A 124267-nucleotide genomic window follows, 5' to 3' on the forward strand; every position below is an offset into this window, starting at 1 on the left:
CTGTTTAACATCTTTACTAAGTTCACTAATATTACTATCCAGTGAAATGAGATAAGTTGAGCTGCAATGTTTTTTTTTTAAAAAGATTTGCTAGTGTTGCTACTGTATAGTGTTCTGTGTATAGCCTACATAGCATGAATATTAATTCAATCTAAAATTAATCGTTGTGCTGATTTTGTAATATTAGGCTATATATTTAGTTTATTTATGTGAAAAGATAAGGCTTGTAATTGTTGACCTGTTTTATGTGTAATGCACCTCATTGTGGCTGTAAACCTTGTTTTTACTTGGCACTCAGCAAAAAGAATAAATTCAAAGTAATAATGTAGACGACTCGGCTGTGCCTTTATAGGGCTGCACTGACACTGTCTGCTTTGTAAAGCACTGAGGAGCAACACATTCTGCGATGAGTATAGTGCTATAGTATTATATATAAAAACACAAAGTATGATATATATATACATAATATATCACTTTTTTGATTCCACTACACAATTCTAATCTTCTTTACAACTTGAAAGTTTATGCATTGCATATGTGCATTGTGCAGCTTTTACTAACATTAATGGAGTATATATTGCTAATATTAAGCACACCAGATTGAACTACAAGGTTGTTTACTTAATCAGAAACTTTAATTTGTTGCGCATTTCCAAGTTTTTAAACTTCTGAAAGCTCATGAATATCTGAGTAAAAATTTTAGTGTTTGTTGATTAAAGCAAGACATCAATGGGTGGCGACCGTGGTACCCGGTCATTTGGTCGACAGGACATTTGGTCGACAGACATTTGGTCGACAGGATGTTAGGTCAACAGAACGATTCATTTTAGGGTTAAGGTTAGTTAACTAACCTTAACTCTAACCCTAAAATGCCCGCGGGCCGTATGTTGCCTGGCCTAGACCAAGACTTGCCTAGACACCTTGCACAAGATTGCAGAACTGAAGAATGAAGTGGATTGTAGATAAAAGTGTACCTGGGGTTCTACATTTGCCTAAAATATTTTTTCAAGTGCTTTCAGTGTTTGGTGCTTCTTTTTTCCATTTTGCAAATCTGAATTTTAGAAAACTTATAGTTGATAAAGACAGAGTGAAAACCATGAAGAAAACTATTGAATTTCCATATAGAGAGTTCTATTGATTGTTTGAACTGATGCATTGCATTTACACATTGCTTGATGAAATACTTTATTTGTTTGTCATATTGACTATTGAGGCTTATCGTATTGAAAAAAAAATTTTTTTTTGAACACTGAAACAATTGAATCAAGTCACTTGAGAAAAGCATTATACATATAGGCATATATTATAGGACCCAAGGAACACATTTTTCTGCAATCAATTTCAGCCTTCAGTTCTGAAGGCTTGTGCAAGGTCACAGGTGTTTAGGTTATCTATTTTCATAGACCACTCTGGCAACGCCTAAAAATATATATCTCGATAATGAGAATTTCTGCCTTTTTACAGCTGTTTGTGACATGCAATCAATGTTTGTGTGATGTTAAAAAGAGTTTCACAAGATTAACAATTTAGTTTTGTTTTATTTTCATGTGTACTTGGATTTTATGTTGAACTCAACACCTCAATGCAGCGGTAAGAACTACAGTAGTTTTTGTAAAAAAATTTGATGAGTTGTAGCAAATGAACCATAGGATGTTGGAAAATATTATATATCATATTATATATGTTTTTGTATCGATTTGTAGGATTATATTTCGGTGATTGTTGTTTCAAGCTGATTAATTTTAATTTATGTCATGTAGTATGCATACTATGCAATGCTAGCTTTGTTATTTTTTTGTAGGTTTAGTTAGTTATTGAAACAATTTTAAGTGAACACCTATTATTTTATTATGAATAAAATTAGTCATATGTTATTTTGGCCAAAAGTTATTTGCATTGTACATACTGTACTGTTGTATATGGATAGACTTTCTAAGGCTAAAAAATGGTAATAAATTAATTTGATTTAATTTCTTAGGTTTTATTTTTTATGTTTAAGCATGCAACTTACAAAATACCATACTAATCGAGTTTTTTATGCATAGTTGCAATTCAAGACAATGTTATTGAAGTTACAATTTTATTACAGCAACAAGCCAAGTCATTGGACAGTTATGTTGGCTTTGCCAATCTTCCTAACCAGTTGTACAGAAAATCTGTGAAGCAAGGCTTTGAATTTACGCTGATGGTTGTAGGTGAGATAAAATAGCAATAACTATTTATATGTTGAAATTTGTTTTACCCTAAAATAGGTTTTTACTTACCTTATTACCATAACTCCAATTAAAGGGCTTTAAGTACCTATATGTCTGTTGATGATTTAAGTACGGTAGGCTATATGGTGAAACAAGCTGATTGCAATTTTTTCAATGCATTTGTCGTTTCATTCTCTTAAATTTACCCTGCTTTGCGTTTAGCATTTTTATTACATTCGCACTCTCACCTGTTGCATAATGCATAGCTTGTTATTCTCACTGCATAGGCTACTATGCTGATGTGTGACTACCTGTTGTAACTTTGTGATTTTATCTTGCAGGGGAATCAGGATTGGGAAAATCGACGCTCATTAATTCTTTGTTTTTATCTGACTTGTATTCCAAAGAATATCCTGGGCCTTCACATAGAATTAAAAAAACTGTTAAAGTAGGTATACATACCTAGTTACCTACACATGCTGCTATGTGTGTTTAAAACGTTCTCACTTGTTATTTCGATTTTTTTTTACAAGGTTTTTATTTTGAGCAACGTTCAAACTTGATTGTAATGTATTGTACGACTGAATTTAGTTTGAAAATTGCAGACGATGTTGGAGATCAGTTACATTGTGTCTTTCTTAAATTTACTACCGGTACTAAGAGGCATGTGTTCCAATGGTTAGAATGAAATTTCTAAGATTTCATCCTCTGTTTCAGTACGTTTTGAATTCCTGAATATTGAGCTATACAGTTCAAAAGTTAGTGATTTACTACTGTGATTGATGTTAGTCACAACTATCAAACACAAAACATTTTAAAACTGGTAAAGCAACTGACCGCTTTCCACCAAAAATATTTGCAGCATTTTGTTAGTGAAGTCACTGCCCTATTTTGATACTCTCATGATGCTGTTTCAAGAGTCACATTCTTTATCGATGTGTTCAGGTTGAAACTACCAAAGTTTTGGTAAAAGAAAACGGAGTTTCTCTTCGACTAACCATAGACGACACACCAGGGTTTGGAGATGCAGTAGATAATAGTAATTGGTTGGTATTTGTTGTACTCTTGTCTTGCATTATATTCATGACCCACAACTCAAACCGGGTCAGTGAACCAAATAAACAGCTCAGTCACGATAGCTTGCTCTCCACAATTCAGATCTTGTGTTCTTCTGTGACTAAGTATGGGCTTAGGGTTTTAATTAGACTTCTAGATGTGTAATCTTGGGGTTTCTTGGTTATGAGAAAAATAATAATGTACATGCATTAACTAAACTATTATATAACTAAAGTCCATGTTTTTATTGTGCTGTTAAACCAATGTCAAAGCTTTCCGCAGTTTAGTGTAGCTTACCTGTCCACCAAACCACTTGTTATGTATTTCTTCATTGACATTTCTCTTTCGTTATGAATGCTCATCTTTAAAGAGAAAATGTTCGAAGATTGAAGTTGAAAACCAGGGCTGTAGGAGTGTAGGTAGAGTGGGTCTGCTACTATTCGGTGAGTCCGATTCGGTGAGTCTGATTCGGTGAGTTCCTAACCTCTAACCCCTAACCCTAAAACGGCAATGATAATTAGGCTGCGGTACCCAATAATTTAAAAAAAAAAATTGAAAAAATCCCCCGTTAAGGGATCGGACTCACCGAATCGGACTCACCGAATCGGACTCACCGAAACGGGCCATTCCGAGGTAGAGTCGTAGTGGTTAAAAAAAAACGTCCTCCGGCTTGATATAAAACGATAAACTACCGTATACAATTTTTGTTTGCAATACACTTTTAAAAATATTGTTTCTCGTTCACCGTATGCGCTTTTAAACTCCACTAGAGAGAAATGTTGGTTCTTGTCAGTTTCTGTGAAAGTTGGTAATTTTTTTTTGTGGTTAATGCGTCCGCCTCTGAATGGGGAGGCATGGGTTCGATACCCTGTCGGGTCGTACCAAAGACTTTTTAAAAATGGTACTGAATCTAATTCCTGCTTGGCGCTGACCAATAGAATGGAATCAGGTAATAATGTACTCAGTTGCGCCTCTATACGGCTGCATTGACACTGTATGCTTTTTAAAGCGCTGCGAAGCAACGTATTCACTGACCATTCTGCGATGGATACAGCGCTATATAAAAACATGCATTACTATTATGTGAAATTAATTTAAAGAAAAGAACATAAATTTGGAACAATCTGACAACACTGAAGTTGGAGTCGACTGGTTATAAATCGAGGAATCGGAGTCGTATATTTTTCGCCCGAGTCCACAGCCCTGTTGAAAACACACCTCATGAAAAAGAGAAAATACCCAGACAGCAAATCAGTCGCTTTTTACGATGATTCTGCAGACGTTGAATCAATGTAAAAAATGGCTGATTTGCTGTCTGGGTAAAATTTTGTCATGACTTTCAACGTTAAAGATTTTACATTACTTCCACTGCTTATCGGTTTAATATGCAAAATGCCAGTGCTAAACTGAAAAAAAAAAACATTTTTGCGTTTGTCCTTGTCATTTTGCAAAGGATTTTGGTAAATAGCTGGTAAAAGAACGCAATCAAACTTTTCAAACTTGCACACCTTTTGTCCTCTGTTCAACCAGCAAATCATTTTTTTACATTAATTCAATGTCTATAGACGTTGAATCAATGTACAAGAGAACTTTGCTTGCTGAGCAATGACACGGTCCACAGTGAGCTCAAGGAAATGATTTATATCATGTTCATTAGTGGTTAGATCAGACTACCTTTACCATCGAAATATCACATTTGTAATGCCTTTTTGCCTTCATGAAAAACAATGTTAAATCTTAAGTCAATGCATTTCGTATGACCCCAGATTGTAAAAACCATTTCTTTGAATGCTGATTGAACGTGTACAAACGTTGAATCATTGCAAAAAAGTCTAATTTTTGCATTCGGAATAGTGAAAGTGAAATGCAGAATAAAGGTATAAAGTTTTTCTAGCATTTTCTGCATTGATGACTAAAATGCATGTTTTAATTTTTCATATGAAAAAGTCACGCACACATTCCAACATTTGCCTGTTTTTCAAAATCTTATAGACTTAAATCAAAGTTTCTGACATGTTTTTCAAGGTGACAAGACATCAAAAAAATGTAAAATAGCCCCTTACAAGCAAGGCATGCCTTTCGTTTTTGCAGCTTGTGGTAAAGTCATTGCAGAACGCTATGGCTGCTTGTGAAATGTGCCAACAACGTATGACGTGCTGTGTGTTTCCTGCTTGAGATTGGCCCGGTTAAGAATGCATTTACGTTGATACAACAGCAAGTTTTGCTCATTTGACCGAAAAGCGCTACTGGCTTTGGCAGAAAGAAACGCAAGCTCAGTTGATTTTATTTTCTACTAGCACTGAGCGGCATAAATAAATTTCCACTTTGCAAATTGCTTGGTTGTATTTCTCGCATCACCGCTCAGGCAGCCAAGCCAACAGTGTTACATTGATGCAACGTCTTCAGACATTTCATCGTTACCGAGTTGTACATCACTTGCTTGTCAGGACTTGGTGCCAAGACCGAAAAGCCGCAATTTACTAGGCAGTGCTTTGCTTTGTCCAATGAACCGTATCGTCGGGTGGCATCAGAAAAATAATGTTTTAACTTGACATAATGTATTACCATATTGGAGCCAATATCCAAACTTACCGACTTAGTTCGCCGTTGTAATGCGTGATGACAGTTAATTACTACAAATGCAAAGTCTTGCTCTTCGTTAAAATTTAAAATAATCACAGAATTGTTGCCACAATCTTAATCGCTATGCAATAACATTTTGAAGCCTGGCTTCATATCGCAGATCTATGAACAGTCGCCGTCATGTTATTCTTTTGCCGTATTTGGTAATATGGTTTTCTTTGACCAATGAACCATGAAATACGAGAAGGGTAAACCCAATAAAAATGCTTGGCAAAGTTTGCGTTATTAAGACGGCGGCAAATGTCGGTTTTATGAATTCGTAAAAATGTTGTTTTTACTGTAAGAAATCGAAGCAACAGATTGATTTTTTAATCGTGACATTTTATCTTCCTTTTGAAGTTATTAGAGACTCAATTTCTATTTTTGTAAATACAAGCAGCTTTTCCCTGTTCGGTTTGGGCAGGGTTACAAATATTTGCACAGACGAAAGTTAGAAAAAGCAATCAATCTTGCTTTTTTTTGTGACTACAACCTTTCGGTTTTGAAAGCTCTCCGGTTCAATCTCACTGCAACTTACAGCTAAACAAAGCTAGTGGCAACAATATGTTTTTCAAACCTAATAACAAAAAACATGCAGTTTCCAAGCACTCTGCAAAGGAATAGATACAGGGTAATAATGTACTCGGATGTCTTTCCATACGGCGACGCTGCCAATGTTTGCCTTGTGAAGCGTTGAGTATTCAACAATTATGTGCGGTGAGTACAAAGCCCTGTCAAAATAGATTATTACTGTTGCGTATTATTAATTATATCAGTTTCACAGTTGGCAGCCTGTGATTGGTCACATTGAGAGCAAATTCGAAGACTACCTCAACGCCGAGTCCCGCGTCACCAGATCAAAGATCGCAGACAACCGGGTGCATTGCTGCCTCTACTTCATCGCTCCTACCGGCCACGGGTAACTATGCGACCTACATTACCCAGACAAAATCCATCATTTTAACATTGATTCAGACGTTGAATTAATGTAAAAACTGCGGGTTTGCGTTCTGGGTAGTTTGTTGTGCAGTCATTGCAGAGGTTGAATCAATATAAAATTGGCTAAATTGTTGGCTGGGTGTATCCAAAGGGGTATGTCTCCCCCGTAGCAAAATTGTATGAAGTGAAGATATAGCTTCCCCCCTTCAGAAACTAAGCTTCATACATGTAGTGCCAAAATCGTTTTTTGTCTCATCAGTTACTGCAAAGTTGATTGCATTTGTGAACGTGACTTTTAGTTGGTTTGATGGCGAATATAGTGACAACGTTTATTTCAAGAAAAAAAAACTTTCATGTACAACGGTAGCTCTTTTGCTTGTTTGTAAGCAAAATATTTTGTTTTACAATATGGCCTAAATATTATGTAATTCTATCGCTTTTCTGACAACTTTTAAAAAGATACTTCATGGCATAGAAAGAGCTACTTATCGGTATTGCTACATTCTGTTAAAACGTTTGTTTCAACATTTCCGCAAGTTGTCATTCAAGTTCGATTTATCAAATGCTTTCAGACGTAACAAATTGCCACTGTGTTTGACAAGCCGCACTTGTCACAAACTTCCGCGTTTGTCCTAACACAAACGTCATCTTACAGCAACGTTTGTAGCAATTATTCAGCACACTTTCGAAAACGTATTATGTGCTTTACGTGATGAGAATGTAAAATATGTCAGTGAATATTGTGTTCCATCACTGGCATACCACCACGTTTTATCAACGTCGCTAGACGTTGATAAAACGTTGTCAAAAGGCAACTTTTGTGGCCATGAATCACCCCTCGAGCCAAATTCTTCATCCTAGATAAGGCAACTACGCTTTTTGTTGTTGTTTATGTTGTTGTTGTAGGGTTGCTGACTGCTTCTTGATTTGGTTAAGTTTGAGGATAAGCCCTTAGGTTGTAGTGCACAAGTTAACAAATTTAATCTTTTTACATTGCATGGATTTAAATCAAAAAGGACTGATATTGTTGGGCTACTTTTCGCTTACTTTGACGTTTGCGAGATGTTTCGACGACAAACTACATCAATTTCAAATATTTTCCATGCTAATTTTACGCAAAGCGACGTAGAAACAATACTTTCTGATGCCTAATTATACGAGCGCAGTTAGCAAGCAAGTTAGAAGCAGTGGGAACAATAAAGCTCCTTGTAGCCGAGTTGTGTTTAGTTTTCCAAAGTTAAGTGTCATCTTAAGCTCTTGACAGCTTTTGAAGTAATAATAATAATAAAACAACAACACTCGTGTGTTCACTATAGCAATACTATAGCTTACAATGAGCTATTTCTTCATTAATTACGTTGTGGTCGAAAAATTAGAAGAAAAAAATTTCATTGGTTTGTTGGTTTTAGCGCGTTAAAATAAATATATGTAATAAAAACATTTTCATTAAAATTAACTTAAAGTTTCGAAACTTCTTTCTTTCAGCCTAAAGCCTCTGGACATCGAGTTTATGAAAAATCTTCATGACAAAGTGAATATCATCCCTCTGATAGCAAAGGCCGATACCATGACCCCTGAGGAATGCATCAGGTTCAAAAAGCAGGTACGTGCCGAGACTGCAAAACCCGTAATTTTTACATTGATTCAACGTCTGCAGATGTAAAAAATGATGGATTTAACTGTCTGAGAATTGTTCTCAGTGCGTTTGACAACCAATTGCTCAAAATCCTAATTCCGACGAATTAGCTTAATTTGCCAAGCATCCTTATCATCAACCAGTATTTGATTATACAGACCATTCATTGTGGCCTGCCTGTTGGTCGAGAGTGAAGTCTTACTCCCCTCTCCTTGCGATTCAATAGGTTGTAGAGTCCTTGTCCAAGGCTACAACGTCACGCTTAGAGTTTGTTCCTAGAAAGCTTTGTTCTCTCTTGACCCCGCTGTGCTGCAATGTTGACGCATTTGACCAAGGAGATCCAGCTGGTGCTGCGCTTAACGTGTCCAAGCTTGGTCCAAGCCAAGAAGAGTTTTACAAAATGTTGTTGCAGAATATTTAATTTTATCTTTGATTTCTCAAACTGTTGTCCGATGCACAAGTCGATGGCAGCTGACGATTTATTAACATTATCAGACGTTGTATCAACGTAGAAATGACTTTTTTCTGCAATTTGCTTCATGTGATTAATCAGATCCTGTTTATGGCAACTGTTTTCTTGTTTTGGGTTGTGAGAAACAATTTCATAGAAAAGTTTTGTCAACTATTTCCACAATCTTTTTTTTGTTTAGAAAGGCCTCACACATAAAAAAAATTGTAACGCTTCTCCTTTACAACACGCAAGAAAGTCGTATTTTTTTCTTGAAGCATGCTTTGCTCTGTGGAAAATCAAAACATACAAACCCAGTTAGCAAATCAGTCGTTTTTTACATTGCTTCAACGTCTGCAGACGTTACCACTTTTGAGATAATACAACTTTGGAGTTTTCTTTTCACAACCTCCGTTGATAGGAAGGCTTGGCATGTCAAATCTTTCAATTTATTTCTTTGCAGATCATGAAAGAAATCCGAGAGCACAACATCCAACTCTATGAGTTCCCTGAGTGCGAAGATGAGGAAGAAAACCGACTCAACAGAAAACTAAAGGTAAAAGTTCGATCTGAAAACCAATTTTTTTCTTGTGTTGCCTTTATAGGCTATTCCCATGGTGGGTTTGAACATTTACAAAAACCTTTGTCTGTGCACATAAATCGAACTGATTGCGTTCAGCTGTGTCAAGACCTCCGGTTTAACTTATTTCGATGGCACAGTTGCGCAAAAGATTTTGAAAATATGCTGCTGATTGTTTTTTTTTATATAATTTTAGATTAAAACAAAATAGGTAAAAATGGTAGAACACAATGGGGGAAAAAAAGTAGAAGAAAATGGGGTAAAAAAGAGTAGAAGAAAATAGGTGAAAAAGGTATAAAATGGGATACCAAAGTGTTTGCCGTTGTAGAGCCACGACAAACGCGAAATGTTTTTTTTTATTGTTGCGTATCAACCAGGAGCTCTGCTGCAAGAGTCTCGTGGTCTATTTATATTCGTGCTTTAATGTTTATGTTTAACCGGCGCTGTATAAAGTCTAGGAAATGACAGGTTTAATATTTATCTAGCTTACGTCGCATAACGTCAACGTAACAAAAATGCAACCACTTAAAACTGAACTCCTAAACAGCACAATCCATCATTTTTACAGACATTGAATCAATGTAAAAATGACGGATTTTGTCTGCGTAGGCTTAAAAATTATTAAAATCCTAAGCCAGCTATCGATGAAATGTTGCTTTGAAATGATTAAACAGCGCCATGCCATATCAACCAACTTGGAAGAACCAAGTCATATCCTTATTGAACCAATCCATTTCACAACTGCTCACGTTTTATTGACTTAAATTTGTCACATCTGCTCCGTTCCTTTGGCTTCACCGGAAAGAGATACGTCAAACAGTCAAGCAAGCTATTACTACAGTACCGGAATTGTACAGCTCGATCTAGTAATTGAATGCCACGACTGTTTGACCTCACTAGTCACTACTACTGACAGATTACCCTTTAAAATGTGTAAAAGAAAATATAGTTATGACGTATCGTTTATTACTGTAAGATATAATAGACAGATAAACAAACGAACTTGGCAAAATTTGCCGAAAACGTTTAAATTTATGTAGTTATCTTTGTATGTTATGTATTGTTTTTGAATTATGCAATTCAATCCTATCAAGTTGCTATCTATTATCTCTCTATGGTATTCAAACATTATCTCTCTACCAAAGCTATGTTAAGATGTAATTCCTGTGTTTTTAACTACCTATACAGCAAAATCCGTCATTTTACATTGATTCAACGTCTGCTAAGTGCATCTCTAAAAATAAAGTCGCAGTTTTATTTTATTGTTTTGTGAAATGACGTGTATCATTAAGATGTTGCTCGGCCTCATTTCAAGGCGATATGGTGCTTGTATCATTGTATGCATTGAGTAGTTTGGGAGATATTTCTTAAAATGCTGAAGCCCAAATATCGTTTTATGGTGTTCGTTTTAATTATCGGGTACTGTAGCCTAATTAGCATTGCCGTTTTAGGGTTAGGGGTTATGGTTAGAGGTTAGAGGTTAGGAACTCACCGAATCGGACTCACCGAATAGTAGCAGACCCTCGATTCAAGATGTTTAAACGATACAAAATCGGAGACTTTGCTGTCTAAGGCTGTAAAGCGTCTTTTAATAAGCTGGTGCCAGAGTTTTAGTTCTAATTTAAAATCTAAAATACTTTTCCAAAAACAAATCAGCCACAAATCAATAAACTGCATTATTTTCACATGGTGCCATTTTAGGGTCTGCTACTATTCGGTGAGTCCGATTCGGTGAGTCTAATTCGGTGAGTTCCTAACCTCTAACCCCTAACCCCAAACCCCTAACCCTAAAACGGCAATGATAATTAGGCTACAGTACCCAATAATTGAAAAAAAAATTGAAAAAATCCCCCGTTAAGGGATCGGACTTACCGAATCGGACTCACCGAAACGGGCCATTCCGTGAATCGATGTATAAAAGCAGTTTTTGCTTTCAGATATGTCATACCTAGTTCTCACTCACTACCTCACTAGCAAACAAAATCATTTTTTTTTGTGCAGTGATGCCATGTCGGTAGACGTTGACAGTTTTGATTGGGTATTCCCGACATTAGTTTCGTCTAATTGTCCGTTCTCGAGATAAATTTTTCAATATTTTAACTAAGCTACTACACTCGCAACATACTTCTCCTGCTCACATCAGCCCCGGAATATTGTGTGTTCCAGCTGATGCTTTGTTCAGCCGGACAACCAGATGATGCTTTGTTCATTCATGACGAACAATAAAATACTACATACAAACCATTGTTTTGAAGAAGACATGTTTAGTCAACTTAAAAATGTAACTGTGTAATAACTTAAAAATATAATTTGTCATTGCAGAGCCGAGTGCCCTTCGCTGTTGTGGGCAGCAACGCTGTGCTTGAAGTTGCTGGAAGAAGAGTTAGAGGTCGCCAGTATCCTTGGGGTATTGCTGAGGGTGAGTAATAATTATTCCTTGTTTACGCAAGTAACTTTAATTTTTTTTCACATATAAGCTTAAGTCATTTGGAATTCATTCAGCTTTCATACCTTAAAACGGCAAAAGAGGGGTCAGAACTTACCTTTTTCTCCCCCCCCCCCCCCCCTTATATCTCTTTTGTGTCATTACTGGCTGACAATTGAAGGCATTTTTAATGGGGTTGTGCGACAGGATACCACGAAACCACTAGCGGCGGTACAACTGGGTCCTTCTAGACGAGAACTAGCCTTGCGCAGCATATAGACGATGCGTTGTACAGTGCTTGGTTATGCGTGGGCGAAAGAATAACTTAAAATATGATTCGGATATGCATTGCAGTTATCAAAACATGTTTGTTTTTAGACGGTTGGAACGCAGAGTGATACAAAAATAAGAAAAACATCTCATAAAGTTACAGAATTCTCATAAAGTTGCAAAAGTGCTTGTAATTAACTAAGTTTACAGTAGAAGGTTGACACAGCTTACAGGTTAAAGTTGTGGAGTCAGTTTCCGCACAACACATGTTTTGAATACCATGGTGTACACATGTTGACCCATAAACTGGCGATGTTGTAGCTACCATGACGTAACTGTAGCCTTGCATCTACCCAGTCATCATAGTAAGACGAGAAACTACGATCAATTTGTTGTCGCAATAAATTTCGTTTGTTACTTAAGTTTGCACTAACACTTGTTTCATATTTGTTGTTGCTTGTTTTATTCCCGTTATCGAGTACGACATGCTAGTTATACAATAAATAACAAAAAATAATTTAAGTCCACAATTTGGCTACATTTAAGTCATAAGCAAAAGATAATTTTCACTTTAACTCAAGCAGCGTAACACGAGAACGGAAAAGGGAAGATGCGGCAACTGGCGATGTTGTAGCTACCATGACGTAACTGTAGCCTTGCATCTACCCAGTCATCATAGTAAGACGAGAAACTACGATCAATTTGTTGTCGCAATAAATTTCGTTTGTTACTTAAGTTTGCACTAACACTTGTTTCATATTTGTTGTTGCTTGTTTTATTCCCGTTATCGAGTACGACATGCTAGTTATACAATAAATAACAAAAATTAATTTAAGTCCACAATTTGGCTACATTTAAGTCATAAGCAAAAGATAATTTTCACTTTAACTCAAGCAGCGTAACACGAGAACGGAAAAGGGAAGATGCGGCAAAACGAGCTAGCGTTATAACATGCATTATAAAACAGCTTACAGTCAGAAAAAATAATTATAAAAACACATGGCCGCATCACCAGCAATGGTGCAAGGCCAGCTACGTTATGTGAGGAGGAACGCTGCTGCGGTAGTATAAAAAAAGAGAAAGCCGGTAGGCAAAAAAAACCTCCCAAAGAGATTTTGCTAAGAAAGAAAGTAATCACAAAATCAACTAATAATAAGTTTACGAAAGTTACACAGCATGAAACATACAAACACGATACGTGATGCCATTGGGACATACTGGTAAGGCAGTGGGTTAGTCAAAATTTGATATGTCTTGCTCAGTCCAATAACACGCTCGACATGTATGCGTGATGATGCAATGCGTCTATCCGAGACAACCACATCTGCATCAAGTTGGTGCTTCCCTTTCAGCATGGTAGGCGTGTTGACTGCAACATCATAAGGTGCAAAAAGATCCTACACAAGAATACCTCTGTCAGCCATGATGCTATCCCCTTGTGAAAAGTGTTCATTAGCTTGCTTGTAGAGAGCACTTTGCTCGATAAGTTGGCGATCACTTGAACATCCACCTGTTGATGGGCCTACGTACGATACCAGCCCATTTGGAGTGATGCCAATCATAATTTTTAGTGTGTTCTTATTCTTGTAAATGGAGAACGTCATGCTTTGAGCATCAACTTTTCTTGGCTTATTGATTGGTATTTCAGTTGCATCTAAAATGACACGTGTTGTTTTGAATGAATTTTGAAACTGTGTGGGCATGTGTTCATCCACAACAGCTCGAGATGGCCAAATATTAAGTTCCTTCAGCTGAAAATACATAAAGTTGATCCATACCCTGAAAATTAATGAAACTGCTTTCACTAATGTGAAAGAGAAAACTCAGCTCTTTAGTTTCCTTTGATTGTCTTAGCTTCATTAGAGTAAGAAAGAGCTGGTTTGGTGGGTCAAGTTTGCTGCTGGTATAGTTCAAGTCATATGCAGCTGGCCCCAAGCAACGCAAGAATAACATAAAGTTATCATAATCATCGAAACCAGTGTAGTAGTTTATGACTTGCTTATTTTCATTGTAATGTTCAATTCTCATTCCAGTTGAAGCGCTTCCTCCGCTATTGTCGTTGCTATCCAGGCTGCACTGAATTGCAACTGAAGTCGCTTTCCTTCTCTTGCAATGAGGTTCCGTTGTACATTCAGCATGATCAACAACCTCTTCTTCATGCTGCCAATCTTCAATGTTACAAAGCTTTTCTAATCTTGGTTTCAAACGCGCTCCTCTTCCTGAGGTAGCAAGTGTTGGTTTGAAAGTGAACACTGATGGCACACTGTTTGCTTTCAAGCAATGTGTTGTCATGCAGTGTGTTCGAAAACGCCTGCTTACTTATTTGCTTTTAAAGCCACAGCAACGTTAAATCAAGCCTAAAATGTATCAAGCTTTGTAATATGCACCTTCTTACCCTCACATCAACACAAAACTGCACTCCCATCCCACCCATATCAGCTGTACGCGCGTTACGCAAAGCGTGCTAAAGCTTGAAGCAATCACTGCGAGGGTGTTGCTAGGACCCAGTTGTAGCGCCACGGAGTGGATTGCACAACCCCATTACACCGTATTTCTAGAAACATTAGGTTAGATTGCTCTGTTTTATTTTTTATTGAAGCAACTTTTGTATTTGCTTTTAAAATCACCTTTCGACTTAATCTTGTGTCAAATACTACATCTGAAAACGTTGTAACAAACTCTTATATTAATTTTTCAGTCGAAAACATTGATCATTGTGACTTCACAGTTCTTAGAAACATGCTGATAAGGTAAGATTGGGCCATATGACGTCACGATGTTTAAAAGAGTGACACGTGTGCCAAACAACTCTGCCCGTATTAATTACATATTCATGGCACATTTTGAAGAGATTTCTTTTCAACGTTTCAAACAACCTAGTTTATCCTAACCGGAAAGTTTCGTACTCATGTCTAACAACTGTTAGCTTTTTAGAGTAACTTAACCAGATTTAAAATTTGTTAAGACTTTTCAATATTAGTGGGTGACATTTGTGACCGATGCCCTGAAATAATGTTGGATGAGAATTATTTTTCTAGTATTTTCTTTGCTGGGGATTGCATTGAAACATTATAACGGTCACGATCATTGTCATCTTGCAGAACCCACATGCAAGACTTAAAGGATGTGACGAACAACGTTCATTATGAAAACTACAGAAGCAAAAAGTTGAGCAGTGTTACCACCACAACAGCTAACGATGGAAGATCGAAGGCACAGACCAAGTAAGCATGTCCTAGCTAGCAAATCAGCCTTTTGTTGCATTGATCCAACGTTTACAGACGTTGCGGAACATACGCGAAGCTGCCGGGATGAAGTGTCTAAGAAGTCTTCGAGTCCGAGGATAAGGATTTTCACCATTGGCCACAGCCACCCCAGATAGAAAATTAGTTGTTTTTACATTGATTTAATGTCTGTGTTACAATTCTTTCTAGTTCTTACACGGTAAGAGACTTTGGAAAGAACGATGACGTAGTTTATTGGGATATCAAACGTTAAACAGTCAGATAAATGGTGGAATAGTTCTACTGGTGAGATGATGGATGAAAATTCTTGAACTGACGAATGGTTCACCACATCCAGCACATAAAGAGATCAAATTCTGATCAACAAACGTCTTCAATACTGTATACTTTTTATTACAACTTCTAATCCCCGTAATACACAACTCTAATAATAATAAAAATCAAATCACGCGCTATTTATAACATGTTTGCTTGGACCGGAAGCTTCCAAAGACTAGGGTAATATTACATAACTAGAACTTTGGTCAACAAGTCAAAGAAGTTTCCAAAATCTCACGTTCACTAAATTTTCTAGAAGCAGATTTCTAAAAGATTACTATCGGTCAATAATCCTCGAAACACCACAACAGAATTACGCAATAAAATAGTTCACCTATTCTAGAACTTGAATGTAGCCTGCCGCCCGAGCTATGCGGATTGATTGTGACAGTCTGCAGACGTCGAATCAATGTAAAAGACTAATTTGCTGTCTGGGACATACACATCTTGGAGATTAATATAATTTCAAACGATGGGAAAACTGTAACTTTTGAAAGTGGTGTAGGCGTTTGTGCATGAAAGCTATTGTTATGTTTCATTGCAATAGACCCTGAAATGCATTCAAAATTTTATTTAATTCCCATAAAAAGTGCTTTTTTGCTAATTAATTTCTTGTACTCAACGCAGAAGCCCGTTGGCACAGATGGAAGAGGAGAAGACAGAACACATGCAGAAAATGAAGAAAATGGAGCAGGAGATGGAGGAAGTCTTCAAGATGAAAGTTCAAGAGAAGAAGCAAAAACTACAAGACTCTGAAGCCGACGTAAGAGACTGTTGTCTGGGTGGCCTTATTGTTACAACAGGCTCGACTGTAAACTGTTGCTGAGAAGTGGTTTTAGCAGTGGTATTTATCGATCGCTTTAATGTTAAGAAGCTTTTCAAATCGTCTAAAAATTAAAGTACTTGAAGTGGGCGTGGTCATGATTTACCTATGCCTTTGATTGACAGCTGTCACGTCGTCACGAGGCGATGAAGAAGAAGTTGGAATCGGAATACTTGGCCTTGGAAGAGAAGCATGGTCAGTTCGAGAAGGACAAACAGGAATTCGAGCTGTTGCAGCAAAAGCATTCCGAAGAGAAGAAATCCGAAAAGTGAGTTCAAAAATTGCCACTTTCGGTATCTCTACGATTAAGAGATGGCATAGTTCGCTCCGTGTAAATACTCGATAGGAACGTAAGCCTAGTTCAAATTCAAGCCTGGCAATTTTGTTAAAACATGACTCTTGCAAGAAACTGACGTAAAATCAAGCGAATAATAGGACAAAAATTCAAGCTTTGACTTTCCAGTCATTGAGTTTCGACTTACCAGTCTGTCGAGTCTTCTCAGTTTCGATCTTCTAGTCATTGTAGTCAGTCAAACTTCACTTTCAAATGCATCGAGTGAGTCAAGTTTTGATTTTGAAATAATCGAATCGTTCAAACTTTGAGTTTCCAGTCAGTCAAGTCAACCCAGTTTCGACTTCCCAGTCAATCGAGTCACACCAGTTTCCACTTTCAGGTTAGTCAAGTCATTTAAGCTTAGTCTTTTTCAGTTGAAACATCCAAGCTTTGACTTTCCAAGCAATCAACAGTCGTCAAGTCATGAAGTTTAGACGGTGAAGTCAGTTGAGTTACTAAAACATTGACGTTTGAGTCAGTCGAGTGATTCTAGTCTTTGCTTTCCAGTCAGTCGAGGCGTTCAAGCTTTGATCTTATACAGAAAAAGCATACGCTCAACATGCGTCGTGTTAGCTTCCATCACTCTTCGGTAAATCATACACTGGAACAAGCTAATACTGGAATTAAGAAGTGTGGTTATTTTGATGGAATTATCACTTTTTCACCAACATTAGCATCATTAGATTTTGATTTTTCTTTGAAACATAGTGCGATGAGTTAGCTGAAGTTTTAACTGAACTTAAGACCAGTAAGTTAGTTAATATAATATTGCTTGTTGAATTAATGGTGACTCTTAATGTATGGCACTGTTGGTATACTCCACCGATACGCTGAAAATTCAAAACTCTAACAACAACTAGCGGACTTACTTGATATTTTAAAATTTTCTAGTTGTTTTTTTGTTTTGTTATTATGAACTTTATTATGCTGTAGTTGTAGTGGTTACTAATGCCCGTTGCATGCTGTGCTGTGGTGTGCCTCCTTGCAACAATCTTTTAATCCTCGATTATTTTATAACTTGTTTTCTTGATTGTTATAATTGATCGAGCAACATGCTATTGCTTATCCGGCCTCCATTGAAAATAAGTTCTTTTTGTGTTTATTACTAAACGTGAAAATGATGTTGAAACAACGTCTTTTGCTGCCTGAGAGTGATTTGAGAGTTGCTTTGCCAACAAGCCGGCTTCATGGCCAAGCCACTTATGTTGTTTTCTTTTTTTCTTTTCTATTTCTGCATCACCACAACCGCATGGCTTTCGTGGTCGACTCTGATTGGTCAATTGCGACGTTTCTATGGCAACAGAACGATGGACAAGAAAAGAAAGACCAAAACCCTGTTTTAGAGCGCCGCCCCTCTTCGGTCACGGATGAATAACTTTGGTAGCTACAGCGAGAAGCAACTAACCACATGACTTGACGCGGCAGTCGTCTGCTTCGAGCATTGCTCGTGATCAAACCAATGCAGTTTGCGGCAAATGACGCTTTTTCTATGTCACTGTTCGATGATGACGTAAAGCCTGCGTCATTTGACGATGTCATTTTGTTCTTGCATGCATCATCACCCAGTGTGTCTTGTTCCAAATCGAAGCGTTTAATTTTCTTGTTCTTTATGCCAAGAAGAAACGATAAACTAAGGCAGCATTAGCTGTCTTGCTTGTGGGCAAGGGTTACTGTGCATGGGATTTTTTTGGAGCACCCTTTGCGCCTGTGCTTCTCAACTGGGGTACCACTTTGACCTCGACAAAATATCATGTGATCTACCACCATGAAAGGTAATAAGAAAATTGACGGCCAAACTAAATCGTTTGTCTTCGGTGGACATTTAACCTATGTCACCTATGATTTGCTACCAACTTTAGCAATGATCCAAAAAATACTAAGTTAGAATGAACTTAGCGTGCCAAAATAGTCAAGTTGATTTGATTCTTCACTAACTTCTGATATAATCGTACTGTTGTCTCGTTACATACAACCAAGTGATCAGTTGATTACACTTGTCGTCTACAACTGCTACCATTACGTCACGTAATATCATTGTGACGTTTTTGGGCAAAACGTGACCCAGCTGAGAACTGCTAGGCACGTACAAAACTAACCCACGTTTTTAGAACGAGCCAGATGATATAAGCTTTTGTTTTGCTTCGTGCTTGTGAAATGGTTAATTGAAGTTTCTTATCACCTGCCCACTTGGCAAAATCCATTCTTTTTACATGTTATTCTGACTGGGCATATAATACACAATTTACCTTGTTATATTAAACAGCGGTTTGTTGGTTGATGTTGAGGGATTTTAAACTCAACTCAACCTAAATTTTCATCTACAACTTAAGTCTAGCTAAAAATTATATTTGTTTTTGTATTTCTCTTACTTACATTGACCAAACTATTGGACACTGATTATATTTTTCTTCAAATTGACGTGTTTTAACATTAAATTTAAGTAGTCCAAAATTGCTTTGCCAAAACTTTGTACATCTACCTGGTGTTGTTGCTTCAATTTCTTCAAATGTTATTACATAAATTCAACGATTTTTTATCTTAACTTTAGTAAGCTTGCTGACGTAATTTAGCCGAATCGCAGCTGACATCAGTCACGCATGCTGAACCTATGACGACCTTTCTTAAACGTCACATTTTGCATAAATTTTCTCACCATCTTGTTGTATTCTTTGTCACGTGACGTAACAAGTCCCCTTCGTCATTTCTTGCCATGTTTTTGCAGTGGACGAACCTGTGTCGCATTTTCCCACAATTCAATGTTGTTTCACCATAAGTTGTTAACCTAAAACTTAACATCCCAGTCAGCACATCAATCGTTTTTTTACATTGATTCAATGTCTGCAGACGTTGAATCAATGTAAAAAACGACTGATATGCTGGCTGGGATTTTGCTGCTCACTATTTGCGTTCGCGATCAAAAGAATTTTAACAATTTTTTTTTTCAAAAATCTATTTAATTGAAATGATGTGATTTGTTTATTTTTGAAATAGTTTTGACTTTTTTTACTTTTTGCGATGAATACAAACGAAATAAATTTCAGCTTTTCAACGTTTAAAACCGGTGCGATGATATCCAGCCGAGTTGTTTTAGTCTTGGAAATAAGTTTTTTGTCCATGAATGGAATTTTTTTAGATATGCGATAAAGCTTCATTGGGATCAGGTGGAAGCGATTTTAATACCGTACAGTCCCATTTGCTAACATTTGTTTTTAAAACATACTGTAAGAGCTTTAAAGGGTTTCATGATCGCTGCTTCTTAACTTATATCCTAAGAGTTTGTTTCTCATTAATTTTTCCTTATTCTATCATTTTTATATCTTTTAAGGTTCTTGTAGATCAGTTTTCGTTTAATTACCGCTTTGCATTATTTTAAAATTGCTATCAGTTTGCGTATGATAGTTTATACAACAAACCCCTCTTCTTTCGCCCTTGTAATCTAAGTAACTTTTATTAAATAATTTTCTATTTACTTATGAAGAGCATGAAAACTAAAACGGATTTAACAAAAGTGTCTTTAGATCAATGTAGGTAGGTTCATTATAACTGAGTGGTGTTGTGAAAAATTATTTATCTTATGACAAATGCTTTGTTAGTGAAGCTATGTCTAGTATTAGACGAGTCAATATAAGGTTGAACCCCAAAAAAATTGATACAAAAGGTTTTTCAACGGATTCTGTTACCTATGAGCCTACTAAATAACATACTAAAAGTCTACCAAAATCGGACCTCGAGAAAGGGATCATTTTCAAGATGGCGTCCAAGGTGGCCGCCGGTATGTTATATTGCCTATATCTCAATTGCTATTCAAGCTAGAAAGGCGGTTTAGTTGTCTATCCCTAGGTTTTCGGGGTCAATGAATCGAATTAAATAGGTTAAATTACGATAGGCTGATTATCTACTGAGATACGTATGATTTGTATATAATATACGACCTGGGGGAGCCCGGGGACATTTCGGACGCAGCGATAGGCCAACATCAGACAGAGCACGATATTAGCAAATTCACTTGAGGCTTGAGATAAACCGCAAACAAAATCATCTTGAGTTTCATTATGTAACACGCGCTTGAGAAAAGTGGTTTTCCAACATTTCAGTTTCTATACTTTTGGCAGCTTGATAAGCCGAATATAAGATAAAGCCAGGACCCTTGGGCAAAAATCTGCTATCAAGGTCGCTCCTGATCGAACCATTGATACTGCACTTATTTTTGAACGCTTCATGGTGGTCTCCCAAGCTGGACATCTATCACTGGAGCAAGTTATGTGTTACGAGCTTAGTTCTTTCCCTCCTGCTCTCTTTGAATCGAGACATGTATTCCGAAAAGCTGATAAGCCACAGTTAGCACACGCGATCTGTGATCACGCAAGTAATGCAATCCTGCATTCTGTGCCAAAAACGGAGTGCCACGTACTTGATGACGGTTCACTCCTTCACTGCATACCATGGCAGCGTGGACAAAGCTATGGTGAAATAGCACGGTCATATGCTGATTTCACCATCCGGCTATATGGATCCGGTACGAGCATTGTGTTTGACGGCTATGAAGAAGGGTCGACCATTAAAGACAACATGCATCAAAGAAGAGGACGTAATCTTCATCCTGTTGTCAACTTTACAGCGGAGACTATGTTCACAGGCTAGAAGGAGGAGTTCCTTTCACAAGATGCCAATAAACAAAATTTGATTTGGATGATAAGTGGTAAACTTCGGGAACAAAATTGCACCGTGGTAAATGCATCGCGGATGCTGATGTAGAATTTGTGAAGGCCGCAGTGGAGACATCTCTTCTCCATACAACAACGCTGATTGGAGAAGATACCGATCTCCTTGTGTTAATTGTTTACTATGCAAAGAAGATAGTAAGAGCCTTTATTTCAGGTTAGACAAGTCCAAAGCTGATGGCAGTACCAAAGTATACAACATCAACCGTTTGAAAAAAATCTTTGGACATGACATGTGTTCTGAGTTGATATTTATCCATGCCATGACTGGTTGTGACACTACGTCTCGGATATTCGGTGTTGGCAAGAAGACTGCTTTTCGGAAACTTGTGCATGGAGATCCTGTTCTTCGGTCTTGTGCTAAAGCATTCACTGCCCCAAACCAGACCACAGAGATTCGATGACCTTGGGTGCCAAGTAATGGCTGTCTTCTTTGATGGCCAGAGCACAGATTCCCTTGCGACAATACGATACAACACCTTCAGCGAGAAAGTTGTCTCTGCTTCATCATTTGTAACGCCCGAGCGTCTACCACCAACTGAATCTGCTACCCAATTTCACTGTCGTCGAGTTTACTACCAGATAATGGTCTGGGTGGGAAAAGCAGAGAGTATGAATGTCATGAATTGGGGGTGGAACCTGCAAAAGAATCGGCTCATCTCACTTATGTCAAAAATGAAGGCTGCTCCAGACAGTCTCTTGAAGGTCATTCATTGCAACTGCTCCACTGCCTGTAAGACACTCCGCTGCTCCTGTAGAGGATACGGACTACCATGTACCACTGCATGTGGACCATGCCAACTGCAAGAATGTGACAATCCACATAACAAGTTTTTTTTTAGACGAGTCGGAAGATGATGAATAGAGACAGCCGTAAGCAATAAGACAACAAACGGGCTGATCACCCTGGTTTACGATTTACTTTTGTAGTCAACTGTTGTAATTCCGATAATTTTCCGAATGTGTCTGTGTCCAGACTTTAATGGTACGCCATTCTTCAGAACAGATTAATCCCCTGTATTGATCTAATGATCTACTGTAGGAGGCCAAGTATGAGCCTCCTGTTGGTTGCAGTTTTTCTTAGATGCCTGTATAGATAGTACCTGTTATGCCGCATATAATATGCTGTCATGATAATTCCATCTTATTAGGGGAGATTGGGGATACTACGGACGGATTTTCGAGTGTTTTGTTTTCGAAAAATGTTTTATTTTAAAGTGTACTGGAAACCGTTTTGTACCAATACATATGGAATTTATTCAGATGAAAAGTGAGGAGTTGTTTCTGAAAATTGTATCACTATTCGGCTTATCAAACTGCCAAAAGTATAGAAACTGAAATGTTGGAAAACCACTTTTCTCAAGCGCGTGTTACATAATGAAACTCAAGATGATTTTGTTTGCGGTTTATCTCAAGCCTCAAGTGAATTTGCTAATATCGTGCTCTGTCTGATGTTGGCCTATCGCTGCGTCCGAAATGTCCCCGGGCTCCCCCAGGTCGTATATTATATACAAATCATACGTATCTCAGTAGATAATCAGCCTATCGTAATTTAACCTATTTAATTCGATTCATTGACCCCGAAAACCTAGGGATAGACAACTAAACCGCCTTTCTAGCTTGAATAGCAATTGAGATATAGGCAATATAACATACCGGCGGCCACCTTGGACGCCATCTTGAAAATGATCCCTTTCTCGAGGTCCGATTTTGGTAGACTTTTAGTATGTTATTTAGTAGGCCCATAGGTAACAGAATCCGTTGAAAAACCTTTTGTATCAATTTTTTTGGGGTTAGGTGCCTTTTTTCCGTATATTGACTCGTCTATATAGGAAGTTTCTTATTATGCTGCGTTGGTATTGCGCAGAAATTAATTAAAAATAACAAGCACAGCTTAAAGAGACGTGAGCATCCGACCTGAATTATTTTATTTTAGCGAATTTATTTCTTTTTTTTACCCAGTCGAACTTTGGGTCGCAAGAAAAAGTGGTGAAGACTCCCAAGAAGCATCAAGAAGGAACAAAGAGCTACCACAGACAAACCAAGATATGTCAGTGTTCCATCAAATGCTGTCTATGAAATGTCAAAATTTAGTTCTTGCCGAATTTTTTTCAGCTTGTCGCCGCAGACCAGCAAGAGATTTAGATTTGTTGATTATGACGTCATCAAAAGATAACTTTTTTCACAATTATTTGTCAATCACTCAGAATTCCGTTTTTTTTCCAGTTTTTGTTGTTTTTCCCACAAGCTTTCAGTTAGTCAGAGGTTCCAGGTGGGTCGTCACGACGCCCTGGTGCGTCATTCTTCAATTCACAAGACCACATTCATCTTACAACCAAAACCTTAAGATTTTTAAAAAACTTGGTCAGGTTCAATCTTGCAAACTTTTATAACTGTTGCCACTTCAAATTATAAGTTATGAATACTCTCAAACCACGACAACGTGCAATTGATGTCGCAACACGCAAGCTAAATCATCGTTGAATCGACGATTATGTCGACTGCGTAGTTTTAAGTTCTTGCATACCGTCGGTGCACCTCATCTTCATGTGACTTGGTTACCACTGAGTTCTACGATTGGTCCTCGTGATATTTGGAATTTGCCTGTTATACTTTTGCTCGACCCAATTTGGAGCAGTCCTTGACAACACTGCCTGTTTGTCTTACTTGGTAAGGCATACCTTCTTATCTTCGAATTATGTGTATGCAGTTTTTGCAAAAAGAGAATTAATGCTACGTCTAAACCAATGTTTTAAAAAGCAATGATATCAAACGCGTTGGAAGAAGCAATTACTTTCAAGAGTTGATCAATGTCATGGCGGTTTAAATTAAAGTGTTAGTTGTGATTACTTTTCACCCTTTGTTGCTATCGACAGTTGCTTACTTGCAATAATAGGCCACAAGTTGCATCGTCTTAACAGATGAGGTTGTATTCTTAAGAAAGCCTTCGTTAGTGTTGTTCTTCCCCTCACAGTACCAAGTTCTCTTAGTCATGTCGTGGTGGTAAAGTATTTTTGATGTTATTCTTTTTCTTTTGTAACCCAGAGTTTTGCTTTATTGTTGGCAACGAAGAGACGCCATGCTTGCAGACAGAAAGGGATTGAGCAATCAGTCGAAGAGGCTTGGCAAGAACTAGGGACGGTACATTACGGGACGCGCAACTCCGTTGTTCCTTCAACATTAGAAGGGTCAATTGCCAATTTGACATTTTTTTTACGCTTTACTGCAGGCTTGCTTTCAACTAAAAACCTTAAATTACTTTAAAACCAACTTAACTCTTCTTATATAACCGATAAAAAGTAAAATATTTTGTAAATTAGAAAAAAACGTAACCCTTCTAGTGTTGCGGATAAGCCAAAAGCGGATGAAGTTTCGCATCCCTATGATCTACAATCCCTAGCAAGAACCATCTTCAAACCAACTTATGCCGTTTGAAATGGATGGGTTTGTGGTCTCTTGTCTGAAAGCATCTTCCACGCTGACCTGTTTTTGTTGTATAGTTTGCTCGTATAACCTTTCGTGTAAGTTTATTTGCTATAACAAATTTAAAATTGTCACTAAAAACGCATGAAAAGTTCCGGTAATTTTAAAGTTACTGACGTATGGCCTACCTACTTTTTTTCATGAACAAATAAACATATTTGCGAGAGTTTTTGATTTAACTACAGTTTCTGTGAGGTTTTTTTTTATTGAAAAAGTTACCATGTTGAATCAATCAATCAAGTGACAGCTAATGGCGTTCGCTGAGGGGACCATTGAGCCACAAACCCTCTTAAATGTTTCTTACCTGAATGCAGCTGGTTTAAAGCATTTTCAAGTATGAGAAACTGCCAGGAATCACCTTACAGAGGCTTTTTCAGTCCGGGAATAAAGATTGAAAATACAATGCCATTGCGCAAAAGGTAACATCTCACTTCGCTTCGGTGCGGTCTTGGTGAGCATAGCTTGGGGTGTTCGAACCTTTGCGTAGCCTACGTAGGAGAACTCCAGCTTTGTACGTTTGACTCCCAGCACCACCGTAGCCTACCGGGTTGGTGTCCCAGTTAGCCCCCATGTCAATGAGCTTAACAACTTGCTATGGTTTGATGCTTGCGCCAAACTTATAAGTTTTTCCGAAAGAGAGCGCCGGTACGCATGGTTCACTGAGCTAAATTATCTTCGACGTCAGATAAACGCTGTTCGACCAAAAAGTCTCAAAGTTTTTCCACCCCATTAGGTTACATGTAATGATGTTTTCAATGCGAAATCTGAAATATCCTAATTGTTTCGTGCAGTAGCGTTGACAAAAAGTAGCCAACTTTTGGACACGGGCCCATGATAATTTCAGGTGCCCTGAACCTTTCTAAGAGTGAAAAGAAAACACCACATATTCTATAGATTCCTGTTGTTTTTTTAATGTCTTGTTTGGGTGGCTCAGGCTTAACATTGGCACCAGGCCAAAATTATTCTCTCAACGGCCCTGACCACTGGGTATACATTTTTTAGGAAGCTAGCAGTCTAACTGATTTGTCTGCCACTGCAATAAAACTTACCGGTAATGCAAAGTAGACTAGCAGGAAATTTCATTCAGGTCGATGTTTCGGTTGTAGTGAATATGAAGCGGGACAAGCCAGGTCAAGCGTTCTTCTTTCATGGTAAATTTGTAGAAGGTATGAAGCCGCCCAAAAGCGCTTGCTGCCCTCTCGCATTCACATGGAGTTGTTGACTTGTTGTGGCTGAGTGGTTAGCGCGTCGGGCTCGCAGTCGAGAGCCTGCATGTTCGACTCCAGCCACCCGCACTTGCTGTTGTTTCTCTGGGCAAGAAACTTTGCGATAATTGCCTCTACCCAGTGATCGATTTCGAGTAATGGGTAGTACCAAATTTCAGTTATAAGTAGAGTAGACAACCGGAAACAGACATTGCCGTCAGCTGCAGCGTGGGTCAGGTGTACGTCGGAAAGCGTACACCGATGCATAGCGCTCAAGTCCGCTTTCCCGCAATGCAGGATCAAGATATAAAAAAACAAACGATATCCTTAGTATTTTGTCAATATTTGAATACTGAGCACTGCACTTGAGTGCTTCTGCACAAGTAGCCTACTAGGGCGGCGGGTTTCTTTTCTCCAGTAATATTGCCAGCGATAAAACTCTTGCTGCATCATCTCAGGTGCTGGAAGATCATCATCGTACAATTCACTCACAACAAAATTGCACAGCAATAACGCCTAACCACACAAAAACTCAATAGCCAGCCGCCTCAAGCCAAACAAAAGAGCCACATTAAAGAACCACTTACTGATTTCAACACCATTCGTCATAGCACATGACAAGGGAACTGTGTTACGAAAGCTAGTGCAATTCGCTATTACCACAGCGAACTCGCAGCATCAGGCCAAAAAAGGTCGTTAAAATGTACATTGTGAAGAAATTTTAAGACTTTACTATTGACACAATATTCTAGAAACCTCTTATTCAGAACTACCTAGAAGATTTCAGCTGATCCTGTGATTGTATATGTAGGGGAAAACCTCCTACAGTGCCCAGTTTTTTTACATTTTCATAAATTTTGAAAAAAGTTGCAGAGAAACATTGAAATTTTGATTTTCAATGTATAGTTTGAGGTTTTCTCTATTTCTTGGCCTATTTATCTAAGTTCTGGGATTACTGATTTTTGTTCGGTAGCCATTTAAAAACTTGCTTTCGAAAGTGGGCACTGTAAGGTATCGGTCCCATACAATGCCCATGGGGAGTACCTACAGTGCCCACTTTACAAAGCATCACATTATTGTACTGCTTAAACGATCATATCCTACTTTTTTTGTGTTGTAATATTCTGGCTGCAGCAATCACCACACACAAATGTTGAATTCAAGCCATATAACATAACATGAACAACACTAATCAACAATAAAAGAAGCAGATGAAGAAATAAAAAAACCTTCTAGCCATTTTTTTCCAGCTATGTTATTTGCCTTCCATGCTTCCGGTATTTTTTTGTCATATTTTGTACCGGTAGCAAGTTCGTATGCCAACTTCTATCATTCCTATTGGAAAACCAAAATGGTGCTTTGCAGACTCAATTAGATAGTCACGAGGTTTCTTTGTTCTTCTTGGTTATTAAAAATCCTGTTTACGGAGTAGTTTTGCTTGAAATTGTTCATGGTAATACTGTATTCTCTCGATCTCCTTCACACTTAGCTAAATAACGCCGAATTGTTCTACGAGAAATACCGAACTCCTCAGATACAATTTTTTTATCTTTCTTTTACAGTCACCTCCATGCATGCTTTCTTCATGACATTTTCTGGATGTCCAACAAGCTTCTTTGCAGGCTGCTGGACATTTTGAAAAAAAGATATAGAAGATTAATAACTTATTGTCTGGCCAAAACAATAAACGTAAACCTATCTGAAGTTTGTTGTTCATGATCAATAAAAAAAAACATAGATTTAACAGTGCCCACCCCTGGGCACTGTAGGCTCTGTCACTGATGGGCACTGTTGGGGCCGTCGCCATTTTGGACAAAATGTGCTGCAATATTTATAAACTACTGTACATTATTACAAGCATTAAGCAGTATCAAAGCTTGCCTACATTAACTAACTATCCACAGTGTAACTGACAATACTATCACATGAGCAATAAAGTCACATGCACACTTTCCATTCTTCCAAAAAAAGTTTCTATTTTCCTAAAAAAATTATTTCTGTTTTCACTTGCCAAGTACTTCACATGGCATCTTCACGTTACATGTGAGAAATCATTGGGCACGTGGACATCTCAAAATGAATTCGGGCGCGTAATTGATGATGCATTGTGGGTAAAATTTGAATATGGGCACTGTAGGAACCTGGGCACTGTAGGAGGTTTTCCCCTACACTACACTTTTTCCAAAAATGTGGACTTTTTCGGCTCAAGGGGGGTTCCTGGGAACTCCGAGAACCCCCTCTAGCTACGGCTTCCCGTTCACCTAAATCTTCAACCACTGGGTGTAAGCCTGGACAGGGCCGGATTTAGCTGATGGGGGGCCCGGGGCACTTTTGAATCGGGGGGCCCCCGTGCAAAACAATTTTTTGCGCCTACGGCGCGAAAAATCATCTCTACGTCTACAGTAGCATCAGTCCAGTACTACACAGCATTTTGCAGAAACTTTAAAGGCCAAAAGGAAAAAAATAACACAAAATCACATTTTTTCCACATAGGGGGGCCCTTCAAAAGTCGGGGGGCCCGGGGCAACTGCCCCCTCTGCCCCCCCCTAAATCCGGGCCTGAGCCTGGATACGACAAACAAAACACCAATGAAGATAATCAGTGAGTGATAGGAAAAACCAAAGCTGATTAATTTAAGAAATGAGAAAAAGAGGTTCTGATATAACCTGCAGTAGGCTACACTCTGCCGATATTTATTACAAATGGATCGCTTCATATTTTAAGTCTAGGAGAATATATTTTTTGCCAAAGCATATAAAATTCCAAAGAAGGTAGCGCGGTTTCTAAATTTAAGACAACTTAAATTTCTTGTAAGAAAGGATAAACTTTTCAAAACGAAGATATTGATGTTCCAAGTGACCCTACTTCAAATGGAAAAGCATCCGGAAAAAGAAAGATTAATTATTATTATTATTATCTCACGTTTTGCAAACAAAAAATTGGAATTAAATTTTAACTTTACGAAATTGTTTTGAAATGCTTGCATAAAAATATATTAGGATATTAAAATGTTTAACTGGTTGTTCTAGACCAGGGGTTCTTAAACTGGGGTCCGTGGACCCCCAAGGGGTACGCGGACTAGTTTTAGGGGTATCATGAAGGCCCGATGGAAATCTTAGTGTATAATTTCAAAAATGGAATAAATTTTTGAAAAGAAAAGATATTAACTTCAAACAATGCTGATGATTTCCAGTTTGAGTTTCTACTTTTGTTACGTAGGCTACAGTTTTTTGTTACGTATGTTTATTACGTCACTTTCCACATAATTGTTTTTGCCACTATTTGAACATTGCAAAATTTTATCAGTTGCAGCAAAGCTACTGCAGACGTCAGCTAGGCTAGGTTAAGATTGTAAAAGGTTTATGCATATCCCCTTTTGGTAAAGAGAGCCATGGCTGCTATAGCCTAATCCCTTTTACGTCTACATATTTATGTAAGTCAGGATTTTCATCCTTGGTAACTGTCAAAACAAGAGTCGAAACCGGTTGGATGCAAAGGATGACATGCGTGTTACCCTACCAAAGACGAAGCCACAATTTCATGTTTTTGTTGAAGACAAACAGCAGCATCCTTCACATTAATGAAACTAAATCGAAGATATTGAAAAACAATCTGCATTCGCTATTTTTTAAATTTAATAAAACATAATTTTTGTTACCTCAAATCAAATGTAGTTATTACTCTTTAAACCCTTGACAGCCTGTTTTACCCTAAAAGGAGGCTCATCAGAAGGTCCTTATTCAAATGGAATAAAAAAAGAAAGAAAAAAAAAAAAAATATTCAAATGGAAATAAATTTTATCACCAATTCATTTTAATTTTATTGCGTCATGTCCAATTCCTGCTGATCAAAAGCGTTTCTCGGACTAGGCCATGAAGGGGGTCCACACAAACCAAAAAATTTTGTAAAGGGTCCTCGTTAAAAAAAGTTTAAGAATCCCTGTTCTAGACCCTTATGGTTCTTTCATGGAATAAAGCAGGGCTACTCAACTGGCGGACCGCGGTCCAAATCCGGACCTTCTGGGTGTTGAAGGTGGACCTTAAGCTTTTTGGAAGAATAACCTAATTGCCACGTTTCAGGGCTTCTTTAAGCAAATTTATACTGAGAGGCAAAATTTTTTAATGCGATTATCCTAGTTGCTGGGGTGCTTCGACTCCCAGACTCCCCAACACCTTCTCAGAAATCCAATTCGAGTTACATTTTACCTAAAAAATGGTTTGGTACAGACGGTTTAACTTTCGTGGTTTAACTTTTAACTTTCGTTTAACTTTTCGACGGCAGCCTTCCATCTCAACAACAGGGAGGCAAAACGTGACCTGAAAGTGACCGTTAACGGCAAAATTTTGCCGCCCTGCCCAGAACCTACATACCTTGGGGTTACACTTGACAGGTCACTCACATACCGTCACCATTTACAGTCACTACGCAAAAAGCTGACATCTCGCGTCGCCCTGCTGAGACGTTTGGCAGGCACAACTTGGGGTGCAGGTGCTGACACCTTGCGCACTGCAACCCTGGCGTTGGTCCACTCCACTGCTGAATACTGCGCCCCTGCCTGGTGCCGCAGTGCCCACACCCGTCTCATCGACAGCCCAATCAACGACGCATTGCGAACTGTAACTGGATGCCTGCGCCCAACTCCAACAGAGTATTTACCAATCCTCGCAGGCATCCAACCTGCTGAGCTTCGCCGAAAGGGAGCCCTTATACACCTGGCTTGCCGGGCGGGGGATCCTAACCACTTGCTTCATGCAAAACTCAACATCCCACCTCAGGAATCTCCCCGGCAATTAAAGTCAAGACACCCCTTTGTGCCAGCTGCTGTTGAATTACTACATCCATTCAGCGATCATGCCATCAGCGCAGCACACTTCATGGAAGACAATTGGAATGCAGCGTAGTGTGCCACCGACACAAAACTACATCGTTTTATACCTCACCCGGTGGCGCGCCCCCCTGGTATGGACCTGCCTCGGCCGACTTGGGTCAAGCTCAACAGAATCCGAACCGGAGTCGGTCGCTTCCATTTCAACATGCACAAGTGGGTTTGGCTCCCTCACCGGCCTGCGAATGCGGCGCGGAGGAACAAACTGCTGACCATGTCGTTCTCGAATGTCCGATCTATAAGGCACCAAATGGAACGCATGATATAGCAACGCTGGACGAAGCTACACTCACCTGGCTCTCCATCACCTGCCCTGAAATTTGATTTGATCTAGTCTCAAACGAAAGAAGAAGAAGAAGAACTTTCGTGATTGCGTGTGAAATAACCTGGAAATAACTTATTCACCGGACCGTTCAAAATACTGTATTTAACTTGTCAAACTGGACCTTTGTTAAGATTAGTTGAGTAACCCTGGAATAAAGCAATCGCTGCATTACAGACAAACCAACTTAAAACAGCAGGAAGAGATATCTGAATGGTAGGTCCACTTTGAAAATCGATGAGAAACCTTGCCAAATAGCCGATCAATTTTGAATTTGTTTTCATATCAAAAAACAAACCTTAAATTACGTTGATTCAACAAGTGGCAGTTACACCGATTTGTAATCAATAAATTGCAAACGGCCTTCCAAGTCTAAAACGTTTGGCAGTTTTGTTGCGCCTGGAGTCTGTTTTCGTTTATTAGTTCTACTTTCGTGACTTTGGCTTTCATTCGTACGTTAGGTAGCCTGATGCCCCCTTGTTTGCTTGTTTAATCTATTACTCTCTGCCATAAGAGTCTAGCAATAGCAATTTATGTTATTTATGCTCAGTCATATTAGAAGAGTTTAACGACTGCAAGTTTTAACAATCAGTGGGCTAATTTAAGTGTAAGAAGAAGAGGGTGAAAAGATAACAGACTTGAAACTCACATTTAATTTCTTACAACTGAGCAAAAGTGAAGAAAAGTCTGCTTGCAGAAGCTAAGGTCATTTTGATCCACTTTTGCACAAACCCAGTCAGTAAATCATTCCTTTTTACGGTAATTCAACGTCTGCAGACGTTGAATCACTGTAGACAACGTATGCTGATGTTGAACCTATTAAAAATGGATTGGTTTGCTGGCTGGAAATATTGAAATCATTGTCAGATGCTACTGCTGGTATGCAATTGTCATAGCAAACCTTACCACAAAACATTTCTCTCCTCCAGAATTTTTCAATAGCCCAAACTAGATCTTTAACTTGAGCCATGCTCCATACCAAGCAATATTTGCCTCATACAATAATTTGTACAGCGTTTCTGTTTGAGTCATGAAAAACAAATTTCTCAAATAAGAACCGTAATCAAATTATTTAAAGTGGTAGATTGTATTGCTTTGATTACTTGACAGCAAGCTAATGAAAATAGGAAGCTAAGTAATTTTTTTGCAAGTTGTTGTAATCACAAAAGAGCTTCGTAAGCAGACCTATATGTAGGTTGAACGGTTTATAAATAATGCAACACAGAACGTCAGAGGAAATCCTTGAACGGAAGGTTTGTTGCTCAATTCTTCAAACGAGGTGCGTCTGACACGAGGTCAGACTGTTCAGTGTTCACTGATCAAGAAACAATTGCACATCTAAACAAGTTCGTTCAAGTCAAGCAATGACATTGCGGGAAAACGAAGGGTGACAAAAGTGTTAGACAGGTGGGTAATGGGCTTGAGTAGGCTTAAATATAGACTAGACATTGAGACTAATCAAAAAGTTTAGGTTACTTGCTGTGATTATGTCCAACAATGTTTTTATGTGAACAAATTTGCATTTCTAACTTGTGTTTATATCTCTAATAACATTAAAAAATGGTGGCATGCTTTGCAAAACAATTTATTGCTACACGGTGATTTCACTGCTGAGTGTGAGGCCGGAGAAAGAGAGAAAATTCATGAGGTTGTCTCTAGCAGAAGTTATGATAAAAATAGGCTAGGGCTATTCTATTCTCTGCTATTCCTTATTTACTTCCGCGCATACTCATGTGTTGCTGTGCTTCACCTTTGCGTGTTATCATCAACAAATGCCTGGATATACAATACTGCATCTACTTTACGTAGGCTAATCTTTATGAATCACAGCTTTTGTCATCTACACTTTTAATAGGAATTTCGTTTAGGTCGATAGCCTATTCATGGTGGTTTAGGCAATTTGTAGGCTAAGTGTCGAGTTACTTGCAGTTAACTTTACTTTTTTAATTTTATAAGTAGCCTAGGCTACATCCACAAAAATTTCCATTAAAATCTTGCCGACGTCTTTATGAAGACACAACAATGTAATGTTATGTGACATATATTTAATGTAAGTAGGCCTATGATAAATTTGTCGTTTGTGTTGATGAGTTGAAAAGTGTTGGGTGAATTGTCACAAGGTGCATTGTGTGTTTGGCCCCTCTCGTTCATAAAACACTCTGACCAGTTCACACTAGATACCGTTTAGAAACGGAAGCAGTGACTTCATTTGGTGTATCTGACGCCACCGCCTCTGTGTTTCAACACACAGAGTGCATCCCATGATGTACAATATCTATTGCGACTGACGATGTAGAAACTATCTCTTGTTTGTTCTAGTACATGATGTAAGACTTGGACGTTTTCATCACGTTTCAGAATCGATTTGGAGCTATTTCCTATTGGAAGCAATGCAGCATGATCTTGGTGGTTTTCCTGTGCTACTAAAGGTTATACTGTACACGTGAAGTCATAGATATAGAACGGAAAGCGAGTTTGTATGAAGAATAAGAATCTAATGTTAGGTGTGTAGCTTTGTTGCTTACACAAAGAAAGGCGCAGTTTATTCAGTTTTTTAGCTTTCGTTGAAATTACATGTATATTTTTACAGCAAAGTGATAAACGTACATACACTATACAGCATAACGAAAGTGATACTAGCTAGAGCTTAGTGGTTTTCGCTTCAACTTTTTTCTATGAATATTTGGAGATTTGGTGATTTAATTTTGTGCTATTGTTTTTATAGGTAACAGTGATATTAGACTAATTCTCGGTGTCAAAAACGTTTGACGTGTTTTCGTGCTTAGAACTGTGTAAATTTTCTATGGGTAAAATGTGTAAAATTTCTAAACTTTCTATGAGGCTTCGTTTAGTGGCTTACCCAGGAATTTGTTACTGGGAGAGGGGAGCATTCTTGGTTTCATTTGAGCATTTGCTGGTTCAAATTCCAGCTCAGCACTTATTATCAAAATGATTTTACTTATTTATTGGTATGATATGAATGAAGTAATGTTGCCAGTAGATATCAAAGTCAAAGAAATGTTAAGTGGTAGACTGGAAGTGAACATGTTTACGCGTTAATTCCCCGGCAACAACACTTCAACAATCGGAAACTTCACTCTGTCAATCTCGGTAACCGGCCCTGTGTCAAGACTCAAGAGCCTCTACAAATATGCGAAACTACCAGAAATAACCTATCAAGGCTTTGTCATTCCGAGGATAAAGATTCAAAACCAACCAACCATTCGATATAATTTGATTTTGTTTTTTATCAGGTGTAGCCTTATGCACTTATGCTACTTCATAGTCTGACCAAGGTTTAAGGTAGCCGAAACTATCTATTAGTGAAACATATACTTTCACGGTCTTTGCGTATGTCACTGTATTTAGGGAATGCATTAGCAGATAGCCTATGTGAAAAGGAAAAGCATGATAGTAGACCTAAACGGATAAGTAAAAACTGTAATACTACAGTTTGGTTGACATGCAATGTCCTTAGCTTGATAAGCATAAATCGAACTTCTTTGTGAAAGTTTAAATATCGAATGCAGTTTATTACGGTACGGTAAAGCAAAAATTACTGCACACTGAACATATATTGCATAACAAAAAAGAAGGCCTACCCTACAGGACCGTGTGAGCACCATCTTGCCTCCTCCCCCAAAATCCACTAGTGGACCCCTATTTCTAGTGACGTTGCCCACGGCGGTGCCTAAAATGCTTTTCAAATCATGGGTTGTGAATTCGGATTAAAATCATCAAACTTACTCCACAATCTGTTGGGACTCCATCTTTGACTACATAACAATGCAAAGGGCTATGGAGTTTAAATAAAATAAATAGAAGATTTTGTAGGGCCGTTTTCAGAAGATAATTTGGCAATGAAAAAGGCCATCTTTAAACCTTACAATTGCATCACTCTTGAAATACAAAAACTAAAAACAAAGAAAAGAATAATGCAATGTTTGTTTTGAAAAAAAAATAAAACAAGACGTTGGGTTGAATGCAAAATACTTCAATAAGGTAGCTCTCAAAAATTTGGCGTACCGTTGAAAAATATTTTCCAAAAAAATGAGAGGGCAATATTATTTTTTCTGTCAACTCTAACAAAATACCTAAACAACTCTAAAAAAATAGATTTACTTGTTTTGCTGATTTAAAATAGCCATGATAAATAATGATCAACGATACAAAACCCAATGGATGCAGCCAAAGTTTGAAATGTCGAGTTTTTGTAGCAGTATTGTCACATTTGTTATTTTAAATAGCCGAAAAACGCTGGACTTGCTAAATGGCCAATGCTTGAACCGCTGTACAGTTTCAAATTTGATCCCGAAATCCCAACCCTAACCTTGACTTCAAAAACTGCAGTGGCCAGGCATTTTGATCCAACACGTCTGAAAAGATTAAAGTGTACACTTGTGAAACGAAATCTACACCGACTTTTTCAGTTATATTCGCAATCATAATAGACCTTGAACTGTAAAATGCATAAAACAGCATTCGATTTATCTTGGCATCGTGCTAGTTGTAAAGTAATACAATCTTGATGAGATGGAATCAAATAATTGCATTCAATAACGAATAATACAGTAATTGAATTTTGCTGTTTAGTCCAAAATTGCGTTATGAGAGTTGATCTTTGCGCTGCATATGCAACTGCATTTTGCGGAAGGTACATGAAGGTATTGACACAATACTCACATATGTAGTTCTCTCATGTCCCTATCTCCTTCTTCTTAAAAACCCGGTTGAACGCAAACGCATTTCTTCTTTGGTCTTCACAGCTTGCGTTTCATTTTTACACAGCAGTAGCTTGCAGCTTGTAACGTTTTCGTATGTAAGCGCCTGCTGTGTGACGTGGACGTCATTTTATTTGCGTCCCTTTTTTCTAGAAAAGTTGTTTTGGTTTATTCTCTGTTCGTTGTTTGATGATGAAATGACTTTTCAACTTTCAGTTGAAAAGTTGTGATTGGTTGTCTTTTCAGATGTAGCTTACTTTCGATCAGTGCTGCTTTTCCATGAGTGTAGTCCGTCCAGATATCATTTCTACGTTATTTCATGATGTGTCACGTTACGTTTGTCAGCATGACCATCATCTTCGAAGTACCAAGATAAGGCTGGGTCTGAATGACATGTACAGAATTGAGAAAGAACAAGATACTAATAGATAAATACAAAATAACAGATAAGTGATTTTAGTAGCGTTGACAAGAAGGTTTATGGGATACTTTTGAACCGGGCCCGGGATGATTTTAGGGGGTTTATTGGTCTTGTTGGTACATGACCCAAATTATCCTTTAATAAGGCTTTGATGATCTACTTCTGGAAAACGCAAAACTTGTGAGTTATTGCAAGAAAGAAAAGTAATCCGTTGATAACATAAAACAAAAATTCTTGACTATCTTTTACCAAGCTATTCTGAGCTACAACTCTTGTATAGAATTTTTTTTTTGATTTGAATCGAACTATTTATAGAAATATTTTCTATCAGTTTTAAATTTCAAAAGCATGTGTTGAAAGTACATTCAAGTTTGTAGTAGCCTACTATTCCGGCACAAGACACAGATTATACTAATGTCAAAATCGGTTGAGAGTTAGTTGTAGGAATTCAGGAATTTCATGCAAATGTTTCGTTATGGCAAGGCAAAGCAACGTTTACTTTAGATAACATTTATTTTAGTTGGAGTTTATGTTAAAAGGCTAATTTAAGCAACGCCTTTGAAAAAGATGTTTGATATATAACTGGTATCGATTTTTGGTCATTAAGATTAATGAAAGTAGTTACCTTATTCCTAAATCCAATCAAATATTTTCAAATCAACAAATTGGTTTATCTGGTTCACTTCTTCATCATTACACAAAATGCCAATTAAACTTATTCGTCACGGATTACGCAGCAGCACAAGAAAATTAGTGATTCTGTCTGACCGAATTTGTTTCAGTTGTCAACGTTGTGAATCTAACATATAATAATATTGAAACAACTTGAGTGTTTCTGTGAACAGCTTTCCGTTTGAAAAGCTGCCTTTTTGCAACCAGTAAGGCCTGAACACTTTAAAATTTTGCTATAAAATGAAACTTTTTCTAGCTCAGCTGCATTTTATCGTGCAATTTGCAATGTTCTTAACAAATTTTAATGACTTCATCCTCAAACAATTTAAACTTTCAAATGAAATGTACTCTTAAAAAAAATCAAGAGAAAAATATTACGTGGAAAGAACATTTCAAAACATATGATTAAACAAAATTCAACGTTGTTCATTAGATAACTAAGCAATGTTAATGTTTTTTAGCAAATGTGGCTGTAAGTCAGTAACGGTTTTTGTGCACGAGTAAAGAAGTGAATTTATTGCAGAAAAGGAATCTCATATTATTCATAGCCTACATACTGTAGCCTACCTGAACCAAAGAACTAAACTGTTGTTACTATTGAAAGCCTAAGCTATCACAACAAACGGCAGATCGAAAGTCTTTTTTACTGAATAATCTTTGTGGTATTTTCTTGTGACTTTATGAGACCGGTGTAGCCTACCGTAGATATCTTAGTTTGTATGATACAAAAATTGTTACATTTCCGACGAACGCTGCAAGTTTGTGGCAGGTGTGAAACTGGCTCCGTACCCCCTTGTCTTCTATCCCGTTATTTTCATTAACAATGAAGAAATGAATGACGTTAACTTAAGATAGCCTAAGGAGGCCCTAAGCCTTTCGATGAGTGCATAGCCGTAAGGACTAGAGATTTGGAAGGGGTAAAACAAGAAATTGCCCAATGCAATTTTATTGAAATTGCCCTAATTTTTAGGCTTGTATATCGAAACGGCTACATAGGCTACTGAGCTGAAGAACATGTATATTATACTTGTAGACAAGGCCACTGAAACTTAGCAGTTGTGCTTTAGCCAGTAGAATCTTGCACTTGATGTTCATTCTGTTTGTTATGCATTCGGCTCAAGCCTTTGTCAATGGCCTACTTTCAGATGCACCTGCACCTGGCACATTGAACCCCCCTGGCACGCGTGTGACGTCACGATATTGAGAATGATGCTTTCAGTCTCTTTATGTCTTTAAAACAAAGTTTGCCTGATTTTAAACAAAACTGCAGTAAAAGAGCGAGTTTTGCTAATACCAAACATACCCCAGACCACCCGCCGCTGGGTGTCGTCTTAGGCGAACACGTCGTCGGGCTTCGTCTGCCGGCCATCAACCCCCCCCCCCTTTCAAAATTGCTACGTACTGGTATCATGGTAATTTCTTTTTGTTTTATTGTGATTTATGGTTATTTGAGTTTGCGTACCTTAATTTGTCGATACCGGGCTGTAGGGAGCCCACATATTAATTCTTGCCCAGGGCCCACAAAACCTTAAGGCCACCACTGACCATGTCATGAAATGTAGGCTATGTTATAAACAAAAAATAAACACATAGGCTACTGCATCAGTTTATATTCATTTCGTATCTTCCCAAACAGCATTAATTTAACATGAGGTCAGTCTATGATGTATGTAGGCATTGTAGGGCCTACATTGGATAAAACGGGGCAACCACAGCATATCGTTTTGGTTGGGCAATTGTATGAACAGATTGGCCAGGTTTAAATAATTTAATATTTTCTGACAGCCCAAATCATCATAACGCTTTTGTGTAAATGAACGCAGTGAAGGATTTTATTGATTTTAGGGCAGCTGTGTCATGTTGCTTCGGGTTACAGTACTCAGATTTAGGGTGGTAGTTTATTTTGTAGTTGCCCAAATCCACATGACAAGTAACATAATAAGATTTTTTTCATATTAATACAAAACAATTAACACATTAATATGAACGTGCCAAATAATAATTCTACAGAACATACTTCGTGCACTTTGTGTAATTTTTCTCACTGAGGCAATTACGGCTTTTCAACACGCTTTGTCTAAATAATTGATTTTTATCGTAACTTACAAATTACAATGCTTTTTGACAGCAGTGGGACAGTTGCTCCCCATGCCTACACAGATTGTACACCAATGGTTGAGCGAGCGGTGTTAGAGCTCGTTTGGCTCTTAATACATCAGTTATAAGATTTATAGCAATATTTATTTGATACGCTTTTCTATAATTTGATACCTCTTTTTGACGACTAATTGATGAGGTAGAATAATCTAGACGCACAAACAACGTGTCAAATTTTTTTTAGATTTTATTAAAGAGAATTTACAATGATTCAAGAGTTTATGACAATCTACTTTTTCAATATTTTTAATGAAGATTTCGGTTTTGAGGATTTCTTTCACTTCATCAATAATACTAAGTCATTGGAAGTACTGTAAATTGCCCTATCATATGGTGGTAGAGGCTAGAGCTAATCGCCTGATTAGGAACAGATTGCTGCAATTTTAATTATTGACGAATCGACCAGATGGCCTCTTGGCTTCGATTTCACTTTGTTTAAATGAAAACGTTGCTCGTGTTGCTGTTTCCAGTTTCAACAGCCAGCAGCGAGTTTTTGAATCAAGTTTCTTCGTCATAAACCGTTTTGTTGCAGCAAGAGGGTACCCAGAATTGCAGATTGTGTTTGCTCAAGCGACCACTTTTTCAATGTAAGGTGGAAGCTGAGTTGTCCACCAACGGTGTTTCACTTTCCGCAAGCACTAATTGTAAATGACCGATTCATAACTTTACGTCAAATAACGTTAAATTGTCTTTGATAAGATTTGTTTTGTTCAATTTGTGATGGCATTCCGCGTAAAGCTAAAACGAAAAATGTTTTCAGCGTGCTAGATAAAGGATTGTGGCAACCACCAGCGAAGAACAGCAACAGGCTGCTGGAATTGCTGACTGTGATGGTATCCTACTCAGCAGATCAGTCATTCTTTTCATTAATCAATGTGAAAAACTAACTTATTAAATTGGGCTTGGGTTTAGTGAGCAAACCAAGAGAGCACATAAGTGGCGTTTAAAAAAGTTACAGTGAAAGGCACAAGTAGCCTACTAAGTTTTGAGACCTCTTTTAACAGCTAAGATTAGGCTAATGAAATCCAAAAAGAGAAGTTAACCGAAAATTTCGGAAAACAAATGCAAGTATAGATTACTAAAAGTTGCTTCTCGTAAAAATGTCACAAAATATGACAACAGAGAAAGCAACCTGATTGAAAGACAAGTCATGCATTAAAACGTTTGACTTTTCACTTGGTCACCAGTAAGTCAATGTGAGTTTTTGTGTGCTTTTTTGAATTTAAAATTGTGACTTTTTACCGCGGCATTATTTCCAATTGCCGATTTATCAGTTAAACGTGGTGTGAAACCGAGGAGTTGAAAACTGAATCTTCTTTATTTCAGCTTATTTCTGGGTGCTGGTAAGTTGGTTGTGCTATCATAGACACGTAAAAGGTATGTGATCTCTTCCCGTCTTATCTATTGGGTTGTAAAATTATGCTTTAGGGTTAAAGCTGTTCAATAAATACACTCAACCTAGAGCTCCAGCAGGGCTGTTGAGTCGGGCGAAAAATATACGACTCCGACTCCTCGGTTAATAACAGGCCGATTCCTTGTTCAGTGTTGCTAAATTTTATGAGGTTGCAAGACTTTTCTGAAAATTTATCCTTATTCATTATTTTTTTAAATTGATTTCATTAAATTTGTAATCAAAGTTGAAACGGCGACTTTCACAAAATTGACAAGAATCAACACTTCTATTTTTGGTAGCCCAAAGGTTTGGAGCGCAATACAGAGAATAAGAAACAATATTTTGAAAAAGTGTATTGCAAACAAAAGTTTTACTGTTTTCTGTCTATTGCTTTTTTTTAGCAAAGGTCGCGGAGTCGGCCGACTCCAGACACGCCAAAATCCAGTCCACTCCGACTCACACATCCCTGAGCTTCAGGTTACCTTACCACTAAAATTATATATAGCCTAATTGAAACAGCACCTTTTGTCACTTTGAATTGTTATGGAAAGTTTGATACGGAAGTGTCCGCTGAGTAATGTATTGAGTGGATGTAGCATGTAGTCTACAGTACATAGATGCCTTAAGTACGGTATTGACTATGTGCCATTGGCCAGCGACCCGCAGTCGCTGCTGATGTCTTTCATGTTAGGCTCGTTTTGCAGTGACTAAATTATTTATTTCTCGTAGGCATTCAACAACAGGCTTATCTCAAGTGAGAAATTTGTTTGTTTTCTCAAATGGTAAATTACATTCATTGGTGTTGTGGTTGTGTGCTTAAAAGTGGTAGGTGTTTTTTAATCACCACAGTCGAATATCGTCAATTTTTAAGAAATTTTGATAATGATGTAATTGTAATAGCGCAGAGGTGAAGAGTACATCTCGTACTCAACCCATTATTTTCAACACACATGGCATCATTTCCACAAGTGCATTAACAATGTATTGTTACGTTGCTTTAACGTAGATAACTGCTCATTGAAGGTTAGACATGTCAATGGGATAATTGGAGGCTAGCCATTGTTTGTATGTGGGTGTCCGTAGTCGGTGATTATAGACAAACAATTATACTGACTGTGTCATGTAAGCTATTTTAGTGATTTATGGATGAAAATATTTGAACTAATTTGTTAAAAGTAAACTGTTTTGCTTCATCTCCTATCGCAGTCAGCAAATCACTCGTTTTTTTACATTGATTCAACGTCTGAATCAATGTAAAAAACTCTGATTTGTTGTATGGAATGTGCAATTCAATTTTGCTACCTAATCAATTAGGTAGGCTAATTATGTCACGTAGTGGAAATATATTCTTTAACAAAAGCACACACCTACTCTTTAGGACAGTCGAATGTTCAACTTGACAAAAGATATTGTGAGCAATTCACGCTGTTCTATACAAGCAGACGAAGAAAAGAGATTACTATTTCTGGTTAGCTAAAGTTTGACGTGTGGCAACGTTTCTGCACTTCGATAGCGTTTCAACAGCGTTTTATGTTAAATTCTAGGACATAAAACATTGGCTTATTTTGAGTGTTTAAACTTAGTAGTTCATTACCATAGGTTTTGACTGATTAGGATTACTGTTTGAAAGAAGTAAATGAAATACTAACTTTAATTTTTTTGCAATAGTCTAGTAACTATTTATTTAATACTATTATTATTATTTCAGGATAATTTGGCTTAGTTTTGATACCATGATAGAGCAGATAGGTAGCAATGTCGGATCGAACTAGTTTTTTAATGAAGTCTCGTTCGAATAAATCCTGTGGGCCAGCAGCAAGATCTAAATCTACTTCAGATGATTTTGGAGTCGTTCAACAACGGGCTGAACAGGCTGCCAAGTTCTTTCACTCGGTTGGCTTAGCCAATGGAGATCTTCCAAGAGAAACTAAAAATAGTAGGCCAGGAAGCCTAAGTTTGTCTGGAACACCCACTAAAATCCACGGCGACAATTTTTCTATTCAGTCTCCTAGCAGGCGACAATCGCCGTTGGTGTTTTCTCCAACAAATAGTTACAGCTCTGCTGGGGTCTCATTTTCTAGGCCTATGAGTTCTTCCAACGTAAATCAAATTATAAAAGATGATGCAACTTTTAAGAGTAAAGTTCAACAACGAAATGTGCGGCATACTTTGTACAAATCGCCAGACAGGACCGTTTTGCATACTTCCGATGAAAACACTGTTGTCGTGTCTCACCCTTTAGCTGAATCTGAAACATGTCAAGAGTTTTCGAGAAAGTTTAAAACACCAAACTCAGAAACTAAGCAAAGACCTGAGGAGCGTTACTTCAATTCACCTAGCCACTGTAAAGACAACGACCACTCAGAAACCAACGTCAATAAAGTGAAGAGTGATCCGAATAGAACATGCAACTCCTTGTCTAGAGTTCGTAGTCACTTATATGACAAACAGCGAAGCCAAGACAGGTCTATAAAAGATAAATCTACCCTCAATGATTGCAACACTATTACCAGTGAGCATAGTTTAAAACAAATTTTGGATGGTAACACCCCAACACACAGCCACATATCTGAGCCTGCTACTTTTGAACGCTTATTGACGGGTAGTTCTAACGAGTCTTCTCCAAGTAAATCTCCATCTCTTCAACGTCACCGATCGAGCAGTGATTCTCACAGTGATGTTTTTGTGTCGGAACCAAAATCATCTCAAAGTTACGATTTTACCGACGGAAAGTTTTTCATGAAGCATATATCAAAAAGTTTCGCAAGCACATCTTCCCTTTCGGAAGTGGAGAAAAGAGAAAGTTTATCGTCACACATGAGCAGTTTTACATTAGAACACCAGAAGCATGACATTGGAACACCACCTCGCAGTCTGTCTCCCGCATCAAAGCTGTTTAAAAAGGTATGCTGCTGTTTAGTGTTCTTTTTTTGCAATGTCAGTAGCCAGTACCTAATTGATTATGATGTTGAAAGCTTGAGATAAATGTTTTGTCACACAGCTCTGACTTAAAGGCTACTTAAACTAAAATAGCATACTTAAAATTAAACTTCGAATTTGACCAAAAATTGCGTACTCTTCCCATTTGTTGGATTCAAATGATCGATTTATTATTATACGTCCGGACACACCAAAGTTTTTCCAACACCACTGGCATGATTACGATAGCTTGCTGTTTTTGTAAGGTCATGATCAATCTGGGCCTGTGTTAATGATTCAAAGCGTAAACATTATGCAAGTACGCAAATTTTCAGGATGACGCTACCAAAGAGGCTTCTTTGGTCTCAGGATAAAAATTCTAACTACCAATTAATGTATTTTATAAAAATCAATGAATCTCCTCAGAGCCCATCTCACACTCCGAGAACAAGCCCGAATACTCACAGGCGCTTCAGAGGCAAGCACCGTTCAAAGTCCGACGTGCCAGAGCATAAAGTTGTGCTGAATCGAATGCAAAGTGAAGGAGATGTGCAAGCGCTATTACGCCAAGAAGGTATATAGCATTTTTTATGTAGTCATAAGAAACTGAAGATATGACATTTTAGGATGCGAAATCGCTTTTCCAGCTAGGTGGGATGAGTCAATTTTCAATTACGACATTTTTCACAATTCATTACCAGCTTGCTTTTCAACAAAAACCTTAAAATTGACTTGATTACTTTCATAGAGCTTAGAAAAAGTTCAACATTGTGTAATACATAATCAGAAAAATGCGATTTTACTATTGTGGTAGATAAGCCACCAGATGCCACCTCTGCCCTCAATTTTTCTGCAGATGGGGGGGCAATGGTGCCCTTTTAAAGTCATGTAAGCTACTGCACATTTTGCAACATAACAATTTCTGCTATTCGCTTTTAGCCTAATTATAATCTTTCATTTTTGCCTCAAAATAATATTTACGGCACAAAATTTTGCAACACAGTACAGGCCTTAAAACTCGTTTTTTTTTTCGGCAGCCATCGTGGCCTACCGGGAACTCCTTCTCGGCGGCCAAATCTGCGTGCTTGGAGGCCAAAAAACAAAATAAAAATAACGATAGCACAAGTAAATAGAATTAAACTTGCAACAATGCTAAAATGATCACTTAGCGTTGTTGAAGTCTGGGCCTGGGCGACGTCCTACAATAGAATCGTTGCACCACGCAATAACTGCTTTATCGGGATTGCAATCCAGTACTGCGGGACCATCTATATAACGACACTCGCACGAGTGTCTCCAATGTGGCTGATAGTGATTTTAAAGAAGTTCGCCACTCCCCTAGAATTCTTTTTAGCAACGAAAAACAACGTTCGACATGTGTTGACGATGACGGCAAGGTAATAAAATAAGTATTTCAATGATGTGAAGTACATTACCGGTACTAAAAGAAGCATAATAATTTTTGCAAAATATGATCAAAAAATGTTTTTCCCATTAGCACTTCGGATTAAGACTTTGTTAAAATAAACGTCGGGAATTACAAACAAGACTTACAGCGCTGGTGATCGCAGATGGATATTATATTCCATCAATAACAAATATTCCCGCACAATGCAACAGTGGCGATTATGACGCGCTGACCTAATGTTGCGTCACTCTTTGATAGCCTACTACATATTTTCGACAGTTAATCCACGATCATTCTATTGCGAAATTAAATAATTGGCTTGAAGAGACCGGCGGCCAAACTTGGCCGATTGAGGAGGTAGCACCTGCGGTCATTCAAGCACTACTTAGCGGCCATGGCCGCAGGCTGCTTTAAGGCTTGACAGTAGGTTACATCATTATAACATAGCATGATGCCCTTCTTTATATACCGAACACTTGTAGCCTATCATTACTCAATAAATATTGAGCTGATAGATTAGCATTATAGCTATATCTTATCTTAAAACTTGAAAAAAAATTGGTCTTTTAGTAAACAAAAGTGCCCTTTTTTCGTAATCTTGCCCCCCCCCAGTCAAAAATTGTTCCGGCGCCCCTGTTTACTGGCCTATATTTGGAGTTGTCTGGTTCCCACAAAAGATTTATACAGATCTGTTTAGCGTATAATTTAGTTCCGGTACCAATGCGGTCCCATGGCCCCAAAACAAGAAACCTCAAGAAAAACTAGACACCTCTTCAGAAGAAAAAAGCTAAAGTACGAGTAAAGCTATCGAATAAGGAAATGGTTTTCTCCAACAGGAGAAGTTGTTTACAAATGGAAATGGACATAAGTAATAGAATATGAGGCTCTTTAAAGTGCCTCTGACAGGAAAATAAATTTGGTAAATTTACCTAAGATACCAAAGAGATGACACTAACAAACTTCCCTGACCAGCAAATAGTTAAAAATATCAACAGGCTAATAAGTTACACGCTTGCAAACTTTCGTTCACTTTCGGCGAATCTGGCACTTATTCAATTGCGAAAATAAAAACGGCAACCACGCTGTGACGTCACCGTGGGTGGGAAGGATACATTCTTTCTCTGTGGTGAGTTGGTAAGATATGGTACGACTACTCCAAAACGTCAATGTGTAGGGCTCTATTGGTCTAAAGCATGTGCAAAATGAGAATTACCGAAAGGAAAAAGTCAACTTATTATTACTATCAGGTTTTGATCAAATAGATTGAGTTTATTTTTATCAAACAGCATCTCAATTCAATTGAAATTGCAGTTTTTCTAAACTCTTGTAGGGCTACAATTTGGATAATTTTTTATTTATCCTAATCTGGCTATAGCCATTTGCAGTGTAACAGCAGTATCTCACAGACAGTACACTTAATTTATGGTTGAGGTAGGCCTAATACCTGGAAATTGCTGTTTATGTGACAGAGTCAGTGACAAAGACGTGTGCTATATTTTCATGCTTTCAAACAAAACAAGGTGCTGAGAAGAAAATAGTCAAAGTTTTCTTCAAGTATTCGAAGGATGGACCATACAAAACTAGTCGTATATGTTCTCTTCACCTCACTGGAGATGATTTTGTTAACACCACCAACCCGATTTGGATCTTCTCAGCAATGAGTGGCGTGCTGGGAACTGTAGGTGGTGCGTTTGCCACAAGTGCGAGTCTATGTCCCAGCCCAATGAATGTGTATGTTGCCATGAAGTGCCATAGACGAAAGAACTTTTGAAGAAAGACGCATCTAGCTGTGTTACCAATTTGACCGATTTTGAGGCACACTTAGCCTACATCCCGCAGTTCTGAGGACTTTTTTTATGAGGAGCAGGAAGAACTGGAGAAAAAAACAATAAACCGAAAGGAGAAAACGGAGACCTATCAAAAGAGTAAGGATGCTACATTAGACTAAAAATACCCTAAACGCTAAAGAATGCACACTAAACGAAGTGATTTTATTTCCTTGCAGGCAGTATCGGTAATTAGTCGCTTACAGGCATGTATTGGAGTGGATACTACAAGGTGGTGCTCTCGGAAGCAACAATCGGATTGCGCTGCCGTCATGCATTGTTTGGCGAATTTGAAACAATTTTCAAGTCCAGATAGCCGCTACACCGGATTTCAATGGCCAACTGAAGGCACACTATGAGGGAGAGAGAGGGAGAACTTTTATTTATTTATGAATAGTGATGAATGATGATGAATTAAATATGAATGATGATTCGTACGATTTCTTCATTTTTCACTTCAAGTATATTTTAGGTTTTGTAGGAATGTATCCAGTACAGTTTTATTAAACTGCAAAAAACAATAAATCTTTGAAAAAAGCAACCGATGGTACCAACTCCGACCAAACTGTGATCCACCAATTACATCTAGAAAGCATTTGTTTCATCCGTCGCTAACAACGCCCACCCACGATGACGTAATACCACCAAAGTCGTCCCAGAGCAGTGAAATATGAGTTTTGCCTGTGGTGGCGCTGCGGAACTGTCGTTTTGTATAAATTTTGCCCTAACCAGTCGAGCTTTGAGGTTAAGATTAAAAAGTTCGCTAAGCATAGTTTTGCGCTAGAAAATGCTTAGAAAATTTACTATACTTGGGTCCAACCTGTCAGGGGCACTTTAAGTACTGTACTAAGATACGGGTTCAAAAGTAGAAGTTGTTTTCAAATGGAAATAAACTGGGTGAGAATGCGCAAGCATAATGTAATATGTGGCTCTTTAAGTTTTAAGATACGGGTCCAAAAGTACCTCCTAAACGCTGGTCAACGCTTCTGGATGTATGTATTGTAAGAAAAAAGCATAAACTGAAAACGTTTTAAGCAAATGCGACTCAAGTGTCAGTCTATGATTTTTGCACTACAACTTCGTTTATCCAGCAACTTAAAAATATTTTTAGACTTATGTAGTTGTAACTAATTGGTGCTTTTATGCTGACTTTTTCCTTGAGATAAAAAACATTGAAATGTTTCAAAATAAAACGATAAAACATGCAAAAGTTTGATTAGCACCCTTTGGAGTTTAACGATTAAGGACAAAATAAATTAGAATTTATTTTTTCAGAGCTGGTAGACGAGCAAGAGAGAAAGCGACGTCATCACTTTGCGCATTACGATTGGCAGTCCATGCTGTTTTCCTTCCAAGATGTACTTGTTGCCATGGAAACGTTGAAGAGAAAGATTACTTTGTCCGGGGCCAGCCAAGCTGCTGCCCTTGTTTGTAAGTCTTTTTCAGCGTATTGGCAAATCAAACGAAGGCTTTTACCAAAAGCTATCAGAAAAACTAAAGATTTAAGGAAAATTTAATTTAAAGTTTTTAGATTAGACTTATCGTCTTTCGTTATGGTTTCCTATTCATAGCTAATCAAAGTTTTTATCCCACAGCTTCTCCAAGTTTGGACAACCTTGCCAGCAAAGGATTCAGTGTAAGTGGAAGCCAAGAAGACATCTCGATGTATTTGGAGGAAGATGAAGGGCTTGCAGACAATAAGTTCAACGATCTTGTTGCAAGGTTTATTGCTTCAGTGCTTACATAACCCTGCCTATATGCTACTATCACACGAGTTCCATAGGAATAGTTAACTTTCATGTTTGGCGTGATCTATTTTACAGTGTAGTTGAACCAATATCATCGCTGGCTACAAAGCGTCGTCTACCATGCCACGGAAAGGAATAATCTTTAGTTGTCACACTGATTACAAATTTGACATTATATGCTGAAAACAAGCAACGCTTATTTACATCTCAATTTAGTATTTATTTTTAAAAGTTAGTTTCAATTGTGTTCGATTTAAAGTGACCATTGTTGCTGGGGGCGCACTATTAAAACTTTTTTTTATTAAATCTATGCACCACAAACGCGTAGGCACCATGGAACAAAAACTGCCAATTTTATTACTACCCTCAATCACCTTTTTTGTTGTATCACAGACCATTATTTGGCTGCATCACCGGCAGCCCTTTCAACTTACATACGCTGCGGCGTAATGGCGAATACAGCTCAGTGGAGCAGGGGCGGCTCGCTAGTGTGTGCTGCGGTGCTGCAGCACTCCCATAAAAGTTTTCACAAAAAGTTTCTCAAATATCTTAGCGTTTATTCTGCCCAAAATGTATTATGTTCTCAGTTCACAGAATTGCTGATTGTTATAAGTGTAAATTATATTTGGAAACTCTGCGTGCTAGGAAATATGTGCTGTTTTGAAACAGCACACCAGCAGAACGTCGTGGATGCGTCGAGGGTGACGTCGTAGAGCCGCGCATTTTCTTGAATTGCCTGTACAAGCGAATTGCAAGCGATGTGCTGTCTTCGGAGCAGCACACACAGCAGAACGAGAAAAAAGGAAAAAAGGCAGAGTGAAAAGTCGATGCACTGTGTCTGGCTTCATGGTGACGTCAAAAGTAGTTTACGACGCAATAGCGACACCAGTGTGAATCCGCTTTCACGTTGTGAAATTACGTATTGTTAAATATCACGCAATAAACCAATTAGTAGTTTACATTTTCGCTGATTGGTATTAGGGTAGTTTTAGTTAAAGAAGAACGCAAATACGGAGGCACTAGAAAAACTGATACTTTTTAAGATAGGTCTACTTCTCATCCTTGGAAAAAACTGCTTAAATTTAATATGTTGTGTTGAAATAAGTTGTATTGAAAAATTTAATATGTTGACAAAAGCAGCGGTTGAGAACTATGTGGCAGGAACTAGTGGTGCGGTACTGATGAGCACAGCCTCATGGGAGAAACACGTGTCTATAGCTGAGTTCCTGCTACACTCGACTGCATAGAAACATAAATTTAATATGTCATGCAACCAGCAACGTATCTACATCCAAAATGTAAAGTGACATAGGCCACGGGAGAATTTTTTGTCGAGTAGGTAATGAAAAAAAACAAGCGTTTTCTCTTTTAAATCATTAAGAACGTGTTATTCACATATGTTTGTTGATCGTCCCCTTCGAAATATTACACATTTGCAAAACTTATAAACCAAGTTTTACAACTTTTATCACAATTTAGAGCTAAAATATTATGCTCAGAATGCACCACATCAAATGTAATTTTCTGAAGGAGACTCCCTCCCGCTGTTGTATTCGTCTTCGGCAGACACGCGGACGGGCGAAGCCCGGCCGCAGCAACCCCATTTCTAAGACTCACCAGCCGCCACTGCAGTGGAGCGTAGGTCTACATATCTGTTCAAAATACCTATAACTCCTTGGTTTATGCTTTTTCATAACTTTGCTTCTTAGTTCTGTAATGCTGTAGTGAAAATTCGTAAATGTCTTCAATTCACTATAAAGCAGTGGTTCTCAAACTTTTTTTTTGTTGCGACGCCTCTGGAAAAGTTTTCTGGACTTGCGACGCACCAGCAAATAAAAGTAAATGAAGAAAGTTATGATTAAAGTTTGTTTATTGATATGTACAACAACAAAAAGCAATGCACATTATTTAATGTGACGTGTGGGCTTGTGCAAAGACTGCAGTGCAACACCGAATTGGCTTAGGCTGGGCAGCATTTAAAAAGAACAAAAATATTCTAACATCCAATAGACTCCCAGTCAAATTGAAAGCAAAAATTTTCAACACCTACGTTTTACCAGTCGTGCTGTACGGTCTAGAATGCGTAAATTGGACATCATCAACAATGAAAAAATTCACTACCTTCCAAAATCACATCATGAGAAGCATGACCAACAAAAGGTTACTTGATCACTCAAAAATAGAAGATCTTCTAACTATGACAAAACTACATCCAATTGCAGCAATAATAAAATCAAAAGTTTTAAAACTGTTCGGCCACACTAAAAGATCACAATTCGGAATCAGCAAAGTTTGCACAGAAGACAAAGTAGAAGGAAAAAGAAAACGTGGCAGACAACCAAAACGATGGCAAGATAACATTCAATCATGGACCGGACTCCACTTGACGACACTGGGCGAGTTGGCTCAAAATCGCCACTCTTGGAAGCAAATAAGCCATGTTGATGCGCAATCTGCTGCAGGCGGAGATAACGACTGATGATGTGGGCTTGTTTGTTTTCACAAAGTTCATTGAATGTTGGGAGAATTTTTGAAATTGCCACCCGCATTTCTCTTTCGCTGTTTATTCGTGATCGGTATTTGGTTTTATCACCGCCAAGGCAGAAAATTTTGCTTCACATAAATACGACGTGGCGAATGGGATAATAATTCGCAGTGCTTTCTTTCACCAAACCTGGATAATCGTCATTCATTGAATCCAAAAATTTGCCGGATTTCCTACTACAAAAGGATCACGAATTCATTCGTAGTTTGAACAATTTTCCGGGAAGTATTTTGCAAATTTCGACTCGAGCTTGGACAAATGTAAATAAATAGGTCTTTGCTTCACAAATTTGAAGGGAAAAAACGCACTTGCAACCTCAACTCTTCACTGCTTTCAAAATGATATTACACCAAGAAAAATGATTCAGAGTTTCTTTTTTTTTTGAAGGATAGACATCCAATACTACGTTAGGGTATCAGCAGTGGCAAATTTTTTAGTTAATTGCGTGTAATCGGCTAAATGCATGGGACACATGTATCCTAGCGGTCCTCAAAGGGTTAACCTCATTTTTATAATCTTAAACTGAGTTCAGCCAATAAACAGAATTATTCTGCGACGCCCTTGGAAAAGCGAAACGACGCACCAGGGCGTCGCGACGCACAGTTTGAGAACTACTGCTATAAAGTATTAGACCAGCTTTCGTTAACCATGCTCACAATTCTCAAAGTTTTGACAAAGTAAATTAACTCCCTGTGCGTTTTTTAGTTGTCCATTTTTCCGCAACGAAGTAGGTGGTGAGGCTGACAGAGTTGTATGCATATCAGCATCATCCAATCTTACCGTACAGGTAAGTTCAGTGTCTTCTGTCAATTTCTTGTTGCAAGCTTAAACCACGAGTTTGTATATTCATTTTAGTTTTTCAAAGTCATGCATTTTTGTGGAATAAATTCCTTTTTTCAGGTCGGAAATCATGAAGATGCATCAACAAAAGAGGCTCAAAACATTCTCACCAACCACACCTTCTTGAGCATCGTTGAAAACGATAATTCTGATCAAGCCGGTGCCTCGAACCTGCCACCTACCGGATGCATGAGTTTCGGAATAGAGCTTGTGGATAGTGGGGCCACTTACTACCGAACTCACTTTTTTGACAAAGGTTTGTGCAGAGATGAAGCAAAGAAATCCAGAAAACGGAATTGTAGAAGTAAAACATGTATTAGCTTTTGGCAGAATGAATACAATTGAATTATCTTTTTATCTATCAAGTAAGTAGGCTATTTAATTTCGGCAATTTAGTATGCTATGCATGAATTGAACAGACGTTGGACTGAAACAGTAATAGATTGAGTTTCGCTTTTGGCAGCATGATCGTTGCTTCACAAGTGCAGGTACAAACGACCTGTTTTAGCCTGACGCTTCAGGTTCGCTATTCAAAAAGACAGTAACTCTACGCAACAACAAGGGTGCTTAATTTAACAGGTTACAACAAAGTGTTTATCTGAGTGAAACCCTTATCCATCTAAGAAACCCTTAAGCCTGATTGATCTTGATGAAGTTGTCAAGAAGCTCTTACTAAAAAAAAACTTAATAACTTCACTCTAATCTTTTGCATGCTTCAACGAATTTATTCGCACTAAAAAAAAGCTTTAAGTTAATAACAAAATATTTCTTCAATGCGATGAAGATTGATAGACTAGCGCTGATTGATGATATTCAATTATCAAGCCGCTTCATGCGAACATTAGCCTGGTTGAGTTTTCACTAGCCCACTTGACATGTTTTATTAGTTGATGCATTTTTCATTTAATACAATTTACACCTAAGCCTATTATTACACAGTGAGTATTCAATGACGCTATGACCATCCGTTGATGTCATTCTACATGGAGTTAGAAAATAAAGAAATTTAGCGCTGGAAATATTTTCGAACTTCAAATACAAAGCAAACAGATAAAACTGCGATGTGTTCAGTTAGTGGTCCGTCCCCAACAGCCAATTTTTAAAGTACATGCATAAAATCATACCAAGCCAGACACTTTTTTGAATGATGACAACACAAGCGACGTCACGTTTATTAAAAGACAATTGTTTGCAGAGCATCAAAATTTTGTTGGTGTTGATGAACGTCATGGACCGATTGTCATCAGTCTACGAAGAGAGAGGCTCGAAGACGAAGGCTACGGTGCTGTCTACCAGTACAGGATCATTGTTCGTACTTGTGAGGTAAATCATTTGCTTTTTTACTTCAAGGAAGGTCTAGGTGTAAGCCTACATTGGTTGTTAATAGCAGACCTGCCATGTTTCCAGTTTGTGTAATAAATAACTTTTTTAACTCTTAATGTGTTACAGCATGTTTGCTGACTTAAAAATATTGCAAAATTTTTGCAAGAGTGATTAGTCTGAATTTAATTAAACATCTCACTTCGTGCAAACTAAAATCTGCTTTTTTTGGTTTATAAATTTATATTTTTTTATACTTCAAACGCTTTCGTTTCATCCAATATCTTCTTGAGGAGCAAAAGCTACAACCTCACCCAACAACTTGCCATGTGCGGCCATTATTATCACTTTTTGGTTAATATTAGCGATAACCAGAATCGAATGTCTTGCTATAGACTTATATAGCACAACAGACCCCACGAGGAACATTTGTTTTCGGAGCTGTCTCATACACCAGTTACTTGTTACTTTAACTCTATGGTCGTAATCAGTCAGTTTATCAATGCGTTTGTTACATCTGGGTTTCACTCCTAGACGAGCCATATCAAAAGCTTTAAAAATCTTGTCAAAAGAAGACGAGTCAAAATAATATTGATCAAACTTCTCCAAAAACTGCACAACATAAAAACCAACTAGTCATGGACAAAGTCTCAGTTGTTGCAGAGAGACAATGGATAGACCGAAACCAGAAAGTTTTTTTTTAATCCGACCGCTACCACTATTTCTCATGCTTTGTGCTGAAAAGTCACTTTGATGCTTTCATTTTTTGCATTAAGCTTTGCACATTACGAGGATCAATCCTTGAAGATGTTATTCAATCCCAACGTTATCAGTCAAGCAAAGGTATTCCTGCCAAAGCTGTGTTGGAATATGTCTGCCCTGAGATTAATGTATCCTGTCTCAAGGTGGCAGCAGCGACTCCCAAAGTTAACGAGCAGCTGATGAAAGTCGATGAACAAAATGTAAGTTTGGTGTTGTCTTTTAATTACATAAATAAAAGCTCTGATTTTTCTAACCGTTTTTATGTGAACTGATCTGAAATGAATAGTAGACCGAGACCTTACGAGCAGAATAATGGGAACACCTGGTTAATCTAATCAAAAAATATAGAGTACAAAATGTAGTCTAGAACTAGATGCTAAACTCATGTTCAGCAAACGTTTCGAAAACTATGCGGTCTTCATCTTCAGTTGTATACGGTAATGTTTATAATAAAACATTTATAGTATTGAAGATGAAGACAGTACAGTTTTCGAAACATTTGCTGAACAGTGCTCTTCATTTTTTTTAGACTAAGCAGACGTAGATCTTTTGTTCCTGTTTTGTATTTGTCGCAGGTTTTGTGACCAATCAATTCATTGCATGCATTGCAGCTCCATGAAGCCTACAAGATGGGGATACTGTATTGCCAAGCAGGACAGGTATCAGAGGAAGACATGTACAGCAACGAACATGGAAGTAAAGCTTTCAACCAATTTCTTGCTTTGATCGGCGACAAAGTGAAGCTTTGTGGTTTTGAAGATTACCGGGGGGGTCTTGATGTCAAAGGTTTGCTGTGCGATTCTTGCATTTGTTTCAGTAAAATATAACTTACCTTTTTTTTTTTATCATAAGCTAACCTAACAATTACAATGCTTACGAAACAAAAAGCTGAGTGGATTTTAATCGTGGAAGGAAATGACCCAAGATTTTGTTGGAATATTTTTAAGCTTTTACATCTGTAGCTTTGTCCATTCTGTCGTGATAGCTTTCGCTTTTTTTTTCCAGCCGATTCTACGGGAACTGAGTCGGTTTTCACAACATTTCAAGGCCACAAGATCATGTTTCACGTGTCCACCCTACTTCCTTTCTCGTCTAACAACAAACAACAGGTATTTTGCATGTGCAGTGGTGACCATATGGTGACATAACTAGATATTTGTTTCAGATGCAGAGAAAACGAAGCCAGAATGGACCACTACACTAATCACATTTGCGATACATATAGGCTACCTAATTGTTGGTCGAGGCTAGTGGGTCGAGGCTTTTTATACTTAACTTTTGAAGGATAAATTGTTTCCTTGTCCCCTGACCATACCGTAGGAAAGGTTTGAAACGATTTGGATGTGTTATAGGTGAAGTTGATTTTTTTTAGTTTTATAGAAACTTTCCACTTGCAAACAAAGCTTCCTAATTTGTGAATTTAGTCGATTGTACTCTACCTTGTATCTTGTTGAATGTTATTAAAGGTGAATCGTGTAAGGAAGTAATCGTGATGGCATTTCTTTCTATATGTGTAATGTGTTGTGTGTGATAACATGGACAGCAGGTGAGCTGAGAGCTGTTAGTAAACATTACCAGTCTTCACTGGATTAATCTGTAGCATGTTATACTTTTGTTTATTTAATGAAACGAAATGGGAATAACGACAACAGTGTAAAAACTTGCATGTTCACTGTTCAGGTTCTGAGAAAACGTCACATTGGCAACGACATCACAACAATTGTATTCCAAGAGCCAGGATCAGTGCCTTTTAATCCGAAGCACGTTCGCTCCCACTTCCAGCACATATTTGTTATTGTCCGTGTGCACAACCCTTGCAGCGATAACACATGCTACAGGTTTGTAGAGACAGGCATCGAGATTGATAGGTTACCTCCAAAAATAGAGAGCCCGGAACGGATCTGTATTTTGGTTACGCTTGTTTTTGTGCTTTTTTAAACTTACATTGTTGATTTAGCAATAGTCAACTTATACAATCTGTAATACTCTGCTGTATTAAACTGACCAGAAGCTGCCGGTATTGTTAGGCTACTTCACCACTTCAGAACTAGACTTATGATAACTCGACGGCTTCCTTCATCAATAGCACTGGCATTGCTTGCATCGCACCAATTGTTCATACGTGGCATGTGTTGAAAGATAAACAGAAAGTTTCTGACATAAGTTTATAACAAAATTGTATGACAAAGAAAGCGTTTTGAAAAATTCATCTTTGGAGCTATTTTTTGAAATTATGTCAAAGACTTCAATTAAACTAACTCTCTGCATAGCGTCGCTGTGACAAGGTCAAGAAATATCCCTCGGTTTGGGCCTCCCATCCCAGAAGACTCAATGTTTCCAAGCTCATCGACATTCAGGGATTTTCTCCTAACCAAGTTGATCAACGGAGAGAATACGGCGTGTACTACAGGAAAGTTTAAGGTCAGAAAGGAAGGTTTAAGGGCTTTTACATATCTAGGGACTTGTGTTGAGTAGGCGGCAGGCCTAGATTGTTATATCAACTTCTCAGGCAACCAGCAAAATCGATTGCAAACGTGAAACCTAGGCTATTTGATGTTAGTAAAGTATAGCCCATTGTAGTTTCAATTATTATTAATCTGCAAGCTCACCATTCAGCCTATTTTTTCAAAATATATGATTTATTGATCTCCAACATCTCTAATTAGTTGATAAATTCCTTTGGAAAGGCAACTTCCTTAGTGTAAGTTTTTTGAGGGCTTGCATTATAAATTTATAATTTTGTGTTTTCTTGTTGACTTGTCAATTAACGTTTGCGTAACCTAAGGTTTCGATGCGCAGCGGTATCTTCATTTTAATGCAAACAGATTACGGTTTTGAGACCATAAACACTTCTGGCAACATGACTCCACATAAGGACTAGAGAAGCGCTGTTGTGCTTGTGGCGTAGCTTTAAAGGTGTAAAATTCGACAGTTTGCCGAAAACAAAACTCGACGATGGTTTTATGTTCTCAGTTACTTTTTCTTCATATTTCACTTCACGTAGGTTATCCATCACTTTTGACTTAATCTACTTCACTGCAGGCGCTTGCGATGAACACCAGAGCACAGTACTTAAGTGACTTGGGAAATTTAACTCAAACTGGTTTGGAAGGTAATTCTCGATTTGGAAGATTTTCTATAACAGCATCATCCCGACGAAACAAAGAAAACAAAGACAAATCGCCTAAAGTTGTGAAACCTGAGTATCTCAGCTACGGAGCGTTGACCTGGCATATCTGTGTTGATGACTACTGGTAAGAACCAACCGGACGGATACCGATTATGCTGGTATTTGTCAGCCGACCTGAAACCGATGTTGAAACCCTTAAACGTGGTTTTTCGTAGTCATTGGTTAAATTACATTAATTTTACGGCATTTTTCTTAAAATGCACACTTTGTTGTTAATGACACAATTTGTGATATTTACTCATCTTAGCGTGATGCCAAATGTCATGCGTTGCTAGAGATTAAATGACGTAAAAATCTTTCATGATTTTATGAGCAGTTGATCATGGAAATTTGAAGTGTTGCCATACTGAATAGAACGTCAGACTTTTGGCTTAGCCTACTATGTACAGGTGGCATGTTTATTTTTGGTTGGTTATATGGATTACGTTTTTACGACAAGACAAGTAATTTTTCAATTGGAAACTTACCGTCTATAACTTCAAACGCTGACCAGGTTGGGTTAGCCTTCATAACCTCTAGCTAGAGTCTATAACAGTGGTTCTCAACTTTTTTGTCTTGGCAGACCTCTTTTAGTGCCTCAAAGTGGTCGCGGACTCCTACAAATTTTATCTGAAATTTTGATATATTGTGTCTCGTAATGGAATCAAATGTTTCATAAGTTTTGAAACGACATGCTTAGAAGAATTTGCTGAACTCGCCACGCACTTATGGCAACTGATGGCATTGACGAAGTTATGTTATTTACCGTACTGCATGTTCGCACATAGGATCGAAAATCAAACAATAAATATTAATACTATCAAATATATTTACTACTTTCTAAAATCTCTACAGCCTGCTTCACCCTAAAAGGGGGATCATCAGAAGGTCCCTATTAAAATATAATCTATTTTCTATTTGAATAATTAGAATAATATATTAATAATGTTTATATTATAATATATATTAATATAAATAAAGTAGGATCAAAAATCAGTAATTTATATCCTGACTTAATGTTTTTCTGCAAATTGTATCAAAAATTAATAGAATTTTTGCGGCCATTTTAAAGAATTTCTCCTTTTTTCATTTGAAATCAATATTTTGTTGTAATCACAGTCATGGCTAAACTGTGAGTTCTGATAGACTGCTGACTAACGTTTGTATTTCTAAGTTAAGCATTGATCAACAATCTGCTGTCACAAAAGAATTACTGTAAGTTGCACAAATGAAGCACAACCAATTCTTAAAATTTGTAATTTTTCAATCATGCTGCAAACTAGGAAACTTTCACAGACCCCCTGAAATCGCTTTGCGGACCCTAGTTGAGAACCACTGGTCTAGACCACTTCTAAACATTATTTTCTTGTTGCAGTTCTTCGGAAAAAGTTCCTTGCATCTTAGGAATGAGCGAATGTTTTCTTATGTTGGTGGAAAAGGCCACAAAGCGAATGATAATCAGTATTCCGTGCCAGGCTGTGTTGGGGTGGACAGTGCCTCCACCTTCTCAAGAGCAGTTAAGAACATTCCGCAGAGTACTGTTCGTTTATTATGGCCGAGGCGAGCGAATCACACTGTATACAAACGATGTAGACTCGAGAGATGAGATTACTCTGAGGTAAGGGTCACTAGTGGTCCACCTAGTAAGCTTTTTAATGAATGTAAACTGAAAAAGTTATAAAGTTTAAATATAAGCTTGTTCCTAATGCTCCACTGTGGAGTTTCTAAACAGAAAAGGAGTTTTTGTCATAATTTATTATTTTGTGGATTATTAGACCCCAATTTAAGACAATTTCTTGCATTCTGCCCCCAAATAACATGCAATTTGCTTGATTATAGCGCGATAAATTATCCAATCGTTTTGGAGTTTACAAGCATGTTCTTACTATTTTTTTCGTCTCATTTTCCAAATTTCGGAGTAGGACAGGGTCTGGACGGTACATCTTCAAGGCACAATCAAGGCACATCCACAGATTCCACTCATTGTTTTGTAAAAATTTTAGAGTACAAAATCGGAAGAAACAGTTTATCACTGGTTTACGTAGTACGAAACTTAAAGTGGTACGGTTTATTCAGTTGAGATTTTGCAAACCAAGTTCTTTCAAATCAAGAAGCATCTTTTTTATAACCAAGATTTTTCAATTGTTGAAAAGCCGGCTGCACAGCCGAGTGGTGAGAACCCTGATTCGACGTTCGATAGGACGCCCGGCTCGACACCACTCAAAAGCACGTTGTCTTTGGAGAGATACTTATTATTATAGGCAAGCTGTCGATTGAGTAGTGGCACCCCCTTGAATATAGCCGTTGATTTTTTTCATTTTTAAACAGCACACTGCTCTAGAGAGAAATACCTACGGCCCTTCTGAGGACTATTGTCTGCTGAACTGTCTCTTAGAAAAAATAGAAAAAAAGTTAACACCGCTTTCAGTAGGCTGTGCTACAATAGCACAGCGTTTCCCCATTTAAAAACGAGTTTTGCAATAAAGCGTTTTTTACAGACTGGAAAGGTTCACAAAAGGGTCTGAAACAATGAACAGAGTATTGCGCCGTGGTGCGAATGATCAACTTGAGTTTCGTGTCAATTACGAAGGAATCGTTGCGGAGGTGGAGCCTAACAGTAACGCTTCAGTGGACGGACTAAAACAAAGCTCGCGATTGGTTGAGGTTGGTTGATTGACGGGCTTCTTTAAATAAATATGAATTCCTCAAAAAGTTGGTGACTGATTTCTCAAAAAGCTGATTGGACTTTAATTGGCTGATATCTCGTCTTGATACAGATTTGTAAAGTTCCGGTGGTCACAAAGACACATGAAGAAATCATTCACCTTCTTAAAACCGCCGATCCATTGAAAGTTGTTGTAGTCCCCCCAAATGACGATGGAACACCAAGAAAGTACGTTGTTTTTAAATTAAACGTTCATTGACATTTCAATCCGTTGACCTTTATTGACAAGTCCGCCCCGTTTGCCCAGTGGTTACGCGCCCGGTTCAAGATCACGCTGCGCTGGTTCGATTCTGGGGGCGTGCGCTTGAACAACGCACTTTCAGAACTGCTCTCCATTCAGCAGCACCTAGTAAATTAAATAATTCCCCCGCAACAACACTTCAACAATCGGAAAACTTCACTCTGCCAATCTCGGTAACCGGGCCTGCGTCAAGAGCCTCTACAAGTATGCGAAACTACCAGGAATAACCAATCAAGGCTTTGTCAGTTCGAGGATAAAGATTCAAAACCAAAACCAACCAACCATTCCATTAAGGCTATTTCGAGGCCGTAGAATTTTTAAACAGCAGTTGCACTGATTGTCTATTTTAGAGACTAATCTTGCGTTCTGTTTTTACATTTGCCGTACTGTAAAGGTGCAGCATGGATCTATATCATCTTTATCCTGTTCTGGAGTTTAAGAAAGTTGACCTTTCTTCCACTTTGACTCTTGACATATCACACTCACGTGGCGAAAGTGAACCAATGAGAAGAGTGTCTGAAAGGTCAAAGCGTGTCAGGTACTTAGTTATCAAAAGTGTGAGTGTATTTTTATTGTTATTGGTAGATTGTTTAACTTGGAAAAGCTTTCGAATCTACATCTTTACATTTCGATGAATAGCTCAATGTATTTTTCTATGACCAATGGTCAGGATCATGCTATGCACTCGATTTCAGTGATTGGGTTCTACTCTCATGGCAGTTAAGTTTTGGAAAATAGCTTTGACACCATTTCAATTGATTGTGGCGACAAACATTTTTAAGCATTGATTCGATGCTAAAATAACGATCAGTCTACCTAAGAATCCCCAGAATAAGGTGGTTCATCAGGCGTTTAATCTTAAAAATTCTCTGTTATGCACTAACAGATACAAGAAAAATAGAAGAAATTTTAAACTTTTGTGAAATTTTTTAATTTTTTATAAAAGTGAATTATTTATAGGTCTGGAACAAAGGGTACAATTTAGCGAAAATTGATTACAAACATCTTTTTTATTTTTTTAGTTCGATATAGCTTAAATATCAATAATTAAATTTTTCTTCATTACAGAAGCGAAAGCGAGGACGTTCAGAGTTTTCACGCTGCAAAACACAAGCCAGAAGAGTCCACATCACATTCTCCTCCGACCGGTAAGCCTCCCGATCTCTGTCCTCTTGAAAGGTTGGATCTCTATTGTCATGATGTTATGATGGGAAACAGTTGTCTACCATCAACATTTTCCCGCTATTTTCGGCTGATGTATGACTCAAGTTGGTCACTCCAATCTTTGTATTAGTGCTGTGTCCTCTTTACCGGCCACCCTCGGCAACGGGGACATAACCGGATTAAAACTGGGCTACTACTACACTACTACTGTAGGCTACATTTTGCAATTACATCATGCAATGACCAAGACAAATTTTCAGGTATGATTCATAACCACTCCCCAAAGGTCAAAGTTCAACAACCAGTCTTGAAGAAAACAGGGTCACTAGATGACACTGAGGCTACACTCACTGCCACAGCATCAAGACTTGCTTTAGTTGGGGCTACCTCAGGTTACGTAAGCAAGAGAGCAAGATCAAAGGTTACTACCATGCTAACACAGTTTAACGTTTCATGCATTATTGCTTCTTGTTAGTCTTGTTGTATCCTCTTTGTGCAGTCTACTTGTAGCATTGTTCTTCACGCTAATAAATAATTTTGTTATGTCGGGCAGGGTTTCCGTGAAAGACAGCCGAACGTTGACAATCTCACCGCAATCGTGTCGTCACCCACAAATATTAACGGCAATGGTAAGGGAGAAGTGATATTGACAAATAGTAGGTTTTGTGTTGTAGCTACAGAAAAACTGGTTTAAAGACTTTTTGTAAACGCTGATCAACGATCTTTCTTGCTCTCTGTATTTTAAAATTAGTTTTTTCACATCTTGTCTTTCTACCATATCATGTGATCTGTTTAACACCTTTTGATGCAGTTACCTTTGAATCTCATGGAGCCTATCGTTGAGTTTGAGCTAGTCAGAAGTACTGTGCAGTTTTTTGTCTTTTCCTGTTTATAGATTTAGTTTAACTATTGTATTTTATTCAGATGTAGTTAAGTTGTATGTATATTATTCCTGAAGAGGACATCTTGTGATGTCGAAAACGTTCGATATTTAATATGTTGCGTAGTTTTGTGTTTCTATAATATGTAATAAACTTGAAGATGTTAAACTTGATCACGTTACTCGGCTTCGTATGCCTTTGGTTCAAGCTGATCAACCTAGAATGTAAATTATACCAAGCTAATATCAATAATTAGACTAAAGTGGTGAATACACCAACTTAGGAAAACATGGTAACGACTTTTAGAAATGCTTTAGAAAAGATGAACTTGCCGTGTATGAGTGTGAGTTGAGATGTCATTGAATGAAACACGTTAACTTTTTATTAGTTCGATTTTTATTGGTTGGGACTGTTCACATCTTTCTGTTGTCCCAGGCAAAGACGATGCAAGAAAACTTGAGTCATGTAATAGTTACAGTTTTCAGCCATCAATGAACAGCAACAACAATTCATCACATAACAGAGTATCCAGCCACTGTGATGCCTTCTCTTCCAGGTAAAGTAAACTCTTTCATCCGTAAATCGTAATGCATTGCATTGCTGTAGTAAATGTAAGGTGAGGCCGTAAGGCTGAAGGTAGATAAAGCTAAATAAATCTGTAAGACACTGAATTAGACTTAGAATTGTGCAGTTGTTTGCGCTAATAAACAAGACCTTCGAATTAGTCCTGCTTACTTCCGTAAATATATTGATATAGTTAACAAATTTTTCAAGATTTGATAGCAAAAATCAGACGATTTATGTTTTGATAGTGCTTTCTGCTCTGCAGACGTTTAAACAATGCCGAAGATGGCTGGTTTTCTGTCTCGAAAATCAATTTTACAAAAGCATTGTGTATCGTGCTGTATTTCATACAGATATGCGTTGCTCTGACTGCTTTACAAGGCAGATAGTTGCAACATATGCGCAGCTGAGCACACCACTGTCTTCAAATCTATTTCCTCACTGAGGAATGCTGAGTGAGTACGAACCTCCATGCCATTTGTATAAAGTTTTAGTCTGACCGACAGGGAGTCGAACCCACGTCTGCCGAATTCAAAACAGGCACTCCATTTACTAAGACATTGAAGCAGTTTTGGAAGAATCATTGAGCTAGCTACCAGGAATTATTGTTAAAAACGAAGGTTAGTTTTTAATTAGTGAAACATTATTAGCCAGGCAAACACAATTTCCTATGAACTTACTTCACAGCAACCAGAAGTCGATTCCGAACTGCTCTTGTGATTCACGCGTATTTCTACGCAACGCAAACAACAACAATAACAATTCCATAAGTCAAGGGCCGCTTCTTCAGTCAAGAAAAACATGGAATGAAAATATCCTTATTGATTTACAAAGTAAGTTATCGAGAGGATAAATTGAAAACCTATTTTGTTAGACTCTTCTTCTTTTAAAAGCTAACTGATTTGATAATCTTTGTGTTACAGAAGTTAGTCTGAAATCAAAGTTTAACCGAAGCCATTTCTTCAATTCATGTTCGTCATCACTTTCAAGGTTCGTTTATAAACAAAAGTACTGTAAATGACGTCACAATTTTGATATGGTTAAAAAGCCACAATATTGTATATTTTTTATAGTAAGTTTTTGGTACCAAAAATGTGGAAACCTAACTATTTCTAAGCAATAGATATAACTTCGTATTCACAAACCTCATTCACTGCTGCGAGAGCTAGATAGAGTCCAGTTTCTATGCCACAGAGGTTGAGCAGCGTTTGTGAATACTTTCCTTAACGAAAAGTAAGTATGGATTAACTTAGATGCAAATGTGCCTGTTGAAAGGAAGTTTTTTTTTTTTTTTTAAACAATTCTGCAAAGACAAAAGTAAACTGTAGCGTCAAGCAAAGAAATGTGACGTTAACTTTGCGTCTTTGCACGTCAAATCAAGCAGTTTCACATAATAATGGGGTGGATGATGTCGGACATAACATTGACAGAGAATTTCACGGATGACCCCAACTAGGTTTTGTATCGCCTTAAAAGATTCATCTTTAGGCAGTTTGACAAGAAATGGAGATTTTCTCTATGGTTCAACAAAGCAAACTCTCTACTAAAGCTTTGACAAGAAATGATCAATAAAACTTCTATCATTTCACCCTCTAGACGTGCCAATTGGAAAGGTTTATTTAACCTCTTTTCTTCTATCTCTGAAGCAAGGTGAAACATTTTGACTTTTGTGTGAAATTTTTTAATGTTTTTTTCATTCAGAAACACCCCAGTGAACAAGTATACTGAACCAAAGTTTAAGAAGTCATTCCGCCATCGCAGTTTCTCTCACACTCCTATGACTTCTCACAACTCCATTAACGGTTTTCAAAATTCGCCAATTCCTACACCGCCATTTGAAAGTCATTTCGAATCTGTAAGTATGCTCTGATTTGGATGTTGGGAAAGTGTGGATATGTATCTCTCCCATGACCTATTGCTTTAAACTCTTTTTACTGCTTTTTGTCACCCAAATTATTGTATCTATAAAGTCTACTATTGTAACATTTTATTGTGTTTGGCTATTACTTTGAAAATAAAAAATATCGATGAAATCAACTTTATTGGCTAATTTGATTTTGTCCCCAGGTATCTTTCAATCAAATATCGTCTTCTACCTGGTCGCTTCAGAAAGGCAACAAAAAATCATCTCACAAACGACAACCATCTCTACTGATTCAACCAACTGTTCTTTTACCAATTACTCCATTGAAGGAAAGAATTCGCAGAGTTCAAATTGATGAAGATGTGATTGCAAGGCATGGCCACTTAACTGTCAGCAGGGTCGTGTTAACCAACCCTCGTACTCCCGGCCGAGGGGGCCAACGGCTGATTAGGGGCCCCCATTATATTTGTATGTTTAATGTCTTTTGACTGTTTAAACAATCAGCTACCTAAAATCGATATTCAATTGCTTAATCATGCAAGGCCGTATTTGCTGCTTTCCAAACTCCAGACTTGGGGGCCTACCTCTGCCTAGGGGCCCTCTCATATTTAGCTTGTGCAGTGTTTTTCGGCTTGTAATTTCATATGCAGCCTACCGGTAACATTCAATGCGTTTTGTTTTTTCATATTCGGAAAAATAATCTCGCTCGCTCAACCACATTTCGTTCACCTCAGCGATATTGAGCATGCATACTCTGCATAGTTGGGGGTTAAGGGAGTGAAAAGTTTTTTGTGTCCCGAAAACACAACAAAATGATGCAATATTCCGAAGTAAACATTGCTCACTCAAATAGCCTAGTTAATTAACAATTAAATTGATAAATTCCAGTGTTAATCGAGATAGCTTTTGAAGTGAACATGCTTTCGGCGGTAGGGATGTCTCAGATAATTTTTTTAATTTCTAGCCTGCTGAAACGCTACACCACTTCACCATTTTCAAGGCTATACAAACCTTTAAGAAACAAATTGAAATTCTTCTGTGATCGTGAATGATTTTTTTGAAGTGGTAGGCTAACTTAAATTTTAAACGAAAACTTTCAGCCCAATCTAATTTTATGTTGATGAAATTGATTACACACAAAGTATGCATCTCGATGAAAAAAACATTAGGCTTTGCTCATAAAAATGCCTAAAAGATACCAAAATAGGATTATATTTGTCAAAATTTTCTGGGGGCCAGCCCTCCACAGCCCCTTTCAATTTTAATTTTTCGGACATTAAGTCTTGCATTGTTCATTTATGTTGTAAGGTTTAGCCTATTTTTTAAAACTCTGGACCTTTCTTAACTTTTTTCGAGATCCGCTACTGCATTGTCTATATTAACTATTTTTCGGGGGAGGGGATGGTGCTCACACGGCCCTGTCTGTCAGACAAGTTTATTTACATAGTCTTCCTTAAGAATAATGACCTAGCTAAACATTTTCAGTTGAAACTCTACCGGAACGAGAGCAGTTGAACTACTGGTACTAATAATGTCTCTAAGGTTTTAAGTCACGACGACTATTTCTCTTTATCGTATTTTCGTGGAAAACGTTCTGAACCCGACGAATAAAACTTGGCAAAGGTTCGACAGATCTACGACAAGCTAAAAGTGCTACAAAAGGTGCTATAGGCCTACATAGACATTATGGATGTAGGCTAGCTAATTTTTACCCTCAGCTAGCTTAATCAGAATTAATAGCTTTAAACTATTCAAAGCACCGTTCTATCATATCAATAATTCACTTCTATTTCAGACAAATGAACAATGAGTCAACGATTTCAGCATCTTCCGATGAACGCCAAGGTACAAATAGAATTTAATCACCCACAAAACCGGGTTTATTGCATCCTGGTTTGCAGAACTGGATTTATTTCATTCCAGAAATAACTTTATTAGTGCAAGACAATGCCATTTGCTTAGTTCACAATTGCTGAGTTCTAGGAGACTCTTCTCATATACATCCATCCAATTTTGTTGTGGTCCTGGTTAATAGAAATATTAACTGGCATTTTTTAAACTTTTTCTCGCTAGAACTTACATGAACTTTTGTATCATTTAGACTCTGACTCGGTCACTTTGCTGTTTCCGAATCAGCAATCTTGTCGCTATGGTTCTTCCTCAAATAGCTGTTTGCCTAATCACAAACAATCCTACCTTCTCATGCAAGGTAGCCTAGGCTAGATAATCACCAAACTCTGTCCAAGTGTCTAACCAACCAAACACATTGTCAAAGGCACGTTGCTTATGGTAATTATAATAATGTTAAGAAAATCTATCATTGTGGTACAAATTTACTTTTTGAAATCTGTATCAATTGTAAAGCTATTAGGCCTACGAGGTTTTAACGAATTCGACTCGGTTTCCATGAGAAGATTTTACAATTTCGACCAAACCTCTTCAGATCCTATGGATAGACGTCAGCATAGTCGTGCCACACTGCCAGTAAAATACGTTCATGATCACATAAACAGGGACAGAGTTGGACTCGGATCATTGCGTTCACCACCCTACCACGCACGTTTGGGGGTAATGTCATATTCTCCTTTCATGGGGATTCTTGCAAGTGAGTTAGAAAGGCTCTAGTGTCTATTTGCAAGAAAAAACATAGGCCTAAGCATTGCCATTCTTTCCTATAAGCCAGGTTTGTTTGTATTTAAGGGCTTCAAATTAAATGAATATCAATGACTACCAGGAGACAGCCATGTAGGAGTAGCTAACATCTAAATCATATTGTATAAGTGATGGTAGTTACGTCTTTGGCACAAATCATGATGGGCCCACGTTTATCAACTGCTTAAGCCGTATCGCTATCTATTCTCCCTGCACTCCTGAATAATTATAACATGAACTTAACGTTGCCTAGCTGGCCAGTTTCGAACCACTTACTTTGTGGCTTCGGCCACGGATGGCGAAAGTTTGGAACACTACTTGCACCACTGTAAATGAAAACGTTAATTTTTTTTTTAATTTGCTTAATTCACCGATGTTAATCTGCTATCCCGAATCTTTCGTGACCTGATTAGCTTTTACCGATCTGTTAAGCCTTGTGGCACGCAATACCCCAATTGCAGGCCCAGCTTTAGATTTTTGCGGGGTGCTTACTAGAACCAGATTTTTCTTATATCCAGAAACAAAGTATCAAGGAACCTCACGAAGACGGAAAACGGTCTCTGCCGTGTGATCGTCTCAAATCTCCTCACTACATTGTGCACCAGCTCTTCAACCAAGCATATTGTGAAACTAATTTTCGCCTGTGATAGATTGAGTTTCGCTTTTAGCAGCATGATAGTTGCTTACTTCACAATGTAGATTTTCGTTAAAATTTACATTGTGAAGTAATTTCCGCCTATTCAAAGTCATATCGATCACTCCGAAGAAGTTTCTATATTGCCTTCGGAAGTTTGTCGATGTTCGGTGATATTTATAATTTTAATTTTCGTTTTGTATGAATCGTTATCATGATTTTAATATTTTATAGATTTTGAAAATGACGAGTGCGTACCGATTATTTTTATCCACTGAGTGTCGCTGCATACTTATTAAATGGTGTTATATTGCTGTGTGCAGCTTCATTTAACAAATGTCAAAGAGGGCCTTTGTCGTCGAACGTTTGTTCAGCTATCCTGACAACTTAAGCTGTTACTGCAACATATACTGATAAATTTTATATTAACTAAACGAGGTGGACAGAAAAAATGGAGTCACAAAGCAGAGGTAGGCCTAACCACCCACATTGACAGCAAATCAATCGTTTGATTCGACGTCTGCAGACGTGGAATCAACGAAACATAGAAAAGATTGATTTGCTGTCTGGGTGCTCTTCCACCACACAAGACGCGCGAATTAACGCCAAGAAATGATGAAGGGTTAGCCTAAATATGTTGAAACAGGAAAAATGCGATGGGAAACACGTCAAAAAAATTTGCTGCTTGTGGAGAGCTCAAGTTTTAGCCTGAAACTGCCATTCTTCGTTACAACACGATAAAAGGTTGTGAAAACAAAACAATTTGCTGGCTATGACATTTATGACGTAAATAAGTGAAATAGCTTTTCAAATTTTTAAAAGTCTGTAACACTTGAGGCATGTGACATGTTTAGCTTGCAACAGAGCATAACCTTTTCACGCTTTGTTTCAGAACACAACACAGTTTGGCTTCGAAGTGACGACATTGAAATTATCTGCACTTTCAGAAGGGTAATGAAATTAAGGTCCGACCACTAATTGTGTTGTACAAGGTGCCAGCCACATAAACGGTTCATTGTTGGTACAGATTCGTGACTGTTAAGAGGAGGCTTTCCATGCAAAATCATAGAACAATTTACAAAGGTAACGATATTTTACAGCGATTAACAAACAATCATGGAATCCCTTGCGGTATAATAAACGTGAAGTAATCTGCCGTAGCTCCCCATGCGGCCCTGTTCTTCTGATAAATAATAACCCAAGTCGTGAGGCCTGCAATCCATATCGCAGCGCCTATGGCACTTCGAATGACGTAAGTCCGAATTTGGGTTTGTTCCTCAAACGACGGTTTCACGAAAGCTTCTTTGACAAACCACACCGCGTTGACAACCCACAGGAACGGAAGGGCCAGGAATCCACCTGAAACGCGTCAAGACAAATATTCTAGCAACAGACTTCGTAAGAAAAATAGCAAAAAGAACATGCGATTGTGTATTTTAAATTGGAGAAGCTTAGTTTAAAAATAAATACTCGGAAGGCACATAAATAGAATACGATATCAAAACTTAAAGTATGTACCGTACTTTAACAAAAAACAGATAAATCAGAAGCACAGTATAGAATAGAGTGAATGGAACAAGATGTGATGAGTGTAAAATTTCACAGAAGTTGCAAAAAAGTACGGGACAAGAATGATGGTTTCTCTGAAACAAATAAATTTAAACCAATTATTCAAGCGCTCGTGACAATGCCAGTGACCACAAGGGTGAGCGTGAACCGGATGACAAAGCTATTCAGTGGCTGCTCGACATCTTCCCAAGCACCGAGACCGAGTCGGCGCCACTGCCCAAGGGTGGTAAAAGGCAGAGCCTCTAGACCCCTGGAGTGGCAAAGAAGGTTCACTCGAAGAAGACTGAAGAATACGAGAAAAGGTAGTATGGGAGTTGAGGTCAGTTGTAATACTAAAGTACCAAAAGCTGTACGAGCAATCCAACCTTAACCCTTGTAATTGTTTTCAAGTCCTATTAGTTACAGTTTTAAAAGACAAATTTCAAAAACAGTTTTTCTCGTGAAAATATTTCAGCGCCCCCCTGAGTCGAGTTTACTTACCAAGATAGTATTGACGACAAAGTTTCAGCTTTTCGATGTTTTCCATTTTTTCCAAATTCATTTTGATTGGCTAATTTACAACCTAATTATTGACAAAAAACCTAAAAAAGAAAAGTACAAATACGGTACCAACCAGGGCTGTGGTGTCGGATGGAATTTGAAGTCGGAATCGTATATTTTTCGCCCGATTCCACAGCCCTGGTACAAACAATGACATTCAGCCGTTTTCGAAGAAAAAGCGAAATACGATTTCGACTGCATCGATGTTCCACAACAATGACGTATACGTGGGTTTTCAATATCTGCCAACGCTGTATGTGGCTTATGCAAAAAAATTTGAGGCAACACCAAATTATGACATTAATTCGTGACGAACAAGAAGTCAACGCCTGATTTCGCTGAGTCATGGTTTCATTCAACAACAAACTAAAATTTTAGCCAACTTGCAAAGCATTCCTTTGAAAAGTTAAACTGCTTTCATAACAGTGGAGTTATTGTCTTAATGTACAAACCGGGGTAAGGCGACATTAGCAAGATCTGTATCGTAGTGTATAGTGAGTTCAGGTTCCAAAAATTCAAAAGGCACTCAAAAAGAATATTGTAACAGTTAGCCGAGTTGAAACAGGAAAAAGGACAAATGTAGGCTCAGTTATTTTAAAAATAATCAACACAAAATGAAGTTTTGGCTTAAACTTTAGATCTGACTGTTATTTTCTTATATTATACACAATCTCCTAAAAATTCCAAAACACTATAAGACAAGGAGCAAAATGGTTGGAACGCCTGGTTAATCTAATCAAAAAATAAAGAGCCCAAAATGTAGATACTAAACTCATGTTCAGCAAACAAACGTTTCGAAAACTATACTGTCTTCATCTTTAGTGCTATAAATGTGCTTAGACATTTATAGCACTGAAGATGAAGACAGTATAGTTTTCGAAACTATAAGACAATGTGTTTAATTAGAACTTTCATGAGCTGTTGAATCCTCTATTCTATTTCATAATATTTCATGAAAAGATACTGTAAAACCGTTTCAGACCCAAGTAAAACCTTGACTCGAAACTATTAGTTTCTTATACTACCAGGCCAGCATTTTTGGCTTTTCACATTAGAAAAAACAATAAGACAGGCTAACAATAGCCTACACACAGTATAACAAATCCGGCATACCAAAGCGTTTGGTAGCATACAACCAATAGTAACCATTAATAAATGCAAACTAGCGTGAATATAACGTTGAAACAACAATTAGTTGCACGTATTTAAAAGGTAATAAATTAGTGGAAAAAGTCACTTCAAAATAAGTTGCTTAAATGCTCATTGCTCATAGAAGTGTAAATTGTCAACAGCCACACAATGGTATTGCAAGGAAAGTTTGCATGAAGTAAGATTCACTAAAGGAAAACCCGTAACTGTGCATGTCCAGGACTTTGTGGCGCAGTTTAAAAGACCATCCATATACCTAAATGCGTGGCCATAATGACTTTTTATGCCAGTAAGCCGTTACCGGAATGACACAAATCACAGTTCTCGAGTTTGTGACATGATACACAATGATAGTTTAGTTAAATCTTGAGATGATAAAACGAGTTTGAGTCTTCGTTTGTTTACTTACACAGCTCCTAAGTTTTTTGTTCCATCCACGCTCATTTTGCCGAAATGGTAGATGAAGCTCTTAAGAAATAGACCATTGCCTTCTCAAAATTTAACAGCAATTTGCAAACCTTCCATTTTCGATTATGGTAGAGATTTGATGAAAGGGAACCACAAATCAAACATGCATTGCGCATTGTTGTGCCACATGTCTTGTTCATTGTGGCATATGAATGGTGTAGTTTAGGCGGGACTAATTATAACTGCACCAATAAGACTTGCGCAATGATATTGGCCTATCATGTTAAAAACTTCACAAAGGAAACGAAGTTACATATTAACCGCTGTCATTCGTCATGAGCATTAGCCGTGTCACCTGGACAATTGGAATTAATGTCATTAACATCATAAAATTTACTTGCACACCAAATGCAATAAAAATATTGTTCCCGCAAATAACTTGTTAACATAGATAACTTATCGTCAGTTGTGTATTCTTCAGGTAAAATGGCATCTTCTTCTTGATCAGCTTCTTGTGTTAAAAAGTCAGGCCAGAAAAACCGATACAGTGGCTCTTCCACACTTTCGTTGGTGTCTAAATCAAAACATGCTTTTTGGCTTTTACCTAAATCGCGCTCTATTTGTTGTAATGAAAACTTTTGGCTCATTCTGGCTCTAAAATCTTGTCTTTGTAAGCGCTCGAGTTTCGATTTCTTTTCAAGAACAACTTTAAGAAACCTTTTTCTTGCTTCTTGCTTGGCTTTGTCAGAAGCTTCTTTCCCAAGGCCACTCCGGTTCGGTTTTACAACCACTGAAACGGGTTCAGCTCTACCATCACCTCTTTTGCCCAAACCTTCGCCTTCTTTGTAACCCATTTTTGCCATTAATTTGAAGCCAAGATTGTCATTAGAAAGACTTGTTGCCAAGCCTTTATCCCTCTGCTCTTGCTCAATAACCCTTTTCGGCTTCATTTTACTTTTTAAATCACAATCACTTTTGTTTTTCTCTATTTTTCGTTTTCGCAACATAGATTTGCTTGTAGTTATCTGTTGACTCTGTGTTGCCAGAGACTGTAAAAATGTATCAGACATATAATCGTCTTCATCCATATTGAACAGCAGCACAAAAGTTTTAGATTTTAAAGCAATTGCTCTACTACATTAGCCTACTCAACAAGGTGAAAAGTACTATATTGTGTGTAGAAAAAAATATCATTGTTGAAATGATCGAGTTTGTGTAAAAATTAAAACCATTTTTCGTCAAACTGTTTAAGCTATTAAGTAAAAACTAGGTAATTAGCAGAGGTGGGCGGTAACACGCTATTTACATTTATACAGGCCTCGAAATTCACGGCGGACACCGCGGACAGACGGACATGGGGAATAGGGTGGAGTGAAAAAATATTTTTCTTTCAAATGAAAAAGTCTAGTTTACCAAAATTCGGAGTTGACCTCAAAAACACCTTCAAACACAATTTTGGGTCGGTGTCCCCCAGGGGGTGCAGGCACACCCCTCTAAAGTTCGAAAATCCCCAATTTTATAAAAAAAAAATTAATATCTCATTAACCACAGACGATAGAAAGTCGGTCGATGGCTCAAAATCATCAGAAGGTACAAGTTTATATTACCTTTAAGAGAAGTATTTTTAATAAAAGCACTACAAAGTGGTCATTTTTGCAATAATGTAATTTTAGTCGTAAATTTACGTCAAATTTGGTCGATTTTTGTATATTCAGTTGATATTTTATGCTTAGTACGATGTAAATGCATACAGTGGCGCTTGGCTACAAAACCGCATTGTTAATGACGGATAGAGCAGATGCTGCTATTGCTACTGCCACTCTCAAAGCATTTGGTATAGTAACTGACATTGATAAATCACAAGTTATTGACCAAAGTAAATTAAAGAGAGAAGAAATTCAGAAGGAAGAAGAATTGCAGTTCGATATTGTGGATGGACTTTATGTTGATGGGCGAAAGGACCATTACAAATGTGAAACAAGGGAGCAACTATCATCGAACCAGAATCATTGAAGAGCACTAGCCTATGTAGTTGTCGGTGAACCCTTTGAATTTTACATCACGCATATCACACCAGAAAATGGAACTGGTCAACAAATTGCTCAAGCCGTGTATCGTGCAATTGAAGGCACAGCAATGGAAAGCAAGCTAAACATCATTGGGACAGACGGAACAGCAACTAAGTTATGACAGGGAAAAAATCTGGTTTCATTACTTTCCTTGAAAAAAAGCTTAGGCGTCCATTGCAATGGGTGGTGTGCTTGCTGCATCTCAATGAGCTCCCTCTAAGGCATATATTTCAAGAATTAGATGGTTCAACAAGTAGTCCAGAATCGTTTTCTGGAACAATTGGCAAGCAATTGAATGGAAAAGTGTCACTGTCAGCTTGGGCTGTGGCAAATTTTCTGCCTATCTTAAATGACGAATTTCCTATTCTTCCTGATGAAGTAATTGAAAGTTTCAGCAGTGATCAGTATTATGCTATGCAAATGTGTCAAGCTGTTATGACAGGCGTAGTTACACAGGATTTGAAATACCTTGAAGTTGGTGGATTATGCCATTCCCGTCGGTTGACCTTAGAATGTCGAATCCTACATTATTACGTTTCAAAGAAGAGGTCTTCAAAGAATTTGGGCACTTTGACTGAATACCTTGTTCGAGTCTATTTTCCCTGTTGGTTCCGCATCAAATATCATCATAGAATTACAGACGGATCCAAATTTTTTTTCTTTATGCTAAATGCCATTTCTCATTTTCCAAATGTACTGGTAAACAACGCAGGACTTAAAGTTTTGCAAAACAATGCTTTTTTTGCCCATCATGAAAACATAATTTTGGCAATGCTGGGAGATGATGACCGAAGCGTTCGTATCACTGCAATAAACAAAATTCTTCAAAGCGGAAGTCAAAGCATCCATCAAGAAAGTGGTTCTGCTAAGATACGAATGTTCATTCTTCCGAAGTTAGATACGGGAGCCAAAGCCTATTACGATATGTCAAGTTTAGACCTTTCCGATTTTCACGAGCCGCCTGCAGTCAGGAACATGACGAATGAAGCTGTGCAACAAATTATGACAGATAAACTTGAGCTAAACCATCCCTGCCATAACCAGGCAGTGTAAAGGCATGTGCACTTGGTAAGTGAAGCTGCTGCAAGCGTTGAAGGTTTTCACAGACGAGATGACATGATCAGACAAAAAATTAAGTCTCGCATGCTAATGCCGTGCTTCAATACCAAAAATCAATTTAATGTCTGATGAACAATTTGCTGAAATTTGATTTATGATAAACTTGAACTTGGTCGTATAACTTACACGTAATTGAACATTTTTACATCAGCTCACTGTAGTTAAGTGCATTTCTTACAGCAGTTTTCTTTGCTAAGAAAATTGTAAAGTAAGTATTTGCCCAAAGTAGATTAAAGTAGAAGTTTGCCCAACGTATTTTTTTCAATAAACAAACATAACTCAGCAACAACACTACATTTAACATTATAAAACAAAAAACAAAAGCGAACGTTTTCGTATGAACATTTACTGTATGACTAGCCGAAAACGTTCGCTTTTGTTTTATAATGTTAAATGTAGTGTTGTTGCTGAGTTATGTTTGTTTATGGTTCAAAGGAGCTACCTCTCTACTCAAATTGTATTTTTTCAGCTTTAGAAAAATTTTGCCCATACTTTTTCTTCAACACACGAATTTTTTAAGTAATATGCCAAAATTTCACACAAATCTATCTTTACATTTTTCAAATCAAGGAAAAAATTGCTCAAATAATTTCTCAACTTTGCACCTTAGAGCGAACACTGCATTACAGTTACCATTTTATGATATTCATATTGTTAAATGACAATGAATCTGCTTGATTTTTCACTTCTATGACACATACTAAGCACAAAGATTAACTTAATTTACAAAATCGACCAAATTTGACGTACATTTACGAGTAAAATTACATTATTGCAAAAATGACCACTTTTTAGTGCTTTTATTAAAAACACTTCTCTTAAAGGTGATATAAACTTGTACCTTCTGATGATTTTGAGCCATCAACCGACTTTCTATCGTCTGTGGTTAATGAGATATTAATTTTTTTTATAAAATTGGGGTTTTTCGAACTTTAGGGGGGTGTGCCTGCACCCCCTGGGGGACACCGACCCAAAATTGTGTTTGAAGGTGTTTTTGGGGTCAACTCCGAATTTTGGTAAATTAGACTTTTTGATTTGAAGGAAAAAAAATCTTTCACTCCACCCTAATGGGGAAGTACCATCTAGATCGGTCATATTTGTCCGCCGAAAAATAACACAGGAGCGATACAAACCGTCATTGCATAGCACGGACAATTGTTGCAAGAATATAATTTCCCGCGCATTCTAGCGCACATCTACAAAATGTGAATACTGTATTCCTTAGCTTACATTCAAGCAGGAAAACTTTCGATTTTTATGTTGCTTCAACTATTGATGACATTGAATCAGTGTAACAAAGGTGAATTCTTCGCTAAGAATCGATGGGAGTACCGGTACTTCTACAGTAATCACGCGCAACTTAGTTCAAATCTTAGGTCATAATGTCTGGCTTTGATCTCCGAGTAACATTGATAAGACAACATTGGTTACAAAAATAGATTTATACGAGTTAGGCTATTACAGCACAGGCCTTAAAACTCGTGTTTTTTTTTTTTCGGCAGCCATCGTGGCCTACCGAGAGCTCCTTCTCGGCGGCCAAATCTGCGTGCTTGGAGGCCAAAATACAATAACGATAGCACAAGTAAATAGCATTAAACTTGCAACAATGTTAAAATGATCACTTAGCGTTGGTGAAGTCTGGGCGACGTCCTGCAATAGAATCGTTGTACCACGCATTAAATGCTTTATCGGGATTGTAATCCGGTATTGCGGGACCATCTAACAACCCTAAATTGTTTTAACTGCTCGCAGCTCAGTAAATTGTTTCAACTGCATACCGCCTTTCATAAAACCTGACCATTTATTCCGTTATGATGTCACCATTGAGGGTGTGAAGTCACTAACCCACAGCGTTCTCAACTATGAAGACACGTGTTTTACCCACGGATGTCAACTAACCTAGTTCTTCTTTTTAACAACGATTCAATATCCGACAACATTGAATCGATATAAAAACGACAATATTGCTAGCCGATGTGAATTAGCACTCCGGATTAACACTTCATTAAAATAAACACCGGGAATTGCAAACAAGACTTACAGCGCTGGTGATCGCAGCTGGATATATTCAATACAACAGTAGTGACTATGATGTGCTGACCTAATTCTGCGTCACCCTTTGATACTATATATTTTCGACATTTAATCCACGATCATTCTATTGCGAAATTAAATAATTGGCTAGAAGAAACCGGCGGCCAAACTTGGCCGACGGAGGAGGTAGCACAGGCGGTCATTCAAGCACTACTTAGCGGTCATGGCCGCCGGCTGCTTTAAGTCTTGCAGCAAGGTGCAGCAAAATTTGTTAAGTTTTGGTATTACAGTAAGAAAGAAAAGACCCAGGGAAAATTCACTTTCGCTCACATGGCACGCAAAATAAAAAAGCCAAGTGAAACTTTACAAAGCAGAAAATAGTAGCGTTAGTGTAGGAGTTTTCGGACTCGTGCCCAGAGCATTGTGACACGACATAAGAAGCCACACGACCTCGTTCGGTGGAAGTTAATCAGTTGTGCGGGGTATTAAGCAGCTACACGACGCTGGACTCTTCAAGCGCACGTCGTTGTGCTTATGATAGTCTTTCAGAGTAACTTTGCTAAAACTTTAAAAAGCATTCTAAACCGTAGCTATAGTTCTCAAATGGCGAAGAATTATCAAGATAAAGTGATTTAAGCACGACGATCGACGGTAAAACTGGTGTGTCCGCCGTGAGACTTAATTTGTCCGCCGAGATAGCTGCTCAGACCGGTCACGTTTGTCCGCCGTCAGCAAAAACGAATTTCGAGGCCTGTTTATAATATACTATACATATATATAATACTGGTGTAACACTGCACCAGCGACACCGCTTTTTTCCCTATGTAGTGTTTTTTTTAGCTACTGTTCAATTTAACATGGAAAAAATTAATTGTTTTTAGAGATTTTTGATGTTAATACTGGAGTATAAAAATAAAATTTCACCTATAACAAATTTTCCGTAACAATGTTAAAATGATACAATAGTGTAAATGAATGTGGTACTGAAAAGTGATATCATTCCTTTTCAAGGTCATTTTGACTTCACAACGTACTTCAATAAAAAATTTTCCGTGTTAGTTCAAGACTGAAGTAGAAGGTACAGGTAGCGCGAGCGAACACTATTTTTGATCTGAGCAGCGGTATGGAGTTACTTTTCATTTATTGGTAGAGAGAGAGCGTCGCTCTTTTAGCATATTGTAGCAGTAGCGTGCCACTTTCAAAATAGCGGATGCCCACCTCTGCTAATTGGGTTGAACAAACATGAAACAAAACTAAAAATAATTGCAAGTAAATTGTTAACTACAGTCGTGGCCAAAAGTTTAAGACCAAACTGGATTTATGACGTTTTTTGTATTACGTCATAATACTGCATCAGATACTGTTTAAATTGCATCATCTTTTTTCTGGGTCGACATCTGATGTAATCAGTCATTATGTAGCAAATATCAATTGAACATTAGCCAGTAGAGATCACTTTTCTGTATTACTTATCTGCCCAAAATGGGTAAAATGTGCTTCCTTTCGGAGGTTCAGCGATGTCAAATTGTTGTTCTCCGCAGGGAAGGCTACACAGAACATCAAATTGGTGAGCAGCTTGGATTTAGAAAAACTTTTGTGCATCAGGCAATTGTGAAATTTAAGAAATCAGGAACTTATGCTGATGCAAAACGCAGTGGTTGTCCTTGAAAAACAACTCCTAGATTTGACATCTTCATGAAAAGGCAAGTGGTGACGTCTCCAACATGTTCAGCCAAACAAATCAGGGTCGATTTGAATGAAGCCGGTATTCCAGTCAGCAGGAGGACTGTTAGCCGTCGTTTAGTTGTAGAATTTGGCCTGAATTCACGAAAACCAGCAAGAAAATCGAGTATTATGCCAGCGATGAAGAAGAAGGGTCTCCTGTTTGCATTTCAGCACAAAGACTAGACTTCTGCCCAATGGTTTAAAGTTTAATTTTCGGACGAATCAAGTGTCCAACAGTTTGGTGGAAGAAAAAGAAATGTTCGTCGACCCTCACGAACACAACTTGATGAAAAGTATACCCGGCAAACGATGAAACATCCACCAGGTGTGATGATATGGGGAGCCATTTCGACCAAAGATACAGCCAAACTCATTTTTTTAAAACCAGGAACCACGATAAACGGCCAGAAATACTTGAACTCAATGAAAGAGAAGCTACAACTGCACAATAATGCACATGTCGGTGCACGAGTGTACAATTGTGGTGCAAAATGAAGCCTTATGCCATCGTTTAAAGACAGTAACAGAGTTTTTTAGGGCTAAAAAAATTACTCTTCTGCAGTGGCCGGGGAACAGTCCCAATCTTAAACCTATCGAAAACTTTTGTACTTTTCTCAAGAACAATGTTGTTGAAAAATATCTCTCGAGTATTTCTTCCTACTTGAAGCAATCAAATTAGTCTGGATCCGTGAAATTCCTGAAGAACTTTGCAAAAATTTAATCGAAAGTATGCCCAGATGAATCAAGGCCGTCATCAAAGCGAAAGGAGGACACACCAAATATTAAAAGTTTGAGATTTCGATGCAAAATACAATATATAAATGCTTATTACTTTGCCTACAAACATTTAGCAAGAAATAGTGAAAAACGACAAAAAATTGGACGGAGAACTGATTTTCTCGAAATTTGCGGTTTGGTCTTAAACTTTTGGCCACGACTGTATATTACTGTTAGTTTAAGAATTCATTGCCAAACATCAAATAATTTATAAGCAGATTGGGCAATGGCAATTTTGACACATTAACTAAGTTATGGTACTTGACAACAATAACAGTACGAATGGTGCATCTACAGAATTGCAGTAATGATGGAACAACATTTTTGATGGCAGGTGACGAATGTAAAGTGTCTTCGGATTCAAGCTTGACAAAAGGGAAAAATAAAATAACAGATTTTAAGTTGGCAAACAAGGCCTCATTGTAATTTATTTTAATTCTCTTTAGACAGAACATGACAAATTCTAAAAACGTGTAAGAATTTTCTGAAGGAAAGTGATGGATGCTTTTGAAAGGACCATTGCAAAAAGTCAATTCAAAAACACCGTATTCTACAAAAATTTGTAACACACTTGAATTGTCATTGTTATGCAGCAGTACAGTATGCCCAATAATTGAGAGACTAGAAATAGGTTGAAGATCAGCACCATTCTTAAATAGGATTTTCAACACATGAATGACCTTTCCAAGTGAAGTATAAAAAGGGGACTTAATGTGTCTTTCCCATAATACTCTTGTACTAAAAAGATTCATTTCAAAAAACTTTCCGGGTTTATGAATTGGTTTACCATTAATGTCGTAGCCTTTATCAAGCAAAGCTTTTAAGCAGCTTGGCTGTGCACCTATTATTGCCGATAAAATTGGAGAAACGTAAAAATCATGTACAAGCTTAGTTTTATCAAGGGTGTCAATCAAGAAATTTAAATTGTCAATGTGACCTCTTTCTGCAGCTACGTTGATTGGCATAATATAGCTATCACAGCATTTGCCGCGAGGAAAATCGAAACACTGGCTACCAATACACTGATCAGCACCATGGTCTACAAGATACTTAATGACATTTACATCCTTGATACGTTGCGCAGCAATATACAGAACGCTGAAATCCATAACATCACATGAGTTAACATCACAACCATTTTGTACAAGTAATTTAATGATGTCAAAGTATCTTTGTGGTTGCTCATAGCAAACAATGCAAAGAGCAGATCGTCCGAATTCATCTTTCGCTTCCTTATCTATTCCAGCAGAGAGTAGTAGCTGCATGCTCTGCAATGAGCCTTTCAGAACTGCCACATGAAGAAGAGTGAGATCTTCTTCATTTCTTCTATTCAAAAGAGAAGGACATTTTTTAAGAAGAAAAGAAAGCACTGAAGGATGAGCCACACTCGCACTTAAAGCAGCAATGGAATCTGCAGTGTTTTCTGTATATAGATCAACAAGAACTTTGACAGTTTTAATATGTCCATGTCTTGCAGCCAATACAAGGGCATTTCGATCTTTTACTTCAAAAGGTGAAGGCCAAATTTCTAAAGGATCATCTTTATTATCCTGAGCAGCTTTTAACAACGTTTTCACACAATCTGCATATCCATTACTCGCAGCTTCGTGAATAGGAAACCACCCTCGATTGTCCTTGATACAATAATCTTTACCTTCTTCAAGAAGCTTTTCTAACACTTCCAGGTTTCCACATCTTGCAGCTAAGCCAACAGAAGAGCATGTGTCATCGTATTGCTCGGCAAAATCCATTAATGCTCAGTTCAAATAAATGATGAGATAAAATGCTGTTTATTGTAACAATAGTTAATGCACATCACACTAGTTTAGAGCAATATTTATGTATATATATATCTCAAAAAACAACAAGTTTTGAAAATCTAGTCCAGCGTTTGCTGATAATTTTAGAAGTTTAATCAGCATTCTGTAAGTTTTTACAATTTCAATAACGCATAATACAAAATGAACATCCCAAGGTAGTGTAGCCTTGTGCACCAAAATTTTTTCCTAGCACATAGTTACAGGTTGTCTTGATACATGGCACTACAACAAATCTCTGCCTCAGCAGCATCATTACTATGGGCAACTGGATAAATTCATTGCTAATTTTTTAGATTAGAACATTGGATGTAAAATATTGCTGAAAAATATCTGCCTTTCACTTCCTTATTCTGGAATTTTTACAATAGCAAATGGCTAACACGGAATTAACAATACAAATAGTATTATACGTATCTTCAAAAGAGATTGCCACGTGCGACAGGTGGCATCCAGTTGTTCATGCGACTGCAAAGAAAGTCAAATCAAAACTTGCTGACTAATTTATTTTTATGTTGCATGAAAGTCAGGATGCTATTTTTAATTTTAAACAGACTTTTCTAAAAACGTAATTTGAAAACAAAAAAACAGTCAAATTGTTGGTATAAAAAGATAAACACAAGTTGTGATAATATTATTGATAAATAAACTGTTAAAAATTTTTCTGTCACATTATTTTCCATTGCAAAAAAAAAATATTAAAAAATTTGTGAAGTGGATGCAATTACTTTGATGGTTGCAAATACATCGACCCTACAAATACATCGACCCTACAAGGCCTACGGCTACACCTACCACGAGATAGAAGGTTGAAAAGCACTGATCTACAGATATATATATATGGCCGGAATTGTTACATTCTGCAGAATTTTCCAGATTTTTCTAACTTTTGGTAACTGTCTGAATGAAATTAAAAAAATATATATATTTTAACATCATCTTTACTGTCTTCCCCAGGTGGCAAATTGAGTTTTAACATCATTAGTCATTGAAAACAAAGACAATTTGATTTATAAAATTTCAGTTAGACTGTGAGTGAATGTTTTTTAACTTACCGTAGTACCCTACTTTTTCTCTTTTTTATTGTTTTCCCAAAGCAATAAAAAGCTCATATATCATTACAAATTAGAAAAAAGTAGAACAAAAATTCAAAATGTTACAAATTTCAGTCAGACAGTAGGCTACAGTAAAATGTGACAAATCAAGCCGCATTTCCAGGTAGCGGGTGCAACCTAGTTTGTACCCTGAACAGTTCGTACCCTCAGTTCGTACCCTGAAAAAATCAAGAAAAAAAATTCAAAAAAGCCAAAGTCGCCGTTCGGAGTTTCGGCAAACAAACAAACAAACTGAAAAGATCGATAGAAAAAAATAGAACAAAGCCGAAGTCGCTGATTGCAGTTTACGTTTTTCCGCAGTTTCCGCAAACATTTTAAAATTTCCGGTAATGATCTTAAGAGTTTGCCGAAGTCCCTAATCGCAGTTTCCACTTAAGCATTTTAAAAGGGTTAGGGTTAGGAAAAGATTGAGCAAAAAAATTAAAAAAAGCCGAAGTCGCTGATTGTAGTTTCCTCAAACATTTTAAAAGGGTTAGGGTTTGGTTTAGGGTTAGGAAAGGATCGATAGAAAAAATTAAAAAAGCCGAAGTCGCTGATTGGAGTTTCCGCAAACATTTTAAAATTTCCGGTAATGATCCTGAGAGTTTTTGTTTGTTTGTGGAAACTGTGATCAGCGACTTCGGCTTTGTGCTATTTTTTCTCTCGATCTTTTCAGAGGGAAAATTTTAAAATGTTTGCGGAAACTGCGATCAGCAACTTCGGCTTTTTTAAAATTTTTTCTATTGATCTTTTCAGGATACGAACTGAGGGTATGAATTGTTCAGGGTACGAACTAGGTTGCATCCCCAGGTAGCCATGTGCCATTCTATCATCAAAACAACACCTGTGGGAGACTGCGATAGTGACCATGTTCAAGCTGACAGGTCTATAGAGATCAAGCTAAACAAAAGCCAAGTCCAAAGTACCGTATGAAATCGATCTACCGGTTCTATGCAAAAATTATAAACTTTTTTTCACGGTGAAAATTAATTTAAGTCTCTTTAAAGGCTAATAACAGTACAATTTTTCTTACATCTTTCTCTTTGCTTTGACTGTTTCACTCACACATACAATTATAATACATTAAGTACAAGTAGGCTATACAAAATAAGCATTATACAGTTGGCAAAAGGGATCATATCTGATTTATTTTTGATCTGTCAGAAACTGAGAGTTGCCAGACTCCAACCAAGGAATTTCTTTTCCAGTTCAAAATTTGAGAGAAATAATTTTATTTGCCATCAGATTCTATCTTAGCAAGCACACCACACAATACAATTCAAAAACATAGGAAAACACTTAATTAGGCTACAATATGATCAGATTGGATCAACGAAAGATCATTTCGTCATCCAACCAGCTTCTAACTGCACATATTAACAAAAATTGCTTTCAAACTGCTATAATTTTACGCAGCTGTTCCCTTGCCCCCTTGGCTAGTATCTACGCCAATGCTTGAGAGAAGAGAGTAGTGTTGCTTAAAGAGAGTAAGCTGCGTAGTCGGGAATAACAAAAGCATTCTTTTCCGATGGGAAAACGACTCCCGACCAAATCTGTGATTTTGTCTCAATGCCGTGAAAATGTCACAAGTGTGCTGCAAAATTCTGTTGATTTAAATGCTGCAGCCGTAGTGCAAAATTGAGAAAAGTCAAATCTGTAAGATATTTTCTCTTCACTGCCTAAGTTTTTGAAGTTTACGTGTTTACGAGTGGCGATATATTGATAAATGCTGTTTTTTGACGGCATAGTAGCTTTCTCCTGACGATTTATCAACTGCAATTGATTAACTGGAAAGTTTCTTAGTTTAAAACAATATAGAAAAAACAATTTGTTTTTAAAAACATTTTGGTGATTTCATATGCCCTTGCAAAACATGGTGGCTCCAAGTTTATTGTGACGTAACAATTTACTGAAATCATCGCCCATAGCCGTAGGAGCCGGGGGCAGGGGGGCAGCTTCCCCCCTGTTGTTTCAAAACGTCGCGAATTCGGGCAAAATCTTGCAATTATTAGGGCAAAAATTGCTACCGTAGGCTATATGAAAAGCTACAAAATTGCATGAATTAAGAAAAACTACTACAGCGCTATATAAAAACTACAGCGCCATATAAAAACAAGCATTAGGCTATATAGGCTATTATAATTATTATGTTAATCAATCGTTTTTTTAAAATGGATATAGCTTAAGTCGCTATGGATTGATCTGAGTTCACGTTTGATTTAATACAATTGCTACTGCCAGGGAATGGGATGGAAGATGGAATGGAAGATGGAAAATGTCAAGGATAGAAAGGAATGGAAGATCTTGATATGCAAAATATTACGTTGCTTGCTGAAATAATTCGAACGGTACGTTCAAACAATAATTCAAACGGTACGTAATCCTTAGGAAAATACTGCTGTTAAAATTTTAGCTCAAATTTAGCCTATGGTTTTTAGGTTTATTTGTGGTAGCCTATATTCAACGCGGATATCACAAAATGTGAAGATGGAAGATATTTCTGAGATGGAATGGAAGATTTCTAAGATGGAATGGAAGAAAATCTCAGAATGGATGATGGAAAAAACGTCTTCCATTCCATCCCATAGCCTACCCTGGCTACTGCTCTAAGAACAAGGAACAAGCTTCCAACTACTATAAGAAATGAATGTAAAACTGTAAAAGGCTTTAAATCAAAAAATAAACAAGCTAAATCTTCCTTGAAATAATCCCATCTAAGTATTACATTATGCACCAAACATACTAATATTTTTTTTTTTATTGCCCAGCAATGATTAGCCAATGTGTGTAGATTTATTAGCAAAATAGTAAGATTGTATGTACTCCTACCGGCCTTCTGGTTCTTGTGTTTTTTGTCCACAGAAGTTCTACAGAGTCTGCAGAAGTTTTTCCATTCTTTTTGACCAATCTCCATCTTTCGGTGAAGCGGTGGCCATGTGCTCCAACCAGTTGTTTTATTTCAATATCTTGGACTGGATCGTCATGCTATTGTCTGATTGTTTATCCATTTTTTTAACGTAATATGCCGAATTGGATATTTTTTGTCACTTTAATATGGTTTAACGTGTAAAACATACGGTAACCCAAATTTATCATATTACTGGGACATACCACTACTACATCCCAGCTGGCAATGACTGTCATTTTTGCATTAATTCAACGTTAGCCAACGTTGGATCGGTGTGGAAGTGGCGAGTTTAGCTGACAGGGGTCTAAAATTATCGCTTTATCAACGCAACTTTTATCAAAGCACGCTTGATATCTTTAAGACATAACTTCCCTGGGTATAATTGAATTTCCGCAAGATGATGATGTTGTTTTTTGCTAGTTTGATTTATTTGTTTTTTGTCATTGTTTCATGTCGTCAAGTTATAGCCTATCTATTTTGTGAGTCGTGCAAGGCCTGGTGCGTTGCGCTTGAAATGGCTTTGCCCGTGGTAGGATTTCTTTGTGGGGTTTTCTTTGCCTGCCTTGCTCTTTGCTATGAGCTAAACGCATCAAGACGTGTTCCCCTTACGACCATCAGCACTCTTGATAACGCACCATGGCCGATCTTCATAGCAACTGTCCATACAAATCTTCAATATATCAGCTAAAGTTATGTAGGCTAATAAAGTTATAGCCTATATATGTTTATTTGTTTTGTAACATTTTTTATTTTTTTATTTTCTCTTTATATCTTAAATTTTTCTGAAGGTGTTGCGACCGTGCCAAATTTTTTTCAACTCAATAACTTACTTCGATCACAAGCACGTTTTAACGTTCGCGTTTTGTCGCTTCTACCTTTTTCTTGACCTTTGCAATGTTGACGTGTATTGTTTTGATATGATGGTCAGAAATAAAAAAACAACTGAACTGAACTGAACACGTAAAAGAAGTTTTGTTTTATTAGCAGCATCAACGAAAAATATATGAGCCTACATTAAAATAATTAGCGTTTTTCATTTAACCATCCAAGTCGCCTACCGTATGTTATATAATGATTCATTTTCTGCTGCAGTGGCGGCTCGTCATAAGGGACTGCAGCCCCCCCAACATTTTTGTGCATATGTGAATTATAATACATATAGATAGTTTTGCCATGTTTTTTTCCTTTATTTTGCTTGAAGAATTAAAAAATTCTTAATATTAGTTTTTTTGTAATAAAAAAAAAAAAATTGTAATAAAAGAATTAGTTGGCCACTCTGGGTCTGCAAATTTTGGGTAACAACTAGAACATCACACAACTAAGGCGAAAGAGAAAATTGAAAAAAGAAAACTAATCGGGAAATAGAACATCGCACTCTCGAGTTTTTTGGCGCTAAAAGTAACTACTTTCAATTCTCTCATTTTCGCAAACCATCATTTTTCCCCGCTTAGTTTTCTTTTTTCAATTTTCTCTTTCGCCTGAGTTGTGTGATGTTCTAGTTGTTACCCAAATTTTGGGTAACGACTAGTATGCGTCAACGCAACTTGTAAAAAAAGTTGGCGGCGTCAACATCAGCGCATACACTAGCGTAAACTCATTTTGTTTGCAAGGTGCCAAACATTCACACGGTATAAATCACTCGAAACAAACAAGTTTTATTTTGAATTTCCACGAAGAAACACAAGCATCTGAAAGTGTTCATCTGACAATTTGCTGTGTTTTGGTTCCAATATGTCTTTGCCCATTGAAAACATTCTTTCAACTGCAGCGCAGGAAGGTATTGGCGTGTTGTAGAGAAAAAAATACATTAAAAAGTATGCGTTGACGCTATGCGCTAAACAAGCGCGAAAACTTTACGGCGTAGCCTCAAGCGCAAACTATCCAAAAAAGTGTGGCCGCAAGCGTTGGCGCAAACAAAAAGTCTACGCCGCAAGTAAGCGGCGTATACGTACATCTCTGGTTGTGTGATGTTCTAGTCGTTACCCAAATTTTGCAGGTCCGGTGTTGCTTGTCTTTTTTTTATGACGTAGGTTTTTTAGAAAAAAGTTTTCTAGCATCACTGAACAAGCGCAGTGGGGACTGCAAGTAGAACAGACCCTGGTCAGGGATTCCAACTTTGGTTCTCGTAAAACTTTCGGGTAAGCGTGTGGAAGCTATCGGTGATTAGGTAAAGGGATCGTAGGTTACTTTTCTTGATCTGTGTTTTGAGAAGTCACTGAGACAGACTGGTTTTGATGCGAAGTAAAGCCAATTACTGTAATTATTTTTAATCATTTCAGACCAGTAGAAGCATGAGATGTATTGTTCACGCTTGTCTTGAAAAAAATTACTAGGCTTTGATATTTTCAAGTAAGACTTCAAATATGTGGTAGCCTACAGGTTTGTACACTTAGAAAATCGATGTCCGCTACGCAACTTTCTAAAAGGTACCAAAAATCCACTTTGAACAACAAAGGAAAAAGGTAAATAATAGCTACATTAACTCATCGGTTTACCGCTGGCTGATTTGGCGCTGAGGGTTAGGGGGGTGGTAGTCATTGCACTGACGTGGGTTTGATTCCAACCACTGCTATGCTCTTTTTTCTTCCGTTGTTACCCAACAAAGTTCGGAGGGGATTTTTAATGGTACCTTTTCAAAACTTGCGTCCGGTACAAGTTTATAATTATTTACATTAGGTTAGGCTACTGGTTGATGCAGCCCCCCATGTTTTAAGACCACGAGCCGCCACTGTTCTGCTGAACATTTCAGACCAGTTAGGCATAACTGGACCTCTGATCTTTGCACAAAATTGAATTAGGCTATGTTAAGATCATTTAAGCTACTGCACAATTTAGGGTGGAGTGAATTTCACTTAATCTTTTGGATTTTGATTTAAGGTGTTGTAATGTTGTCTTTGGGCCAAAAAAACAACCCTGAACATAATTTTGGTTCTCCTACCCCTAAATTGACCCTCCTACCCGAGGTCAAAGGTCACGCGAGGTCAAAATTGCTCTATCTCCACTTCCACTGGTGCTAGAAATCTGTTTAATGGCTTAAAAGATTCAGAAGACCCTTGTTTCTATCTGTTCTAAGAGAACTTTTTCTTCTATTGCTAGTAGAACTTGAATAAACAGCGAAAATGTAGTTTTTGTGATTTTTTTATTATAGTTAACGAACTTCAACAGCCAAAATAGTAAATTTCAGCAATTGGTTGGATTATTGTTTGAGAATAAGTGTATTGAACATCGAATTATTCTTATCCGAAACATTGATGAGGAAGTGAAGTTTAAACTAAGTATGAAATTAATGTTTTGATGCATTTAAGATGACATTTCAATGGTTGAAAGGCATGAATTTATTGAGAGAGAGGTACAGTTTTTGCCAACAAGTCACACTACGTACAATAATAATTATTACACAAACAATCAAAATTTAAATTGAGCATGAAATAACCAGCAACAACGGGAAGGCTGTTAAGGGACCACCGACAGGTCTTCAAGTCAAGCAGCACCTAATGAAAATCCCATTGCTTGAAAAATCCAATTGCACTATTACACACTCAAAAGATGTCACTAAGCATTTTCCTCCCTCATATTTAGGTACCGGCTATGCCCCTGGTAACTATAACGAAAAACAAGTGGTTTTTATGCAAATGCAATCGTATTCAGCAGTAAAATTGATTTTTGGTGTTGAAAGAGAGCATCAACTTCCTTGATCTGATCTTTTGCGGGATCACACCATCCCGTCTTTCGAACCTAGCCACATACATGGAAGTTTCTATTACGAGCTTCACATGACGCTCTACAGCTTGATTGTGGCATGGGTGATCAATTTCAAGCTTTTTTGTTTTGAAATTTTGTATTGCATCATCATTCAAGACTTTGGTTGCCGGAGGTTCCTGTGAGATGAATTTCATCAAAATTTACCATGTTGTGGTAGTAGCCTACTCGACGTTGATATTGATCTACGGTATGATAAATTTTCGAACAGTTACTGTCCTCTCTGCAATAGATTTCGCCTTTGCACTTTCATCATCTGGGGTCATTTCAACATCTTTGCTTAGCTGCGTAGCGATAGCTCAATATTGACAGCTTGCGATCGATGTATCATCATCGCCAGCCATCATCGAAAGAAGAATGTTTTCGGGGTGAGCTGAGAAGCCATTAAGAATCAAAGTTTTTGATGCAATGTCTCTTGCTTGCTTCTAGGGAAATTGGTTGATTCGTTTGAGCATGCCAAAATAGTTGACAGCTACTTTATTTATTTTAGAGTTAAGCTTGATATCAAACCAACTTTGGAGAAGTAGGCTGGACTTGTAAACAAAATTCTACCAGAATTCTCAAATTTTTGCTCGGCTTTGCTTGGAAAGTGTAGTATCTCACAATGCGACATGCAAGTGTCAACCATCTTGCATGTGACAAGCCACATACTTCAAACTGTGCTAATAAGTCATTCTCAAGTTTTCCAGATATGACAGCCAAACAAATTTGGTATGCATAAAATTGATCGGAACTCAAACTTTCCATAACTTTTTTTGGCAATTGAGGAAATTCAATAGAAGATAATGGCTCAAACTTAACCACATGCCAATCAGACAATAAACCATTTAGCTCTTTGCCAATTGGGCCTGAAAACGAGTCGGAGTTTAAAGAGACTCCACCCAAGTGCTTAAAAACATGCCTGAGAGGTAGTTCGTTGGTACGCAGGAGACAGATGACCTATTGCGAAGGTCTTTGCAGCAACTCTTCTAATGTGGCAATGGTGTTTACCTGTAATAATTGCGGTTCCATTTGAAGCTATTATTGACAAATTGTTCTGCAGGTCGGTATTTTCCATTGCTTTGTGGATAGTTTTGTGATTCTCAAACAATAATCCAACCAATTGCGAAATTTACTATTTTGGCTGTTGAAGTTCGTTAACTATAATGTTGTATATGCAAAAATACCACAAAAACTATATTTTTGCTGTTTAGTCAAATTCTACTAGCAATAGAAGAAAAAGTTCTCTTAGAACCGATAGAAATATGGGTCTTCTGAATCTTTTAAGCCATCAAACAGATTTCTAGCACCAGTAGAAGTGGAGATAGAGCAATTTTGACCTCGTGTGACCTTTGACCTCAGGTAGGAGGGTCAATTTAGGGGTAGGAGAATCGAAATTATGTTCAGGGTTGTTTTTTAGGCCCAAAGACAACATTACAACACCTTAAATCAAAATCAAAAACATTAAGTGAAATTCACTCCACCCTACTGCACATATTGCAATATAACAAGTTCTGCTTTTCGCTTTTAGCCTAATTATAATCTTTGATTTTTGCCTCAAAATAATATTCGTCACACACAAAATTCTGCATCACAAAGGTTACATCCTTACAACATACTGTAGCATAATGCCCTTCCGTGCCATTCTTCTTTGTATACTGGTATTTAGTTCTTGTATGATTACTCGATAATAATTAGCTATTGTGTAGGTCACACACATAATTTAAAGAAATTCTACCACTCCTATTCTTCTTCAAATACGGTTTTGTCACAACTATGTTTGATGTTACCACCAGCAGTGCCGGATTAACCATTAGGCAAAGTAGGCACGTGCCTATAGCCCAGTCAAAAATCCAGGCCACTAAAACCAGTGGAAATTTAGTCATGTTTTCAAAATAATTATTTTCTAAACTAATAAGTATTTATTTCTAGCTCTGTTTTTCACAATGTTGACACATCAACAATGTGTCAACAACGTCTTGGTACACTGGCACTTTTGTGTATTGAAAGCGATCTACTCCGTAAAATTGACCTCCAAAAACTAGTTAACGCGTTTTCAATCGCAAAAACGCTTAAAGTTGCTATTTAGTTAGGCATATGACCAAGTTTTTGCACGGTACCCTGTATTATAGTCAGGGATGTACGTATACGACGCAAATTCTATGCCGTAGACTTGCGGCGTATAGAATTTTTTTGGATAGTTGTCATTTGAGGCTACGCCGTAAAGTTTTCGCGGTTTTTTAGCATAGCCTATAATTGCGTCAACGTATAGGCTACTTTTTGAAATCTTTTTTTTCGCTACAACACGCCAATACCTTCCAGCGCTGCAGTTGAAAGAATGTTTTCAATGGGCAAAGACATATTGAAACCAAAACGCAGCAAAATGTCAGATGAACACTTTCAGATGCTTGTGTTTCTTCGTGAAAATTCAAAATAAAACTTGTTTGTTTCGAGTGGTTTATCTTACCGTGTGAATGTTTGGCACCTAGCAAACAAAATGAGCTTACGCTAGTGTATGCGCTGACGCCGCCAACTTTTTTTACAAGTTGCGTTGACGCATACGGCGTATGGTTTTTCGAACGTTTGCGTTTACGCTGACGGCGTCAATATTTTTTGTTTACGCGTACATCACTGGTTATAGTTGAACAACGATCTTTGTGACAATGATTTGGTAACAATGATAATTCTAATTTTTTAGTTGGCAACCCTGATTTTCGGGCCACTTATAAAATGTGCCTACAGGCCAGCAGACCCTTAATCCGGAACTGACCACCAGCTGTGAAAATCAAACGCCAATGATTCGAGCAGGGGCGTTGACAGGGGGGTCTAGGTGGTACTTTTGGACCCGGGCCCGGAATATTTAGGAGGCCCGGATTCAAAAGATTCCCCGCGACTTCAAACATTATCAAGATCTTAATATAATCAGATCTAAAGGAATTGCCATCAGAGGTTAAAACAACCATTTCAGCAGTCAGATGGTAAAGCACCGGGGCCCCCTTCCAGGTATAGTAATTTCCCTAACCACGATTTTTTTTTTCAAAAACACGAAATATTTTTCTTCACCCACTCTTTAATTCTAAATATATATATTGTTGGTGGTAATTACTTCTAGCTACTTGCGTCTACTTTACAAAGAATGAATTTCAGCCGAAAACTCCAACAACTTTAAACATACCGACGAAGATCGTGATTGAGAGCAAGGATTTCGCGGTTTACGGAGAAATCCCTATTGCGCAGTTGGGAAAATTCGTGAATATTCCTCTTAATTTTCTACTTTGAACGGCATGTGTCAATGTGTCATCCTCATTTTAACAGCACATCAATAAAAGTTTGTACACGACTTTTATATTCATAACATTGTCGATGAAGGGGGCCCGAAAATAAATTGGTACCGGGCCCGAGAAATCCTGTCAACGGCCCTGGATTCGAGGCACCACCAACGACCGTTTTGCATTGCAGAGGACCAATGTAGGGCAGGAAATTTTTGAAAGTTGATGGCAGACTTATCAGAAAAGAAAATGTTCCTCGTGGTCTTGGTTTTAGTTAGAAAAAAGATTTGAGTGATACAGAATTGTAGAAAAGTTAGCCTGTCACGTCTTAGCATAGCAAAGAGTGTGAGAACATGCAAGTTATAATTTTTAGAAGAAAAAATGTAAGTAAGCCGTTATGATATAGCGCCAAATTAGGAAAGGTGAATGCTGAACGCAGTTTTAGCACCATCCATGAGGCGAGTAAAAACGTAGCTTCGTAGCACAATGACAGACAACAGTTTATTTTAAACAACCGAATGTTTATGACTATTCACAATACAAACAGGTGATGGACAGTAGCCTACACCAGTGGTTCTCAACCTTTTAACAGTGGGGAACCGGCAAAATTTTTAAAAAAATTTCGCGGACTGGCAACCAAAGATCGTAGTGAATAGAATGAATATTTGTAACGTTTTGTTAACCAAAGTTGTCGTTGCGCACCATAATGCAAGGTTTTAGCATTATGATTTGTATTCAGGACAAAAATTGGAATAAAACGGCAATCAAATCAACTCAAACAGAAAAATGTCAATCCATTTGCATACAAAATCAATGTCAGTGGGAAATTTGCTACTGTTACGCTGCCAGTAGCCTATGTGGGGAAAACGAGATATCAAAGAAGTTTCTAAAACACCTAGCTCTGTTTCGGCATCCAAGCGATTTCTTTGCGTTGTTTTAATTAAAGCTAGAGATGAAAAAGAATTGTCGTTTCTAAATAGCTAGTTGAAACAATTACAATCAAATCGATTGTTTTGAAAGTTAGGCACGAATTCGTTTGCAAGAGATAACCCGAAGTGTGACCAGGGCCCACAAGAGGGGGGGACAACCGGTGCATTGCACCGGGGCCCGGTGAGTTCAAGGGGGCCCGACAAAATATCTAAATTCACGCGTTAAAGTTGATTTCAACAATTTTGCATAAAATATTGTTTTTATATTAGTTCCGTATGTTGATAGGGCCCCCTCATGGGTATGCCCATTTTTAAAACTACAGAATTTTTAATGTTTTGAGTTCAGGGGGCCCGACAAAATGTTAAAATTTGTGTGCTCAGGTCGATTTTGCATAAATTATTGTTTTTTATATTACCGGTTGTGGTTTCATATTTTAATTGGGCCCCTCATGGGTATGCCCTTTTTCAAAACTACAGCATTTTCAGTTTTTTTAGTTCAAAGGGCCCGACAAAATGTTTAAATTTGCGTGCTCAGGTCGATTTTGCATAAAATATTGTTTTTATATTGCCGGTAGTTTCATATTTCGATTGGGCCCCTCATGGGTATGCCCTTTTTCAAAACTACAAAATTTTCAATTTTTTTAGTTCAAAGGGCCCGACAAAATGTTTTAATTTGCATGCTCAAGTCGATTTTGCATAATATAGCCTATTTTTTTTATATTAGCGGTATTTTCATATTTCGATTGGGCCCCCTGAATGAATATTTTAGTTTATTTCAGTGTTAGTGTTTTAATTTTAGTGTTAGTCTGGGTGTTTTAATGTGAATATTTGGGTACGTGTACGGCATGTTTTAATAAGCAATTGATTGATCAGGTTAGGTTACAGTCATACAGAAGGTATTCTATGCATTTGCTGACATCTTGTCAATTTATGACACAAGCAAGCAGTGACTGTTATGTGTAGGCTGATCATGTTGAACTGGTACAATTTTAGTTGTATATATAGGCCTAATCTTGTTTAGCGTGATATTTTAAGAGTTCAGAAAATAGTAAAAAGTATTGAAATATTGTTAAAATACTTAGCAAGAAGTCGTTACTGTCACTTTTTCAGTACAGAAATGCTCAAGTATTTTTTGTTTTGGATATGATACTAATTACATGTACTGACTGAAATCATGGAACTTGTCTAATATAGCCTGAGACAGTTACAGTATTTTTGAGTTTTTAGGACTTGTTGAATGATTTTGCTATATTGGAATGCCAGCAAGTTTCATGGAGGCAATGCAGAAAAATAATTTTGTCCTTGTAGCAGGGCCAAATGTCATAACAGTCTAACAAAATTCGAAAAAAAGTTAAAAGATTAGTGGAAGTGTGATTTTTTGAGTAAAAATCATAGATCTTTACTTCTGTTGAAGTGCAGTTTCTTTCAACTATAGACAGAATCAGAAGTGTTCTAATTGCAATGCAGCTTACTTTTTCCAGCACTGCAGAAAGGTGTTGATTTTCAAAACTAATGATTAGTATAGAAACAAACATTTGTTTCGAAGAAGTTTTCCTTTTCGTTTGTTTTCACTATTTATTTTTTAGCAGTCTTCTCCAGCCAGGCCAAGCCAATCTTACTCTTAAATTTCAGGAACAGTGTCAATATTGACTCAAAACAGCCATTCTGTCATTATGCAGGGTATTTGTAAAGGTCTCGATACATAGTATAGTGATAGATGTAGGTGCATTTATATTGATAGGACTTAAAAATAGAAATATATTCAACTTTGGTTTTTCCTGACCACTTGCTGTAGAAATGAAGAGAAAGTGACCCTCAATCATGCGTGAATGCAGTTTCACTCAAACAAGCAAAGAAAACTAAAGGAGTAAAAATAAGAAGCTGCCTATTGATCCTGAAATAAAGTTGGTATTTCTTAATGTCATGAACAATAGCAATGCATTCATCCAAGTTTGGTCTCCTAGTCTCTGCTGATTTTAAGGTCACAAATAATATTGTACGGTATGTTAATGTAAAGGTGTATGCACACATGTGCAATGCTACTTGTATATCAGCCATGCCGGATAGTGTTGCCATTTTTATCTTCAAAGTGGCTATTTTTACCCACTTTTTGCCATGGTTACAATCAGGTGTTGCCAGAGTTAGGATTAAAGTTAGGAAGGGGTAAGGGTTAGAGTTAGGAATAAGGTTAGGGTTTTGATCTTTGACCATGACTAAACATTTTTTCCAAAATACAAGTTTTTGTTTGCAACAGCTATAAACGTTTCCTCAAATTAAAGCAGAATTCCTTATCTGGCAACGCTATTGAGGCTATAGTTACACTACATAGTGTAACTATAGCCACAGCCTTTTATCTTTGTATAACTAGTGTGTATCTGTGAATTTAAAGTCATAAACACCACTACAATACTGCATTCTTTGTGAAATAGTGGAGTGGTAATACTTTAACCTAATGTATTCTTTGTAGTATTTTTAAATAGGTCTGGTTTTAAAATAAAAACACTGTGCGGAACACCATGTATGCATTGGCCTTGTGGATTAACGCGCACCGCAAATTTTGCTTGTGATTTGTGAGATATCACGCGACATGTTGCGCTGGGGGGCCCGGCAGCAAGATCTGCACCGGGGCCAGGCAGGGCTCTTGGAGGCCCTGAGTGTGACAATGATGTTTTTCGAATCTGGACTACAAAGTAAAAGCACAACATATTGTAATTCAATCAGACTTTCTTTTTCATGAAGATTAAGATCGCATGTGTTGACATCATCGATGCATGGATTGTTTATCCAAACGTTTCCATGTCGAGGATCTTCATGTTACACAAAATGATCGTCAAAAATGTTAGCCAACTCTTTCAAGTGTTGACTCACAATGCTCAGCACCTCTTTTTACTTTTTTCACCACTCCATTTCACCAGCATTTTCCACAGCAAATCGGCTTGTCTTCATTTCATTCCGAAGCGCTATTTTCCCCATAGTCTTTGAAAAACGAGATCTTTGCTTTCTCTAACTCCGGTTCTGGCGAATTTCTATTGCAGGCCTGACTTTATCCCGAACTTAAAATTTATCTAATTCCAATTTTCGTCTCCAACGACTTTAAAATTTTTCAAAATCAAGGACAAAATTCCCTATTTGGTTATGTGTTTCTGTGTTTCAAAACTTTTGAAAACTACACGCAATTTGTCACAAAAACATTATCAACAGCACAGAATTAGGTTATCAAAAAGTTCAACTTTATTATCAAACAATATTACGTGGAGATATGTCAGTTTTACAGCTGTGCATGTTTCACAGTGCGATCACAATTTTACAATATGCTAATGACTTCACATTAAAATAAGCTTTGCAGAAAGTAAGATCTTCTGCGGACCGGCAAAAAAATTACACGGACCGGCAAAAAAATTACACGGACCGGCACCGGTCCGCGGACCGGCGGTTGAGCACCACTGGCCTACACCATCGACGTAGTTTAGAAGCTGTAGCAAATGAGTTCATTCGAGCAACCGACGCGCGTAAAATGTATTTTGGATTGGTTTGATATTTGTCTATATACCGTAACTTATACAAATTATCCCGTGGACACATTTTATACTTTGCAGCAGATTGTGACGCTATGAACGTGAAATTTATCTTTCGTTTCTTCTTGCTCAAGCTATTTCAATATACTGGTAGGCCTACTTCAAATGTCTCACATTTTGATTTATATGTTAAATAGGTGAAAAACGATTAACGAACTGCCCAGCATTATCGCTATATCTTATCCTTAAAAAATTGGCCTTTCAGCAACAAAAGTGCCCTTTTTTATAATCCTGCCCCCCTGTCAAAAATCGTTCTGACGCACCTGAATAAGCCTTACGAGGCATTACGTTTGAAGATTATTTAACATATTCTTGAATAAGTTATAATCAGGGATGGTTATAATTAGAGAGCTAGAGGCATATACACAAAAAGTTTCGGCTCAAAAACAAACCAAATTTATTTGTCAGATTCGGCCCTTAAACAAAACTGGTTGCACAAAATACGATTGAAATCGTGCATGACCGTTTACGATAAGCTACTACAAATAGACTCAATTAAAGGCTGTCCTTGTTCTAGCACCATTGTGACAGCATCATAATCAGCAATAGGCTTATAATTGTCTTTCCCATTGACATTATACTTTCGAGTATATCATAGGTAGCAAGGTAGGTCGTCATTTTTGTGGCATAGCTATAGTAGACTTAGCCTACACAATAATTTAAATTTGATCTTTGTCACGATTTCTTTCTATCTCTTACCAGGAAAAAGACTTGGAAAGGTTCAATGACGTAGTTTAATGGGTCAAACCGAAAAGCAGTCAATTAAATGTCGAATGGTTCTACTAGTGAAATGATAATCTAACTTCTTGAAGGACTTTAACGAACGGCTTCTCAAATAACTCTAATTTCGAACACAAGTTATATCAGCACCAATTCTCATCTACTTGTATTCGATTACTTCAACTCTCAATCAACAATAATTTCTGCACCAACTAGGCTACCAATCCACAACCCATAACACAACTCTCATAATCAACTCATAATAATACAACTCCCATAATCACATAATCAACTCAATAATAAATGATTACAAAATTACACCACTATTTATAGAAGGTTGTTTCGGTCTAGTAATTTCGAGAAGGTTACGTAATGTCACATTGCTCATTGTTCTGTCAAGTTGCATTAAATGTAAACAAGCAGAAGCCCAAAGAAGTTTAAAGAATGTCACGTAGGAGTAGAAGATTCTTACATAATAAATATTTCGCAATCGGACATCTGCTGTTAAACATCCTTATGACGTCATGACAAACGACGCTCAGAAATTATGAAAAACAACAAAACATTCCAGATTTGCATGCTTACAGACGATTCTGGAAATGCGTTACATAATACAGATTTCTCATTCAAAGGTAACTTCAGGTCAATACCCGATAATAACACATCGCTCAAAATTCCATAATAAAAACAGCACATTCTGTCAAGACGCAAAGCAGCCCGACGCGAGGCCTTGCACATTGAATGTGACAATCTTTAAGAGAAGAGGAATTCAAATTCAAATAGTTTATAAAAAAAAAGCTTTCAATTAAGCTAGTTTAACTAGCCTAACAAAGTACGCAAATTTCTTGGAAAATCTATGAATTAACATGTTACACTTGTAGCTTAGTCATTTTTTGGAAATAAAACACAAGCAGTTGTCGAAAAGTCACGTGAAAGTAAATCCAGTTAAAAACAAACAATATAAAAATGTAAAAAAAGAGGACATTTAACTGTTTTTGAGTGTCCTCGGAGGACATTTTATTTTTCTTGGTAAAAGAAGACATATGGTTTGGTTGAATCTTTATCCTCGGACTGACAAAGCCTTGATTGGTTATTCTAATATGAAAATATATGGTAACCCTGCTTTAGTTTCTAACTTAAATTAAAACCAAATGAAGTAATGCGAGGCCGCGATGCATTGCACCAGCTGTCCCGGCGGTAGTTACGTCCCTGCACGCACTGCTCTTATCTGGCTGGCGAGACAAGCTATGAATGAACTTAATCAATCTCTACAAATAAAAGCAAACAAAACAAAAAGCAATCAATGGATAAGATAAAATATATGAATAGCAAGAGGCTATCTCTCAATCATATCGATCTTTGTACGTGAGGTAAACAATATTGTCATCATCATCCCTGCCAACCCAGATCTTCAAATTCTGTAAAAGACAAAACCAACCTGTGATCACTTATTACGATTACAACTTCGAATAATTAAATTAGGCCGACACTAGAACAACCGCGCTTTCAATAGGCCGAATGGCCCATAGAATAGGTTTATAGGCCTACTGAAATTTCAACGTCATTATAGAAAACAAGTTTTAGGCTAAATTTTATTCTTATGCACCAGTGTTTCCATAAAAAATCTCTAAAAACGATTCATTTTTTCCACTTTAAATTGGAAAGTAGCTGGTAGCCCATAGCGGAAGTACGATTAAAGCAAATATAGCGCCTCTCCGCTACCGCTACATTGGGAAAAAAGTATCGTCGCTACTTTAACAAAAATGTAGCGTCGCTTGAGCTATTGCTACAAAAAAAGTAGCGCGCCACAAAAGTAGCGCGCTGCTGCCCACTTCTGTAACTGGCCGTATGTTTTCGCCTTACTATGAGTTATTTTTCAGTTGTCAATCACTCGGATCAACTTTACCACCGTCTCAGTAACATGTTACGTTTTTTTACTGTAAATTAAGCTAAACTGTCATAAGGTGTTTCAGGTGGCAATCTGCGTTTATTCCGACATTTCGTCAATCAGACTCGACTGACTTTTTCAGGGGGCTAAATCAGATAATGACTACTTGTCCAGCATGGCAGAACACTGGACCATGTTGCTGTAAGTAAACTAAATATGTAAACTGAAATTCAACTTCGAAACAAAAATTATCTTGCGCAAATTTTTAAGCTAAAAAAAGAAATTTAAATGTTTTCAACAAGAAACACCAGTAAGGGCAGAGAAGGAGATTGACAGGTGTGAGTTATGAAGAATCAATTCTACACGCACCAATGCACAGTTTACAATCAGCATGAAACCAATTTGAATACGTCAAACAAGCACTTGCAAATGCTTTTTTTGTAAATAACAGGAAAAGATGCCATCATTACTATTCATTGCAATTTGCATGACGCTTTTGATTGATGAACCAACTTTCAGAAGACATTTGTTTTTTATAATCACTTTAACTTTACAATTTTAGCATTGCTTCATTCAATTTTGTGATCTTAAGTTACGGCATGCTCGCAAAGAGCCCTTTTATGTTCATCAATGCGAGATTTAAGATTACGTTTGATTTGGCCAACAATCATAACAAGACTGTTATTTTAATTTAAGTTGGCTAAACAAAACGTGATCTTAAATGTCGCATTGATGAACATAAAAGGGCTTTCAAATATCAACACCAAGAAAAAAGGGCTGCATCATGACACAAATACGTGTTTACTAAACTCGATTTAGGCTACATAAAAACTATTAATAAGTTGCCTTAGTGAAGAAACATGGAAGACAACACATTTAAATAAAGCCATAGCAAGCAATAAAACAACAAAAGTTCAAATGTCAAGCTTAATGGGAGGGAGGTAACCTCAACCTCTTTGCGTACCCCACTGCACATGGGCCGAGGCCAATGCTTGAAAACTGCTTCACCTGGTCCAGTCAAGCCCTGATCTGCATCCACATGATTCTACAGATAGCTTTCATTGTCTGCAACTATCAACGTTGTTCATTGCGTGATGGGGTAGGCTAAGGTCAAGTTTTTGTTGCAGTGAAACAGTGCACTTATTTTTGAGGAAAGTTGAAGTAAAAATCTGCATTGATGCACAAGCATTTAAAACCACTCTAGGCTAGCCTACTATATTCATGTGATTTATTCACATGCAATGTGAAATGTTTCCATGCATTCTCTGTTGAAAATTGACGGTATTTGACGATCGTTAATCTAGCATTGCTAAAGCCTGAACAAAGTTGTTTGGCAATATAAAAATTTGCAAAGGTTACAGTCCTGGAAACCTTTTAGGCCTAGTTATAAAAGTCAAATGCATACATCAGAACATTTTCTTCATTTGGCTGCATTTTTCCTTTTGGCACAAAACTTGAAAAGGATTTTATTTAAAAAAGAAAAAAAAACTTACATTATAAACTTAATAACTCAAAACGTCTTACTGCATATGCTGAGTTTTGTTTATTTTGCAAGTCGAAAAAATGTTGCAAAAATGGGTCGGAGATGAGTCCTCGCCATGAAAGATTTCATCATTGGGTGAGCTTTTAAAGTGGTTTGAAGTAACAACAAAGTTTGTTGCGCTGTAGAACCTTTTCTACATTAGTTTGGTAGCAAAAAAAAAACTACCAAAACTGAAAGGTTCAGATTGGCCTTGGTCATTCTAGATATAGGCTATTTATGCTAAATTCGTTGCTTTAATTAATTTTAAATCTACAAAAATAACACCAACTGATCATTACCTGAATAAAAAACGAACTATAAATCATGAACTTTTAGCGGAAAATTTTAATGTCCGACAGAGATTCGGGACGCAACTTTCCAAAAGGTACCATTAAAAAATCCCCTTTGAAGTTTGTTTGGTAATTACAGAAGAAAAAAGAGCAATAGCAGTAGTGGGAATCAAACCCACGTCAATGAAATGACTAGTCTATCACCACCCTATCCCTCTGCGTCAAGTCAGCCGATGAAACATGGATGACTTAATTTAACTATGATTTGCGTTTTTCTTTTGTTTCTCGAAGGGAATTTTTTAATGGTACCTTTTGGAAAGTTGCATCCGGGACATTGAATACCTAACCTCGTCAATCGACGCGCGCGGTCGTTCTAACGTTTAAAAAATAATTCTCCTCTTTAAATAGGCCACTATGCATTACCATGGCTCGCTTCAAGCCTAGTCACGCAATGTCAACTAAAAACTAGAGGCGAGTGTTATTAAATCACATTTCACGTGTAATTGGTAAAGACCAATCATTCTACCGTTTGCAATCATTTTTACATTTCTGGCAGTCAAACCTACCACTTCTACACTGAATAAATGTCGCTGGATATTAAAATAACATAAAACAACTGACTTTGTTATAGGCTATAGGTTGTCAAATGCTCAGAAAGCATGCAAAATTGCGATTTATCAGACAAATGTAAATGAAAGAAAGTTAACGTTTATCCACATGAAAAGATATTCAATGCATTCAAATGACTCAATTCAACAATATTCATAAACAGATATGCAGTGATATGCTATGAACATGGAATTTAAGCAATATACCGGTATTGCATAATTGAAGTTCACAGTGTCAAATAATAAAGCCACAGCCAGCATGCGTAAGCTAGCACAATATTTTAGTACCATGGGCATTGGGCAAGCTGATGCATATTTTATTACCGCACAGCAAGTGCTTGTAAAAGTTGACATTTAGAAAACCAAGCTTCTTCTTAGTTTAGAGTTAGACGAAAGCCTGTTAAAAAATACTGATGCTGGTGGTAACTCTTGCTTTAAACAGTGACTTTTCCATGCCAGAAAACGTTTGCTCTGTCTTTGAAAATTTGGACACAGTCATAAGACGACTCACTGCCTGCAGACGTAAAGATGACCTTGTTGTATATTGCTGGTTATGTTGTGCGAAACAACAATTTTGATAATGATGACAGTGACACTTATTTTTATTACAAAAATTATGGTGTATACATAACCAAAGTAAGTCGTTGGGCTTTGACAATTTCTGGCGATAACGCTTGCTAGTAGCCAGTGCTGTATTCGAGGGTATACGGTAGTATACGCAGTATACCCTCTGCTTTTTCGAGCAACTAAGTTGTAATAGTAACTTACACCCTCTGGTTTTACAAAGAGATTTCCTATGCTATCTTTACATGGAGAAGCAGAGGTGAGAGGAATTTGTAGACGCTTTGACATTGATGAAATGCTAGAATAAAGAAGATAAAGATGTAGATTCCTCTCGGCAGGCTGTTTGGAATGAACAAATCCATTTCATATGGAAAATTGTAAATCTGCAAGATGTAGGGGTATCCATCTTGAACTCTGAGAGTTGCGCGAGAAAAAAGCAGAAAAAAAATGTTTGGAATGTACTCATAGAAAAATAAACAATTTTGTACCTCTCGTCCAATTTTGATGTTGATAATTCATGATATGGTAGAATAAAGATTAGTATTTGCAAGCTGTGTATTATTTATCATTTTGACAAATCTGACGGCATACCCTGTGCTTTTTTTTACGAATACAGCACTGCTAGTAGCCTAAGTGTTTTATTGTAGCTAGGCTACATAAATTTCCGAGAAGTTGCAAATGTAACTTACTCTAAATATTTACGTGTTTTTTTAATAAAGATCTCAAAAGTTTATGGGATTTTTGCAAGTACTGTAGACAGCATGCTTCAACACTGTGCAATATTTTCTTTAATAAAAATCATTTTCGCTTGTACACAGCTCGTAGCAACGAAGAGGCAAGATTAAAAGTTTTGAAACTACAGAACTTAAGTTAACTCATCTGACTTCCACAATGCAAGGCGACCTTGTATGTCTTATTGGTTTGATTTTGCTAACTTGCTCATACTGCTGGCTTTCATAGATTTCCAGTACTCCAGTAGTGACAATTTATTATTGGCAAAGTGGAAGTCAATCGTATGTTGCTGAAATTTGATGCTCATAATATATCACTGCATCTCTGTTTACGAATATTGTTGAATTGAGTGCATCTCTTCATGCAGATGAACGTTAACTTTCTTTCATTTACAATTGGCTGAGAAATCGCACTTTCGCATGCTTCCTGAGCATTGCACAACCTAGCCTATTACAAAATCAACTACTTTACATTATTTCAATATCTAGCAACATTTATTCAGTTTAGAAATAGTAAGATTGACTGCCAGAAACGTAACAATGGTTGTGAAACGGTAGAATAATAATTGGTCTTTACCAATTACACGTCAAATGTGATTTAAAAACACTCTCCTCCAGTTTTTAGGTGACATTGCGTGTCTAGGCCTGTAATGTAGTGGGCCATGTTTATTGTTGGTCTTTGAGTTATTGGTTTGTTGGTTTGATTATAACTAAGTTGATAAACAAACATATAAAGTTGACACCATACATTGATATTGCTTTAATGTTTTTAATGTTTATTGATGTAAAAGTAACATTAACATAGTAAACTTTGTTTTGATAACTGTAAGCTAGGCTGTCATAGGTTAGCTAGGCTATAACTAGTGAAGCAAAATAATGTAAGATGCTTGATAAATAATTCGTGTTTAATTTATAATTTTTTAGAGTTTGATAGACGTTACGTTAGATAACATTGCTACAAGGGAAATACAGTAACTCTCACGATATTTTTCAACTCATCAAGCGCGTCCTGTATCCTGGCTTGCTCCTCCATATTCGGATCTCTCATGTTTCCTTGACCATCATCAAGGCAGTGACTCATCCAAACTGACTTCTCAACTTTACCGAATACCTCGATGACGTCATCGACACTTAGCAAGTTGCCACTGAGATCCATACGAACAATCTAAACACAAATTAATTATAATTTTAAAATATTATTATTTAAGGATTGTTGTTTTTGACATTTTGTTTATGTCAAAATTTAACAAGAACTGCCAAAATCGTTTCTAACACCCAAACTTTTCAGTATTCAACTGCCAAAATGTCAATGAAAATTAAAATGTCATTACTCAGACGGTAAAACAAAGTAAATTAACGTTAAATCAATGTAAGCACTGCTCTAATGTTGATAAAATTTACATTGCTTACCGATCCAGGCATGCATTTGATTGCCTCGATCCATGAATGGAATCCAGTTATTTGGCATCCTTCCAGATCAAGGTCTTCAATTCGAGCCGGCATCAACCTGAGGAATGACGTCACTGCATGGAAATCATTTTGAGTATCGGAGGGCTCCATTCGTATCCCCCCTCGATTAAAATCCCTTCCTACGGTCGAGATGACTTCCTCGTTGTTAGTCTCCCTCAACATCTTGCTGATGGCAACGATGTTGCGATCATTGTTATCTAATAATGTAGAAATACTATGAATCAATATGACAGTAGCTTGGCTAACCAGGGTGCAGCATAAAACCAGGAAGCTTGCTTGAACTCCTGTCCATAAAATATTCAAACATTTTTCTTATGAGCACTATTTTTCCGGATTCAGATGTAATGGAAAGTAGCCCGGTTAATGTAGCTTTGTCCAATGCTGTCGTAGGCCATGCATTCCATTTGGTGCCTTGGCAATGGGACATACATTCAAGAGCGACATAGTTAGCAGTTTGTACCTCCGCGTCGCACTCGCAGGCCGACGGAGAAGTCAAATCCCACTTGTGCATATTGGAATAGAAGCGGCCGACTCCTGTTCGAATTATATTTAGCTTGACCCAAGTGAGCCGGGACAGGTCTATACCAGAGGGGTGCGCCATCGGCGAGGTAGAAAACCATGGAATCTGGTGTCGGTAACACACTACAGGCCAATTCTATTCCAAGTTGGCCTTTTGCTACAACTTAGTTGTTTCAAACTAAAAACACAAACAGAAACAATCTTTAACACAGGAAATGGGACTAATCATATAATCGGACAGATAGGTTCAGATTTTAAAATTTGAAATTCAAATCCACTTCCGCATTTCAACTTCAAATTTAAATCCAAGTCTGAATCCAGATTATAAGCATTGTAAAGTCTAAACCTGGTTAAATCCGACAATAAACTAACATTATAAGTCTAATGTAAGAAACTTACATTAGGCCTACCTTGTACTCAGAAGCTCGTTTAAAAACAATCTATTGCCATCGTGTGAATACCATCTTGGGCCCCCTAAAATCCATTAATGGCCCTTATGTTTAGTATTGGCTCTTAAAATTAAAACAGGAAAGAGTTAGGTTATGAACACAAGCCCTTTCCATGTAAAAAATAAATTCGCATTCATCATTTCAACAAAGAGTAAACAACTCTAATTTTTTTTAGAAAAAAAACGACAATGCAGTAGCGGATCAGGAAAAAGTTGAGAAGGACCAGAATTATGACAAAGCAAAACTTATCAGATGAATGGACAATCTAAAGCTTGTCCAAAAAAAGAAAAGTTCGACAAAGGGTGTGAGGGACTTGCCCCTTAAAAATTTGGACGGAAACAATCTTGTTTTGGTCACTTTGTAGACGAAATTGGAGCATAACGTTCTTTTTTTGTCAAGATGCACACTTTGTGTATAACCACAGCAGTAACTATAAGTCGCTTTGTGTGGAACCAAATTAGTCAAAGTAAAATTAAATTTGGGTAGAAGGTTTCGTTTAAAATTTAATTAGCCTATCATTAAAAAAAAAAATCATGTAGGCTACAACCGGAGAAAGAATTTTAATAATTTATTTCTTGAAAGTTTGCACAGCCTGATATAGCGTAGATTTTCAGCAGGCTAGACCTTCGAAAATCTATCTGAGGTGTTCTCACCTTCGCTTCATCTATTGTGTTTTTATGGCACACTTTACTTTATAGCCTTCTCTATTAACACTAAAATTTATAAATTTAGTTGTTAATTAACTAGCCTATTTGTGTGAGCACTGAGCAGTGTATATTTCGGAATATTACATCATTTTGTTCATAATTATTGGTGGGACACAAAAAATTTTTACTTCTTCAATTCACTTTTGAAACTATGCATGTGCACTGTGCAGCATCGCCGGTTAGGTGGAAAAACATAATAAAATGTCGTTGAGCAAGCAAAGTGAACGAGAAAGTTTTGCAATAATGAAAAAAAATAAGTCAAAAAAAGCTGCACAGCTAAATATGCGTGGGCCCCTAGACAGAAGTGGGCCCCCAGTCGGGAGGTTGTGAAGCAGTAAATACGGCCTTGCAAGATTTAGCCAGTAGTTATCGAGCTTCTGTAAAAGTTTTTTTTTTTTTTTCCTTTTTAAACAGTCAAAAAACATAAAAAGACTAAAATAAGTGAGCCCCTAAACAGCTGTTGGGCCTCCCGTCGGGGGGGGGGGGGGCACGGGGGCTGTTTACACGCCCTGATCGCAACTAAGTTTTAAAAAACCATGCAGTGTTGTAACGTGGAAAGAAACACATCGTTATAATCAAACAAGCACAATTTGACCAATAGTAATTGTAATACCCTTTTTTCATTTTCGTATGTATATATAGTAGGGGAGACTCAGGTAAGTTGGCCCAGTAGGCAAGTTGGCCCACTCTAAATAATTTTTTAACTAAAATAGTTATTGTTACGTATCGTACGCATACTGAGAAAGTGCTGTTGAAACTATCTTATCACCAGGTTGGGAGGCTCTAGCAAGCAGTATAAACATGTGAGCACGATTTTTGTATGAAAAATTATGATTTTTGAAATTTTTGGATTTTAGAATTTTTTAGATGTCGAGTGATTTTTTTCTTACTATATAAGAAAGGTTATTATTTAGTGAGTGCAGCGCTAGAGTGGTTATTAAGGCTCACTTTGACTGTGAAACCGTTGTTAGAAGCTCGATAGTTTGACATAAATTTTAGTTTTTGCAATGTGGTTGCCATGCAGGGAAGTTGGCCCATTTCGTGGGTGGGTACGTTGGCCACCATGGCCAACTTGCCTTCATGAGGTATTACATAGAATGATAATAATTGACTAATTAATACGATGACTTATTTTTGCAAGATTGAAGTAGCCTATCATCAAGTATCCAAAGTAAGTAAATCGCGGCTTTACATCAGCATTAAGCGATCAATAACAATAATACACTTCCTAACATCGTTTTTATGCCACAAATTATTCCTAACCCATATGGTAATAATAGTAGGCTAAGTAGCCTAATCAAGAAAACCAATCGCGGAAATGTGTATCAACCACTTCTCAAGCGACGGTCTAAAACGTACCTCGTTTCGGAGATACATTAAAAAATGTTCCGATATTGGTACCCATGCAAAAATGGGGTTTGTAGCCTATTGCAAACAAGGTCCCACCTATCAGTATCGTTAAGGTGACCAGATCGTTAGGAATAAAGGCATGCCGTTCCAACTACATGATGTTTGATACAACCTTTGTTATTTTCGAAAGCTTATTTGGTGTAGGCTACTCATGTAAAAAAAGTTTACTGAGGTAAAATACAGCATTATAGCCTAATAGTAGATTTTATTATAAACCATACATGAATGCATACATAGAATAATTTATGTACGGTATGTATGCCTCTATAAAACCAAGAAATAATTAGAAAGAAAATCAAATTGGGGAGAAAGAGAACTTTTCCACTGTTTAATATACCGTAGATGGACATGTTTCCCACGTGGCCAACTTACCTTCCATGGTGGGCCAAATTACCCGCACATGAAGGCAAGATGGTCCATTTTATTTTTTTCGGAAAACTTGAAAAATTATATACCTAAGAATGTTTGTTTGATGCAAGAATATGTCCACTTTTAGAGTGATGAATTCTCTACTCTTCAATAGCATTCGCTTTAACATATGTTTTGTTATCAGCTCACAAATTCAAATTTTCATTTTGCTGGGCCAACTTACCCGAGTCTCCCCTAACATGGCCACATGCTCACAAAACGTCTGTGCAAATACTAGGCGTATATGTAATACGCATTTTGATCAATTTGCATAATATGTTCATCAGTGATGTCATTGATTGTCACGAAGTAGTTAAGAATAATATCTGCTGACAACCAAAACTGTAATACGTTAAATGCTCTACTCGATTCAAATTTGTTTGTCATTGTATCCTCAAGAATAGTTTTGGCATAAACAGCGACTTCATCATGTACAATTCTCGTCAACAAGGCAAGCTGTTTTCCTTTGTCAATGAAAAAATTTCTTATCAATATTGCAAATTTTTGTCTCTTTTGACAGGCCTTATTGGATGGATCACTGCTAGCACAATCAAGGCAAGATTTATAACAGAGGAATAAATTTCAGTGAACTGGCCCCAAACTCGTATACCTCATCTTTTTCCTTCGGGGTTTACAGCATTACCACGTCTCGGTGGTAATGATTAAAGCCACTAAAGATTTGAACTTCAGATTGATAAACAAAGAAAATGTAGAAATTGTAAATTGAAATTTTTGCGACAGTGCTTGCAAGGATTTAAATTAGAAGAAATCCAAACCCGATTTAAATCCAAGTTCATGTTCATCTTTGCCGGGGACCTTTTGTGCGGTGCTGCCCAATAAAAGATAAATTTTTGCTGGTTGAAAGAAGTAATTGAATAACTCAATACATAAAACACAAACAGTATCAGGAACAATTTGCGTCGATGGCAGGTCAGAGAAGGTGACTTCAACCTTTGTTTACATCAATAAATATGTAAAGGTTTTAAAATTTGATTCTTGATATGCGATACGTTTTACTAATTTTACAAAATATAAGTTTCCGTAGACCGTTTTGTAGTCTATATAGACCTGCAAGAGGACACACTCACAACAAATTTCAGTTCAAACGCATTTTTGTAAGTACCGTAGGCCAGTGCTCTTCAACCTTTTTTGGTTTGGTGAACCCTTAAAGTTGTTGTGACGAACTCATGCACCCTGTTTACTTAAAAGGTAAACTGAGGTAAAAGCGATATAAAAAAATCATTATTTAATGACTGTTTTGTTGTTGCACATTATTAACTAACAACTCAAACCGAGGTATGATATCTTTTTCAATTGCTCCCCTCATCAATGGATCGATGTGTGTGATTGAATTTCTCTTTCGAGATTTGATTTCACACAAACAAGAAAAGCCGCTTTCGCATAAATACGTTGTTGACATTTGAATAAGTACGGAAAGTGCCCTTTCTGCTATGCTTCTGTATTCTGGCACATTTAACAGGTGCACCCAAAAGTCAGTGTATGGTGTCTCTTTAAATAATACTTTCATACCAAAATCCGATTGGAGATCAATCAAATATAATTTCGGTAGTAGGCCCGTCATAAATGAAAGGTTGTAATATCCAAGAACTGGCATTAAGTGTGGCATTGTGTTCAGCATTGAAATATTTCTCAAAGTTTTCTTGCAACAAATTAAGATGGGCATGAATAAGTGGCAACAGTTGCTCTTGACAATTGCTTCCATGTTCTTCCATGAAGTCGTGGAAAAGCGGAAAATCAGAGAAATTGTATGATGCAACTCGGTTCTGCCACAGTGGTAGTTTCTTCTTTATAGCATTGACTTTGGAAATGCTTTCAAAAACATCCCCTTTCTTCCCCTGCAAATTCAGATTAAGTTTATTGAGGAATTCAAAAATGGAAGCCATATACGCAACTTTTGCCAACCAAAAATTGTCACGAAATTTGCTAGCTTGTTGGTTATGTTCCTCTGTTAAAAAAACTCCCAATTCTTCTCTAAGCAGAAAGATACGGCTAAGAACTTTGCCTCTGGAGAGCCACCGTACCTCCGTATGCAAGAGCAATTCTGTGAATGACGCGTCCATTTGTGCACACAACTTAGTGAGCATCCTGCGTTTTTTTGTGCGGCTTCGAATATAGTTAACAATACCAACAACTTCCTGAATTACCTCTGCAAAAGTGGTACCGGCATCATTTTCGCCAATATTCTTTTGTTTACCTCCTCTTTTCATTTTCTTTGCGACAAGAGCTTCACTATGTAAAATGCAATGAACACCGACGCATTCAGGAGAAAGTTCTTTTATTTTTGTTACGACACCGTTGATGGATCCTGTCATTGCAGCTGCACCATCAGTGGTAACTGATTTACATTTTTCCCAACTGAGTCCTTTCTCCTTTATATAATCATCCAATTTCTCAAAAATAGAATTGGCGGTTGCATTCACTCCCAACGGTTTACAGAATAAGTAATGCTCTGTAATTGTTTTATGTGAAATATCAGCAAATCTACAAAACACAATGAGTTGAGCTTCTGAAGATATATCAGTTGTTTCGTCTACCTGGATGGCAAACGAAGGCGCTTCCTTCAACTTTTGTATCAACTGATCCTCCAAGTCTGTTGATATACTTTGACATCGGCGATAAACTGTGGTATCAGACAGAGAAATTTTTGAAACTCTATCAACTGCTTCTTTACCACAATGAATCAAATCTGCTGCTACTTTAAGACATGGTAATACCACTGATTCTAGCTCTGTAGCCTATAAGGACGTTTGCTTTTAAGAACAACATGAGCCATCTTGAACGAAGCTAACACAATGTCTTTACTCTGTTTGCCTATCATTTGCAATTCAAAGGATCTTTGTTGCTTACGAATTGATGATAACTGTGACTCAAAAAACTCCTTGGACTTGTAGCCTACTGGTGTTCAGGATGTTGTTTTTGAAGATGCAGCTCGAGTTTGGAAGGAACAAGATTGCAGTTGGCATACTTGACTGCACAAATCAGACAACTAGTCGATGGATACTGATTGTGTTTATCATCTGTTGAAAGATGGAAACCGTACTTCACATAATCCTCATTCCATCTTCTTCGTTTTGGCTTGGACACTGTTTGACTTTTGCGTTTCACATTTCTCCCGCCTTTGCAAGCAATAGACGTCAGAGAAGTTTCAGTTTCCGTTGCACAGCTTTGGCTATCTTCATGCCTTGCACTGCCTTCGTTTTGCTGAAAGACACTGCCCTCGCTCGTTGATACAGAAGTTGAAGTTTTCGTAAAATATTTGTATAGAGACATCACAGACAAAATAGTTAACTAAATAATAATATTATACCTAAAAAACAAAAATCAAATTAGACATCAACATTTAAAAAAATACAGAGGATTGTAGTAGCATTGCGGTCTATAAATACACAGTCAATACTCAATATAGTCCTTCAGTTGCTGCAAAATGACTTGAAACCTACATCTTTTTTCTAATATCCTGAAAGTCAAATATTAATGGTTCATTTTTGCTCACAGAAAGTTTTTGTAAAAAGTATCTGTTTAGTGTGACAAGTTTGTGATGCACCCGTGTATACCTTTTCGTACTGGTGCACCCCATGCATATTTTGGTGCACCCTAGGGTGCACCGTGCACACCGGTTGAAGAGCACTGCCGTAGGCTACTTTAAAACTCGCCAATCATGTGCAGCAAAAATTGTCTAGGACACGCTGTACTTGACCTGTGAACCTCCCTGGGAAAGGGACTTATAAACCATGACTCAGGTGGCTGTAATATGCTGTATTGCAACATTTTGAATCAGACATGGCATAATATAGATTAGTGTTTTTTTTTGTCAAGCCATAAGTTGGAGAGTTTGTTCTGCTTTACAATTTTATGCTTATTTGTACATGTTTTAATGAAAATGTCAAGTGCATGTAAGGCTACGTAGCCCACAGCAATTTGGCATTTAAAGCCTCTGTTACTTGGTCAAAACAATGCCTGGTAAAACAGTAACAATGCCTGGTTAAAATGTCCAAGCTTTTAAAGGAAAATTTGTAGAAGCGATGTGATAAATGTGGTCCTCAACATCATCTCCAAAAAAGTTAAAACAGTTCCAATTGACTTGTTTATGTACAGTTTTGAATGAATATCGTTGCGATGATAAAGTGTGTGATGAAAAGAATGTCCATCGAATTTACTGAATTGAGAAGTAAGCTTTTGCATTGATTGCTGTTTCCGTTTTCATTTGAGCTAAAAATAAAATCATGATGCTTGCGATAATCAAAAGATTAAAAAAACTTTTTCGATATGCGTGTAAATCCAGTGCTTTTCATTTGACATTTATTTCCATAAAACTCATAGCATGACAGCAAAACAACAAGAAATGGATGAAAAATGAAACATAGAAAATACTACAAGAAGAATTCCAGCGGATCGTAGGAGGACCCCCCACGGCGACCCATGGCCACCTGGTCATAGGTGACCATTTTTTTTAGTTGTTCACTTTTTTCAGCTGCGTTAAACACACAGCAGGTTGGCAGTTTGCTCAATAGCTGTGTTCAGACAGATCATATCAAAATAAACTGATGTGATATAAAGAGTCACTTTGCAAATCAAGCAATTGCTTGAAACTTTCTAAAAATGTGAACACCAAAAATAGTCACCGTACGCCACGACAGTCCACATATAGTCATAGGGCCCTCACAAGCACGCCATACGATTCAATTTGGTGGACGTTACATTTTTTACTCTAAGGACTTCTTCCGCCAAAACATTCGAAAAACTGTTTAAATATAGATACTATAGGTATATGTGAAATATAAAGAAACATTTTATTAACCAAACATACAGAACTTTCTTGGTAACAATATATTTGACATAAACTCTAAAGTTTTTGCTCGAAGTCAATCTTTATACCATCGACGACTAGTAACATGGTATAAAGGTAACGGTAAAGGTAAAAGTAACATGGTATAATGGTATAAAGATTGACTTCGAGCAAAACCTTTAGAGTTTATGTCATTTATTGATTCGTTGGAGTTTAGATTTGTGATCGCCCATAGAGGAAGTGCCTTAGTGCTTGATCCTTTCTATGACTTTAGCATCTTTTCACTATTAACAATATATTTGTACATATTTATAAGTTTCATTCTTTCTTCGGGTCCAAGTTATCTTCTTGATGGCCTGGAAGTTATATTTTAATTTTTTTTATTTTACTGCTGAGTTTGAAGGACTGATTTTACTTACTTGTTACAATTTCCCGAGTTTTTTTGCCCAGCTCTGAAATAAACAATTTCCGCTTTTGCAACTTGTCGCCTGAAAGAAATCGCACTCTCATAAGTATTACGACTTTTAATCGTGGCCTTTGTAGAGAAATAGCCTAAGTTGGCGGTTTCCAATTATTATTTTGAAACAATTTCTTTCAAAAATATCAAGCTTGAGACCTCCTTTAACGAGCATGTTTAAATTTACCCTTATCTTGAGAAGTGTTATGTTTACGAAAACTATGAAAATTACGTTTGGCTCAAGTTCGAAATTAAAAATTAAACAATTCTCATTGGCTTATTAATCAATCTTGAAAACCATCATCTCATCCAAAACTTTAAGACAACTCTCTACTTTCATTTTACTGCGCTGAGGAGTTCCATAAGATCAAAACATTGGTCACTGTTCGCAGTTAACAATGTCTTTTAAGACATTCTTTAAAGAAATTAAAAGAGTCAGAAGTCATGTAGTTTTCATTTTGTGTGTAGCTACAGTGCATGTAGGCTACTTGAGAAGTTACTGATATTATTTTTTTTTATTTACGTGAAAAGTATCTTGTTTTTTTTGTTTTTTTTTATTTTATAAAGTTGTCTTGTTATGTCATTGGGATACAGAGATATCATTAGTACCAGGCCTAATAATCTCTCAACGGATTTGATGTAGCCTAACTTATTTGTTTTAGTTACGACAAACTTGTTAATACTTCAAAAGTATGCATTTAGACAAAAAGGCATGTCAAAATAATGGAAGAAGCTGACTCGATGACTGCGTATGTTCATTCGTTGCTTTCTTTGTGATGTTGCATCTGTGATGACAGTGTAGGCCTATAGCATGTTGTCACGAATGGCCCAGAATAAAACATAATGGTAGGCTGTTATTTTTGGCATAGTTATTTCTTTAGCTAATGCGCTGCAATCCAACAGTCTCACGTCGTTCATTTGATCAAGCTAAAGTTTTATCTGTAAAAGTCTTTTTTTGCAACAGTGACAAAGTTCTTATGCCGAGTGTCAATCTCTGGTTCGGGCAGGTGGTTTAGGTAGTTGAATTTTTTTCTGACAAATTAAAATGAAGAAGAAATAAAGTTCAAGTAAAGTTCAACGATATAAACAAATGGACTGTTTAACCAGCAAATGACCGTTTCAGAGTGACCATGGAATGATGTTAACTTGCACCGTAAACGAAAACTAGTAGTGGAATATTGGACAAACGTATAAAATATTAATTGACTTACGATGACTTCCTGAAAATAAGCTCCTTAGGCCACTATTGATTGATGGAAGCAGGCCAGCACAAACGAAACCACTTGTGAAGTCTGCAACACAAACGCAGAAAATGTTGAAACGAGTTGCTTCAAGCAACTCAACACATTCGATAGACGTAAAAAAAAATGGAGAAGTATAATATCGGTGTTTCTTGGTTTGGCTCCAGGTTGTGCAGCAGAACTGCCACAAAGTTTAGATACCGTAGCCCAGGGCTTCCCAAACTGGGGGTCGCGTAACGAACTTCAGGGGTCGCAGGGAGTATACCGATTTGCACAAGGTGCTGCATATTAGCACTTCTGTGCAAGATGCTATGAAAGTTCTTAACTTTATTAAGAGTCGTGCAATCAATAGGTTGCCCGTATTATTGAAAATTTATGAGGTGAAATGGAATTGGAGTTAAAAACTCTTTTTACTGCATCGTGAAGTAAGGTGGCTTTCAAGAGTCAAAGCTTTAAAATGGCAAGCCAATTTACGTTGAAAACCGAAATCGTAATTTTTCCAACAGAATAAAATTCAGAATTGGTCCACCATTTTTGCAATGACATCTGGCTTTTGAAATTATGTCAAATGTCAGATTTGCTTGAAACACTGGACGAGTTTAATTTGTCACTCCTAGGAGAAAGCATCAATATTTTGTATTGAAATCTAAAATAATTGATGCGTTCATCAAAAAATTGAACATCTGGAAACCAAAATTTCAAAATGATTTTATCTGAAATTTTCTCACTTCGCCTACCGTTCCAACCTAAGCAACATTAAAAACCGTTTTGAGATCAGCATTAACTAACATTGAGCCGCGGGTGGACTTGCTGTGTAGCAGAAGGCAGTCACACTCATCACACTGATTAAACGTGTTTGCTTTTTTGTTTTGTTTCCAGTAGGCTACCCATAGGCTTCGTTGTGATGGTCAGAAATAAATCAAAAATAAGAACAAACTGAACTGAGTGCCGGCAAATTGTTTTTCGTTTGATCTAAGCTTTTCAATAAATATCACAAAGTGGTTTTGGTTGCAAGAGTTGTTCATGGCCGAAAACCTCACTTTGAGCAAGTTTAAATATAGAAACAGCTGCAAAACAATCGCCAAAACTTCAATTGTCTGTGGAGTTTGACCTTACTTGATCTAGGGCGGGAAAGTGGTTGCAACTCTAGCGAAGGCGTGAGGGTTCTTCCAAATGATTCTGCAAAATCAGAAGTTATGATAAACGTTGATCACAGAGTTAAATTATTGTAAGGCATAAAAATTACTGTAATTTTTAAACAAGGTCTAGAATTATAGCATGAGTTTTTAAGATTTAAATATTTGAAAAGATTTCTGGCCCACTACAGCCTATAACAACACAGTAACTTGAAAGCCTATAACAACACAGTAACTTGAAAACTCATGTTATTAAATATTCTAGAACATGGTTTTTTAATTTTTTGGGATGTGCCCCACTTGACATCACTTGTAAAATTTTGTGCCCCTACTTTTTTAGTTTAAGTAACAATTAAAATGTTTTTAAACTATAGACAAGCAAAACAAAGTAACCTTATTGGGTTTAATATAATGTATTAGGCCTACATACAAAACAAAATCTCTATTCTCTAACATCATGACTCAAACGTTTTCGACACGTACGTGTGCCCTCATCAGAAATTAAATCTGCAATATACATAAAACGAAAAATCGTAAAATAAATTTGTCTGCACTATAACTGTAACGACACTCTGGACTGAATAGCACAAATTGAACAAAGGAAACAAAGAAGAAGCGACGTAGAGGGTTTCAAAAAGCATTTATCTTTCATCGATAGGCTATGTGAAATATTTCTTTAAAGATATTTTATTTCAAGTGTAAGATATAATTTGCTTTAAAATAGACTAGCTTTGAACATCAAATATTTTTATTAATTTCTTACTTGGTAATATCTTTCTCGTAAAAGATTTTAGTTTGCCCCTAAAAGATTGAGGATTAGAGTCACGTGAGAATGTTGATGAACTCTGAGAAGGTGATTGAAGTTGATTTGAAGCATTGGATGGTGTGAGCGTTTGTTGAAATTCGTTATGATGAGAGCATTGCGGCAAATCTGAAATATACTGAGGCTTTACCAGTGTATAAGGAATGTTGACTTGTTTCAAAACTAAACATTGCAGCAAAATGGAGTCCAAAGTAAAAAACACTAAAAGGCAAGACAAACATTGCGCTTGATGTTATTGCAATATTTGGTGTGAAGAAACACGCGGTAAATCATCATTTGGCGTAAAGTTAGCCGTTTTCTTATTTTCCAGTTCATTCTTTAGTGCTACAATAAAAATAGACTATGCTCGCACAGTTCAACGTCTCATTGTTGGTATGGTATCAGCATCAATTGCTGCGTCAGTGTCCTACCACACTTTCAGAAGGAGCTTATTTCCAGTAGCCTAAAGGATTATTTTGGAAACGAATATGTTTGTAGAGAAGATCTTCAGCAAACTACATGTATTTCAATATTATTTGGAACATTATTTCAAAAGTACTGGCTAACTAAGCCAGGCACCATTCAAAGCAAATTTTGCTGGTGGATTATATTCTTACGTTTGGTTTTTTAAATCTTTTTCCTCGGACTGACAAAGCCTTGATAGGTTATTCCTGGTAGTTTCGCATAATTGTGGAAGCTTTTGACGCAGAGCCGGTTACTGAGATTGGCAGAGTGAAGTTTCCTCATGTTGAAATGTTGTTGCTTGGGAATTATTCCATCCACGTGGTGCCGCTAAATGGAGAGCAGTCCTTAAATACATTGATCAAGGTCATACTCCGAGAGCTGAACCAGCGGCGCGTGATCTTGAGTCGACTGAGTATCGTGACAGGATGCCTGCAACCTACAACATCGGACAATCTCCCTGTCCTTGCAAGCATCCAACCAGCTGAGCTTCGTCGAGAACAAACCATCCTGCCTCTTTCTCGCCGGCTACGAACCCCAACCACTTGCTCCACTCAAGTCTTTACTAGTCTGTGAGCGAGCAACCCCGGCGATTAAAATCGAGACACCCACTTATGCGTGCCGCACATCTCCTGATGAAAACCGCTGAAGACCAATCCATCAATGCGGCTACCTGGGCGGACCACCAATGGAGCTCGGAGTGGAAGAAGATCTCCTCAAAGCTCTAAAATTTCATCTCCGACACCGGCTTGCACCCAACCGCAATGCATTTGCCATGGAAGGCCTGGGTGCAGCTCCACCGCTGCGTACTGGCGTCAGACTATTTCGCTCAAACATGCGCAAACGGGGGATGGTTCCATCCGCGATCTGTGAGTGTGGCAAAGAGGAACAAACTGCAGACCACACCATCTGTGACTGCGTCATCTACTATGCACCAAATGGTGTTGGTCTGCCTGAATTGGATTACGAATCAATTCAGTGGCTGCTTGACACCTGCCCAAACATCTAGAGTCCAGAGGTGACGAACCTGCGGCCTGAGGGCCGCATGCGGCCCGTCAAAGAATTTCGTGCGGCTGCAAAACAATTTGACAATCGCTCATGCATTAAAGACAAAAGACATCTCAAAGCTGTTTTATGCCTTCACTGGTACACTTTTCCTTTTCTAAAATGCATTTTACAAAAAGTTGTTACAGGTCGAGGCTGACAGATGAAAATCTTAGTATGCAGTTGAGAGTTGCCACATCGTCTGTTCGACCTAATATTGAACGCTTAGTCAAGCAAAAAACTTTCCAAAAACCCCACTAAGCAAAAAAATTCACTGCTTCAATGATATTTTTTAACATTTTATGCTTCAATGCTGCATTAGATAGCTTCAGCTGTATGATTCGCATGGGCTTTTGTTTGTTGTTTGAAAAAAAATTTCATTAACTGATTTGTTGTTTCGGAGCATAATGGTCGAAACATTTAGTCAACTTGAGCAAAAAAGATAGAGCCAAGAAAAGAAGAAATCATACTCATATGAAAGCAAACGCTTCAAAAAATAAACTGTCTTCATTATCAGTGCAAGTAGGCCTACTGTTGCTCTATCCTTTTTGCTCAAGTTGATTTGTTTTTATTTTTTACTGTTGTATGTTTCTATTCTTCGTAAGATAATTTCAACTGTGTGGGTTTTATTACTTTCATCTGCCGTTTGTTACTTTTCATGAATAATATCTTGAGTCGCTTCTAAAAGATTTCATAGTAGGTTACGATTAAAAAGTTGTGTGGCCGATAACTCATGTGTAATCGACAAAGTGGCCCGCGACCGCAAAAAGGTTCGTCACCCCTGAATTCTAGACCGATTTGCCACCACTACCCAAAGGTGGTAAAAGACATAGTCTGGATTGGACTCCTGGAGTTGCGAAGAAGGTTCAAACAAAAAGGAGGAAGATAATTATTCCATCATGAAGTGCAGCTTGTCATTAAAATAGTTAGTAATTAACTGATCTCACTCAACCCAGTTAGCAAGTCAGTCGTTTTTTACATTGTACTTTCAATGTAAAATATTACTGCTCTGTTGTCTGGGAAACTATTCTCTACTATAAAGTACACCTTTGTCCACACTTAGAAACTGAGTGGCTAGAGCTTTCAAACAAAGATCGAAGCCATTATGGACTTCACGAGGCTCAGGACAAGCAACGATTTAGCATTTCAGGCACTTATTGTAAATGTCCTACCGATATTCCTACGGGAAGCAATTTGTAAAGACGAAGGTGTTGATTGAGATGATGATTGCTTTGATGTAGCTTGACTTGTAGGAAGATCGTTGATTGCAAACCTTGACAGATCTGTTAGATAAAAAGCAAATATTGCAGCTGCTGACATACAGATCTTGCATTTCTAGCTGACAAGTAAGCAAATACAGTTCATTGTCATGATCCAGTCACGGTGTGACAAGAGATGATAAAAAACGCTTTTGTTTGAGCGTCGTTTTTGTTACGTTTTTTTTTTCGTTATTAAGATTTGCAATCATTCATACATTTTTTAAGCAACAATTGTTTTCATTAATCATAATAAACACTGGAAATGAAACTGTAAAATTATAGCTGTTGAATGACCTATTAGTTTAGGCTACTATAGTTTTGACTTGGTTTTGAAAGACAGAAGTGTGGCCGCATGTTCAGATCACCACCCAACTTCAAGTGCTACCAATGATGAAGACTGTTGGAATGATGAATTCTGGGAAATACTGTCTCAGTGGTGATCATGTTAACAGTCAACCTACTTTGTTTCTTTTATTAATTTGTTCATTTCTTTCATTTATTTCTGTCATTCATTTCTTTCATTGCATATACAATATTATCAGTAAAGGTTCTTTAAATTCTAATTTGTGAATCTGCAGTCTAGTCAACTGATAGAGATTAACTTATTGATAAAGAAAAATAAAATGAAACGTCATCACTTAACCTTTCATTAAAATCCTCTTAAATTCTCTAATGATCCAAAAGGATGCGTAGTGTGGTAAAAATAATAAAAAAGTAGAGAGTAGGCTACCATATTACATTGGTAAATTTAAGTTCAAGAAATTTTGTTAAATTGGTGAATTCAAATAATTTTTCGATGTCTTGATTATTTCAGAACAGACATTTCAGAGAAACAAAAATGCAAAGTTTGTTGCAGCATTTAAATTTCAGACCGATTGTTTGCGCAAAAAACAATTGTTTTTTGTTTTTGTTTGTTTTTATGAAAAAACATGCTTTAAAACAAACAAAGAGCACAAAAAACGACTCACATCACTATGTGTGACACTTGTGCATCTTCTAACATGAATGAAAAACAAGATTGAAAAAATAGAATCGCTTATTCGATTAAATAAATACAAAAGTTATTTGGTTAAATAATTGCCATATGAGCTAATTCACAAACAAATAAAGTGCATAGCCGAGTGGTGAGTGCCATGGTGCGGCACTAGAAAGGATGGCGGTTCGACACCGCTCAAGAGCATGCGGCTGTGTTATTAGCGAAACACTTAAAGGCATGCTTGAAGATTGGCTTTCTATCCTTTCCATCCACTTAATCCAAAACCTCAACTACCGATCGTAACCCTACTGTAGATAAGACACCAAAATTAAAGGACTATTTGCCAGTCAGAATTTGTAACAAGGACGATAATCGTAATAATTTTTTTCAATAAAATTTATAAATCATCTCTTGACTTAATATGATGGTAATAAGCACAACGATAAAATTTGTTGTTAGTGGTATGATAAAAGTATTGTAGATACAAATTACCTTTGTTCATGAATGGATCCAAAAGCATCCCAGATAAAAATTGTACAACGACAGACCAATGCTCCGTCAGTAAGTTACTTCGAATGAATGATGTAAAATCAGGTAATGACATTTCACGACAGATATACAAAGCGCTAAAGTATTCCTGGAAGGTTTGGTGAGTAAAATAGAAGCGCTGCTGTCCTTCCAGGAGTGCATATTCTCTATTTGCTCCAAATAGAGTGACTACAAGATCTTGAACTTCCTGACTGGTAAGATTTGCTTTTAGAAGTTCTTCGGTTGTGATTAAAACGGTACCTTTTTTAGTTGATTTGTACGCGATTTGCGATAATTTGATGACGATATCATCAGTTATAGAAATGGCGTGCTTTGAGTTTTTGAGATTTAGTAACACAGCATGAAATATTCTGGTCATCGTGGAGATGTCAGCAATTTCATGTGATGTACCAAGAGCAGCTCGCAAGTAGAGATGCAACATCAGAGGGTTGTGACACATGAACTTTAAATGAGGAGTTTTTACTGTAAGGTCGTTCCAAAGTTCCTTCGATTTTTGTTGGTCGTTTATTAAGGCGTCAAATAACGTTTTCATATTTTCAGAAGTCAGGTCACGAATGAAGTAAGTGAGGTCGGGTCGACATCTTATAGGGATGTTAAACATGGCGTGTGGACGGGAAGTGAATATCAAGTGACTGTGTAGAAGAAATCTTCCCAAACAAAGATTGGATATAAGTTCCCAATAGTTGAGTGGAGTGTTGTAGTTGGATTCTTTCACATTCGCTTTCAGTTTCCAGCTCACCTGGTCAAATCCATCTAGAATGAAGAAACACTTCTCCGGATTGTCGTTCATCCATTCAAAAACGGATTGCTTTTCTTCGTCATTTAAGTTGAGGTTGCAATCACCCAATAGAAATTCTTTTAGCGTCAATCGCTTTTTGCGCTCATTCATGTTCATGAAAAGCTTCCTTAGGACGAGAATATGTGCGTTAGCAGAAAGACGTCTCGCCAGGCGTTTTGTCAAGGTAGTTTTTCCAGACCCAGGATATCCGATAGCCGACATAAATCTGTTTTTGTGAATATCCGAAACTAATTGATCGATTGTTACTGCTTGATCAGATGAAGTTAATTTAAGTCCGTAACTTTTTGGGTTGTAGTTTTCATCATTGGGAATGAACTTTCCTTGATAAAATTCAACTCGATACATTTCAGAGTAAATTTCTGGAATGCCTTCTGGAGAAATGTCAAAATTTGAGAGATCGAAGTCATATTTGGGCTGATGTTGCTTGCTCATTGCTTTTTGTAGTTTTTTTAATCCTTTGTTGGGACCTAAAAACAAAACAAATTTTCTTTTGCAAAAACAACAGGTTATTTCAAAAGTTATTTTTGAATGTGTCATCTGCTTTTGTTGATAACTTGACTTAATTGAACTTTGGATTATCGTACTTATTTTCAAATACTTATAAGTTATCAATAAAACTATACGGTACTGGTAGTCCATTACAACATTTAAGCTTTTGTGATGGTTAGTTCAAGTGATACGCCAAAAAAAAACTAATTCCAGCAATTTTATTAAACCACCATGTTTGAAAACAAGTAAAGATTTGGAAAAAAATAGTAAAAGTAGGCTACAGACTTTCATTTCCAGATAGATCATAACTTTGCTTCGGTAAATTGTAGATTGTAGTATGATACTGCCGGATGTCCTGATAAGTTAGTTGCTGTTGAACTTGTCCTGTTAAAAATGACAGAAAAACTGTTTGAAACATTTTTATTCTTTGTTTTTGTTGCATCACTTTTTTCAATCGATTGTTGTTAGATCTTTGACGCTGATTTTAAATCTATTTTAGAGATTCAAAAAACTAAGCATGAGCGTTGTCTGGCGATTAATTATTCTTTTCTTTAAGTTTAACGTAGATATAATAAGAAATGATGATTAGAACTTAGATAAATTGGGTACAAACAATAAGTTTGAAACTTGCCATCTTTATGCTTCATTAGTATAATGTTAAAAGTTATTTTAAAGCAGTAAATGTCAAAATAATCAACAAATATGACAAAGAGAAATCGTTAAAACTTCCGCTTACCACTTCCTCACCTGTAACGGTTGGGTTTTGTGCTTTATTTTGTGAGTGAGACATTTTTACTTTTAGCATGTGGACTTTAACTCAACAAAAAGTCTAAAACTTAGTAGCCTAATCAAGACTTAAATCATATTTGCAATTAATTATAACTTAATGTCCCTCCCCAAAGGAAAAAAGAAATCAAGCAATTGTAAAGATTGAGCAAGTCATCTCAAACAAGTGATTTGAAAAATAATTTATTTATAGAGAAATAAAACAAAGTAACCTTAGCGGTTGATTGAGTTTCGCTTTTAGCAGCATGATCGTTGCTTACTTCACAAGGTAGATTTAAACGATCTGTCTTAGCCTGATGCTGCGAGTTTGCTGTGGCAATAGTAAGTTGCGCTAGCTTTCGGAACACAGTTCCCTAGTCATGTGCTATGATGAATTCATCATAGCACTATGATTCATCATAGCACATGACTAGGGAACTGTGTTCCGAAAGCTAGCGCCACTTACTATTGCTACAGCAAACTCGCAGCATCAGGCTAAGACAGATCGTTTAAATCTACCTTGTGAAGTAACCTTAGCGGGTTTAACATACTTTATTACACACAAAAAATATAACATAATTAAAATAAACTCAAACGTTTACGACACATGCGTGTGTCCTCATCAGGAATTAAATCTGCAATATACATAAAATGAATAATCGTAAGATAAATTTGACTTTGCACTGTAACTGTAACGACACTCTGGACTGAAAAGCACAAACTGAACAAATGATACGAGAATGATTACGAGTGAATTCTGCGGTGGGAAACAGATCACATCAGGTGTAGACTACAGGCATTGGACAAACAATTAGCACACACGCAAAAGGAACCATGAGCTACAGGCGAATAACTGACAGTTAGGCTATTCATCTCTTAACCGGTAGTTATTCGGTTAAAATTACACTGCGCTCTGGGCCGTGCTCTTGACAAATTGAGTAATTGCCAGTCACGTCTAAAGAGATTGGAGCCTCATCGAGTATTTTCTCTATAGTTTACGATGAACTTCAAAATAATAAAGTGAGATCTGAGAATCTGTTGAGAATTTCAATGTTTTTTCGTTGTTTACATTTTTTTCGTTCAAACAGCCATTTTGAATATAAAATGCAAGAAACAATGGTTCATTTGCTTAAATTTTCGTTAGGTCAATAAAATCAATATTTTTTTTAAATTTTAAAGGCAATTTTTTTTACTCTTAGTCTTAGCCTCTTAGGTCAGTACAAACTTGCCCTAGCAATGACACAAAAGCTTTTTGCTGCTTTGGGGAAGCAGCAGGCTACAAATGAGAAAAAGTAAATAAAAAAACGTTCAATCAGACTGTTGGCAAGAGATTTTTTCAATC

The 124267-nt window shown here is 37.3% G+C and overlaps 5 protein-coding genes and 1 pseudogene across 8 annotated transcripts; 2 read left to right on the forward strand and 4 right to left on the reverse strand.

Moving 5' to 3' along the window:
• The first annotated feature begins 2094 nt into the window (after positions 1-2094).
• On the forward strand, positions 2095-25269 carry LOC145784530 (septin-7-like). 4 transcript variants are annotated; one of them, XM_082596366.1, is made up of 13 exons: positions 2095-2195; positions 2537-2643; positions 3141-3241; positions 6658-6792; positions 8298-8415; positions 9360-9452; positions 11799-11895; positions 14870-14921; positions 15273-15395; positions 16362-16497; positions 16683-16825; positions 17162-17231; positions 18195-19943. In XM_082596366.1, exons 1-13 carry the CDS (start codon positions 2186-2188, stop codon positions 18264-18266), a joined length of 1257 nt encoding a protein of 418 aa, XP_082452492.1. In that variant the 5' UTR covers positions 2095-2185; the 3' UTR covers positions 18267-19943. The 4 variants fall into 4 exon arrangements, with proteins under 4 accessions (XP_082452492.1, XP_082452493.1, XP_082452495.1 ...); XM_082596367.1 differs by having other exon boundaries at positions 17169-17231; XM_082596369.1 differs by lacking the exons at positions 17162-17231; positions 18195-19943 and adding an exon at positions 23575-25269.
• On the reverse strand, positions 13314-14463 carry LOC145784650 (uncharacterized; annotated as a pseudogene).
• A 17357-nt stretch (positions 25270-42626) lies between the features above and the next one.
• LOC145783920 (uncharacterized) lies at positions 42627-68412 on the forward strand. The gene is made up of 29 exons (XM_082595681.1): positions 42627-43775; positions 44217-44364; positions 48300-48455; positions 48620-48746; positions 52023-52104; positions 52218-52413; positions 53353-53480; positions 54254-54439; positions 54851-55025; positions 55245-55348; positions 55920-56077; positions 56510-56660; positions 57282-57493; positions 58784-59026; positions 59907-60072; positions 60186-60301; positions 60769-60912; positions 61443-61522; positions 61799-61959; positions 62092-62167; positions 62855-62975; positions 63671-63816; positions 63907-63973; positions 64685-64838; positions 65051-65220; positions 66643-66692; positions 66949-67056; positions 67291-67452; positions 68018-68412. The coding sequence occupies exons 1-29, from the start codon at positions 42627-42629 to the stop codon at positions 68068-68070; spliced, it is 4989 nt and encodes a 1662-aa protein (XP_082451807.1). The 3' UTR covers positions 68071-68412.
• A 128-nt stretch (positions 68413-68540) lies between these two features.
• On the reverse strand, positions 68541-70321 carry LOC145784242 (gamma-secretase subunit PEN-2-like). Its single transcript, XM_082596028.1, has 2 exons — positions 70183-70321; positions 68541-69492 (listed from the first exon to the last, which is right to left on the reverse strand). The coding sequence occupies exons 1-2, from the start codon at positions 70241-70243 to the stop codon at positions 69248-69250; spliced, it is 306 nt and encodes a 101-aa protein (XP_082452154.1). The 5' UTR covers positions 70244-70321; the 3' UTR covers positions 68541-69247.
• LOC145784241 (G patch domain-containing protein 11-like) lies at positions 70287-72960 on the reverse strand. Its single transcript, XM_082596027.1, has one exon. It carries the CDS (start codon positions 72885-72887, stop codon positions 72126-72128), a length of 762 nt encoding a protein of 253 aa, XP_082452153.1. The 5' UTR covers positions 72888-72960; the 3' UTR covers positions 70287-72125.
• A 5526-nt stretch (positions 72961-78486) lies between these two features.
• On the reverse strand, positions 78487-81274 carry LOC145783921 (ankyrin repeat and SOCS box protein 3-like). Its single transcript, XM_082595682.1, has 2 exons — positions 80574-81274; positions 78487-78568 (listed from the first exon to the last, which is right to left on the reverse strand). Exons 1-2 carry the CDS (start codon positions 81272-81274, stop codon positions 78487-78489), a joined length of 783 nt encoding a protein of 260 aa, XP_082451808.1.
• Between the last annotated feature and the right edge of the window lie 42993 nt (positions 81275-124267).

The sequence above is a fragment of the Aplidium turbinatum genome, chromosome 15 (assembly GCF_918807975.1).
Source record: "Aplidium turbinatum chromosome 15, kaAplTurb1.1, whole genome shotgun sequence".
NCBI classification, from domain to species: Eukaryota; Metazoa; Chordata; class Ascidiacea; order Aplousobranchia; family Polyclinidae; genus Aplidium; species Aplidium turbinatum.

Coding starts and splice junctions, on each gene's coding strand:
- LOC145783920 (XM_082595681.1), top strand. CDS start 42,627: ATGTCGGATCGAACTAGTTTTTTAATGAAGTCTCGTTCGAATAAATCC. Junction 60,302..60,768: donor GACGATGGAACACCAAGAAA/GTACGTTGTTTT, acceptor CGTACTGTAAAG/GTGCAGCATGGATCTATATC. Junction 61,960..62,091: donor GCAAGAGAGCAAGATCAAAG/GTTACTACCATG, acceptor TATGTCGGGCAG/GGTTTCCGTGAAAGACAGCC.
- LOC145784242 (XM_082596028.1), bottom strand. CDS start 70,243: ATGAATTTGGAAAAAATGGAAAACATCGAAAAGCTGAAACTTTGTCGT. Junction 69,493..70,182: donor TTGTCGTCAATACTATCTTG/GTAAGTAAACTC, acceptor GACGCGTTTCAG/GTGGATTCCTGGCCCTTCCG.
- LOC145784241 (XM_082596027.1), bottom strand. CDS start 72,887: ATGGATGAAGACGATTATATGTCTGATACATTTTTACAGTCTCTGGCA.
- LOC145783921 (XM_082595682.1), bottom strand. CDS start 81,274: ATGGATTTTGCCGAGCAATACGATGACACATGCTCTTCTGTTGGCTTA. Junction 78,569..80,573: donor AAGGATGTAAATGTCATTAA/GTATCTTGTAGA, acceptor TGTTCTGTGTAG/CCTTCCCTGCGGAGAACAAC.
- LOC145784530 (XM_082596366.1), top strand. Junction 6,793..8,297: donor ATCGCTCCTACCGGCCACGG/GTAACTATGCGA, acceptor TCTTTCTTTCAG/CCTAAAGCCTCTGGACATCG. Junction 14,922..15,272: donor CTTAGAAACATGCTGATAAG/GTAAGATTGGGC, acceptor GTCATCTTGCAG/AACCCACATGCAAGACTTAA.